General features: G+C 41.2%; 7 protein-coding genes across 12 annotated transcripts; 6 read left to right on the top strand and 1 right to left on the bottom strand.

Moving 5' to 3' along the window:
• Positions 1–22412: 22412 nt before the first annotated feature.
• Positions 22413–27329, top strand: LOC306924590 (uncharacterized protein). Its single transcript, XM_079503165.1, has 5 exons — positions 22413–22936; positions 23248–23511; positions 24372–24521; positions 24942–25038; positions 25344–27329. Exons 1-5 carry the CDS (start codon positions 22606–22608, stop codon positions 25600–25602), a joined length of 1101 nt encoding a protein of 366 aa, XP_079359291.1. The 5' UTR covers positions 22413–22605; the 3' UTR covers positions 25603–27329.
• Positions 27330–61864: 34535 nt separating this feature from the next.
• On the top strand, positions 61865–66074 carry LOC306924469 (uncharacterized protein). Its single transcript, XM_079502983.1, has 4 exons — positions 61865–62507; positions 62640–62957; positions 63446–63542; positions 63788–66074. Exons 1-4 carry the CDS (start codon positions 62132–62134, stop codon positions 64503–64505), a joined length of 1509 nt encoding a protein of 502 aa, XP_079359109.1. The 5' UTR covers positions 61865–62131; the 3' UTR covers positions 64506–66074.
• A 2919-nt stretch (positions 66075–68993) lies between these two features.
• LOC306925506 (tubulin beta-5 chain) lies at positions 68994–96996 on the bottom strand. Of its 6 annotated transcripts, none has more exons than XM_079504366.1 (8): positions 96975–96996; positions 86397–86464; positions 84478–84612; positions 81932–82180; positions 71944–72052; positions 71536–71646; positions 70101–70345; positions 68994–69958 (listed from the first exon to the last, which is right to left on the bottom strand). In XM_079504366.1, exons 6-8 carry the CDS (start codon positions 71594–71596, stop codon positions 69149–69151), a joined length of 1116 nt encoding a protein of 371 aa, XP_079360492.1. In that variant the 5' UTR covers positions 71597–71646; positions 71944–72052; positions 81932–82180; positions 84478–84612; positions 86397–86464; positions 96975–96996; the 3' UTR covers positions 68994–69148. The 6 variants fall into 6 exon arrangements, with proteins under 6 accessions (XP_079360492.1, XP_079360491.1, XP_079360490.1 ...); XM_079504365.1 differs by lacking the exon at positions 96975–96996 and adding an exon at positions 94189–94336; XM_079504364.1 differs by lacking the exon at positions 96975–96996 and adding an exon at positions 94003–94129.
• Positions 83292–92323, top strand: rpz (rapunzel). The gene is made up of 4 exons (XM_079504373.1): positions 83292–83683; positions 85056–85133; positions 88221–88297; positions 89119–92323. The coding sequence occupies exon 4, from the start codon at positions 89159–89161 to the stop codon at positions 89837–89839; it is 681 nt and encodes a 226-aa protein (XP_079360499.1). The 5' UTR covers positions 83292–83683; positions 85056–85133; positions 88221–88297; positions 89119–89158; the 3' UTR covers positions 89840–92323.
• On the top strand, positions 94303–96589 carry LOC306925510 (protein rapunzel-like). The gene is made up of 3 exons (XM_079504372.1): positions 94303–94421; positions 95146–95642; positions 95802–96589. The coding sequence occupies exons 2-3, from the start codon at positions 95149–95151 to the stop codon at positions 96487–96489; spliced, it is 1182 nt and encodes a 393-aa protein (XP_079360498.1). The 5' UTR covers positions 94303–94421; positions 95146–95148; the 3' UTR covers positions 96490–96589.
• Positions 96997–116402: 19406 nt separating the features above from the next.
• On the top strand, positions 116403–119906 carry rpz5 (rapunzel 5). The gene is made up of 2 exons (XM_079504371.1): positions 116403–116483; positions 118154–119906. Exon 2 carries the CDS (start codon positions 118222–118224, stop codon positions 119404–119406), a length of 1185 nt encoding a protein of 394 aa, XP_079360497.1. The 5' UTR covers positions 116403–116483; positions 118154–118221; the 3' UTR covers positions 119407–119906.
• A 1333-nt stretch (positions 119907–121239) lies between these two features.
• rpz4 (rapunzel 4) lies at positions 121240–130278 on the top strand. Its single transcript, XM_079504370.1, has 3 exons — positions 121240–121339; positions 127159–127222; positions 127984–130278. Exon 3 carries the CDS (start codon positions 128020–128022, stop codon positions 129205–129207), a length of 1188 nt encoding a protein of 395 aa, XP_079360496.1. The 5' UTR covers positions 121240–121339; positions 127159–127222; positions 127984–128019; the 3' UTR covers positions 129208–130278.
• The last annotated feature ends 13901 nt before the right edge of the window (positions 130279–144179 follow it).

Genomic DNA, 144179 nt, shown 5'->3' with positions numbered 1-144179 from the left:
TAAATCCTTCCTTTCTTTTTCGAGGGAACTTTTGCAAAATTGACTTTGACGGACTCATGTAACCACATCACATAAATGAACTTGAAAGCTTTTCTGTTATGGTTTTTATGGCTGGAATTTTGATGAGGCTGTACCATACCTTTCTGCTTGACTAGCATGATGTGATCCTGATAAATCCGTTACATCTGCAAAATTTAATCAGAAACCCCTTTGTCTCTCATTTTAGGAAAATGGTGACCTATTTCAACAGTTGACCTCAAACTAAGTGATTCAGTGGTGCGGAGAATGTCCGGGCTTGGTTTGAGTGGATTCTGTGCTACACACACAACAAGACATGACACCAATACCTCCCACCCCACTGCAGTTACATATAAATAATTATCTATGCATACCTACAGTACATGGTACCTACAGTACCCAAACAACAATAATATATCAAATATGTCAAATCCCAAATGTATCCGCAAGTGTATACTTTTACTGTATTTAATAGCCATTGATATAGCAACATATCAACTATCAGAACTAAGTAAATATATGCCCTGTAGTGTATACACAGCTGTTGTGTTATTAGAATTACTGCTTTTGTGTTATTGTAAGGTTTTCTTCAATTAAGCTGCCTCTAATATTCTTTATAAAGTATAATATCAAGAACAATATGCATAGTTGCAAGAAAAGTAACTCAACTAGGCAAAGAAGAAGAAAAATAAATAGTTTCAGCTTCATCAAAATCTCATAAGCAATGTGCCATTAGGCTCTGCCAAGACATACTGCTCATGTTGGCTTGTTGTGTTCACCCCTCACCCTCCAGTCTGCTCGGATGTAGCCCAGCTTGTTAAGCTGCCTGCTGGCCTTGGCCCAAGAGGAATAATGCCAGATTGTAGGGGGAGAGGCAGGGTAAAAGTTAACCACATGGTACGTGGCAACAGGAAAAACCAACGGATAGACTTTAGTAGATTTAAGTTGAGTCCCAATATACTGTCTGACTATATGTCTGACTAAAGTTGAATTAGCTCGGCCAGCTATACCATCATACAAATACGTGTAAATTAGGTTATATCACTTTGAACCTGGTGTCACCACCATTTTAGGTGACAATGTCTAATTTTTTGTAATGTTTTTTTTTCCCGGCTTTCCCCTTTATTTTATATTTTTTATAGAGGGACAGACAGTAGGCTGACAGGAAATGGGGGAGAGAGATGGGGGGGTGAATCCCCATTGACGATGTCAGGTGTCTGAACTGCCCATAGCTCACCAATAAGATGCAGTAGCAACGGAAACTGTACTATAATGCAGCAGTGAGGACCAATTACAGTATATAACATATAACATATAATATGTTAACAACCTTAACATATAAGGTTGAATATGGGTGAAGTACTAACAACAAAATGCAACTCTTTTACAGCTGTTTTTTTTATCATAAATAGATTTTTTAAATGTTTTATATGTAAGTTATAAACGAATGCCATACTACATTAAATAAACGGACAGTCTTCTTATGGTTAACTCACTCATTCCTGCCTCTGTAAAAGTCGATTGATGCAGCTCTGCTATACTGTAAGTTTCATAGCTGGATCGAAGAGGCTCAAAATAAGTCACATGATCTAGACTTGCTTTTTGAAAACTAGCACTCGTGCTATATACACTTTAAGCAATGCAACTGGTTCGTCCAAATGTGATTGTGATGTCCATGTCAAATAAACATAACATTGTGCACGATGATGCTTACGCATAGCTTACGCACACCAAAGTCCTTGCAGTGGTGCTGGTCCAGGGGAGAGTAAACTTGAGTAGAATCTTGAAGGAACAAGAAAGTGGCCACTTAACGGCCAAAATGTTGGTTTTCTGTCTGGCCTACGTGTCTTAAATAAAATATTGGCACTTTATCAGTGTTTCTTGTTCCTACAAGATTTCTACTCAAATAACATAACAAAATGAAAGGTAGAGTTTGGTGGTTTCTTCCAGACAACAGAGATATGAAATAAAGTAAATACCTAATAAAGTTTGTCTACAAACACGAACAAGAAAACAAATACATGACTATGTGGTTCATGCATTTATTGTTGTGGCAATATTATTCTCAGTGTTATCATTCAGTAAAATCTACTATGTTTATCCAACCTATAAGAAACAGTTGCCCAGTTGTCCATTATGTCATGGACACTGGGCTCACTTATTTCCTGGACTACATGTTGTCTCAGTACGACAGCCCCCCCCCCTATCCCATAGAGTATAAAGAAGGATAGAGACCGAACTGGAGCGTTAATTTTGACGTTGGATAGCCTTACTGGGGGCTTGCCCTATCCACAAGGAAGAGCAGTGGACCAAAGCATTATGGGAATTGTAGTCCAGGAAGGAAGTGAGCCATGGCATCATGGAGCCCATGGACACTTTGAAATACTAAAATATCTAAAAACACATATTACCCACGTAAAAACCCCAGGAAAGTGTTTCTTGTCTCCCAAACATCATTAAAATAAGATCTGGTTGCAAAAGGGGTGAAGTGGTCCATTAAAACAACTGATAAGTGAACATAAGTGTTCTATATGATGGAATGATAGAGAATACTGAGAGGCTATTTATTTCAATGATAACTAGAATAAAAATCACACCCGTGTGAACTGAGTGGTGTAAGGTTTTATATAGCATGATCAGCTCTGATCTGACGTAATGAAATCACACCCGGATGTGATTTCACAACTGGCTTTGTTTGTGCAGAAAAAATGAGCATGGTTGCTACGGTCATCCAGTTCACCCGGGTGTGATTTAATTACGTCAGAAATTATTTTGAACATAGCAACCATGCTCATTTTTTTCTGCACACAAAAGCCAGTTGTAGGAGTGGTTTACACCACTCAAAAAGTGCTCCCCAGAGCACAGGTCTCCACCAGGTCAGGAGCGTTTGTGATGTTTGGAAATGTGTAGGAGTAATATAAACATGTGTTTTTCTGATTTTGGCATCTCTCACCTCTGCCTAGTGGGAATGTGCGTGCATAATTAAATAAAAGATCCAGCGGCGATAAAAGCGCTCACCAATATGACTTCATCCTACATCATACAGTATGAACGGGGTTGCGACGGCACTCCGAGAAGGTCCATATTACAGCCAATGAGAGCACAGGACAACCTTTATTCCGTGGGTAGATTCAGTTGTCATACTTATTCCTTGGGTAAATCCAGGTGTCATACATATTGGTAGCCTAATATTGCCCCCCCTTTATTTTAATTTTATTCCAGTTATAGTTGATTTCATTAGCATACAGTTTTTGGTTTTTATCTCATAATTTTATACACTATACATGGGTGTTGAGTACTGGTGTTCTGTATCTGTTCTGTATTTGTTGTGTCATGTATCTGTTGTCTGTCCTAAAATGTGCAAACTTCAATAAAACAATATTTGACTAATGAATAATTAGCCTAATATTGCTGTTAAATAGTCTATAAAACCAACACATCTGCAATGTGCAAACATTTGCCGCAAACCATGTGCGCTGTGTGTGTGTGTGTGTGTGTGTGTGTGTGTGTGTGTGTGTGTGTGTGTGTGTGTGTGTGTGTGTGTGTGTGTGTGTGTGTGTGCGTGTGCACGCACGCACACATACTGAGAGAGAGAAAATTATTTAATGAAAATCAAGATTTAGCGTCCTGACTCCTGTCTCGCTCTTATTTCGCCCTGTGTGTATTCCTGTGTGTGTGCGTGCGCAGAGAGAGAGAGAGAGAGAGAGAGAGAGAGAGAGAGAGAGAGAGAGAGATAGACATGTCAAGTGTCTGTCTCGTGCATGTATCACAGGATCCTGCACCTAATGAATGGAAATAAAAAAAGGTAAATGGTGCATTTATATAGCGCCTTTATCCAAGGCGCTTTACATAGATTCACCCATTCACACACACATTCATACACTGATGGCGGCGGAAACCATGCAAGGCACCAACCAGCACATCAGGAGCAATTAGGGGTTCAGTGTCTTGCTCAAGGACACTTCGACACCAACTCTGGGGGAGCCCGGGTTCGAACTGGCAACCTTGCAGTTACCATCTGGCCACTCTACCCCTGATCCATCGCCACTCTTGCAGTGTGTGATCCCTAGTCAGCGATCAATCGGTTAGTGTGAAAGCCACAAAGATATAATGACAGCCGATTGGGGGAAAAAAAGACTCCTGTAGTGTGAAATACGATCTGATGATTCCCCGACAACTTTAAAACTCCTACAGTCTGTAGGGGCCATAAGGGCCAGCTACCCTGGAGACGGAATTTGTGCGGAAATTGGCACGGAATTGCTTCGCTCTGTTCTCGGAGAGTCGGGAGTACGCAACGGTATGCTGCCACTAGGCTATAATCAATGGAACCTGGCTACACCGAGCACGGGTGCGGTGCTCAGGTTGTGCGTAAGCTCCATGCGTGAAACGTTTTTTACGCAAGTGCTCTATTTTTCCGTGTGTCCGTGGGAGTTAGCACCCATTCGCCTCTCCTTCAGAGGAAAAAACAGTAAATACGGAACTCCACTTGGGACGTTAGTGCAGCCAACTCTGCTTCCGCTCCGCCCGCGGTACGGTTCCATTCCATCTCCAGTGTAGCCCGGCCGTAAGAGCTTCCATATGACAAACTTCAAGGTGTTTTTCCAAAATAGATGTGTTATGAAAATTAACTCTTCAAACTGTATACTGAACGGGAACAATACTGAAGGCATGCACAGGAAAATCTGGAGGGTTGATTTAACAATGAGACTCAGTATTATGTGTGTCTTAAGTACCAGGTCTTATGAACGTAAGACCTGGAGGCGTGGTCAATGCTGTTTGGCCACTCAGAATAGCCAAATTGCATTGATTACGCCTCCAGGTCTTAAGTTAAGTAATAAGACCTGGTACTTAAGACACGCATAATACTGCCATCAGTGTCAAATCAGATCAAAACTATGTCAGATACGCATCCTATAATGGTAATGGACGGGCAAAGTTTTGTGCATAGTTAGATCAAACTGTAGACTCAGAGCGATGGCACCTGGTGATGGTGATGAAACCATCCTATCTGAATACAAGCTTTGCTGTCTCTGCGATTTGCCCTCCCCACCACCACCATATCGTATTGCTGAGTCTCACTTTGCATGAGAAATCGAAGTTACGTTCCGTTCTTTATGGGCCCCGCCGCGACCTTTGTCAACCCGGTGAATTAGCCTAGAAGCGTATCAGCTGTGCTGGCCTTTTTCTCCTCGAGCCTGTCCTATTAACTGAGTGAGGCGCGCAACCCGGGTCACACTTAAATAACCTTATCTTGTAATTGGGTTCAAGGTTAAGTGACCCCAGAGCTGAGAGGTCCAAGGGTTAAGGTCACCATGTCAGGCTAAAGGGGGTGCTTTTAATCACTGATGGGGGATAGAAATCAAGGCCTGAGATTCTGCTATCTGGCCGGACCCATGCACCCCCCTTCCCATTACCCTCATCGTCACCTTACTATCCCATCCCACTTGAATCTTCCCGTGTGGGCTAGTGGGGTCACGTTGAGGGTTTGTATTGAACTGTTGCCAGGCAACCCATAGCCAAGCCAAGGTCTTGAAAGCTTTTAACCTCAGTGTGAATCGATATGAACAGCAATTGGGCTAATATTCATTGAGCAGCAGATGGGAAAATTAGGCGTAGGTCTGGAGGGGTGGACGAGGCATACGAGTTGCATTCATACAGTAGCATCATACAAATCCCATCTAATTGAAATGTACACAGAGGAATGGCAAAGAGATGAAGACTGAAGGAGAAAAGTGACAAAATAGCCGTGACTTAGTGTTTAGAAGGGAGAGACACTTTGTTGCTTCTCTCAATTATTCTTCCTCTATTAAGCCATTCATCTGATCATCGTGCAATGTGCCCCGTCCTTCCCCCCCACCCCTCCCTCTCTCCCTCTCTCTCTGTAGTGTCTAGCAAAGCAAAAAAAAGGTTGCAGTTGTTTTTATTTATTTGATTAAAATGTGATTTTATCAAAAACTGTATACACACAGTAGGGGTTTATGGCTCCCATTTATTTGGCTAAATTGTTCTGATGCGTATCCATTATTAACAGGTTGTTTCAAGGAAGCTATCTGATTAGTTGAAACAGCTTTCTAGCCATGCTTAAACCACGATAATGGCATGGCTAATCAAAACAAAGAATTCAGCCATGCTTTTCTCTCAGAGCGCAGCAGACTCGGTGGCTAGGCTAGCTAGTTTCTTAGGACATTTGTGGTCATATAGTGGCTACATCTGTTATTGAAAAATTATAATTATCTTAGTTTTAAGTGTAACTGTTGTATAATTGCAATATTACACTCGAGGGTGTTCTTTATAGTCATTAATGCACTTCTATGATACCTTTCGGAACCACAGGCGTGCATTAATGACGATAAAGAACCCCCTCTTGTGTAATATTGCTTATAAAAGCCCCTATATGACAAGAAATCCTGATGTGAAATTGCACATTTGTGGGGATAGAAAATACACAGGGGAGCACAAGACCCACAAAATTGAAAAAGTTGAATCTCCTTTAATGACGATAATAATAATAATAATAATTAATTGCATTTTATAGCACTTTTCCAAGTGCTCAAAGCGCTTTAATGGTTCATTCATTCATACATTGGAAGGTGAAGCGGCAAACAGTCGACGCCAGCGTCCTCACTTCCCACATTCACACACCAATGGTGGCAAGCTCACACCGACCAACTCATTGGAGGCAACATAGGGTTCAGTGTCTTGCCCATGGACACTTCGACAGGAGGACAGGAGGAGCCGGGATTCGAACCGCCCACCCAGGGATCATTGGACGACCTGCTCTACCTCCTGAGCCACAGTCGCCCTAACGATAAAGAACACCCCTCGTGTAATATTGCTTAATTCATCCTCATCTCTGCCTTCTCTCTTCCCTTTTCCTCTCCGATCTCTCTTCTTCCATGGCTTTCTTTCTAGACTTTCTTCCACCCTCCTTTTCACCTCCCCTGCCCGCTTCTTTCCCCATTTTTCTTGTTGCTTTCTATCGCTGCCCCTCTTACAGTAGGCCTATGAGATGTATGACCAGTAGTGCAGGAGTTCAGGCAGCATGACCCATAGACCTATCCATTGCCAAGGGCGAGGAAATAGCCCAGATTAAAGAGCTTGTAAATAATGGCCCATAAACATCTGCCTGTTAGCCCGGCCAATCCATCTCCGTCTCCCATCTGGTCCTCTCTCTCTCTCTCTTGCTCTCTCTCACTATGTCCGTCTCTCTGTCTGTCTCACTCCCCCCCCCCCCCTCCCTCTCACTCACTCTCTCCCTTTTGATTTCCTCATTGTGCAAGGTCCACAGGGCAAATGCATCACCAGACCAATGTTAGTCATATTCCAAAACAAACAAACACTGGGATTGACCCCAAGGTCATATACAGTTCAGATCCCAGCCGGTCACAGCCACTGTGACTCAACCCAAAGACAACAATGGAGCACATTAGCTTTGTTTTCTTTCCTTCGCGCTCCCCTCAATCACCAGACCTTTATATATTGCTTTGCTAGATTAGCATAAGGCTACAGCAGGAACTTAGGAAATATTTGAGCACATATGGATTTATGTACTGTACAACAACTCCCATGAATCCTGTTGATTGTTTTTGTATGACTCCAGTTATTATGCTATCATTCCTCCCCTTTGCCAGACTGTTCCCTTCACAGGGCCCTCAGCAGAGGCTTCGTTCTCTACTCCTCCCTAATTAGTGATTAGGCATCGTTAATAGTGAGCTAACAACATCTGCTCTGTGTACTGGCCGCTACAGCTCCTCCCACAACGTTGCAATCCAAATTGAGCTGTGCGACTCTGACCAAGCGACCCTTGGCACTGGTATTAGTCACCTCATTTGTGGCCCAACTGCAGGTGGCGAATTAATCCACACAAAAGGCCAATCACCAACAGGCTGAGATGGAGCACTCACCAACAAACTCCATGTACAGTGGGACTCAGTGTCCTGTATTCTCTGGGCTTTTGCCAAATCCAAGAGTGAAATGAGTTGTGTTGCTAGGTTGCAGTCACATGTGGTTGGGTTACATTGTTCTCTCATGTGTTATTTGGTACAAGCTCCACAGTCTTATTACAAGTGCTTTATAAATGTTCTTGACTAAACAATTACTATAAGCTAGTCTCAAATGTATTTAATTTAAATCGTCATCACAACACTGGAATTCAAACATGTTTACATAAAGCATCCACTATCTTGATTCTTCATTATTAAATCCTATGAGGCTTTTATGCTTACCTTGCCAACGCGTTGCCTATACTGCCTAGTGGAAGGAGTGCCACGCCAGGAAAGGAGTGGCATAGCATAGATGTTATTGTCACCTGCAATGCATGCAAAAATGAAAATGAATAAGATGCAAGCAAGCCATTATAGACAATGGCATTCAAAGATTGTATTGATTTCATTGAATTTCCTAATTCCTCTTCGAAAACTAAAACTTGAACTCTATATACTTGACCGAGGTGGGTCTCTCAGGGCTCTATACTAGGTATGCTCCTTTTTCCCCTCAACTTCTCTTCTGCGAAAATAGTCGGATCATAACGCGTTGTGTTACGAGTACGACCCTATTCTAAGATGTCAAGAAGTTCCATGTTTTTGGTATTGTATAGCAAAAGAAATGTTATTCCAATCTCGCTCAATACACAAGTTAAATATGTTTGGAAATTATTGGAAATTATAGCAGCCATTCTAATCACTGCTATTCATTAAGACTTTGCCAAGTTCACACTTATGAAGTACACGTGAGAAACGTTTTCTGGACAGGTGAGCTGTGACTAAAGCCTTGTTATTTCAAAGTGTGTTGGGGGCTGCACTGCCCTTCACTTCTTAGATGGACCCTCTAACCTCAAACTGTCAAAATGACTGATAAGCTGTCTTAATGCAAAATCTCACTCAAGGTAAGGTCTCCCATGATGGCTGCTTCTGTGTTTGAAGTAAATCCTCTCTCATTTGTCTTCAAACAATTCCCCCTCCATTTTTCTGACCCAAACCTGAACTCACCTTTTTACCCTCTCTTCCCTCAACCACAATTGACACCTTTTGTCTCAGTCTTTTTAGTCACTTACCATAAATTTATGAGCCGCTATTTTTGACCCAGTGTGTGACACCCGCCCTGCCCCGCCCCGCCCCTCACCCACCCCGTGCCCCATCTTAAACACATTTCAATGGAGGCAACAAATTTATCTGGCAGATAAATCACTGCATATCAAATGCAGGAGGAGGGAAGGTCAAAGTCATGGAATGGAATGGAAATGAAATTGCAGTGATAGCAGCATCAGATGAAATGTCCTCATGTCATAAAACGTCAGTGTTTTTACACTTTTTCACTTTTGTTTCTTGCCAAAACTCCACATACTGTACACGAAGAGAGAAGGGGAGAATTATATATTTTTCCCCCACATAATTGCATATACTAAAATTTCTAAATCATTACAAGAGTGAAAGCTCTAGACACGTTCAATCAAAATTGTAGCCTTTTCAATAACACTGAAAGATATTCGTCCTATATGTGCTGCTCAAGTACGAATCAAATTAAACGTATGACCACCTCTTCTAATTCTTCATGGGCGGTGATTTAAGAGGGGATCACCAGGGGATGCTAATTTGATTTGTCTGACCAATCAGCCAATAGGGCGGCTTATCCATGACCTGTGAACCTGTGAGTTTTCCAGTTGGCTGGTCAGGGCAAGAACCTTCACTTGACCCCCTCGGCCTTTATGGTAATGTTATATGGGAGGAGGGGTCCTTATCTGAAAGAAAGACATGTACAAGGACAGTAGCCCCACTCTCTCATTCTCTATCTATACTATACAATAAAATCCTTAGTGTTAATTTAACTAACTGAAAGTGTAAAAAAACAATGTACCTGCTATTACACTTCTGAGTTAAAATAACAGTGAGGATTTTGCTGTAAATATCACTGCTTTATAGAAAAAATACATCAATATTGGAATATAAACTTTCTAGATTTAATTAACATTTTTACGACAAAGCTTTGTAGGACGCTAGCCGTCTGGAAATAATATCACAAACCTCTGTAGGCATTTTAAAGCACAGCTCAAGACATTCCACACTCTATGTATCTATTTTTTATCCCACGATTTTGTAACCCATATTTTATATTCATGTATTATTGTAGTATATTGCTGTATTGCCTTATTCAAATGTTTTACCGGTATATGCTTTTGCTTTTGTTTTCATTTTTTCTCTATTGCTCTGTAAAGCACTGAGCTGCATTTCATGTCATGAAAGCTGCTTTAAAAATAAAGTTCTATTATTATTAGACAAATTTGCACATATAAATGTGTCCTCTGCATTTAAAAGTATTAGGAGCAGTGGGAAAGATACAGCGCCCAGGGAGGGAACAGTTTAGAGGTTAAGGGCCTTTCTCAGGAGCACCTCGTGGGTTTTCCGGGACGGCCTCTCTACCAATTCAGCTATGGCCACCCCCTAGTAAGCCAATACGTACCTCCATGCATTTTCGTTTCCACATACAGTAATTATGAATCATTATATGGAAGTCTATTGGGCTGAAACCTTGCCCAAATGTTGTGTCATACGTCATAGATAAGTCTGGACACACACATGTCCATGTCCGAGATCTTGAAGAGTCTTGTTATTACATACTACCTTTAAAATATAACCAATTTCAGGTTACAGATTTCCTCTTACAATCAGCATTGTCATGAAAAGCTCTCACACTCACACAAAATGGATAGGTACTTGACGATCATTGGCTGAACCGTTGTAAAATGCTTTATTAAACTGCAAAACTCACACATGTGACCACATGCCATCAAATTACAGTGCTAAACAAATTTTAAATCAATTCACATCAGAATCTTGAAACATTGTTTCTGATAACATAACAGGTGAGAAAAGGGTTATGCAGTTGAGTATTAGCATGCAAAATCATCGCAGTGATTTAGTCTGTTAGCTAGGCTAGCTCACTCAATATTGATTCAGAGCTAGCTGTAGTGTCTCTTAAATGTAAACATTGCATAGAAACTTATTGTAGAAATTATTCTTTAAGTCACGCTGCTGTCTGTTGTCGTGGCAACACAACAGTAACCATTTTATAAAAGCAATTAGCCACACAATTTAAAGGAGCATTCAGTGATTTGGGTGATTTGGAAAAAACCCTGGTCCACCCCGGTAACAAGATGTGCTCATGCACACGCTCTACAGTGAGGGAAGTACAACAGACCAACAGCACGTGCACCAAGGCCCGCCCCACTCAATCATGATTGGAGGAAGGCCCCTCTCATCCTGATTGGATGAAGGCTTTGCCACCCAAAGCCCAAACCGAAACTAGGGTTTTTTTACCCCAGGGGCTCACTGGGGACAGGGAGGAACTCCTTATATGGTCAGCACACTTTATAGTAGGGAGGATTATCCAAAAAATAAGAAAAAATAAGTGATATTTGAATTAAGTGAAATCACATGAATATACCTTTAAGACTAAAGCAATAAACCACGCGAGGTCTCAGGTTACCATGGATTTTATAATGGCTGAGAGGCGTAGGTATTCTACCCTCTCAGCCATTATAAAATCCACGGTAAGATGGGACCTCGTGTGGCTTATTGCTTTTCTAAAACGGTTAAAAACATAGCAATATTAAGTAACCTAATAAAACTATTAAATTCACAAAAGTAGCTACGCTTTGCGCCCACCAGAGCGAGCCAGACACACTTCCTTGTTTTGCACAAGTATGCTATGTGACGGGAGAATAGCACTTGATGTCTTTACGGGGCCGCCTGGAGCCACACATTCACAGTCATATGAGTGCGGGTGGTGCTTATACGCCCGCACGGCCAGCGTGTGTAAGGCAATCAAGTGCTCCCCTTCCCCAGTTCAGCTACAGAGCTGCGGGATCAGCTGGGAATGATATAAAGTGATTGAAGGTGTGGATTATCGTGGATTTTACAATGGTAACCAGCCAATCAGAATCAAGTATTGGGACTAACCGTTTTAGAACCTTGCTTTAGTACCAGTAAGACGCCTAAGGGCGAGATCGCGTGCACACATCGTTGACGGCAGACTGCAGGGCAGGCGCTGGCGCTTTGGCATGGGGGGTCAGATCAACATGGAATGAATTCTGTACTGCCATATCATCATCATCATTTTTCGACCGCGGTCGAGATCATGGATTCCACAATGCTACGCCAGACTTCCCGGTCCTTCATTGCCACCCCCAGTTCCTGCCTATACTGAAGCACCGGCCCTTCATTGCCACCCCCAGTTCCTGCCTATAGTGCCTACTGAAGCATGTGTCCCTAGCGATGACATCAGGGAACGACAGCTTTCTACCTCTGGTCCACCCTGAGGCAGGGCTCCAGAGAAGAAGGGAAGATATAACCTCATTGTCAGCTCTGTAGCAGTGGCCGGCAAACTGCGCTCTTCTGGATCGGACCAGTGAAGAAACACGGGGAAGGTTGCCATATATTAGATTAGCTCTTCCAAGACAGATTTTGCGCTCTCATTAGAAGGCGGGTGTAAGTGCCATCCAACCGATTCTCTTGTTTCTTTGAAAGTGTCCATGTCTCGGAGCCATAGAGTAGAATCTGCTCAACGGTCGTCATATAAGGAGCCATATAAGGAGCATGTCTTGTGTACAGGGTGTGATGAGGTCAGATCAACATATGGAATGTCAGAACAGGTCAGCTCCATATATGGTGATCTAAGGGTGGTAGCGGGGACATTGATTGATTGATTGATTGAAGAATTTATTAACAGTTTGCAGAATTACAGTACATTTCAAGCACAAACTCAATACAAAGGCTGTTAACTGTGAGTGGACGACCCAATTAAGCATTACACTTGTTTCCAACAGGGTCCACCATGTTCAAATCATCAAAACATTTAGAGACGTACAAATAGACACTTCTATAGACAGAACAGGAATTCATCAAAAAGGAGGTAAAAAGGGAAAAGAAATATATACAGTGAGGGGAAAAAAGGGGGGGGCGGGGGGGGGGGATTCAGATTTTACGGGGGCCAGTTTCGAATTGCAGCCATCCGTAGGTGCCCTTTGAGAGCGGTTTTGAAGGAGTCAAGGGATTCGCATGTCTTAATGACAGTTGGTAGGGCGTTCCACATTTTGGTGGCATAGGAGCGAAAAGAATTTAGTCCCTTGTTTGTGCCGAATCTGGGTTGTACATGGTTCGTTGCACTCCCTCTGGTGTTGTGGGTGTGGACTTCGTTAACATTAAGGAAGTATCTAGACAGGTACATGGGTATCTTGGTGGTGTATCGAATCTTGTGGACCAGACCCATTGCAAGTTGCTGTACTCTGTCGTCGACCCTAAGCCATTCCAGCCTGTCGAAGTGGGCAGGGGTGAGGTGGGTTCGGGGGGCTAGATCAAGTAGGAGCCTGACCAGTTGGTTTTGGGAAGTCTGGAGCCTGGTTTTAAGGGCCTTTGAGGTGCTGTGGTACCAGGAGGTGCATGCATAGTCAAAGAAACCCTGTACAAGGGCTCCTGTTAAGGTCTTCAAGGTGTTTTTGTTGACCAGTGAGGAGATCCTGTAGAGGAATCTTGTTCTATGGTTGACTTTTTTGATTACGTTGGTGGCCATTTTATCACCGGAAAGATTAGCCTCCAGGATGGAACCTAGGTAGGTAATTTCATCTTTACGTGTGATAACATTGTCACCCACTCTAACCAAGAAGCCATTTGCCTTGCTGAGATTACTAATAGAGCCAAAGAGAATGGATTCAGTTTTTCCCAGGTGTAAAGATAGTTTGTTATCAGCGAGCCAGGTGCAGATTCTACCGAGTTCAGAGCTGAGGGCATTTTCAACCTGCAGTTTATCCCTGTCCGAGACCAGCAGTGCTGAGTCATCTGCGAACAGGAACAAGTTGCAGTCACAGGCTGAAGTCATGTCGTTTACATATATTAGGAACAGTAGAGGCCCTAGTATGCTTCCTTGTGGAACGCCACAGCTCACTGGGAGGGGGGGGGACAGTGTTCCGTTCACTTCCACCATCTGTTCTCTCCCCTCCAGGTAGGATTGCATCCAGCTCACTGATGTGCTATCGAAACCAATTGCTTTTAGCTTGTTAACCAGTATGGAGTGGTTCACGGTGTCAAAAGCCTTTTGGAGGTCCAGCATGACCATGCCGCAGTATTTGCCAGCGTCCACCTCTTGTTTGATGTGATCGCTTAAATAGAGAAGGCATGTGTCAGTGGAGTGGGATGTTCTGAAGCCAGATTGGAACTCGTACAATAATTTGTTAGTAGCAAGATACTTTTCAACCTGTTCATAGACTATTTTTTCCATCACTTTCGAGATGGAACTAAGAATAGAAATAGGGCGGTAGTTGCCGGGGTCTAATTTACTCCCTTTCTTGTGCAAGGGGGTTACTTTGGCCAGTTTGAAATCTTGGGGGACCTGTCCCTGTTTGATGGAGAGGTTTACTATGTGGGTGATGATTGGAGCTATAGAGATGGCTGAGTCTCTGAGAAATTTGGAGGGAATGTTGTCATGGCCTGTGGCCTTGTGGGGTTGGAGGGCACTCAGTTTCTTAATTATCTCATCAGTTGTTACCATAACTAGTTTAAAATCGTCTTTACAAACACCTAGGTTTTTGTAGAAGGTTGTAATGTGCTCTACACCAAAGAGCCCAGAGTGGGAGGGCAGTTTGTTAACCAGAGTTGTTGCTATGTTTGTAAAGAAGATATTCAAGTAGTTGGCCACATCAAGGTTGTCAGTGATGAGAGTGTTGTCAGATTTGATGTTTATGTTCGAAAATCTGGTTTTTAGTTTCTGACCATAGCTTAGTTGATTGTTTAGTAGCTTCCAGAGCTCATGAGGATTGTTTTTGTTTTCCTGAGCTTTATCATTAATGAAGTTACTTTTAGCTGATTTGGTCATGGCAGTTACACTGTTTCGTAGTTTGATTCGTTGTGTATTAAGGTTGTTCAAACGAGCTTGGCGAACACTGTCGAAGCGCTTGGCTAGCTTTGACTTGCATTTTAGAACTTCAGAGCATTTTTTGTCTCTGGCTTTCATTGCAGCCAGTATGTCCGAATTCATCCATGGTTCCGAGCGGGTTTTGCCCCTGGTGGTTCTCAAAGGAGCCATGTTGTTCAGTACTGATGTAAATTTGGTTTTGAAGCCAAGCCATGCTTCTTCGACAAGTGTGCTTGAGTGTACAGGGTTTGATGAGGGCCGGGCCTTAATTTTCGGGCCTGTTGAGAACTCTAGTTTTCGCCGGGTGCCGGGCGCGGCTGCACTAATAAACTTTAGGGCAGGCCAGTCTTGAGTTTGAAGGGAGACATCAAAGAAGGATGGATGGGTAAGGATCAACATATGGAATGTCAGAACAGGTTAATTGCAACAGCAGGCCGCATTTACTTTGACATCAGGGATCTCCATCCCTGATTATGTCACGTGATGTCAAGAGACCTGGGCACCATATATGGGGATTTTGAGTATGTATTATGTGCTTATACTGTATTACTTGAGAGTAATTTGCCTGAAAACTCAAGTGAATATATTAGTCATTTAGTAAACTGTCTGTCTAGTCTAGCCAATGCATCCTTGTATTTATCATCACAATTGCAATACCACATGGTCTACATACTGTAGGTGTACAATGTTCATATTGTACAACACAGTGAGATAATATTATACTGGTAGCATCAGTGACATCAGGTATAATAAAAGGATTTCCCAGTCAAGCTCCAAATCCCTGTGAAAGCATGTGGGGCTTTGAGTGGAAGTGCTGCAATCGAAGTACTGGGCGTCAATTAGCTACTGTTGTGGGTGGGAGAGCAAGCGGAGGTCCAAATCCTCTACTACAGGGCAGGCCCATCTGGGGGGATTAAGAAGGTTTCCTGTCCCGTGGCTGACCCCTTCAAAGACTGCCCAGATGTCCTGAACCCCCCCCCACACACACACACACACACACACACACACACACACGCACCCCCTTTACTCAAGCTCTCACTTGACCCCCTGCCACCAAGACAAAGCACTCAGGTGACACGTCTTATCACAAGCGCTCTCTCTCTGACCCCTCCCCATCAGCATCACTGGTATCTATGTGTCTGTGTATCTCTCCCTCTCTCTCACTCCCTCTCTCTGTTGACTATCCATTGGCATGATGCCTTGTCAGGTTTGTGACCTAAGAATGGAAAACTCAAGGCTCAAAATTTCATTGATGCAATTGGCAAAGACATCAACAAACTGACTGACTGCCACATCCGTATAAAACGTGTTAAGTGTTTCAAGTCACAACATTTGAAAAGCCCCACATGCTGACATAACTGTCTAAAGCTTCGTACAACTCTAAACCCTTGCTGTAGGCTACTAAGATTACGACCAGACCATGATGATGGTAGTCCTTTGAGGTCTTGAGGTAGTGACCCCATTGTAAGGGCACAAGTCTCACATCTTATAGCAGCATAATGACCACCCAAACGGAACCCATCGAATGCTAAGAGTGCATGGACTGATGAACGGATTAAATCACTCAGGGTCACGATCTAAGCTTTCCTGCAATCGACAAAGACCCTCATAGATCTTGCGAGAATAGGCCGAACTGATGGTGAGATGTTCAGACAGTTATTCATTAGTGCCATCTTTGGTGGGCGCAGGCTTCATGTTTTCCCCAAGTAAAAAACATGATAAAAAAGGATGTGCTATCTACAATATCTTTGGGTGTAATAGCAGTTTGGGGCACAACACATCTTAGAAACCATTAAACAAAATACATGTTAACACATATTGATGGACAGGTTGTTTGTTGAAAATTCTGTTTAGAAGACTTGTGTCCTTTTATTTAATTATTTAATAATTAATACATAACAACTCAAGACCAGATGGAGCAGAAGATGCTGTAAGGGAGCCATCACTGAATGCTGTGAGACACTGTTCCTTTCCATCAAATGACACATCTCCATTGCTGATCACTCCACCTGTCATTTTCACCATCAATTTGATATTCACCACATCTGATATCCTATCTGTTCTTCTCTGGCCTCTTCCTCATTCCTTCCATCTTCTTCTCTCTCGTCTCTCCCCCTTCCTCTGCCTCTCGCGGTGCAAGGCTGTCAGAGCTTTAGGGACCCAGTGAGCTGTGAAATCGCACAAATTGCTGTTGCTTTACGTCTGGCCCAACGACAGAGGGGGAGATGGAGAAAAGAGGTAGTCGAAAGAGAGAGAGAGAGAGAGATAGAGAAAGAGGGAGAGAAAGACAGATTTTCTGCTCCAACACTTCTGAACCTTCTCTGCCCCCTCTCTCCTCTTATTCACACACGCAGACAACATGCAGCTGCAAAACTGCATACGCCCTCTAAAACACACACACACACACACACACACACACACACACACACACACACACACACACACACACACACACACACACACACACACACACACACACACACACACACACACACACACACACACACACACACACACACACACACACACACACACACACACACACACACACACACGACTAGAGGGTGGCTTCACTTCACCCCCGACCACCAGCTCTGAACATGAACACACCACTCGTCACTGTCAGGTGGAAAACTTGTATGTCCTTCTCCATTACTTTTCAGGAAAATAATCCAATGCCAGACAGACTTAGCCACTCTCTTTCAAAAATAACGGATCTGGGCGCCCACTAACCTAGTGGTCCAGACACATGCCACATAGGCTCTGGCCTGACAGCGTGTCGCGTGTTCGAGTCCCGTCCATGACGACCTTTGCTGCATGTCTCTCCCCTTCTCTCTCTCCCTCTTTCCTGTCCGTCTTCACTGTAACTATCAATAAAGGCACAAAAGCCAAAAACAAATCTTTAAAAAAATAATAACGGATCTACAAGCTCACAACATGTTGTGATGTGAAGCATTGTGACTTGTGAGCTTGTTGTACATCAGCTATTTTGTGTTACACTGAAGCTAGTATGACGTGTGGCATTAATTTATGGAAGAAATAAAAAGAAAAAAAAGTTCAAATGTGGAGATACAAGATTTCCGCCCGACAGCAATGCCATGCCTCCCCCTCCCAGTATAGAGACACCTCACCAGTTACCCCTCCCCCACCCCCTCAGTAGAGACACCTCACCACTTTGCTTCAGTGTGCGGGTCACTTCACGGAACAATTCACCAAGAGCAGCCCTCAAGAGCCATACAAAACCTTCTTAACCTACAGCGAGCTATTTCAGTCATTCTCAATTAGCAGAGCATACCTCCAGAAACAGCCCCAAATACTTAAAAAGACATCCTCAAAATGTGACATGTTTCGTATTGTATGTTTTGATGATAAATTGAATAGGACCACAATCGAAATGGCTATTATTTTTGTATAGTTGTGCATAACTGTACTGTCGAATAAACATATTTTGAATACGTGCTAATAATTCAATCAACCAATCCATCAACAGACCCAAAGGTGGTAAAAAGGACAAGTATGCATGCCATTGTGATAGCAACCTGGGAACCCATCAGCAAAAAAAAGAAAAAACAGTGCCCTCTGCTGTTTGTTTCCTTGAATTTGCCTCTGGGGGCACAGCTCATAGATATAAAAATCACACCAACATGTGAACTGAGCGGTGCAGTGTGTGTGTGTGTGTGTGTGTGTGTGTGTGTGTGTGTGTGTGTGTGTGTGTGTGTGTGTGTGTGTGTGTGTGTGTGTGTGCTGCAGTGGTCAATGGGTGAGTTTGTGATGGCTGCTCAACAGTGCCACTCAGTGGTCATGCAGCGGTACGTTTTTGCCCCAAACAGATGTACATAGACACATAGGAACACACTCGGCCAATCATAGGAGCATTGGCACCGCTCAAAAACCTAGATGCCTCAAGGCGGAAGGAAGTCAAGCGGAAGTGCAGAAGGCATGCTGTCTCTGCCTCTGGAGTGACTACTGGCCAATCAAAGCGCGTCTTTTCCGGGACCGAACGTCACCTTCTGTGACGCATGCGGAAGCTTGGCAACTAAGCTTGCCTCGTCACAAGCAAGGGGCCAGTGAGGCTATTCAACGTTGAAGCTCTCCTCCCTAGTGGTAGGAGGAGGGACTACAGGCGGACCCGTGGATTCATGACCGGGAAACCCCGTGCAGCTGGGCTTTAACATTGAGCGCTCGGTTGCACTTCCGCATTTGACCACCAAAATTTGGTGGTCAAATGCGGAAGTAGACGTTCTGAGACGGTACTTCCGGCAGTCTTCCGGGTGCTTCAAAACGCCACTGAGCAACTTCTACTGACATGAATAGCTGGGGGGGCGGAGCTTCGTGCCAGTTCAGTCTCTATCCTTTTATATACTCTATGGTCCCAAGATGCAGACGCCCCAGAGCCAAAGGAGGCGTCTACCTTTCTATGTCTATGGCGCCACCCAATAGAATGTGGATAACAGGATGTTGGCCCGTTTGAGCCGCCCTCAGCCCTCCTCCTCCAGTGGGGCGCTTACCAGTTACCGCTTATGTTTTAATTCCAGTAAATCCCAATGATTCTGATTGCCCCTGCCGACAGATTCAGTAGTGCAGCTTGGAATAGGTTCTTGAGAGATTATTGTGATAGTAGCCTTCACAAATGCCTTTCCCCCCTGGATTCTCACAAAGAAATGAATGCTTACTACAAACTGTTTTGTTTCTCTCCACTTGTGACAAAAACTCAACAGTTTCCCAAAAACTGCTTGTTTGAATTCTTAGCATATCATTAAATCTATTAGCCCACTAGCCACAAACTGTACCCTGGTTGCTCATGTGATTGATTGACAAAACTGCCAAAAGCATAGACAAAAAAGCTTTGAGTGCAAATGTGTGTGTAAACAAACTTCATCTAATATTTAAAGATACATACCAAACAATATTTTTTTTTTAAAGTACAGAACATGGTAAACAGGGTTCCCCAATAGGCGGCCCGCGGGCCATTTGCGGCCCGCGGAGCGCCCCCTTGTGGCCCCTGGAAGAATTAAAGGGCATTAAATGGGGGTCAGTAGTATACTATGTCAAGTGCTTACAATTAACATTTGTTTTAACCAATTTTCTCCGGTTGCTCCCAGTTCTTGTAATAGTTTAAAAACATATTGCTGCACATTGGCATAGTATTATAAATACTGCACAGAACCCACACCTCACATCCAGAGGTCTATTTATGAATTAAAGATGTCTTATCATCTAACATATGCTACCCTCTAGTGGAGGGATTATTCCACTTCTAAGTGTTCATGTCTCTCTGGTGCAGTGGTTTTCAACCAGTGTTATTTTGACAGCCAATTTCAAATGCTGATTTAGTTTTACTTTTAGTCATAGTCTGTTGAATAGATGAAGATGAAGACACAGAGTCTGATGAAGACAGTAGACTCTGTGTCTAAATATTAATTATTTAGCTTTACAAAGTTACAGTGTGCAGACTTCTATGTTTTATATTGCCTTGTCCACAAAATAAATTAAATTTGATTAATTTAAAAAGCGGCATAGTGCCGCTTTAACCTAAATGTATATTGGCAAGCCATGGTAGCATATAATATGTAATTATACTTAGCTGCCAGAAATAGCAGATCTGCAAGTGTTGTGAGCTAGTAGATGGGCTATTTCCGGAGAGCGACACCTGAGTGCAACCAAGCAAAAAATAACTTGTCTATTGGAATTCTTCTACACTGGTCAGCCCTCCCTAACATTTTAGTCTGGAATCATACTGGACTGGATAGTGGATACAGTCTTCCTGTGCCTCACCTGCACATAATATACTGTAGAGCAGTGGTTCCCAACCTTTTTCATGTCAAGGACCCCCAAATTGACACTAATTAGCCCGCATACCCCCATTTGAAAAGATATGCCAGGGACCCCCATAAGAGAAGATTTTTACAGCTCTAGCAGAGATTCTCAACCCGTTTAGTTTCAAGGACCCTACCAGTTTGACATGCATTAGTCTACGGCCCCACATTTAACTGCATTTCTATCTCTCGGACCCCCAATTTCTATTGTAAAATCAATGTTAACTCTGAGAGTGTACAAATAGAAGCGAATGGACCCGTTAGGGTACATTTGGGTTCCACTTGTACACTTTCAGAGTTACAGACCCATAAGGGTCCATTTGGTTCCAAACTATATAATTTAGCTGGGGACTCCCTGGAACTCCCTCAAGGACTCCATACTGATTAACAAGCTAAAAGCAATTGGTTTTGATAGCACATCAGTGAGCTGGATGCTATCCTACCTTCGAGGGGAGAGAACAGATGTTGGAGGTGAATGGAACACTGTCCCCTCCCAGTGAGCTGTGGCGTTCCACAAGGAAGCATACTAGGGCCTTTACTGTTCCTAATTTATGTAAACGACATGACATCAGCTTGTGATGCAACTTGTTCCTGTTCGCAGATGACTCAGCACTGCTGGTCTCGGACAGGCCCTCAGCTCTGAACTCGGTAGAATCTGCACATGGCTCACGGATAACAAACTATCCTTACACCTGGGAAAAACTGAATCCATTTTTTTGGATCAAGCGGTAATCTCAGCAAGGCAGATGGCTTCTTGATTAGAGTGGGTGACAGTATTATCACACGAAAAGAGGAAATTACCCACCTAGGTTTCATCCTGGAGGCAAATCTTTCCGGCGATAAAATGGCCACCAACGTAATCAATAAAGTCAACCAAAGAACACGATTCCTATACAGGATCTCTTCACTGGTCGACAAAAACACCTTGAAGACCCTAACAGGAGCCCTCGTACAAGGTTTCAAACCATGTGCAACCCAGATTCGGCACTAACAAGGGACTAAATTAATTTCGCTCTTATGCCACCAAAATGTGGAACGCCCTACCAACAGTCATTAAGACATGCAAATCCCTTGCCTCCTTCAAAACCGCTCTCAAAGGCCAATTCGAAACTGCCCCCCGTAAAATCTGCCCTCACCCTATGTTTTTCCCCTCTTTGCCTCTTTGATTACCTGTTTTTGGCTATATAGAAGTGTATATTTTGTCTCTAAATGTTTTGATGAATTGAAAACGGTGCAGGGCCCTATTGTAAACAAGTGTAATGCTTTTATGGTGTCGTCCACTCACAGTTAACAGTTTTTGTATTTAGTTGTGTCAAACCACTGTCACTGTTCTATAAAATTCTAAAATAAGTGGAAATGGGGGGAGACACAAGCAGAGCATAGATTCATGAAAGACAATAGATGGATTATTATGGTTCAGAAATAATAACTAGGCTATATTAAGCCATTTATTATGTATGTTTGTGTACGTGTTAAGCCCCAGCGGGGTCCAGGGGGGAAATCCACAGAATCAAAATTGCTATTGCAGATTGATTAGGTCTGATTAGATTTATTGAGTGCTGTTCAGAGGTAAACAGCCATCGCCCCTGCCGGCTGGGGCAATTTTATGGCCCAGGCTGCACTGACATTAAATCACCACACGATGGCGCTGTGTAGCACCAACAAGCTGGTGCACACGGAAGTTGGTCATAGCTGTCTCTTTGTAAACACGGCCAAGCGTGTTGTACAGTAGGTTTCATTTGTTTATTGAACGTTTAATTATAAATTCATCCATCTAATTACTCTGATTATTTTTGCTGCAAACTTCTTCCTTCGGTTAGCCCTTTGTTATTTTCGAGGGTTGCCGCATTGTGCTAAAACTATTAGTAAAATGAATTATTCTAACACAACTATACATTCAGATCTAAATATGCATGATGACACACGTGTCGATATCGTTGAAAATGCAGTTAGAAATGCCATACGCGTCGTAGTGGATATCATTTACAACGTCAACAACAGTAAAACGAGGGAATATAAAATGATGCTGGACGAGAGAGACAAAGAAATCAGTCGACTGGAGGTTAGGTTGAAACAGACTGAAGACGAACTGTTAGTCCTGCAGAGTGAAAGTGAACGTAACGTCAACACAATAAACCCCTTCACTGCAAACTGTGTTTATAGTATGACAAATGAGCACGAATTGGAACTGGAGTTTCCCTGTAAGTATAGGCTATTACACATGTCATATACTATAGTATATTGCATGATTTCTATATTAATGCTAGCCATACAATGGCTGTGTCTGTGAATGATATTGATGTAAAGTTGTAGCCTGCGTGTACTCCAATAATTGATGCTGCGACTTGGAGTCAGCTATCTACTGACCGCTGGGTATCGGAATGCTCTGTGTGTGAACTGTGAATCTCGTGGGAAAAGTGTTTACATTTTACTAAATACTAAACTTTTACTTCAGACAGTACAGACTCGACTAACTACTTAGTACTTACCCCAGTCACTTTCATTCCATTAGGTGTTGCAGCTAAAATGTCTCCATTAGTTTTCTCACTGAGTCAAGATGGTATGGCTGCTGAGCCATCCAACCAAGAGGACCCTGAACAGCAGATGTCACACTCTTCACAGACAGGATTAGGAATCACATATTGTCATTCATTAGCCAGACTGGGTACCAGTCCTGTGATCAAAGAGGAGCCTCCTGCTGTTGAAACGGTGCACATCAAGACAGAGATGTGTGAGCTGGGATGTGATCAGCACAGAGACCGTCCCAACAACAAAAGTATGATTTCATTCTGGAGTAGTTGTCTTTTTTTCTTTTTTTTGCTTAATCAAAATCAATTGCTTACAATCGTTACCATGTTGATAATGTTCAGATATTTTAAAAATAGCATATCTACAGTCAAGCTCACAACCTGTTACAATGTTACACATTATGAGCTTGTAGAGTGGCTATTGCCACAATAGAAATAATCATAATTAAAGTATAAAATTATGAATGGCCGATTTTGGCCGTACTACATTATTTATTTTGATTATTGGAAGGCTATCGGTCATTGTCAGTAGTTATTCCTTGTCGAAGTTATTTGTCATACCTGTTTTGTGCAATTTTTGTTTGCAAAATCTAAAAGCCAAACAGAAAAGTAATTGTTATATGTTCAAATATTCAATGCCAAAAACACAAATCGTTAATTAATAATTATTTGTAAGATGACACCACCACCACCTCTCTGACAACACAGCCATACCTGAAGGTACACCTAGACCCCTAAACGTTTTACTTCAGTACAGTAAGCTACCTGAGTACTTAGGCCACTTTTACACTGCAACGGTCTCCAGAGAAAACAGCAAAGTCCCGTTGTGTTCTCAATTTTTATTCCGATTTTACACACAGTGACTGAAAACGCTGTAGTGTGCATGCCAGGTGGAGGTGGACCGCGTCCAAGCGATTCCCAAGCAGTTACGCGAGGCGTAACTGCTCCACTCTGGAAGTTTTCACTTTGTTTCTACCCCCGAAAACGCTGTCGTCGTCTAAACGGACCCCTGCAAACAATATTTTATTTTTCTGTTTTCTATGGAAACCGTTCTCGTGTAAAGGGGGCCTTAGTTACTTTAGTTTACACCACTGTTTTCACTCCATAGGTGTTGCAGCTAAAATGTCTCCATGGGCTTTCTCACTGAGACAAGAGGGTATACCATCCAACCAAGAGGACCAGCAGATGTCACACTCTTCACAGACAGGAAGCACATATTGTCCTTCATTAGACCGTCCCACGACTCCCAACAGCAAAAGTATGATTTCATTCTGTGAAGGCCTGTCACAATTCTTAGACCTACATAATCGCCGGATTGCAGATTTTAGATAATCGCAATCATTCTTTTTGCATACTAGACAGATTAGTTTCTATGTTGAAAAAGGTTCAGATATTTTAAACATATTTAAAACAAAATTAATTGTTATTTATATGTTCAAATATTCAATGCCAAAAACACAAATTGTCCATTGTAATTATTTGTAAAAAAAAAAGAAAAATAAAGATAATAATAATGTAATTAAATTAAAATGAAAAGATAGTGACAGCCCTATTTCTATAATGTTTTGTTATCAAGACCATTAAAAACTGCTGAGTTGAAATATTGTAGATGTTTATTTCTAGGCTGCACATCAGTGCTGACTGCTGAATGCTGATAATATTGCTTCCATGACCTCAGGAAAGCTGAGGAATGCAGAGACACAAAGGCAGTACAGAGAAAGATGCCGTTCTACACCTGAAGGTGTACAGATGTTGAAGGAGAAGGATCGTATAAGGTAGCCTTTTTCTGTTCATACGATTATGATTACTTAAGGATATCAATTAATTTCTTAGTGATTATCAATTTAACGATTATTGCTTATTTAAAATGTTTATAGTCTATTAAATCGATTAACTGTTACACCCCTAGATATCATTTTCTTACAATACTTCATTAAAACAAAATACAGTGCATGTTCAATACATGTTCAGTGCATGATGGATGGCTGGTTATGAGTTTTATGAATCTACTGCAGATTGAGATGCTTCAAGTTTACCACAATGAATGCAGAGGAAGCACTTATCTTTTGTTCTCTTTCAGCTACTTCAAGAAGAGGGTGCTGGTATCACAGATGTCTGAAGAGGCCAAAAGAAAGAAACGAGATAAATGGAGAGCTGCACAAAGGCGTCGTCGTGACCGCAAAAGGTTCCAGGAAGGACATTCACAAGCCACTAGTACCTTTGCCCAGGCATATGACTCCCACCCCCACCACCTCTCTGACAACACAGCCAAACCTGAAGGTACCCCTCGACGTCGAGGGAGGCCTCGGAACGGTGGACAGGTAGAGGCGACATGGTAGTTTTGTGGTGAACGTCTTAAGCCAGTGATTCTCCACCACAAGTTGAATATCCATTATTACACAGCTTGGTTGAATGCTTGATTCTGATTGCTCAATCGCTGAATTTAGCACTGTTTTATTTCTGAATAATGACCAATGAACTCAGTAACTCAGTCTAATCAAAGCCTGCTCAGAGCACCTGCTCCTGCTGTAAACAAATGCACAAAGTCATTTTCAGCTAAATATTACTCTCAAGAATGTTTTTGAAAACATTAAAGCGAGAAAAGACAATACAATAACCGAAAATTGATTATATTTGTTCAACACTTCCTTGTTTTCCGAGGCGACTCTGTTGCGCTGTTCGTTGAAGGGGGCAGCTGCACCTGGCATAAACTTACGGAATACTATCATCACCGTGAGCAAGGAAATACTTTATTTTGTTGTTACTTTTGCGTCAATGCATTAATTGATTTATTAAGTAATAAGCGGGATAATAGCCGGCGAGCCAATCGTTGTTTAGAAATAACCCCCTTCAGGATCATTAAAATGGAGCGCTGTGATTTTTGTACTTTTTCTGTTTTGCATGTGTCTATGGAGTTAACATTACTTTAATAGACCCCCAGGTGTGGTTATAATATTCAAATATGTCTTCAATGTGTATTTTTAGTTTCTTCCTGAAAGCTGAAAGCCTTTGAGTCAAAAGGCCCAATCGAAATAACTCAATGTTAGTGACATCATAACCCTAACCCCTCCCACATTATCATACAACAACAGCTGTGGGTGAGGTTCAGGTGGGTGGTGCTTAATGAGGGTGGGTGTGGCCACATAAAACATAATTTGAACACTTTCTGTACACTTTTTTGAAAAAAATCACGGCACTCTATCTTTAAATACAAGTAAGCCGTGTAAAGTTCCGTAAACGCGGGAAGCGAACGAAGCTGTTGTGGCAGTCTGACACACACACACACACACACACACACACACACACAGAGACCTCTGTATCATTTCAGTTCGTATTGGTTTGCTCCCAATCTTTTGCCCTCTGGTTTGCAGGCGTGACACACACACACAGACAGACAGACAGACAGTTTTGGCCAGCTTCTATAGTTAGTGCTCACTTCGTTCGCAATCACTTCGTTCGCAATCACTTCGTTCGCAATTATCCTCCAGTAGAGGCCGAGTCGAAGAGTAAGTAAGGAGCATTAAACCTCTCATCTTTGCCTCTGAGTTCCTGAGTCGGTGGTTATTTCTCAACGACTGCCGCACCTGCAATTATGCCTTGCTTAGGCCACAGACCCCCATTTGATACTTTTTTTTTATTATGATCTCTGGGACCTCAATCTACACTGTAAAATCCTTGTAAAAGGAAGTGTACAAATGGACCTATAAGGGTTAAGTTAAAAAATAGCTAAAATAGCAGATCCACTTTTTGAAAATGTTTAGAATTTTGCCTACAGTGAGTGACATGCCAAAATTGGCAACGCCAGGTTGAAAGTGCTCTTCGATAGTTTCTGGTTCACAGGTTACATCCTCACACGTATTTCATTTGCCATATAGTGATGTAGAATAATTTTGTTGCACTGGATAAGAGCTAAAGGCAGGCTTTGCAAAGACTTTCTGTGAAGGCTATTGTGTTGTTACTGTTATTTTACACCATGTTATCATTTTTGCAGTTATAGTTTTATATTTCTGCTTATTTTATTTCCTGAATTCACTGCTTCTTTTAATAAAGAACTTGGTCAGCAGTATTCATGAGATCGTTTTACATTTTAATAGGTGGAATAAGGTTTGAAAACACCAGTAAACAGAGATTTGGTGTGAAAAGAAATCACAGAATGCATAGTATGCATTTAACTGAACAGTAGTCATTCTCAGTCTTAAAGGGATATTTCACTTTCAAAAGAACCTTTGGTCATTTTATCGTCTACTCAGGCTTATGTGAACACCACAGACAGTTTTTAAGTTGCTTGATTCAGTATTTAGATATTTGATATTCATTTTCGCTGCCCCGCCCCTTCCTATACAAACCCATTGTAATTTCAAACTCCATTTAACCATGATAGATTCATCGAAAACACCTCCTTTTTTATGGTGACTGATACTGCCCTCCTAATTTAAAATGTAATAATTTTGTAGTGTCCTCTGGCCTCCTTCTGCTCCTTATTCTTTTCCAAAACAATTATTAAAAATAAATAAATACATTAGGTAAATTAAAAAACACAGCCCCACACGTATTAGGAGGACACTATGAGTCACCAAAAAAAGGTGGTGTTTTTGATCTATCATGGTTAAAATGGAGTTACGATGGGTTTATATAGGAAGGGGGGCGGAGCAGTTAAAATGAATATCAAATATCTAAATACTGAATCAAGCAACTTAAAAACTGTCCGGGGTGTTCACATAAGCCTGAGTACAGTAGATGAGAAGTGAAATATCCCTTTAAACATGAAATATGGGATGTATTTGAATGAATGAATAATTATTGTAACCAATGGTAAAGTCTGTTATAACTAGCACATCTGCAGTAGTTAGGAGGTGATCTCTCTATTACTCCATGGTTCACACAGTTTCATGTCAAAGACCCTCAAATTTATACATTAGGCTGCGTACAACTATTTGAAAACTATTTGTTCCAGGGACCTCCGTTAGAGAAGATGTTTGTTAAATTATTATTATTAAAAATGTCAGAGAATTTTACAGCTGTATACAGGTATAGTGTACTGTAGGAGGAGATAATGGTGTAGAAAGTGAAACCTATGATCAGAATACCGGTAGTCATTCTTCATTCTAGTTATATCACCAACAAAGCCACCGTGAACATTATGATGCTGTTTGTAGGAAATACCCACCACAAGCCCCACTGTCACCTGAGGTTATGAAAGAGCTTGTGGGTTATGCTACATTAGTTAGTTTTGTTGTTTGTACGTACAGATGGATATTTAAGTTAAGTGATGGAAAAAATTCAATCATAAAGAAAGGTAAAAGAAACATTTAAGTGAAAGCACTAGAAAATGCAATGTCTTGTTCAATGGAGCGCAAATCTTCGCCAGGACACATGGCCAATGAACGAAAAACCTTGCATGGATGCACCTGGGACGTATCATCAGTGATGTATCCCAAGGTCATCAGGGTTTCGGGTCTCGCAACATCATAAGCCTCACTCAGGTGACCCAGCCAGGGTGATCAAGTCCCGACTTATGTCCCAGTAGCTCCCTCGATCAGTCCCATTAGGGAAAGACCAGGGCCACACAATCCGTTGCTCCGGAACTACTCTTCCGGGACTGGAAGGTAGATCAATCTGGCGCGTGGAAGGAGTAGGCTCTGTGGGTTGACTCCTGTCCAGGCCTCTTCTACGTCTCACCAGGTCCACTCCTGCTCAAACCAGGACCTGTGCGTTGCATCAGACTCCCAGCACCAGACACTTCATTCAGGAGTGGTGGATTCTTGAGCCGCAATGGTTCTGCAGGCTCCACCTGGGCAACGGTGGAAGACACAGGCTGGTCACCAGACTATTCCTGGTTGTCACATACATATAGTCTATTCGTAATTTCCTATGAGTCACTATAAATAGAATAACTAGAACGAAAAAATATCGCATGGATGCACCTGGGACGTGTCCTCAGTGTTCTATCCCAAGGTCATCAGGGTTTCGGGTTGCGCAAACATCATACCCCTCACTCAAGGGGACCCAGCCGGGGTGATCAAGTCCAGACTGACGTCTCAGTAGCACTAGCTACCTTCGATCAGTCCCATTAGGGAAAGACCAGGGCCACACAATCCGTTAAATGATAACAATGTTGTATGCAGTAAGTTGACATTTCTACATACAACCATGAAATTAGCAGGTTGCATTTGTTACCACTGTCTCTCATACACATTCATCGTCTACCGACTACCTTAATGTCTGATCGTAAAGTGGATGGACAGGGGTATTGCAGTTCGCAGGCTGCCTATTAATTAGTGAGCCTAGCCTCACAGTACCCCTGGAAGGACTTTTAGGGCCATTATTAATTCACAAAATATGACTGTTGTCGTAGACTGATAAAAAAATATATATTTGGGAATTAAGGTCCTAATGTAAAATAAATGACACTAATTTGGCCAGTTGGACAACCCCAATTAGACACACACATACGGAGCCGAATGCAAGAATCTCCTGGTCGAGATTAGTAATAATGAAGACATTGGATTCGAAAAATAAATAAAAGGGATATAAAACAACTAAAATCTATGATGATAGTTCTCAATCTGTATTTCATCTGTATTTCTTATTTTTCATTTGTATTTTGTCATATGTCTGCATTTCTATCTCAGCAGAATCATATGGCATGATATTTGGTAGCCTTGTTATTTTTGTTATAGCCTATATCTGTTATGGTTCAGCTTGTCCTTGTAGCAGATAGTATAACTATGGTCTGAGCCCTGTGCTTGTTGGCAGAACTACCTTACAGTTACCACCGATCTGTGTCAAACATACTTTTACCAATCAAGATAGCAGGGTGCATGTCACATGGCCTCGCATTGTTGTGCATATTGGAATAAGTCACAGTGATAAAGGTTGTGACGTCTGTGCACCAGCTGGATGTGACGCCTAGGCTGAAGGCTTTGATTGATTGATTGATTGAAGAATTTATTAACAGTTTGCAGAATTACAGTACATTTCAAGCACAAACTCAATACAAAGGCTGTTAACTGTGAGTGGACGACCCAATTAAGCATTACACTTGTTTCCAATAGGGTCCACCATGTTCAAATCATCAAAACATTTAGAGACGTACAAATAGACACTTTTTTTTTTTTTTTTTTTAACTTTGTTTTTATTTAGAATTTTCGGGTCACATCGGGCATCACAGTACATTTTGTAATTGTCACAAGTCATTTGTTACATTAATTATTATTTCATTGTGTTACGGGTCATACAGTTCCAGGTGGGTAGGGGAACCCTCTCTGAGTAGTTTCAGTCCGTTTTAGTCAGTTCGCTCCCAGTTACAGGGTTCATGATAATTATACATCGGCATTCCATTCTTTTTGTTGTTTAAATTAAATCAATGTACAAGATTATGAAAAACAATGACGGAAGGTGAAAAAGAAAACAGAGGGAAAACAGAGAATCCTAAAAATAAAATAAAATACGAAACGAAGGGTAAACAGTGGACAAAACAAACAAAACAAAAACTTGAGCACAACAGATACAATAATGACATCATTAATGACAGAATAATGACAGTGTTCACCTCTTATTCATTCATACAGATCCTTTACAAAATGTCTATTCCCATGTATAATATCCATTTCAACCAGACAGTATCTGTGAAACTTTTCTGTACATATCCTAACTGCGAAAGTAAGTTCCTCCATTTCGTATATAGTTTCGTACAATGGCTGTCCACTCTCCTTTCTTAGGCGGGCTTCTATCCAGCCACTTCTTGGTTATTGCCTTTTTTGCTGCCACTAGCAATATTTTAAGAAGGTATTTATCTGGGGTATTAAGGTCCTCTGGTATGTTACACAGGTAAACCTTTGTAAATTCAAATTCAATCTCAAAACCCATTATTGTGTTAATGTCCGATACTATTTCTAGCCAGAATACGTGGAAGTGGTCAGCCATTGCACTATTACATTTTCTCCAACAGTTGCCTGCTTCCGGTGTCCCACTCTGTAGGCTTTTTATTTTCGGTGTAATGAAGAACCTAATCATGTTTACAAATAGACACTTCTATAGACAGAACAGGAATTCATCATAAAGGAGGTAAAAAGGGAAAAGAAACATATACAGTGAGGGGGAAAAAAGGGGGGGGCGGTGGGGGGGATTCACGTTCAGCTCCGTTAATTTGTTTGTTTTCCTTGGAGGAGCTGTGTTGGGTCCCCAAGTCGGCTCCGTGGCCGTACCTTGAGTTGGCTGTGTGGCCGTGACCGTCTCTTGTGTTGTCCTTGCGTTGGGTCCCCAAGTCGGCTCAGTGGCCATACCTTGAGTTGGCTGTGTGGCCGCGACCGTCTCTTGTGTTGTCCTTGCGTTCGTGTTTGAGGGATTCCGATTTTACAGGGGCCAGTTTCGAATTGCAGCCGTCCGTAGGTGCCATTTGAGAGCGGTTTTGAAAGAGTCAAGGGATTCGCATGTCTTAATGACAGTTGGTAGGGCGTTCCACATTTTGGTGGCATAGGAGCGAAAATAATTTAGTCCCTTGTTTGTGCCGAATCTGGGTTGTACATGGTTCGTTGCACTCCCTCTGGTGTTGTGGGTGTGGACTTCGTTAACATTAAGGAAGTATCTAGACAGGTACATGGGTATCTTGGTGGTGTATCGAATCTTGTGGACCAGACCCATTGCAAGATGCTGTACTCTGTCGTCGACCCTAAGCCATTCCAGCCTGTCGAAGTGGGCAGGGGTGAGGTGGGTTCGGGGGGCTAGGTCAAGTAGGAGCCTGACCAGTTTGTTTTGGGAAGTCTGGAGCCTGGTTTTAAGGGCCTTTGAGGTGCTGTGGTACCAGGAGGTGCATGCATAGTCAAAGAAACCCTGTACAAGGGCTCCTGTTAAGGTCTTCAAGGTGTTTTTGTTGACCAGTGAGGAGATCCTGTAAAGGAATCTTGTTCTATGGTTGACCTTTTTGATTACGTTGGTGGCCATTTTATCACCGGAAAGATTAGCCTCCAGGATGGAACCTAGGTAGGTAATTTCATCTTTACGTGTGATAACATTGTCACCCACTTTAACCAAGAAGCCATTTGCCTTGCTGAGATTACTATTAGAGCCAAAGAGAATGGATTCAGTTTTTCCCAGGTGTAAAGATAGTTTGTTATCAGCGAGCCAGGTGCAGATTCTACCGAGTTCAGAGCTGAGGGCATTTTCAACCTGCAGTTTGTCCCTGTCCGAGACCAGCAGTGCTGAGTCATCTGCGAACAGGAACAAGTTGCAGTCACAAGCTGAAGTCATGTCGTTTACATATATTAGGAACAGTAGAGGCCCTAGTATGCTTCCTTGTGGAACGCCACAGCTCACTGGGAGGGGGGGGGGGCAGTGTTCCGTTCACTTCCACCATCTGTTCTCTCCCCTCCAGGTAGGATTGCATCCAGCTCACTGATGTGCTATCGAAACCAATGAAGAGGATCAGTTTCACCACTAATTAGACGTTTTTTGCTAAATTAATTTATATTATACAGACATTTGAGCTATTATTTGACTTGGAAGCCAAATACATTGCTGTTACCACCTGAAGGTCACTGTGGGCTCTGAGAGGCCCACAGCTATATGTGAGTAATATTATGAGTCATTTAACTACAGACAGGCTTAGCTAAAAAGTCCCTAATTAACCAATACTGTGTGTAGGAGTCAGTCACATAAGGGTCTCATGAAACATATATCAAACATGATATATGAATTCAGAATGACATAAAATAACTGTTAACAGGCATGTAGTAGGGCTTTTTTATAGCTTTATTTTTCACTCGTCACATTTTAGTAGGAGGCGAGCAGTCTAGAATAGCAGTTTATTATTACAAAATATTTTCAAAAGTAAAATAAAAATGTCACAGTTTTGTTTACTATTTTGCCAAACAGAGATGACTATATGTAGAACTGATATCATAGACTGGCCATATGATGTGAGATCCACACTGGACCCATTACGTTGTAGACCCAATCTTGTTCATTGACATTTGTGTGGGTAATATTTACAGTATCGCAGTGTACAGTACACAAATAGTATATTTTAATCATTAATATCCAAAACTTAAATATACTACGGTACTACCTGACATGCATTACATCAGTTAATATGAAAAATGTATCAAACAAAAGTGTTAACATTTCCTTAACCTAAGATTCGCAGTACACACTACTATACATTGCTTTCGTTTTATATCTGTCATTCTGTAAGTGTAGGTGCCACTTGTCAAACGGAAGTCTTTGTATGTCTCTTCTCTTGGTTATAGCTATAGTTTATATTCATAGAAGCAATGTAGATGTGGTGTGAAGGGAGCCACCCAGAAGGGTTAAAACCACATCCTTGGTGACAAAACCATGACGCTTTCAGCATGTCAGAGACGTGGTGTACGTGTTCCACTGAACATGCTCAATGCACCAGTGATCAGTGAACCCCTGGTTGCCTTCAAAGTGGTCCATGGAACTTCATTAATGTATTAGTAAAATAATAGAGAAGGTAAGATTGATATCCTTAAATTAATTTCAAATTCAGTGTTTTGCCAATTTACTGATAGAAGATTAACAAATTGACTATATTGAATGTTATTTTTTCCCCATGATGTACTGTACTAAATAATTTGACCAAGAAACTGAACTTGTTCTGGGAATTTTCACACTGTAGAGTGTACTGTAGACAGTATTATAGAGTTCAGTAAAGCATGTGGTTGAAATTGGCAATGGACACTTGTGTACTGCTGTGTGTGAAATATTTGTTAACATATAGTGTCACATTAAAAAGAAATGTTGATTCTTGTGAACAAGAAGCTCTGATGAATATGTCCTGGCACTAACATACACAATCAAAGCTAATGGGAATTATAACACAATGCTTGGATTTGATGGAGTGGATTAGGTGTGTGTGTGTGTGTGTGTGTGTGTGTGTGTGTGTGTGTGTGTGTGTGTGTGTGTGTGTGTGTGTGTGTGTGTGTGTGTGTGTGTGTGTGTGTGTGTGTGTGTGTGTGTGTGTGTGTGTGTGTGTGTGTGTGTGTGTGTGTGTGTGTGTATACATTTTTCTTTTCTTCGTTAAATATTTGAAATAATCAATAATCAATGTAGGCCTACTGTAACTTGCGACCCATAAAATGGGTCTGCAACCTTTGTGTTTGTTTGTTGCAGTGATGTTGCCTTTGTTCTAACCAGTGGATGAGAAGAGTAACCTGCAGGTATCCCCATGGCTCTGTTCTAACCAGTGGATGAGAAGAGTAACCTGCAGGTATCCCCATGGCTCTGTTCTAACCAGTGGATGAGAAGAGTAACCTGCAGGTATCCCCATGGCTCTGTTCTAACCAGTGGATGAGAAGAGTAACCTGCAGGTATCCCCATGGCTCTGTTCTAACCAGTGGATGAGAAGAGTAACCTGCAGGTATCCCCATGGCTCTGTTCTAACCAGTGGATGAGAAGAGTAACCTGCAGGTATCCCCATGGCTCTGTTCTATACCAGTGGATGAGAAGAGTAACCTGCAGGTATCCCCATGGCTCTTAAAGTTGTGTCCTTGCTGCTGTTGCTGGATCTCGCTTGGTTTATTCAAGATGGTACGTTGGCATAATCAGAGATTTGTATTTTGTCATCTTGTGTATTGTGGGGTTTTTTTGTTTTAGGTTTGAGTTGTATTTATTAACACAAAATAAGTTGAAATTAGAGGGGAAAAGCTATGAGAACCTCTCTTATAATTTCACAATCACAATAATATAAATAGCCTACATGTGTATACAATATGTTTATAAATGCGGGGCGGGGAGGGTGATAATAGTCACCGGTATGGGCTAGGACGGCGCCTGTCAGCAGGGAGTGCTGTGTGGGAGGAGTAGGACGAAGGCTCAGCCTCTACGAGTCCACGTCCTCCTGGTGGGGGCTCCTCACTTCACTGGTACCTGAGCCACTAGGATACAAGAGCTGTGACAACACAGAAATGTGTGTGGGAAGCAATTAATTGGCCTAACAAAAAATTGGGGTGACAAAAGGGTAAAAAAAAGAAAAAGCATTCAAAAGAGTTTGATCTCAGTGATATTGATATTCAAGATTGTACGTTGCATATCATAGATTAATAAGTTACTGTATGTTGGAAAGGCAGTGGATAACAAATGAATCATACTTTTTGTTTCTGCAGTTGGAGCCCTCTGCAATGTCACCTGCACAACGGACTATCAATCTAGACTGAATTGTTCCTGCTCAGACACGGTCCCTAATTATGCAATTCAGATAGAGGCCACCTGCAGGTATTGTGTTAGAGGGAAATGAATATGAACTGTACATTGTATATTGCAAACACAATTGGCTTGTGACACTCACTATGAAGCCTAACTTAAGCTGGTTGCACAAGGGTGTCCCTTGCCGAAAATAGCCGATCTACAATCTCACAATGCAAGCTTTGATTGATTGACTGAAATTGGCATTGACAAAAATGCATATTGTACATGAACATACAGCATATTATTTTGTTCAGATCAGTCAAAAGGATTTAAAAAGATGTGGTCCATTGAGTGTAAATGTGTGGGTAAACATAATCAACTTAAGTTTTAGCTTGGAGATCTGATATTTTCACCATGGGACACCATCGTACGACTGCTACGACAGAACAAATTAAGCATAATACTTTGGTGGCTTCAGGAACAAGCTGGTTCTCATTTTAGAGAATAAGCCTAGCTTATTACTTGGTATTTTGTATTTGTCATTCATTTTGTACATTAAGGCAGAAATACACTTGACAATAGTGATATTTTGGAGACTATGAGTGGGCAAATGTTATATGCCAAGTGAGGTTGGCTGCTAAGACAATTTTAAAGTCAACCTGTGGGCAGATATATTATTTATGTTTCTATATAATAGTGGCACGACGATTCATTGAATGGAAATTTTACAATTAAGCACCAACAATTGTCAATTGTCATCTTTCCATCAATCCGGGTACCCATTGACAAAACAAAGGAAAAACGGTGCCCTCTTTTCCTTTGAATTTGTTCCATTGATTTGAAAATGTTTGACGTTAGTCAACAGTCTGTCTTGAGAAGATATGTTTCCATAAGATCTAGGAAAGGATTCGTGATTTTTATTGCAATATCACATGTACATCCATCTCCTGTAGTGATTCTGAAGATGAAATTAGTGGGAGCTGTGAAATGATGCCCCCTCGCTCATGGTGTCTGATGGAAGTGGATGAAGAGGATTTTGAAATGATTGCACGTGTTGAGACTAACTGTATCGCAAAAGTTGATCAGCAAGGCAGTGAGACTGAGTCAACTAGCTGGAAACTCTCTGATATGGGTAAGACAACAAACAAGCTTTGACCTTTCTTTATATATCACTCTGCATTGAATACAATTAATACAAAATAAAATTCCAATCAAGAGCTTTAAAAAGTGATAGCCAACCTCAGTCTTGACATTTAGAATAAATGTTCCTCTAATTATGTGATACCTAGGATTTGCTGCAGTGCTATTGGTGCAGAGACCAATCAAAAACTACAAAGTAACAGTATAACAACATATTACAATCTGACACTCTGACAGTACAGGAACAACAGGACCTCACATTTAGTGCAAATGTGTTAGATATTAGATAGATAGGTAGGAAGCAAACTATACATACTGCCTGAATGCCTGATCTATACATTATTGTACAACAGTTTTGCAGGCCAAAGTTGAGCACAAGTTGAGCATGTAGAATTGTAGATCTGCTATTTTCAGTGTATGACACTGTCGGAACGGAAACGGTCAGAGTATAAATTAAGTATAACTGTTTATCTGCCACATTGTACCTTTCAGTGAAGCCTTCACAGCCTTTCAACCTGCAAGTGACGAATAATGACAATTCCTTTAACATTACGTGGGGCGTAAACAACTCCATTAACCATACACCTCGATGTCTCAGATATATGGTACGGCTAAGGATGGACCAAACCTTAGCAAAGGTAATAAGTTCTTTAAAAGTTATATATTATACAGCTGTCATAAAACATTCATTATTTACTAAAGACTAGTAGAGCCATTGACCCTATTAAGTTTGACCATTTATTCTTTTGATACTGACAGCGTTCATATCCCATAGTCGACCAAAAATACATATTGATAAACAGCGATGAACTGCAACCACATACTAAGTATATAGTGGATGTCAAGGCCTCACTATGCCCAGAGGATTTCTTAAAGGGGCCATGGAGTGAATGGAGTCGTCCAACAGAATGGAGGATTTTGAGAAGTGCAGAGATTGACGGTACATTTTCAGTCCTGAGTTTATACTGAAATAATTGTTGCAGAGTGGCCTTTGTCAATGACAATAGTGAACATTCTATTTAAATTAGCTAAATCATTTCATTTTTTATCCTTGTTTTTGCAGGAAATTATTCATCACAGGAGTACATTTCCATAGTCATTGCCATCTCCATTTCCATTTCCATAGCCATCTCTTTCCTGGTTCTGTTTTACTTCCAGAAGCCGTGAGTATAGATATTTGATTAAAGTGTCTCTCACAGAGAAAACATCTGCACATTTTACATGCAGGCAAAACTTGTCAGCAACATTTTCAGCTTAAAGCTGCAACCCGTAATGTTCTACCTCGTATGTGAACCCGGGTCCCCTGCATGAGCGCTTATATTTCTACTGCTGAGCTAATACTGAAATCCTCATTAAATTGCCTTTCGAGCTTCATGCGATACCAGTTGTTGGTCCTAGCCGACCACAGCATATACATTTCTCAGTCGAAGAGCAGTGAGAGTTGGGTTATAATGAATTAACATACTATACCATATAGGTTGATACAAATTATGTTTTATTCACACAAGCTCTGATTTGTAATGTCACTAAGAGATACAAATGGTAGATGTGCCATTGGAAAGGAATAGGGGACTAACTGTTGAAGTATTTCAATTTGATCCTTTTTAATTATACATCCATCCATTCTCAACCGCTTTTTTTTTTTTTTTTTTACAGTAATAAGACTTAAAAGACCACTTCACCACTTTTCAACCTATCTTCATATAATAGGTCCTCACTAATAATCACAAAAAAATGGCGCAATTTTTTTCCTACTCGGTCTGTGTCTCATAGGAGGGCTGTGGGCAGTTCAGAAACCGTCCTCCAGTGACATAATCGATGGGGAATACAAGCTAATAGAAACTGCAGGCTTTCTAGTCCTGAAAAGTTGCAATGCGAAAATGGAAGCCATCATTCTCACGATAATGAAAAAATCTTGTTTAAAAAAATAATCTGCCTAATGATGTCACTGGAGGACGGTTTCTAAACTGCCCACAGCCCTCCTATGAAACACAGACTGAGTAGAAAAAAATAGTGCCATTTGATCATGATTATTAGTGAGGACCTTAGGAGATTATATGAAGATAGGTTGAAAAGTGGTGAAGTGGTCCTTTAAATTAATAAGAAAATGTTGATACTGTTGGAAAACCATCAAATATAATGCCATTATGTCCACCAGTTTGGTCTCCTATTCATTTGAGCAGTTGAGCAATGTCATCATCATCATCATCATCATCAATAGTATTTCCACTTTTGTTTTTGTTTTGTTTTTCTGGAGAGGAGACTTGCTTGCGTTGACATGACAACTTGCCCTGTTTTGGTCAGTTACACAGACTATGTACTTTTGGATAAGGATAAGAGCATTAATGCCTAAATTGCGGTTGTTGTTCAGAAATGAAAACTCAGCTCATTATATTACAGTAAATTACAGACATAGTTTCATATAAACGTGCCTTTTTGTAAGAAAGCAAAAACCCCATTGATCTTACAGTAAATTAACTGTGAAGTTTCTCACTCTTCTCGGCATCCCCTCCTCCCCCATAAAAGTAACAACCAACCGCTGCTGCTTTGCACTACGTGCACTGCAGAGATGTAATGCACCCGAACAGAGGCCAAGCATAGGAAGTCATGCAAAATATCTGTATTACACCAGCACTGAGAGCACATTATTTATATTGTGGTCACTAAATGTGTTAATGTTAAACTAATTTACTGATGAATGTTATTTTTTAAATATATATATAGGCCTATATATGCTCTTTTGATATCTTATAATGATGACACAAAGGCTACTTTAAACACTAGGAATGACCAGAATTCCATAAACCAGAATGATCATAGCAGTCACTCTGTGCTGTTCACTAATTATTGTCTCCACCAGGCCAAAGGCATAGGGAGAGAGTATGTTTTGTACTCCGTCTGTGTGTCCGTGTGTGTGTCCGTCCGTCTGTGTACAGCTAATCTCCGGCACCGTTAAGATACCTAATTTTTCACACACACTCCCTGGATGCCAACGATGCACCTCTGCCCCAAATTTTCCAGAACGGCCTGTTATAGCGCCACCAGGAGGCCGACTTTTGAAAAACACATTTTTTTATACTACTCCTCCAGATTCTGTCCAAAAATCCCGCAAATCGTTACACTATCTCTATAGTCATGTGCTCAAGACGGATCTGTCCGATATTTCATATTCCATCCTAATTGGCTAACATTGGCTTTCAAAGTTTGCAGGATTGGCCCGTTTTTAACAAAAAGCCTCAAATCATGAACGCAGCGTGCAATTTACGTGAAATCTTTCACAGACTTTCCTACTAGGCTGAGGAATATATCCCACCCTTTTCACATTCCCTGTTATAGCGCCACCATCAGTGGATTTTTGCAAAACACATTTTTGGAACAAAATGCCTGAAATCATCCAATTGCCATCCAAGGCATAAGAAGAAATTGCACCCTTTTCACATTGGCCTATTATAGCGCCACCAGGAGCCCACAACCTGACCTACCCTGTTAAAGTGCCCCGAGGGGCACTTTATCTAGTTTGCATATACTTTCCATAATAAATATAAAATAGATTACACAGATAATACAGATAATAGGAAACATCAGGACATTACATTCTACATTCCTTCCATTTACATATTATGTAATGAATGTGAAAATGTATTAATTAATACAGAAGCACAGAATGGATCAGTGTCACTATCCCATCCTCTGGCACCATCAGACCCAGTCTGAAGCTTGACTATAATATCCTCTGTGACATGACTCTGTGGTCGGACCCCTCTTTTCAGAGGTCCGGTATGGTCCAGTAAATTAAAGAAATGTTGCATTGACATATGACATTCTGTTGCCTACTTACAAAGACAAAAATATATAATAGAATTATAGAATAGAATAGAATAGAATCATGCCTCTGTTGCAAATTCTGTTCAGATTTTGGCTGAAAAAGCTCCAGATGCTGACATACATCCCAAAGGCAGACAGATTTTTCTGGCCCCTCTACCACACCTATGATGGGAACTTCAAGGTAAGAGACATACAGTATACAGAAACTGCTATGTAATTTCAACATCGCCCAGCAGGTATTGCCCATGTGAGAACTTATGCACATCTGGGCGGCTTCTGGGATCTTGGGAATTTCCCTGAGTGTTTTTGAGCAGAGAATGAGTCAGTACGAAGGGGCTTCAATGGCCAGATACAGCTGCCTAATGTATTGTAGATAGATGATTGTGTATGAGACATGTGAGTCACCAGAGCTGATATCCCCCAAATAGAAAATAGGAACTGAGGGCTATTTACTATGCTTCTTGAATGTTCCATGGGTTTGATCACTTTTGCGGAAACGTATAGAGATGCAGGTTAAAGGTTCTGTGTGTGTGTGTGTGTGTGTGTGTGTGTGTGTGTGTGTGTGTGTGTGTGTGTGTGTGTGTGTGTGTGTGTGTGTCTGTGTGTGTCTGTGTGTGTCTGTGTGCGTCTGTGCGTGTGTGTGCGTGCGTGCGTGATTAAGTAATTGGTACTGTATTCTTCTTTGTATTCATTTGGATAAAAAAAATAACACCATTAGAGCTGTGTAACTCATGCAGTTACAAAGATACCCAGCGGGTGGTGCTAAATACCAATATGATGGGTGAAATGGGACCGTTGTATTGTAGGTGTTTCTGTTGATTGATTGATTGATTGAAGAATTTATTAACAGTTTGCAGAATTACAGTACATTTCAAGCACAAACTCAATACAAAGGCTGTTAACTGTGAGTGGACGACCCAATTAAGCATTACACTTTCCAATAGGGTCCACCATGTTCAAATCATAAAAACATTTAGAGACGTACAAATAGACACTTCTATAGACAGAACAGGAATTCATCATAAAGGAGGTAAAAAGGGAAAAGAAACATATACAGTGAGGGGGAAAAAAAGGGGTGGGCGGTGGGGGGGATTCACGTTCAGCTCCGTTAATTTGTTTGTTTTCCTTGGAGGAGCTGCGTTGGGTCCCCAAGTCGGCTCCGTGGCCGTACCTTGAGTTGGCTGTGTGGCCGTGACCGTCTCTTGTGTTGTCCTTGCGTTGGGTCCCCAAGTTGGCTCAGTGGCCATACCTTGAGTTGGCTGTGTGGCCGCGACCGTCTCTTGTGTTGTCCTTGCGTTCGTGTTTGAGGGATTCCGATTTTACAGGGGCCAGTTTCGAATTGCAGCCGTCCGTAGGTGCCCTTTGAGAGCGGTTTTGAAAGAGTCAAGGGATTCGTCTTAATGACAGTTGGTAGGGCGTTCCACATTTTGGTGGCATAGGAGCGAAAAGAATTTAGTCCCTTGTTTGTGCCGAATCTGGGTTGTACATGGTTCGTTGCACTCCCTCTGGTGTTGTGGGTGTGGACTTCGTTAACATTAAGGAAGTATCTAGACAGGTACATGGGTATCTTGGTGGTGTATCGAATCTTGTGGACCAGACCCATTGCAAGATGCTGTACTCTGTCGTCGACCCTAAGCCATTCCAGCCTGTCGAAGTGGGCAGGGGTGAGGTGGGTTCGGGGGGCTAGGTCAAGTAGGAGCCTGACCAGTTTGTTTTGGGAAGTCTGGAGCCTGGTTTTAAGGGCCTTTGAGGTGCTGTGGTACCAGGAGGTGCATGCATAGTCAAAGAAACCCTGTACAAGGGCTCCTGTTAAGGTCTTCAAGGTGTTTTTGTTGACCAGTGAGGAGATCCTGTAAAGGAATCTTGTTCTATGGTTGACCTTTTTGATTACGTTGGTGGCCATTTTATCACCGGAAAGATTAGCCTCCAGGATGGAACCTGTTGTGTGTACAATCACAAATTAAGGCCATGTAATTGTTGTCTCCAACAGTCCAATGCGGGGAGAGAGCATGTTTTGCACCCTGTCCGTCCGTCCGTCCATCCGTCCTTATTCTGTCTGTTACCAGCTAATCTCCGGCACGGTTGGCCCGGACACTGCCAAACTGTGCACACCCACTCCCTGGATGCCAAGGCCGAATATTATAATAATCTGGATTTTAGGCAGACATATGCATCATTCCTTTCAAAGTGCAGAAGAAAACAACATTGTTTTCCATTTTTATCATATGATTATTATTATATTATTCAATGGTAGTCAGAATAGTTACTGTATTAGTGTGTAGTGTATTCAGGATTGTTTATCCTTGAATAAGCGAGAATAATATAGGCACTTCAGGAGAGACTATACCCAAATAAAATACTTGACTGGTCTGCACATATTTATTGGGTGACTGACATTTAAAACAGAACAAAGGATGTAGGAAGATGATTGATGACAATGCCAGGCATTTTGCATAAACAAAAGTGTGCAAAAACTAGAAAAAGTGCCCCTTGGGGCACAGGTCTCCCTCCACCAGGCCAGGTCAGGTTATTGTGGCCTCCTGGTGGCACTATAACAGGCCAATGTGAAAAGGGTGGGATTTATTCCTCAGCCTAGTAGGAAAGTGCGTGAAAAATGTCACATAAATCTTACGTAAATGTCATGCTGCGTTCATGATTTGAGGCCTTTTGTTCAAAATGGGCCAATCCTGCAAACTTTGGAAGCCAATGTTAGCCAATTAGGATGGAATATGAAATATCGGACAGATCCGTCTTGAGCACGTCTCATGAATCTGGAGGAGTAATATAAAAAAATGTGTTTTACAAAAGTCTGCCTCTTGGTGGCGTTATAAAAGGCAGATGTGAAAAATGCAGGGCAAAGGTTTTTCCTTGGCCTCTAGGCAGTGTGCATTCAACGTTTCATGCAGATCGGTGCAGTTATAGGTAAAACATGTGAAAATCTGCCTCATGGTGGCGCTATAACAGGCCGTTCTGGAAAAATTGGGTCAGAGGTTCATGTTGACAGGCATCCAGGGAGTGTGTGTGCAAAGTTTGGCATCGACCTGGTTAACGGTGCCAGAGATTAGCTGGTAAGGGACGGATGGACGAACACACAGATGGAGGGCAAAACATATACTCTCTCCCCTTGCCTTCGGCCTGATAGAAACAAAACTAGATTTTACATATAGCATTCAACAGTGTTTCCCCTTTTGGAGGGCAGGTGACTTAAGCTTTAGACTTTACCATACATGTACATTAGATATAGAGAGAGATATATAGAGCGTGTGCGTGTGCGCGCGCACACACACACACACACACACACACACACACACACACACACACACACACACACACACACACACACACACACACACACACACTCTCTCTCTCTCTCTCTCTCTCTGATAGTTTGGGGTATTTAATAGTTCCAAAGTCTTATATTTATAGCTCTTTTATCATTGCACTTTATTGCCTTTTAATCTGTTGCACTACCGTTATTTGTTGTTTTTATTGCACCGTGGATGAGAGGGAAACGAAATTTCTTCCCTCTATATGTCTGACATATATTGGTGTGACAAATAAAGAAACCTTGAAACCTTAATTGTTTAAAGGACAAATATAATACGTACATATATAAGACCAGAAACATATGTCCATGTGACTCAGAACTGGTGTTCAGACACCGTCACACAATCTCACTTCTGTGGTGATTGTTGGCAGTCTGAGTTTTGTATGATGAGGAGAGCTGATTAAATTATTATTCTGAGAAGTTCCACCTGAGGATGTGGTTGGTGTTCTTTTCATGAAGAATGAACTTTGTGCTTATCTGGGAAGCATCTTGTGTGAAACAGCACTCTTGGCTGGGTACATATCATACTGTACTTACAGCTAAGGTTACATTTTTTTTGTACAGTTGAATAGAGGCAAAATCTCTGCATTTATTGGTTTTATTGTTGGACTTGGATTGTTCATCTGCTTTTGTGTGAAATTGCATTTGTGTGATCCTGAAACAAGTGTGTCTAGCTATTCTAAGGATATAATCATATTTAGTAAATACTGTAGTGTGTACAGTATGTTTATCTCACTGCAGTGAACCTGAACATCACAGTCCTTAACCAATTAAGAAAACATCTCATTTTAGATTTTGGCATTGGTATTCAAAAATTGCAGCTATATAAGCTTGCATCACGTCACTTCATGCTACGCTGCAGGCTTGAACTGCTATTTTTTAACATTTCTGAAAAATCGTGAAAGCATGTGAGAACTAACTAATTTAGAATCGGCCTGGCAAGAAAATGGTATATAATTATGTCCATGAGACAAATTAATTATGATTAACCCCCCCCAAATTCCCCCAATTCTAGGGGAAAACATTCAGCATTTAAAAGTGACACTTTGTGACGTGTTGTGGGGGGGGGGGTGGGGGTGGACAGAGTATAAAGCCCTGGAGGACCACAGTCAACTATAAGGATATAGGGTTTTAATAGTTTTTTTTTAATGGTGATTACAGCCTCTCTGTAAGATTCCAGGCATTGTAGTGAACTGTATATTACTCTCATCCATACCTTGTGTTTGATCTTTCTCACAGGACTGGGTGAAGCCGTACTTCAGTGAGATTGACATCCAGATGATCAACACACCTGAGGCGACTGAGAAACAGCAGGGAGTATATAACTGGAATACAGAAAAAGAAGGCTTCATTGAGGATAAAGAAAAATATCCATGTGACTTTTACAATTTGCTCTACTTCCATGAAGGCTGTAGTTGGCAGGGGACAGGCCACTCCACTGGTCCCATTTCAGTCCACACAGTCACTCTGTCTGGGGAAGAAGTGTTTGAGGAGTCTGTGTCAGTGGGCTCTACAACCACCTTCAGAACATATCAAGTTGGAGTAGACTGCAGTCCATACTCCGAAGACAAGGAATGTGCTGAGAGCAAAGAACATATTGAACCAGAGATGATTTCACTTGACTCTTTCATTTCAAACGAGCAGTCAGAGGACGGATACCCCTGTGTGGACTTGGACACCATTGATAGTGGGTTTGGAGAGGCTCCGTTGGGCTCCATTGTATTTAATAAGCAAGACAACTCAAACTACGTCAGGCAGTGTATGATCTGTGGCACTCTACAAAAGGACACCAGTGACTCAGGGAATGATCTTCCAAAACCCATCTGACAAGTGAATTGTCCAGTAAATGACTGATCCTGGTACAGTGGTCCTGGTTAATCTACACAGTATCTTATGCTTCCTATTGCTATCATCATAGGGAAAATAATTATCCTACCATTCTTATGCTGATAATAAACATTTGTACAGCTCACTTTCCCCTGATTACCTCAGTAATGTGGATGACTTCCCTGATTCAATTTAAGTGATTTACAGTAGCTCCTGAATGCAGTACATTTCAGACTGCTTACGGTCTATAAACCAAGCAGACCTCTTATCATAACTGTACGTAGAAGGAATTATAATTCTGGTAAAGTAAAGGATCATGTATGGTTGTAGTCTCTGGAACAACTGTAACATTGCATTGCAGGATCCTGTGTGGGTAAATTTCAGAATGGTAGACCTGAGGCCTATCATACCAGGCCTGAGGCCTGAGGCCTATACCAGGCCTGAGGCCTACCATTGCGTGGCACATCTATGCACGAAATGTCTATGTTCACAGGCTTCTGTGTGCGGCCTAGAGGAGCAACTGAGCATGTGCAGAACCACTTCTTAAGAAGAGGTGTAAGAAATGTCCTTTGAGAAACCCAGCCAATGGCACTTACGATCGGAGGTTACATTTCCTTTATTGCGCGAAAACAGCAGGACATGACAGTGCCAGAGGGATGGGTTATAGTAGACCTTATACGCTCGCAAGCCTCGCAGAATTAATTACTTCAGTAATACCATGTAAAGGAATGGGAATTGCGGTTCCGTAATGTAAATACAGACAGTGCAGTGGAACGCCCTACCAACAGTTGTAAAGGAATGTGAATCCCTACTCTCCTTCAAAACTGCTCTCAAAGAGCACTACGGATGGCTGGAAATCGAAACTGGCCAGAGTAAAAAAATAATCAAAGTCCCCCTAAGTAGCCTTTCCGAGCCACGAGGCCCATAGGGCAGGAGCCTAACTCCTGTTTCTGTAGCGTGAGGCAGCTTGATGTACAAGTACACCCCCTGGACATGGCGCTAGTATGTCGCAGGGACTTACCCCCAATCCAAGCCTTGATGCTGAGTGTCAAGCAGGGAGGCACTGGGTCCCATTTTTAGAGTCTTTGGTATGACCCGGCCGGGGATCGAACCCCGACCTCCCAGTCTCAGGGCGGACACTCTAACCACAAGGCATCTGAGCTGGTCTTTACTGTAGGCCTACTTATTATTAAGTATGGTAGTAGTATTTTTTTCCTAACCGTTTATATGACGTTTTTGCATAGTACTATATATTTATATGTCATTAAATGTTGCAATGAATTGAATATTAAGGGGAAAAGCCATAGACTTTCTTCGATTTTAATTAAATTCTCTTAGCAGACCTTGTATTGAACTGTACTTTACTGTGCTTTTTTCTGCAAACTGTTAATAAAGTATTCAATAAATCAATCAACTGATAAAATGTCCTTGCTAAAACTCAAGACTTCCTTAGGAAGTTGTTTACATGAAAAACAAGTATGTTGCAAGTCATTAGTATGCAACAAGTACATTGTACTCTTATTCATGCTTATGTATTTGTATTTAACTGCAATTACTGTTCTCACGGTCTTGCATGTTTCAATAACTGATGGCACCAATGCCAGCTGATACAGAATCAAGATTCTGTAGTCTGATAATATGCCATGTCCTTGCACATGCACGGTCAACTAGCTTCGCGTGGCCAGACACAAATCTGCCTGTGCAAAAAGAATTGCCCTCTGCAGATGTACATAGTAAGGGCATTTTATCAGGTATTTGACCAATCTGGGAACTAAATCGTTACCAAGAAATTTCTTCACCAATGTGTTTCTAAAGGTGTCTAATAACATATACTAAAAGTTTGAAATTCAACTCCCGTGGGAAATTGAGTTATTAGCATAATATGTGATATATACCCTTAACATCCTATAAAAGGCAAAAAAGTCCAAGTTTCATCATTCTTTAAGTAGCATGTGACATATGAAACTAGGGGGTTTTCATGATTCTGAATCCATTCCAAGCATTAGTTTTGCACAAAAAACACTCCTTGGGCTAAATTAGGCCATATCCACTTGACCAAATGTGCTGACCTCATCATGTTTGTGAGGCCGTTTTCCCCCCAAGGAGTGTTTTTTGTGCAAAACTAATGCTTGGAATGGATTCAGAATCATGAAAACCCCCTAGTTTCATATGTCACCTTTAGAAACACATTGGTGAAGAAATTTCTTGGTAACGATTTAGTTCCCAGATTTTCATAGATTTCTCTTACTAACAATAGTGGGTAACACTTGCAGATAAGGGTCATGAAATAATGATTAACTCATGATTAACTAATACATTAGTTAAGCATTAGTTAATCATTATTTCATCATGAATTAATGATGACTTCATCATGAATTAACTGTAGTTAGTTAATCATGATTCATGGCATTCATGATTTCATTTATAGATCAGATTTTTTCGCCCAAATCTATGCCCACGATGAGTGCTCAAAGGCGGGTAGGTTTAGTCAGCAGACGGTCTCTCTGGAGGTCCTTCCTGGTTGTCCCCAAGGGTATTTTTTCTCAATTCTATGCCCACGATGAGTGCTCAGAGGTGGGTAGGGGTCCCTGGTGTTTTATGGATCATTTTTGGACTCACCCATTTTGCCCAAATCTATACCCAGGATGAGTGCTCATAGACGGGTAGGGTTAGTGAGCAGACTCGGCCTCTCTGGAGGTAATTTTTCTCAATTCTATGCCCACGATGAGTGCTCAAAAGTGGGTAGGGGTCTGTCCGAAGCTCTCCCTGCATGGTGCTTTATGGATCATTTTTGGACTCCCCCATTTTGCCCAAATCTATACCCAGGATGAGTGCTCAAAGGTGGGTACCCCTACCCACCTAAACCACCTGGTGTTTTATGGATCATTTTTGGACTCCCCCATTTTGCCCAAATCTATACCCAGGATGAGTGCTCATAGACGGGTAGGGTTAGTGAGCAGACTCGGTCTCTCTGGAGGTAATTTTTCTCAATTCTATGCTCACGATGAGTGCTCAAAGGTGGGTAGGGGTCTGTCCGGAGCTCTCCCTGGTGCTTTATGGATCATTTTTGGACTCCCCCATTTTGCCCAAATCTATACCCAGGATGAGTGCTCATAGGTGGGTAGCGGTTAGTGAGCAGACTCTGTCTCTCTGGAGGTATTTTTCTCAATTCTATGCCCACGATGAGTGCTCAAATGTGGGTAGGGGTCTCTCCGGAGCTCTCCCTGGTAGTTTATGGGTCATTTCTGGACATTATCATCATCATGAACTAGCTGTAGTTAATAGTTAGTTAATGGATATTTGCACCCCAAAGTAAAGTGACAACATTTTCATCATGAACTAGCTGTAGTTAATAGTTAGTTAATGGATATTTGTACCCCAAAGTAAAGTGACAACATTTTCATCATTAACTAATCATGAACTAGCTGTAGTTAATGGATATTTGCACCCCAAAGTAAAGTGACAACATTTTCATCATGAACTAGCTGTAGTTAATAGTTAGTTAATGGATATTTGCACCCCAAAGTAAAGTGACAACATTTTCATCATGAACTAGCTGTAGTTAATAGTTAGTTAATGGATATTTGTACCCCAAAGTAAAGTGACAACATTTTCATCATTAACTAATCATGAACTAGCTGTAGTTAAGGTTATTTGTACCTCAAAGTAAAGTGACAACATTTTCATCATGAACTAATCATGAACTAGCTGTAGTTAATGGATATTTGCACCCCAAAGTAAAGTGACAACATTTTCATCATGAACTAGCTGTAGTTAACAGTTAGTTAATGGATATTTGCACCCCAAAGTAAAGTGACAACATTTTCATCATGAACTAGCTGTAGTTAATGGATATTTGCACCCCAAAGTAAAGTGACAACATTTTCATCATTAACTAATCATGAACTAGCTGTAGTTAAGGTTATTTGTACCCCAAAGTAAAGTGACAACATTTTCATCATGAACTAATCATGAACTAGCTGTAGTTAATGGATATTTGCACCCCAAAGTAAAGTGACAACATTTTCATCATGAACTAGCGTAGTTAATAGTTAGTTAATGGATATTTGTACCCCAAAGTAAAGTGACAACATTTTCATCATGAACTAGCTGTAGTTAATAGTTAGTTAATGGATATTTGTACCCCAAAGTAAAGTGACAACATTTTCATCATGAACTAATCATGAACTCTTGATTAACTAATCATGAAGTAATTTTGGACACAAAGTCACATCAATATAAATAATAGTGAAATGCAATACTAACAATACAATACAATCTGAATCCAAAATTACAATTACAAGCCACCTTCAATATTGCCATTTTTTATTTACAGCCACACCCTCCCCCCACACAGAAAACTAAAAACAAAATGTGATGTATATCAATAACAAAGTGTTAAATGGCCACTTATTACCAAATAGACAGCAGTAATATGAAAAATAACAAACAAAAAGAAAAGCCGGCAAAAATATGAAAACCCTTAGTTCCGTTGTCATTGGGGCTCTTTCATCTGAATTGTGACATTGTTCGATTGGTCTTTTTCCTACCACACAAACCGTGAGGGAGGGGAATCAATGTTGCACCATCAGTGTCCAGACTTGGATCCGTTAGCTTGCCATCCAATATGCACTGGGAATTTATCTGGGGAATTGTTGGGTATGGAGAATGTGGAGCCTCACATGGACCTGGGCTCCTCAGTGGATGGGAAGGGAAGCGCTGTCCTCTTCTCCATGTGCTCCAGGGGATGAAGATGGGGATCACCCAATCTAAAAAAGAAACTGACCTATGGTAGATCGGACAAGATCCAATAGCATGTTATTCACACAGTGTAAAATGTTTTTAAATCCCCATGAATTAGTAAAAATTAACACCTTTTTAACTTGCATTAATTAGCTTAATCATTTTCTTTTTATAGTAATCATTAAGTAATGAATGGTAATCAAATACATTGAAAACCATTCAAAATAATTCAAAGTACTTATTTTCTTTTACAATGTTTCAAATATTCACTATATTCAATGAACTGTTCCTTTTCCACAAAAATACTATGAAATGCTCCTTTAAGTATCACAATGCAATGAGTTAAATTGCATAAAGTGCACATTCAATCGCTTTACAGGGTGTTTTGTGCAGTAACTGAGGTATTCATGACTCAAATGTGCTTAGTATCTCTCCCTGGCTAGCATCAGGTGAGAGATGCACTACAAATGTACATTCAATCACCATAACCCAAAATACTCATGTACAGGCATAAGTGTTTCAAAATGTAAAACACCATTTAAGATAACCATCTTTGTTCTACATTGTCTCACTCACCACTGATCAATGAATGAATGGGCTCAGACTGCAATGTCACCTGTACTACTGGCTGCTCAGTGATTTGCAATACTCGCTCTCACACTGCTCTGCAAAGTTCAAAATGACACAATATACAAATCAGGAGTTGTCTAACAACATTAAGAATGTGGATGATTTGAATTGGAAGATTATTTTTTAGTCTTACCAAGTGGATTGCAAAGATTGTTCCTCTGTGTGTGTTTACAACAACACATGAAGAACCAGCCATGTGTTCAATTGAACAGGAAAGGGGAGTTTTCCTGCTTAAATACTGACAGGAAGTGGAATCACTGGTAGGCTGGACATAAACGCTTACAGGCTCACTGATTGGCCACTTAGGTTAGCAATCACAGAGCCAGGTAATTTTAACCCTTTGCAAAAACGTGTTAGACATCTTGTTTGTTTGTTTGTTTGTTTTCCCTTTCATGTATATAGCTTCTTGGCATTTTAATCAGACTTGTAGAGCAACATTTTAGATATATTGTATATAACTTAAATGCATTCATTCACTGTAAAAAAAAATCACTGAAATGAACGTATGTATCCTATTAACTATTTTTTAATTCAGCCTACCCAGGCTTGAAAGCAGGCAGCCAATTTACAAGTGTTAAAAACGATCTAAAATGCTTTTGAAATAACACACATTTAAGTTCTAAAATGTTGCTCCACAAGTCTGTTTAAAATACAAAACAAGCTATTTACATGAAAGAGAAAAAATGCAAAACAAACAGGGTGTCTAACAGGTATTAAAGGATTAAAATTACCTGGCTCTGTGATTGCCAGTGGCCAATCAGTGAGCCTGTAAGCATTTGTGTCCAGCCTACCAGTGATTCTACTTCCTGTTAGTATTTAAGCAGGAAAACGTCCTTTTCCTGTTCAATTGAACACATGGCTGGTTCTTCATGTGCTGTTGTAAACAAACACAGAGAGACAATCTTTTGCAATCTGCCTGGTAAGACTAAAACATAATCTTCCAATTCAAATCATTCACATTCTTAATGTTGTTAGGCAACTCCTGATTTGTGTATTGTGTCATTTTGAACTTTGCAGAGCAGTGTGAGAGTGTTGCAAATCACTGAGCAGCCAGGTGACATTGCAGTCTCAGCATTCATGAAGTGGTGAGTGAGACAATGTAGAACAAAGATGGTTATCTTAAATGGTGTTTAGCCACAATACATCCTGCCAATGATTTATTGTTACATTTAAGTATTTAAGTTTAACTTTGAAAGACAGTTTGTTACTGAAGGAATACAATATGCATGTACATGAGAATTGTGGGTTATAGTGACTGAAGGTACATTTTAAGGGTACATACTAAGCACATTTGCGTCATAAATACCCCCTAGTTACTGCACAAAACACCCTGTAAACCTTTTGAATGTGCACTTTATGCAATTTAACTCATTACATTGTGATACTTAAAGGAGCATTTCATACTATTTTTATTTTTGTGGAAAAGGAACAGTTCATTGAATATTAAACATTGTAAAAGAAAATAAGTGTTTTGAATTATTTTGAATGGTTTTCAATGTATTTTAAATACATGATTACTATAAAAAGAACATGATTAAGCTAATTAATGCAAGTTAAAAAGGTGTTCATTTATGCTAATTCATGGGGTTTTGGATCTTGTGTGATCTATCATAGGTCAGGTTTTTTAGATCCCATCCCCATCCCTTGGAGCATCTCACATGGAGAAGAGGACAGCGCTTCCCTTCCCATCCATCGAGGAGCCAAGGTGCATGTGAGGCTCCACTGTCTCCATACCCAACGATTCCCCAGATAGATTCCCAGTGCATACTGGGTGGCGAGATCCATGGTTTGTGTGGTAGGACAAAGACCAATCGAACACTGTCACAGTTCAGATAAAAGAGCCCCAACGAGAACAAAAACAAACTTTGGGAACTAAGGGTTTTCATATTTTTTCCGGCTTTTATTTTTGTTTGTTATTTTTCATATTACTGTTGTAGTCATTTTTCTATGTCTATTTGGTAATAAGTGGCCATGTAACAATTACTATTCATTGTTGACTGTGTTATATTTATAAGAGCCAGGTCATTTTGTTTCATAGTTGTGTCAAACCATATTGGATAAGCAATGATCTTAACAAGTACTTTAGTTTTATAGTTGAGAGGAAAAATTGTGCTGCTGATTTGGATAAGCACTGTTGTTGGCTTTGTTAAAGGCCTTGCCTTGGCGGGCAGCAGGTGGGCCAGATGTGTGGATGCCAGTCCATTGGCGTTTGCGCCAGGGCTGTATCTAGCTCACCCGCTGTTGGCCCAGTTGGCTGGTGTCGGCCTGCCCCTCGGCCTGTGTCCTCTGCCTACTTCCTTGCTTTTGTTTTGTTGTTCTTTTGTATTTTACATTTGTATTTTGTATAATACTTTATTTATTTTGTGGTATATTTTTGTTTGTGTTAAGTGTTTTTATTTTAGTTTTTAGTTTCTGTGTGGGGGGAGAGAGTGTGTGTGTGTGGGTGTGGGGGGGTTACTGTAAATAAAAAAATGGCAAAAATTGGCAATATTGAAGGTGGCTTGTAATTGTACATTTGGATTCAGATTGTAATGTATTGTTAGTATTGTATTGTTTTGCATTCACTATTATTTATATTGATGTGACTTTGTGTCCATATATCCAGTTCATGATGAATTCATGATTAGTTAATCATGAGTTCATGATTAGTTCATGATGAAAATGTTGTCACTTTACTTTGGGGTGCAAATATCAATTAACTAATGATAGTTAATCATTAATAGATTCCAAATCTCTAGTTAGTAAGTACAATGTAATGGTAGTTCATGATGAAAATGTTGCCACTTTACTTTGGGGTGCAAATATCAATTAACTAACTATTAACTAATGATAGTTAATCATTAATAGAGTCCAACTCTCTAGTAAGTAAGTGCAATGTAATGGTAGTTCATGATGATGATGTTGCCACTTTACTTTGGGGTGCAAATATCAATTAACTAACTATTAACTAATGATAGTTAATCATTAATAGAGTGCAACTCTCTAGTAAGTAAGTAAAATGTATTGGTAGTTCATGATTATAATGTCCAGAAGTTACCCATAAACTACAAGGGAGACCTCTACAAGGGAGACCTACCCACCTTTGAGCACTCATCGTGGGCATAGAATTGAGGAAAAACGACCTCCAAAGAGACCGAGTCTGCTCACTAACCCTACCCGTCTATGAGCACTCATCCTGGGTATAGATTTGGGCAAAATGGGTGAGTCCAAAAATGATCCATAAAACACCAGGGACCCCTACCCACCTTTGAGCACTCATCGTGGGCATAGAATTGAGAAAGATTACCTCCAGAGAGACCGAGTCTGCTCACTAACCCTACCCGTCTATGAGCACTCATCCTGGGTATAGATTTGGGCAAAATGGGTGAGTCCAAAAATGATCCATAAAACACCAGGGACCCCTACCCACCTTTGAGCACTCATCGTGGGCATATAATTGAGAAAAATTACCTCCAGAGAGACCGAGTCTGCTCACTAACCCTACCCGTCTATGAGCACTCATCCTGGGTATAGATTTGGGCAAAATGGGTGAGTCCAAAAATGATCCATAAAACACCAGGGACCCCTACCCACCTTTGAGCACTCATCGTGGGCATAGAATTGAGAAAAATTACCTCCAGAGAGACCGAGTCTGCTCACTAACCCTACCCGTCTATGAGCACTCATCCTGGGTATAGATTTGGGCAAAATGGGGGGGGTCCAAAAATGATCCATAAAGCACCAGGGAGAGCTCCGGACAGACCCCTACCAACCTTTGAGCAACCATCGTGGGCAAAGAATTGAGTAAAATGACCCATGGGTACAACCAGGAATGACCTCCAGAGAGACTGAGAGACCTACCCGCCTATGAGCACTCATCCTGGGCATAGATTTGGGCGGAATTAGATCTATAAATCATCTACAAATCGTGGTTAACTAATGACGATTCATGATGAATCATCAGAATCATCATCATCATGAATCATGATGAATTCATCATGATTCATGATGAATTGTGATGAACTAATGATTAACTAATGCTTAACTAATGTATTAGTTAATCATTAGTTAATCATTAGTTCATGAACCGTATCTGCAAGTGTTACCCAATAGTGATACAGTCTGGCCATGCAAGGCTATCAGTAACAAATGTGTGGCCACTTTGGCTTCCATGCTAGTCTACACTTGCCTCATTATGATCCCCACAAAAATGAAGTACCCTAATGGCAATAGGCTACTAAAGCAGCTGCAAATGGACCCAAAAGTAGAATGTACTGCAGACTCAGAGTCCATGAAGGTTCTACCCCAGGATCCTGTTTGTTTGTATTACTTGCGGCAAGTATAGAACGGTTCTGGAGGATGTATTAGTTAGTAGTAGCACTCAAAGTAGAGAGGATTTAGAGGATTTATCCAGACAGCAGAGAGCTCAGGGCAGCAGTACTTCAGAGCAGCAGTCGTACCCAGACAGCAGAGAGTTCAGAGCAGCAGTCGTACCAAGACAGCAGAGAGCTTTAGAACTCAGAGCAGCTAGCAGTCGTACCCATACAGAGAGCTCTATAGGGACTCAGAGCATTATATCATAATATATCAGGGTTTTTTTGGAAGCGGTGATGCCAGTGGTGAGTGCACCTCATGGCGCGCTCTGCCTGCGCACAAGTAAGCCATACATGGCCTACTTGTGTGCAAGGCGCAAGTTGGCATCTTGAGAGAGTGCATTTATATTTGTATTAAGGCTGTTTTATCTGTAAATTGATATTACAGTGTACACTGTACACATATACTGTGCAGTGCACACATACATATGGATATAATATTTAGAAGTAGGACCCTTGCAGACAACACCTTCACGCGTGTCGATGTACAAACAATTACTTGCTATTGTTGTTGCTGCTACAATAAGGGTTTGTTCACACCAGAACTGATTGGTTATTTGTTCATAATGGGACCATGGTCCGCTTACTCCTTTGGTCCAGTTCGTTTGGAGTGGTGTGAACACGTGTCTAAATTCTGGTGCGGAGCAAACAAACGGATCATGTTTGAAGCAGAAATGTAAGAGGGCAAAAAAGATGTGTAACCAACCATATAGAAGCAAGCATACAGATAAAGCAGTGCCACTGCTTTATCTGTATGCTTGCTTATGCGACGTGACTCAGTATATGTATCCGTATATGTATCAGATAAGGGGTCAAGCATATCACAAAAGAATCTCATGACCTTTACCGGTACTTCACCCATACTGAATGCAAATGCATTACATGAAAGGGGGAGAAAAAAATCTGAGAGGAAAGACATCCTGTCATGCCATAGTGATAAATACTACCAGTTGTCACATACATACATTCATTCATACTCTGAGACGTCAACATGCCCAGGATGGTCTCTCAGGTACAGTAACCTTCTTTTCTCTATAATTAGTTTATTGCACAACATTTTAAGTAATTTGTCAATGTCATCTTTTTAAAACTACTGTACCTACTTTGGGGTTGCTTAGCATTGTTTGTGTCTATGATATGGGTGATTGATGTGGATTCGTATAGTAATGCATTTGATCTGTCTTGCTGTTAAATGTAGAAAAACAACCAATGACATCCTAAACCCCGTCCACAATATGAAACCTCCGCAGCTACTGTCTCTTCTCTGCAGCTCCATCCTATTTGCACAAATATACCATGTTGGAGGTAGTATTCAATTGTTTTACAAAAATCCTTTCCAGTCCAGAACTGTTGAAAGTAAAAAAAAAAAATAACATATGTACAGTGTTACAATGGTTACATTAAGGCCTAGGTCTAAAGCTATTGTGCCCATTTATCTATAAGCAACAACGGTTGCTTCATGTAACAACTTCACTAAATATAATTTAGCATTTTCATTCCAGTTCAGAAATATAATTAATCCATTCACTGGGAAATGGGTACAATATACTATACTTATGTGTATAGGCCTACTTATGGTACAGTATGTACCATATCCATGTGTCGGCTGTATTTCTATCTTATAGGAGCTATGTTGACACTTTTGAGTGAGCCCCCAGCTGCTATGACAACCCAAGTTCCTCCTACCACTGCTGGTAAGGCACAAGTAATAGTTAATAGTTTACCTGTGTTATATGTCATGTCTGACTATGCTGTTATACAGTATAGGCCAAAATATTTCAAATTCTGATTATTATTTATTGTCTCTTACTGTATATGTCTGCTCACAATCACAGTCGGTCCTTCTATTCAAGCTGAGCCTCATGTGTCAGCTACAGTGACAACCCAACCAGAACCAGCATTGCATTCTCAAGTGGGTCCTACTACTGCTGGTGAGGGGACATTTTAATTTCATAGTTGAAATACAAATTGTGTTATTTTATGTCATGTTATGGCAATGCTGATGCATTGCTCATATACAGTTAGTATGTCAGTATCACGCTAATATGCTAACTCATAATTAGACATGCATATGTGAAAATGTCACACCATTCTAAAGATGGCATATTTTTCTCCACCTCCAGGTCAAATTGCTGGACATACCTGTGTAACAGATTATTGGTTTATGATTACATGTGTTTTAAATATCACTGACAAACCAGTAGGACATAATACAAAGACCAATTACTCGTTGGAATTCAATTGGAAACAAAGGTAATTGGACAAGTATCAACATAATTGTTGCAAAGTGTCATCTGTAACATATGGAAAATAAATGAATGTTTCATATGCAATTTGTTTTAGCCCCAGAAGAAGAGAGTTTATTCAGTTCAGATGTCCACTTGTCAAGCTGGAGTACAGTTACAACTGTACAGTTGCTGCCAAGAATGTGTCAGCACAGTCCCAGGAATCATTCAAAACGTATCAATGGTTGACTATAAAGCTTTGTGACGATGCTGACTGCCATGATGTAACAAACAGCTTTAATCCATCAAAGAACAGTAGGTGACACTGATGTTTGGAAACTCTGTTTTGTACAGAGAAACGCGCACGCGCGCGCATGCACGCACACACACGCGCACACACACACACACACACACACACACACACACACACACACACACACACACACACACACACACACACACACACACAATAACCTAGGTGTGTGCTGGTGGCTGAGGAGGGGTGTTATTGGTATAAAAATAAGGTCTGGTCTGGTGCATTGGCGTATTGCTATCTTAGGGAGGATGGAGAAAGTAAAAAAAGATTGCACATAAATTACAATACACGATCTGACGTCCGAACTTGACACTCCTGTCGAAAAGTGCATGTATTGACCTTAGACAAGCCCTATTATAACATTTTGTTAGGGTGGCTGTCCATTATTTTTCAAGCACTTGCATTTTCATTATTCCTATTAATGTTAATTAATGTCAGGATATCACACAACACTTGGATACGGCTCAAGAGATTGTAGGCTACAGGAGGAAGGCATATTTCTGATCGCAGCTTTTGTATCATGTGCTTTGCTATGCACCAAGAAGACACACTGCTTAACTACGGTAACTGATTGTAGCTGGACACAGCCAACTCATTTGTGCCATGTGCCATAAATTGACATAAAAATGGCTGCAACTCTCAAAAACGTAATGATGACACAAAAGTGTAATATTGAGTTACCAATTTGACAAGAACTCACATATATCATAAGTGTTCAACAATTAATTTTGTTATTAGTTGAGCCAACACCACCAGTCGATGTTGTGGTCCATCCCACTCCAGAGGTCTACAACATTACATGGAAGAATGGGTATGAAAACCACCCCTATCTTCACAATAAACTGAAATATCAACTCTGGATTCAGACATTTCAGAATCCGGTAAGCAGCTGTTCTGTCATGAAATGGTAAACTGTATCCGTCTTTAATCTAGTAAAAATCAACCAATAAAATAACTTAATCTTGCTTAATAACAAAAAATAATTGTTCTCTGATTATCTAGGTCATCGCTGACTACAAACATACCTCAATTGCTACATCTCAATTTGCTCTAGACACAGAATATTGCATAAAAGTAAAGTCACATCCTGTTGGTGACTATGCTGGACACTGGAGTAAATGGAGTCCATTGAAATGTTGGAAGACCGAAGCCAGTGAAGGTACAGTAAAAAGCTGCAAATTTCATTTAATCGAACTATGTCATTGTACACTGGATACTTTACCTCACATGGCCACCCCAGCGCCCATTAGTAACTGATTGTGCTTGTAAAGTGTCTTGAGACAACCTCTTGTGATTTGGAACTATAATAAAAATGTATTAAATGTGTCTGTTATAAGTCTTGCTATCCATTTCATACTGATATTTGACTTGTACTATACCTGTATACCATCTACTTGATGAAACTGTTATTTCTACAGTAGGGTTCACTATTTCTTGTTACTATTTTCCACATACATCAAGCTAATTCACTCCTCACCAAGTCTGTGGTATCAGTGTGCGTGGCTGTTGGCATTCTTCTGTTTTTATTCTACATCCCTGAAACAAGGTAAGACTTACATTTACAATAGCCCTCTCCTATGCGGTATCCCTCCAATTTGTTAACCACTTGAAACATACTTGAATTAATAAATAAAAAAAGCTGTTTTGTGAGTGAGCTTGTTTTGTTTTTTTGTTTTTTTTATGAGATGCCCAACCCAAAAAGCCTGGGACGCCACGGTTAAAGAAAGAATCATCTTTGAAAAGTAATTGCTGTAGTGTAAGCTTGAAATTATCTTTTATTCTGCAGAAGGAAGATTAAAGCTCTGTTGTATATCCCATCACCAGCCCCTTTCTTCCAACGTGTATTTCAGGAGAATCCACAGGTAAGCTTTTAATTTCATGGTTTCATGAGAATGCCCTGCTATACCTTATTTTAAAATATCAGCTGAATGTTACAATTACTCTTTCCAGGAATGGCTTTCATCACGAAGCAACGTTTTGTCATCCTTTAAGACAGAAGAGTTTGAGACAACTGATATTGTGTTTGTTGTGCCAACATTCATAAACAAAGATCTCGACAAGCAAGACTTTCACACCATGACACCAGCACTCACTCCAGGTCAAACACCTTATGTTGGCTTACCAGGGATGGATTTGACCTCCATTCATTTGCATGGGAACTGTCAGCTCCCATGCTCCACCACTGAGCTTGAGTTACCCATTGTCGCTGAAGACGTCTTGGACAGCAGTCATGCTGAATCTGGGTGTGGGGACCTCAGCCAAAGCACAGACTGCAGTGCCCTAAACAGTCCTCTCCCTGATAGCCCAAAATTCTTCTGTACTGATTACTGCATTCTTAGTAAAACTGCAGAAGGAATTTTAGTGCCAAAAGGAATGGGTGTAAATGTTCCCTAAAAGCACCACACACGCCACAAAGCAAGCACGCACGCACGCACGCACGCACGCACGCACGCACGCACGCACGCACGCACGCACACACGCAACAAAACATTGTACACTCAAGACACTGCCCCCGCTGCCACCCTGCGATCTCCATATATGGAGCTGACCTGTTCTGACATTCCATATGTTGAGTTGATCTGACCTCATCATCAAACCCTGTACACTCAAGACACGCTCCATATATGGCCAGTACAGAATTCATTCCATATGTTGATCTGCCCCCTTCTTTGTTTCTTGGGAAAAAAATAACACGATGAGAACTATGTACAAAACCGAATTTCACTCACTTTTTTACTTGTTAAAAACTGTGATGTGACAATAAAGATGATTCCTATTCTGATTTATTCAACCACCAGAGAGCGCTGTGGCTTAAATAAATGTTGTGATGATGACGAGAAAGAAAGTCAGGAGAAAGAGCATTATTAAAAGAAAGATGAAGGAGAGATGGCAAAAGAGGTGGGAGGAGGAGAGGAAGGGAAGATGGTTTTATGGAATTCAGAGGAAAGTAGGAGAGGAGAGGGGAGCAGGAAAGAGCAGAAGGGAAGAGACAGTAATAACACGTTTAAGATTTGGACATACAGGCCTAAATGCGGCATTATTTATGATAGGAAAACACAACACAGGGAGGTGCGATTATTGTGGGGAGGAGGAAACAGTTGAGCATGTGATGATGAACTGTAGAGCTTATGAAGGAGAAAGAAGACAGTTAAGGGAGAATTTAGCAGAAATGAAAGAAAGGTACGACTTAGTAAATATACTAAGAAAAGTGTCAGGAGACAGGTGCTATAGGCACCTTTTTGAATATTTGAGAGTAACCAATCTGATTGATAGAATATAGGTTTGTTGTGGTAAGGTAACTCAGGAATTTGGACATACAGGCCTAAATGCGGCATTATTTATGATAGGAAAACAGGGAGGTGCGATTATTGTGGGGAGGAGGAAACAGTTGAGCATGTGATGATGAACTGTAGAGCTTTTAGTGAGTTTCTTTAGGAATGTTTGTCATAGTAAACAACCTGTTTGTCTGTATTCACAAATTCAGTATGTGAGAGATCGTCATAGTCATGCTACCAGGCAGGCTACTAGTGGCCACATGGTCAAAGAAAAACCCAGAACAAATGCGGTTTGCAGATCTGTAATGTTCAGGGCTATTTCAGTATGGAACACGTTACCAACTATAATCACGTAACTATAATCACGGAAGCACCCAGTAAGGCTAGTTTTAAGAGGCTCCTTAAGAGACACCTGATCAATTACCCCAATTTTATAATTAACTGACATCATTTAAGGGGATGTCTTGTTTAGTGTTTTTATTTTCTCTGTACTTTTAATGTCTTAAATGCATTTGTATTTTGTATTATGAATGTATTTTTTTCAAGATTGCACCTGTTTTTATTGTGCAGTGTTATTTTTTTATTGTGTTGTGTTATATGTATTGTTTGTCATGGACCCCAGGAAGAGTAGCTGCTACTTCGGTGGCAGCTAATGGGGATCCATCTGAATAAAAGAATAAAAGAGTAAAAAGGAATCCAATAAGTAGGATGAATAAAGACACCAGTAGGTGGCGGTAATGCACAGATTTGTTTGCCAACCGCCAATAAACCCCACAAGAAGAAGAAGAAGAAGAAGAAAGTCAGGAAGCGGCGTCCCACTTAGGCCTACCATCTTTGGGCTTTGTTGTTGTGAAATGCTCCAGAGTTTTTTGTTGTATTGTTGAAAATCCTGTGTGTGATACAGTACAAAAGCGAAGAATTGGACGTTTTTATGTTTTTTGAACTATAGTCCTTCGTGGGTTACTCAGATTAGCTCCGTGTGGTGCACTATTTATTATCTAGTGGTGCATCCCTGCTGCCTAGCTACTAGCTTGGCAACGACACGTTCCTTGTTTTCATCATGAATATTATTCGGAATAGAACTATGCATCCAGATCTACGTGAGGATGAAGTTCTTGTGGTCGAAAATTCCATTAGAATAGCCATAGATTCAATCATAAACGTGTTGTACAGTGTCAACTCTGCCAGGACACATGAATACCAAAGGATGGTGGCCGACAGGGACAAAGAAATCCAACGGCTGGAATGCAGGTCGAAGGAAATTGAACATGAATTGCAATTAATCCGACAAGACGGATGCAGCCGTGGACTATTTGGAGATGAAGTTCGTCATGTCGGCGCAGCAGCAGTACACTCTGATACTCACGAGGAGATGGGAGATATCACCTTTGACACCGAGATGACAAGAGGACAAGATTCCGAAATGAATATCTCATGTAAGATTTGACTGTAATTATTACAGATCATATGAGAACACATGCAAGAATACAATAACAATATGATTCACTGGTCAAACCTTATCTGTTTTAATACAATTACCCTCCTCCATTCCTTTCCATTCACATTAGGCCTTTTTGCAAGAACCCCTTCGCAGATCTCTTCTTCTCAAATCCATGACCTGGCTTTCTCTTCATCTCCCAACAACCTGAGCATCGACCAGACCGCTCTCTCCAACTCTGTGGTGGCTCCAGTTGTACCAGAGGGACCAAGTAACCTGTCCATATCAACAAGCAGCCTAATAGTAAAGGAAGAACCTCTATGGGAAGAACCTTGCAATATTGACACTGTCTTAATCAAATGGGAGATGAGTGAGCACAATACTGCCAATCACCAGGAAACTGTAGGTGGTGATTTGCATCAGAATGACAAGAGTCCCCGCATAGAAAGTAAGCTATCTTGTTCGTTTTTTTGTTTGTTTTTTCACAAGGCAATTTGGGTTTTAGAGATGAGATTGAATATAGTGTTTGAGTAATTCCTGATTTTAACCACTGGAATCCCAGCATCCCTATTCTGGAGGGAACATTAGCCAAAGATAGCAGTAAAAAAAAAAGTTTGATGGATGGTATACAAAACTGTAATTTTGCTTCAACGTTGCAGGAAAAGTTAAAATAGGGAAGAGAGAAAGGAACAAACAATACAGAACGGGTCAAATAATAGGAAGGCACAGTCAAATCAAAAAGTCCAGTATATCAAAAGAAAGTAGATGGAACTACTGAAGGCAGGTGGAAAAGAAAACATACCCAGCATATAAATATAGCATGTACCGACATATAAAGTCACAGTTTCATGTGTGCTTTTATGTAAAGCGACTTTGGGTACTTTGGGTAGAAAAGCGCTATATGAATCTGAGCTATTATTACTTTGCCCCCTCTAGGAAGACTGGAAAACAGAGAGAGGATAAAGAAGTTCAGGGACAAACTATATGCAAACCCTGAAAAACATCGTGTCTACAAGGAGATGGAACGACTTCGGTAAGCTGGCCTTTCAACCTTACATGTTTGACTTGAATTGTGACCTCACTGCACAATGTCTTGTTATTGATTGATGGCTTGCAGCAGTGGGAGACTGTCACTAATGTAAAGAAAATTCAGCTCTTTGGGGGTGGGTGTCTAGACGGCCACCATGGTTGGCTATCAAAGCCAAACATTTCTACCATTTAGAATCTGTACATACATTACTGCATACATACATTACTGTACATACTGTCTTTTATCAGGAACGGTAAGAGGAGTGTGCCAATGTCTGAATTGCCAGAGGAGACTCAGAGGCAGAAGAGAGCAGCCTGGAGAGCAGCTTCCAGACGCTATTATGCCCGAAAAGTCGCCCGTCAACAGCCACGGCCATCTCCATCTGGCTTTATTCCTCATTACACTCCATGCTCGCTGCCACTGCCAGTCCCTTTCATGGACAAACGGAGGAGGACATTGATATCCGAATTGCCCGAAGACACTCAGACCATGCAGAGGGAGGCCTGGAGAGCCGCATCCAAAAGGTGCTATGCAAAGAAAATGGGTCGTCTTCAGGCAGATCCCACCCAGCTCAACCACCTCGACTTTCACGATACAAATACAACTGCCCATCTTCAGGCACATCACACCCAGCTCAACCACCTCGACTTACACAATACAGATACAACTGCCCATCTTCAGGCACATCCCACCCGGCTCAACCACCTCGACTTACACAATACAGATACAATTGCTCATCTTCAGGCACATCCCACCCAGCTCAACCACCTCTTACACAATACAGACACAACTGCTCGTCTTCAAGCAGATCCCACCCAGCTCACCTACCGCTTACCCAATACAGACACAACTGCTCGTCTTCAGGCACATCCCACCCAGCTCAACCATCTCTTACACAATACAGACACAACTGAAGGGACTTCAGGGCAGAACAACAGTGGTCTTGGAGGAATAGTGTGTAGCTAAGAGACATTAATTATGCCCCATGCATGAAAATAAACAAAATGTTGCACATAGGATAGGTCCTGTCCTGTGAAAAATGTCCGTAACAGGCATTGTGGGCTAGTAGTCCTGATGATGACATGTTCACATGCTGCAACCTGGCAGGTATTACGTCATCACTGTTTTTCTGTGTATACCTATCTCTCCCTCACAATTTACCTCACTTACCACACATAATCCAGCCAGATTTTGGAATTCTCAAAACTTGAATTCATAGTGTATTCAAATTGCTTGTAAACAACTACAGCAAATTCTCGCTAAATGAATCTCCTGTACATTTTTATGTCATGGTTAATGTAGTGTGGTAAATGTCAGTATTGTATCTCTACTTTGTGTAAACTATTGCAATCAATGGAAATTGATGATTACTTTTTAATGATATTAATCCATGCAGGGGAATTTCAGCTGGCACAGGGGAATTTCCAGCTTCACCAAGCTCATAGCTGCTCTGCTCAGATGGTTATGATGAGCTTTTGGGGTGGTAGCAATTAGGGGTTAAATGTCTTTCTCAGGGACACTTTGACACAGCCCAGGGCTGAGAAGCAAACCAGTGACACTTTGATTACCAGGTGGCTTCTACCCACTAAGCTACGGCTGCCCCTATCTGTCAGACCACGTAGCAACGACCGTCTGTACATCCTCCCTCCCAATGCTGAAGGGAGATGCTCCAGGCAGCTTTAGTGCTTTCGCCCACAACATTTGAACCTATGGTACACATGGACTTCTCGTGGTTGGAGTAACGATTCAAAGTCAAATCATAAATGACAAACTGGGTCCAGGGTGCTCCACCAAAAAAATGCTGTCTGAGAGCACTAAAACAGCACAGCACTGAGAGAAGAGTAGTGCTCCAGTGCATGTTTACCATATAATTGCATGGTAGAAAGGTGCTGGAGGCACAAAGAAAAGTTTTCTGTGGACAGACATGGCTCCTTAAATTAAATTCATGTGTTTGTCATTTATGGATCAATCACTTTTTGTTTAAAAAATATAATAATCTGTTGTTTATATCAGGTTCTCAAAGTGGGGTCCCGGGACCCTCTGGGTTCCTTGACGGGGTTCCAAATGGAACCTTACAGGTCTGTAACTCTGAGAGCATACAAATATGCTCTCAGCTGAATTTATCTGAATTTGTGACACTAGTGTTAAATCTTAGCCTGGGATATTCACTACATCATTCTGTGGATTGCTACTCACATTCTGTGAGTAGCAAAATGACAAAAATAAAATATTCTGTCTACTTCCTCAGTGGATACTTTCAGTGGCAGGCAGCCAAAGGATTTTTGGGGGCCAGTCTTCTAGATGGAATCCTGTAAAAAGCAAATATGAGAACCCATCTGCAAATAAAGGAAAAACAGCGCCCTCTTTTAGTTGACGTGAGTCAACAATCTGTCTCGAGAGACTAGTAAAAAGCATATATTTAAACCTGTGAAAATTCTCTATATGGTCTCGCTACTGAAGCCGAAGTATCGTGTCTTGAGTCAGCAAACTGACAAAGTGAATCAGGCTGGATCTCAGGCTAGTGCAATCTGCCTTTACATGCAGCCCTGGCGATTGCCACTATGACTCAAGGTCTCAAGTATGGTTTCTTAATTGTCAATGAACCATGCTCATGTCTCCTGGTCTACTCCTCAAAATGGCCGGCCCAACTCATAGCATCTGTAATTGTCTCCACCAGGCCGAAGGCATGGGGAGAGAGTATGTTTTGCACTCCGTCCGTCCATCTGTGAACGGCTAATCTATGGCACCGTTGGCTTGATCGCAGCCATACTCTGCACACACACTCCCTGAATGCCAGAGCTGAACCTCTGCCCCAAAGTTTTCACATTAGCCTGTTATAGCGCCACCAGGAGGCCGCTTTGTGCAAAACAAATGTTTTGACAGTACACCTACAGATAACGCAAATTGGTAACATGTCTTTCAGATTTTTCAGACTCCATCCCGATTGGCTAAGATTGGCTTCCAAAGTTCGCAGGAGTGCTCTGTTTCAAACAAAATGCTGAAAATCATGTGTGATTTCACACATCGTGTGATTTCCGTGAAATTTTGCACGCACAATACCATTAGGCCGAGGAAGAAATGCCACTTGAATATTTTCAACTCAGCCTCATGGTGGCGCTATAACTGTCCGATTTGTGTTTTTACCTATAACTGCACCGTGTAAAACCTTGTATGCACACTCCCTAGAGGCCAAGGAAAAATCTTTGCCTGGAATTTTTTTACATCTGCTCTTTATAGCGCCACCAGGAGGCCGACATATGTAAAACATATTTTCTAATATTACTCCTTCAGATTTTATCCAAATTTCACGCAAATCGGTACACATGCTCTCCATAGTCATGTGATCATGTGATTTGTTTGATTTCTCATAATTATCCATCCTGATTGGCTATGATTGGCTTCTAAAGTTTTCAGGAGTAGCCCGTTTTGTACAAATCGCCACAACTCCTCAACGCAGCGTCCGATTGCGGTGAAACTGCATGCCTATTCCCACTAGGCTGAGGAAGAAATGCCACTTGACAGTTTTCAAATCAGCCTCATGGTGGCGCTACAACAGGCCAAGTCGCGACACACACACACACACACACACACAAAAACCAAACAAACATGTTTATATTACTCCTAAACATTTTGCCAAACATCACACTCTCCTATCCTCCTGGTGGAGACCTGTGCCCAGAAGGGTACTTTTTCTAGTTTAATGTTGCATTCAAGTGGTTGTGGTCTCCTATTTTTCATATCTCCTCGTATGAAGGTCTAACCCACCAGTGATAGAAGAATCACAGCTCCCAGTTTGAATTCTATCAATGCACTGAAAGGGACAAAATCACGTTTATTCAGTTCATTGAATGGTCTCAGTAGCTGTCTACTGATCTACCAAGATCTCAGTAGCTGCATTCTATGCGTTCACGGCTACTGTTTTGACAGCGATGAAACTGACTTATGTTGCCGGTTAAGACTGATATGAGGTTAGGGTACTTAGTGGCCGGTTAAGACTGATATGAGGTTAGGGTACTTTATAGTGGCCGGTTAAGACTGATATGGGGTTAGGGGACTTACATGGCCGGTTAAGACTGATATGAGGTTAGGGTACTTAGTGGCCGGTTAAGACTGATATGGGGTTAGGGGACTTACATGGCCGGTTAAGACTGATATGAGGTTAGGGTACTTAGTGGCCGGTTAAGACTGATATGGGGTTAGGGGACTTACATGGCCGGTTAAGGGTGCACTCACACGGTTCATGCAATTCTCTGTGCTCGTTGGGTGTTGTGTCATGGCCGCCCAGCGGCCCAATGCATTTCCAATGGAGGTCACATGGTTTGACCCAACATTGTGTTGTGTGAGGGGGAGGGGCGCAGTCGTCCGCCCCTCCCCCTCACACAACACAATGTTGTGTCAAACCATGTGACCTCCATTGGGAATACATTGGGCGGCCATGACACTACCCAACGAGCATCCAACGAGCACGAGAATTGCATGAAAGGTGTGAGCTCAGCCTAAGACTGATATGAGGTTAGGGGACTTACATGACCGGTTAAGACTGAGGTTAGATTTTATGTTCGGGTTTGTAATGTCTGACAACACGCCTCGTCGCTGTCAAAACAGAGCACAGAATGCAACTACTGAGATCTTGCAGCCAGTTTGCACTACAATATTATCCACTGACTTACTGAAGTATTGAGTGATTTATTGTATTATGTACCACAATGCATGTGTACAAAATATGAATACATTTGATGTGCACTCACAGATGGGCCCCATCAAATTAAACAGAAGTCTGACCGGTTACTTTAAGTCAGAATTTCAGTAATTTAATTAGGCATTTAGCAGATACTCTTATCCAAACAGGTTCTTAATTGCACAGAACATTTGAATATTTAGCGGCCAGTTGCTGGTACTTAATTTAATTGTACTGATAAGTGATAACAGACTATGAATATCTTCTTGAAAATACTTTGAAGCCAGGTGATTTTGGGATGAATGGTAAGTCTAGTAAGTTAACAGACATCAACATTGTCTCAGTGAATGCAGTTCCAGAATCTCTGAAATGTTGTAGGCAAGATATTAACATGAAGTTATGTAAAGTCTATGAGGAAAAAAAGGGGGGGGGGGGAGAAATACTTACAAAACCTGGTGACCATACAGAAATTAGCTTTAAACTCACATTTTATGTGGCTGCAACAATCCTGCTTTTGTTTTCCTGCTTGTTGAATACTGTATGCAGTGAGTTCATAGTAAGTATACAACAGACCTCTTGTCTGTAGTAAAATATGTAGTATCAAAATCACCCTTTATCTAGTAACTGAACTGATTATTATTAAGAAAGTGGAAACTATGTAGGCCTATAGCCTATAGCTTCATGGATAGGTATTGTCTTTGTACCACAACAGAGAACTGCATACAGGTCTAAGAGAGCAAAATTGTTCATAAAATACAATGAGGACAAAGACAAGAAATTGTCAATCGCCAATTTATTTTCAGTCAATTACAAATATAATACCTAATGTGCTCTGGAGTTTTCTTAATTCTAACACTGCTCTGGTCACTTTTTTCCATTTTTAATTCCGCTTCATTTGGACTTGGATCTCTTGATCTTCACAGCAAATTCTTCAAGCGTCATCCTCAGCCTCCTCAAATTCTCCCTCCTCCTCAGCAGTGGCATCCTGGTACTGCTGGTACTCTGACACCAGGTCATTCATGTTGCTCTCTGCCTCTGTGAATTCCATCTCATCCATGCCCTCGCCAGTATACCAGTGCAAGAAGGCCTTACGACGGAACATGGCTGTGAATTGCTCAGATATGCGCTTGAACAGCTCCTGGATGGCCGTGCTGTTGCCAATGAAGGTGACGGCCATCTTGAGGCCGCGGGGTGGAATGTCACAGACGGCGGTCTTGACATTGTTGGGGATCCATTCTACAAAGTAGCTACTGTTCTTGTTCTGGACATTAAGCATCTGCTCGTCCACCTCCTTCATGGACATACGTCCACGGAACACGGCGGCTACGGTCAAATAGCGGCCATGACGTGGGTCACAGGCAGCCATCATGTTCTTAGCATCAAACACCTGCTGGGTGAGCTCAGGCACTGTGAAGGCACGGTACTGCTGGCTCCCCCTGCTGGTCAAAGGAGCAAAGCCTGGCATGAAGAAGTGCAGACGAGGGAAAGGGACCATGTTGACGGCAAGTTTGCGGAGGTCGGCGTTGAGCTGGCCGGGGAAACGTAGGCATGTGGTCACCCCACTCATGGTGGCCGACACCAGGTGATTGAGGTCTCCATAGGTAGGTGTGGTAAGTTTGAGTGTGCGGAAACATATGTCATAGAGGGCTTCATTGTCAATGCAGAAGGTCTCATCTGTGTTCTCTACCAACTGGTGGACTGACAACGTAGCATTGTAAGGCTCCACCACTGTGTCTGATACCTGGAGACAGAAATTAACAGAGAAAGGAATTCACTCTCAGTTCCTTAGATTCACAAATTCAAACCAAGGAAGACAAAAAAAGCATCCAAAAATAAAAACTAGTATCATGCAACCATCACATTTAATCACATGCGTAACTGACCTTGGGGGAGGGCACCACACTGAAGGTGTTCATGATACGGTCTGGGTACTCCTCGCGGATCTTGCTGATGAGCAGGGTTCCCATGCCAGAGCCAGTACCACCACCCAGAGAGTGGGTTAGCTGGAAGCCTTGGAGGCAATCGCAGCTCTCAGCCTCTTTGCGGACCACATCCAGGACAGAGTCCACCAGCTCTGCTCCTTCTGTGTAGTGGCCCTTGGCCCAGTTGTTTCCAGCACCACTCTGGCCTGAAGGAGCAGGAGAGAAACAAGTTGTCCTTTTTTTTTTAAACTTCCAAAACCGTTGATTAATTGTATATTAATCAATTGTATATTTTTGTAATGTGTTTAATGTTTTTGTGGGTTGAGTATGGGTTGAGATGTATGCACATAATAGCTTCCTAAGTAGTAATTCAAAAGCTGCTGCGTACAGTGTGTGCCAGTACGTCAGACATGTTGCAAAAGTCCCATTAATATTGTTCTAGAGAATTGTATTATGAGCTCTAATGAGATGTCATAATATTAATTCAATGTAGTCTTACCATGAGCAACATGATTGTAAAACAATTCTATATGCTCCTGTAGAAGCCATAAATCTGTATGCAATCAATCTATCTTTAATAACATGCATAATTTGCGATGTCATGGAGAAATACCCACAGTGGAGCTCATGTTACCATGGAAAGTTTAGCTAAGCAAGCTATTATAAACTATCCTTTGGTCGGAAGCATAGGAAAGGTATGCGCAGTGGTTTATCATTTATGGGAAGAGTAGTTCCTCCATGATTCTTAAAATATGTACTCAGTCTTGTACCTTTTCCTTTTTTGCATTTTTTCCAATTTGTCCCTGATCAAAATTTGTATGGACATGTTTCATCACATTCACAGGCTGGCTTGATTGCAGACGTAGAAGATTTTCTGAAATGTCGAAATGAATGAGTTCTCTTCTGGCATTAGCACATGGTCAAAAAGCGGCTGGTCGCTGTGTAGCTCTATATATATTATTAGTATTTTATTTGTAGTGTAGTGTAGACACTAATAAATGTTTTACTTTATTTTTTAATTTATTCAGAGTACTCCCCTATAAAGCCTCTGTTCACTGTTTCAGAGGACTGTCAGCTTAACAGCAGCAGAGATTCAATTCCTCTGTCCTCTCACCCAAACCAAGCCTTGAGACTTTAGAGACAAACTCTTTTGATTCGTCTTTTTTGATTGAGCGTCTTTAGTTAGTTGTTTTCTGTTAAAGATTAGGCATCTTCAATTTACATATTTTTGTAAGCTTTTTTGTGTAAATAAATGGATATTCAGTTTTAAATCCTTTGTCCTGTTCGTTTATGTTGCGACCTTTACACCCCTAGAAATAACGGTCGTAACAATGCGGTATTGTTTTATTAGGAGTATATTATTTGTCCTGTGTGCTTTAGTTTTCATTCCACTCACCAAATACAAAGTTGTCAGGTCTGAAGATCTGCCCAAACGGTCCAGACCTCACAGAGTCCATGGTACCTGGCTCCAGATCCACCAGGATTGCCCTGGGTACATATTTACCACCTCCATGAGAAAGAGAATGGGAGAAAGTCATCAGCAGACAAGACTAAGCAAACACCTATGATGGGAGTAGATAGTAATGAGGGATTTATAGTACATAGGCTACTTGCCTGTGTCGACCGAAAATAGCCGATCTACAAGTTCACAAAGCGTCACAGTGCTTCTGTGCTTGAGTTTCAAATCGGCTATATTCAGTGCATGACACAGGCAAGTAAGTACAACCAAGGATAACTCAGGCTTAATATGTCCTTGATTGTGTTTTATATAAAATACCAAGTGTCAGAGGTTGTGGTTATCTACCTGAAGCTTCATTGTAGTAAACACTGATCCTATCCAGCTGCAGGTCACTGTCGCCATGGTAAGATCCAGTAGGGTCAATTCCATGCTCATCGCTGATTACCTCCCAGAACTATACAGACACAAAATGGAAGGTAGCACATGACAGTTACTAACACTGAAAGTGTCTTTCCATTAGCCATGCATGCGGTTTACTGGAAGGAGGACTAGACGAGGAAAACAGCAGTTCTGGGAAAAATAACTGCATATTTCTGGCTCCCAGAAAGTTATATCTAACCATTGAACCCGATACAGCTGTATATTTCCATATTCATAGGCTGTGCTGACAGCGGAGAATGGTTCTTTCAGACTCAAAAAGTGAGAAAGCACAAAGGATCTATAGATCACATGCAGAGGCTAAACTTAAATTGAACTCTATTTGCAGGCAGTCACACTGACACTACGCTGAAGGAGCCAATTGTCTAAAGGAGATCTGTATTCACATCGTGTTGGCTCTTTAAAAGACCACACTTGGATCTCCTTGTGTTTTTATCAAACACTGGCGTGACCGATAATTTGCAGGCATGCATTTATATATGTATGCACTGTGGTTTTCTGTGGACAGCAGCATTAAGGAAGGGATTTAGAGTAATCTGGATAAGCAGGCCGTATTTCAGCTCAGTATTTAAGAGATTGGAGTCAGCTGTAGACTTAATACCACACTGCACTTTATTAAAACCATCCTATATAGAGAAAATAGAGATGTGACCTTAATCTGATGGCGATCACTACACGAAGAGCTGGGAGGAGGTGAGAGAGACGCATTGGCAATTGACAAACTAACAGAGTCAGAGGCAAACTACAGTATTGACGGAAAAGGTATAGCTAACCATAAATAATGGGGACAATAAGCAGGAGGCAATGCCACACCCTGACCCTAATTCACCACCATGTAATACTCCAGCAAGCCTGTCAATCATATGGGGGGGGGGGGAGACTGCAGTCAGTGGGCTATCAGTAGTATTGTTGTAACACTGTATTACACACTGACAAAGGCCCAATACATCTTCAATACAAGACAGGGACTTTTGATTGATTTGGGCCTTGATATAGATTTACTCCAGTTCTCATTTTCAATGCAGATATCTTGAAATGACAACAAAAAACAGTTTTAAAAAAGTAGTAGGGGTCTACATGACATCTTTATCATATGGTCTATGCCTGGTCTTTGTTCTGCTATGGGGCGTTTCTTTCTATTCGGTAATGGCAAATTAAGTCAACCCAGCAGAGACCAATGATTTCATCCACACTGTGCATCAGCTGTTCCTCCCCCAGACCCATCCCTAATTTGGTTTAGTGAGGAGAGGAAAGAAGACATGCTTATAAAGTCAGACCCCACTTTTTCTGGACATTAAAATCTGTCAGCAGAGCATCAGGATAATGATGCATCCTGTAATACATGCAGGCCCTTGTAAATGTGGTTACTGACTAAGATGCTTGGCTACCCGGCTCACCATTATCATACAGTATGTTGTCCATTAATAGTGCTCAGCTAGGCCTAAATATACATAAAAGAAGGGAGAAATAATGATCCATGATGACAGACTGTTTGTGTATAATTATATATTGTTCACTGAGGCTTCTGCCTGGGTATAGACTGAAAGACAAACTAGCCACTAGTAGAAGATGACAAAGACAACTTGTTATAAATGTTATAAACTTGTTATAATTAGCTCATGTGATAAACGTATAAATGTGTTTCCCTACTTTATGGAAAACATTGATTGGGAAGATCCATTGATATGATATATGATATATTACTTTATTGTCAGTTCGCACTGAAATTCGTTTTGCGACCCAGCGGCCTTGTATGCAATACATATACACATTTGACATAACACAGGACAAAAAAAAAAAGAAATAAAATACAGTTACATACATAGAGAACATAAGGGCAGAAAGCAATGTCCACAGCTCAGTCTAGTTCTGGCCAAAATCCTGATTAAGCCTCAGAGTTGATTGATGGACAAAAGACCTCTTCAGTCTGACCTTATTGTATGCTGGAACACCATATCTCCTTCCTGAAGGCAGCAACCTATACTCTCCATACAAGACATGGCTAGTATTAGAGGTAATATTCCTTGCTAACCTTAGGATGCTGTTATCATATGTGGCTGTATAGAGCCTCTGAAGTGGTTGTCCAACAATCTTTGAACAAATGTTTAGTTGTTGCAGCATCTGTGACTTTAAGGCTACAGACAAGCATCCATACCAGGTGGTACTACAGTACTGAAGAACACTCATAATAACAGAAGTGAAAAACAAAAGAAGAATCCGTCTACTAGCACCAAAGGATCTTAAACGGCGAAGGAAATAGATTCTTTGCTTTGTTTTCTTACACACTGATTCAGTCTGATCTTTCCACGACAGTAGGTGATCTATTTCTACTCCTAGATATTGATCCATTGCAAAATGTCATCTTTTAAAAAGGAAAAATATAGTCTCTTTGTTAATTAGGCTGCCCCACCCTTCCCCTGCTCCCCCTCACTAGAGCGCTTTGCTGTACATCCGCAGTCTGAGTCTACATGAATAATTATCGTGATCGATAGGATATTGTTGATCCACCATATTGTGATGTGAGGTGAAATGACTTGGCATGCATATTCTATTCTAACTCACAGGCACGGCTATTGTCCTGACTCCTAACAGAAGTTAGCAACTCGTGGCAGACAAAGGGGAAAGGGACCAAGGCAAGGCAGCGCTGCATACACTGACGGACCTTGACAATGACAAGTGAAGAATAGACTGGTAACACTGGTTGGTTTCTCCAGACATTGTCTTGAGGTCAGCTGAATGAATCCCTATACCCTCGAAATCCAGAGACACACCCGGCGCAGTGTGAACAAAACCCGTGGAGACGAGAGAACGTTAGGCCTACTGTTATTACCAGACAACTGGCCCGCTATTCCACACCCATCCACCAGTTACCGCAGAAAAAAAGCTTACACAATACACATGCAGTGACAGCTGACAGAACTATTATGTAGGCTACTTAATCTATACTGTGTTAAATTAATATGTTGCAGTGTGTCTGAGGAAAATCTACCAGCCTATTCTGAAAATCAAAGCATTAAACATAATGAATCATGTGCTCTTTTAAATGCATTGGTCGTGGGCGTATCAACAGAAAAGTTAATATTTATTTATATATTATTAGACTATAGGAGGTAACCGCTTCCTTACCTTGGCACCAATTTGGTTACCGCACTGGCCTGCCTGGATATGCACGATTTCCCTCATTCTGAATGTAAAAGTGTTTTAACAACGAAGACGAAATACACCTACGCTGCTGCTACCACGCTTAAGCCACGACGAGCCGCCGACCACTTTTTAAGTTTATACTATAGCATCCAGGGGGACAAAGCATTTATATCTCTGGCTGCGGTTGAGACCGGGCGTGGCCAACTGCAGCCTCCGCTGTTGTAGACTGGGATTGGCTCAGAGGAGATGACCCCCAGAGGCTAGCTATGAGGCGGGGTTAGTTAGGATGTACACTATCGACTGATAGACCAGGGAATGTATTGAAAACATATAAAAGAGTAAGGGAAAAAAAACATAAATAATACTTCAATAAATAAATACACATGCAAACATTCATGAATATACATTTTAAAATGCATACATAAATAAATAAACAGAAAATAGAAAAAAATATATATAATGTATTTATTTTTATTTTCAGATATCCTATATCTTTAGATTTGTTTGTTTATGTGCTAAGACAATGGGGGCATTATGCTCTGCAAAAGTCTGCGTGGTGCAACAAATAATAGATAGAATCAAACTCAAGCTCTCTACCGCAAAGCATTTTAGGACACTGGGCGTAATGTCCCTATGTGCCTGGTGATGCTTTATTGCTTGGATGTCCATGAGAGTCTGGCCATTGGTTGATTGATTGAAATATTTATTAACAGTTTGCAGAATTACAGTACAATTCAAGCACAACTCAATACAAAGACTGTTAACTGTGAGTGGACGACCCAATAAAGCATTACACTTGTTTACAAGAGGGTCCACCTTGTTCAATTCATCCAAACATTTAGAGACGTACAAATAGACACTTCTAAGTTTTATATAGCCAAAGAACAGAACAGAGAATTCATCATAAAGGAAAAAGGGAAAAGAAACATATACAGTGAGGGGGAAAAGGGTGGGTGGGGTGATTCAGATTTTACGGGGGGCAGTTTTGAATTGCAGTCGTCCGTAGGTGCCCTTTGAGAGCGTTTTTGAAGGAGTCAAGGGATTCGCATGTCTTAATGACTGTTGGTTGGGGGTTCCACAATTTGGTGGCATAGGAGCGAAAAAACAATTAGTCCCTTGTTTGTGCCGAATCTGGGTTGCACAGGTTTGTTGCAACCCAGTTGGTTTTGTGGGTGTGGACTTTGTTAACATTAAGGAAGTATTTAGACAGGTACATGGGAATATTGGTGGTGTATCGAATCTTGTGGACCAGACCCATTGCAAGATGCTGTACTCTGTCGTCGACCCTAAGCCATTCCAGCCTGTCAAAGTGGGCAGGGGTGAGGTGGGTTCGGGGGGTGAGGCCAAGTAGGAGCCTGACAAGTTTGTTTTGGGAAGTCTGGAGCCTTGTTTTAAAGGCCTTTGAGGTGCTGTGGTACCAAGAGGTGCATGCATAGTCGAAGAAACCTTGTACGAGGGCTCCTGTTAGGGTCTTCAAGGTGTTTTTGTTGACCAGTGAGGACGGAGATCCTGTAAAGGAATCTTGTTCTTTGGTTGACTTTTTTGATTACGTTGGTGGCCATTTTGTCAACGGAAAGATTAGCTTCCAGGATGGAACCTAGGTAGGTAATTTCATCTTTTCGTGTGATAATATTGTCACCCACTCTAACCAAGAAGCCATCTGCCTTGCTGAGATTACTATTTGATCCAAAGAGAATGGATTCAGTTTTTCCCAGGTGTAAAGATAGTTTGTTATCAGTGAGCCAGGTGCAGATTCTACCGAGTTCAGAGCTGAGGGCCTTTTCAACCTGCAGTTTGTTCCTGTTCGAGACCAGCAGTGCTGAGTCATCTGCGAACAGGAACAAGTTGCAGTCACAAGCTGATGTCATGTCGTTTACATATTTTAGGAACAGTAAAGGCCCTAGTATGCTTCCTTGTGGAACGCCACAGCTCACTGGGAGGGGGGGGGGGGACAGTGTTCTGTTCACCTTCACCATCTGTTCTCTCCCCTCCAGGTAGGATTGCATCCAGCTCACTGATGTGCTATCAAAACCAATTGGTTTTAGCTTGTTAACCAGTATGGAGTGGTTCACGGTGTCAAAAGCCTTTTGGAGGTCCAGCATGACCATGCCGCAGTATTTGCCAGCATCCACCTCGTGTTTGATGTGGTCGCTTAAATAGAGGAGGCATGTGTCAGTGGAGTGGGATGTTCTGAAGCCAGATTGGAACTCGTACATTAATTTATTTGTGGCAAGATACTTTTCAACCTGTTCATAGACTATTTTTTCCATCACTTTCGAGATGGAGCTTAGAATAGAAATAGGGCAGTAGTTGCCTGGGTCTAATTGGGTCATGAATGTCCCGTTGAATGTCCCGTTGATATCATTTTCACCAGGTCACAGCTTACAGTGGTGTCGTAGCTTCAATAAACAACTGGAGGCCATGATGGCCAAACTGATGGGACCACCACCATGCCTCATCAGTTTGGGACAGTATGTTCCTCAAAAAATGATGCCTTTATGCCAAGGCCTATTGGTAATTTGTAAATATAATATACCAATGCATTATTTATGCCAAATATTGGTAATTTGTCAGATTGAAAAAGATGCACTCGGTTTCACAGTCGGAGGCGCGCCGTCTGAAGGTGCAACGTCCCGTTAGTCTGACCTCCCGTTGGTCCGACTTGGCCCATTACTAACCCTATCCCTAACCCCAACCGCATGTGAAGCCATGTAGTCAGGGTAATGGGATGTCGGAATTATGAATTAATGCGTAAAATCAGCTAGTTAACTTGACATTGTCCTATTGCATAATGTAATTTATCTATGTGCAGACTACAAGTATGTGTTAGTCTCTGTTCTGAATGGATAAAATAATTGGTATCCCAACCCGAAGATTGTGCTATTTTCTATTTAATAGAGACCCCGGTTACTGAACTGAACAAACACTATTGCAATGGTTACTATCAGAATAGAGCTCCAGGCTGGAGCAGAATGTGACCTTGCAAATCGTCTATTTTCAGCTGGGGATACTGTCATATGATGAAATAAGGCTTAAGGCAAAGAGACTTGTTTCTTTCTTTTCAAAATCTTTTTATTTCCGTTTTATAACAGTATGGGTGTCAAGTCACAGGTTCATAGAAAAAATAAAAATAAAATATCAGATTTTAGTATCAGTGACTGAGGTAAACAAACGTAGCCAACTGTATGAATCAGAGATCGTGGGCAGACATAATGAAAAGACTGTTATTGTGCAAAACATGCCCCTTCAAGAAAAAATTAAAACATTTTCTCCTCTTCAAGTCCCAATTTAGTATAGCCAATTCCCAATTCCCCAGCCTCTCTACAAGTACTCCATCTCTGCTAACCCCCACAATCAGTCATTGGGAGGGTGAAGAAAGCCTCGGGTCTCCTCCGATACCCGGGCCATCAAGCCAACATCTTCTTTACACCCGACAGTGAAAGGTCTCACTAGGGGGGCGTAACGCATGTGGAGGTACACGCTATCCCCCAAAGAGACTTGTTTAGGCCAAGTAGCATGCATGAGCAATGGACAGTAGACTGCAAATCTCTCCTTTATTCTACTGAGGCCACATTTTTGGTTCCAACCACTGTGTCTTCGTGATGCAGAGAAGGTGAACAGATGATATCTGCATGTCTGGTCCTCACTTTGAGGCATGGAGGAGGTGTGGGGGTGCTTCATGGTGACTTAATGTAGGAAAAGCATCCAACAGCAAATGTGGGAACTCCTTCAAAAATGATATGATAGAAAGGAAAAATCTAACAACAAGGAAGTTTTTCTTTTGTATTATTTTTGGAGGATCATGTATGAGAGTCTACTTTGTCATTTCAGGTGACCTTCCTTCTGAGGAAGGTCTACACAACCAAAACATTGTTGCTTCAATAAAAACTTGTGCAAGTGACAGTGTGCGGTTATATCTCTCAAGATTGATTTGTCGCTTTCTTAATACATTTCTTATGGAGCATAAAGATGGTGTGCAGAACTTTTTCCTCTCTCCAGCTTCTTGTACGAAAAACCATTTCAGCCAATCAACAGTCAACTTTCCTTCTCAGTCTTCCTATGCCCACTAGCTGTGTGTACTGCTAAAATTATTTTAAAATGATGTGACAAAAGTTCTGACCAGTAGATGGCGGTAAGATTTCGCTAAAACAAACTACTACCAAAGTGAACCAGTGAAACATCAAATGTATCACTTTAGTTAGTATGACACAGAGGTCAAAACATTAACAGAACGACTTAATGGCTACCCTCCACTCTAGTCTGCCAGTTGAAAGCATAAGCATCATATAGGTTCCAAAGATGCAGAGCAGTAATGCAACATCCTACACTAGTTGTTGCTCTTGAACACTCCTCTCCCTGCTGATCAACCTCATATGCATGGTGACAAGGAAAATAATAAATTCAAAGAATAACTTAAAGAAAGTTAAAATTAGAATACAAAAACAAAATGACAAAGAGCCTAAGAGACTATACAGACAACAAAAAGAATAGAAACAGGAATACCCAGCTGTCACTTCTCCAGGTTGCTAACTGGATAGGGAGATTGTCCTTTTTCCCAGTCCTGTTCACATATGATACACTGCAAACAATAACCATAAAACATCTCTGATACACTGTCATTATTCAGAGCAGTTGATTGCATATAGCTTCACACCCATGGTGAAACTGAACCTGAATTTCAGCCACTGTTTTTGGGAATAGCAGCATAATAGTTTTGTATATCTTGCAAAAAAATAGCTAGGAGCTAGGAGAAAAAAATATCTTTGTAATCTTGGCACGACATACTGTGCATGACCAACTTATGTACAGTATATCTCGACTCCGGTTGAGGAAGCCCAACAACCCACGGTGAGGCCTTTAGGACAGTCATTCAAGCCGCAAGTGGAGCCTGCAGTGTCACCGTTGCCCAGGTGGAGCTTGCAGAACCATTGCGGCTCAGGAATCCCCACTCCTGAATGAAGTGTCAGGACCACTGGCTCCCAGTAGTAGTTCGGGAGCGGCGGATTGTGTGGGGTCTTTCCCTAATGGGACTAATCGTGGGTAGCTACTGGGACGTATAAGTCGGGCCTTGATCACCCCGGCTGAGTCACCGGAGTGAGGGGTATGATGTTGCGAGACCCGAAACCCTGATGACCTTGGGATACATCACTGAGGATACGTCCCAGGTGCATCCATGCGATAGTAGCATCTTCTGCCCCTGCCCCAAACACTACTGGAGCTCTTACCGATATGTATTGTATGTATATGTCTTACGGTCTCTTACCCTGGGGCTTTTTGTGTCTTTGTGGCTTTTTATCCTTTTAGCATAATGTTTGACTGTAGGATACTACATGCCATTAATATAGTGGTTGCAACTGTATTAATTGATTGCCCGAGTTCCATGGTGGGAGTTATTATTATATATTTTTTAATGTTACAGAGTAATACAAATAAAAAAAACACACACAAGAACAAAACACAAATCAAATCAAGACAACCAAAGAACATTCAAAACAAAACAAAAGAAAAATATATATATATATATAAATAAATAAAACTCCCTCCAATATAGTCAATACAAATCAGTTCATGGTCACAAACCAGGTTGGCTAGTCAGGTGACAGCTATTCAGGTTCAATCGTGGGCACGAGTGTAAGGCGGTCAACATGAGATAGCCATGCTTTACTGAATTTGGAGATTGAGCCACGCAATGTGTATTTCATTTTTTACAATTTTAAAAAGTATAGTATGTCAGATATCCAACGGGAATGTGAAGGGGGGTATGTTTTTTCCAATGCATAAGAATAAGACGTTTTGCCAGAAGCGTCACAAAAGCGACAAGGTCAGATTGATATTTAGGCAGGGGGATAGTTTCAGGAAGGACGCCAAATAGGGAAATAATAGGGGATGGATCTATGGGCAATGTAACACATCTGAAATAGTATCAAATATAGCTGACAAAAAAGACTGTAAGGCTGAACAGGTCCAAAACATATGAAGAAGATTAGCTGGAGCCTGGTGGCATCTATCGCACGTTGGATCGACATTATCATAAATCCTAGCTAACCGAACCTTGGTCCAGTACACCCGGTGGAGCTGTGGTGGGAGTTCTGCTCTGGTTTTGGTGAATATTAAGTAGTTCCGGTCATTTTGTGGGGAGCACTGGGGCCATGCATTAAAAGTAATTTAATCCACAAAACTAGCGTCATTTGTATTGTTGACCTATTTCTAAAATATTAGCGCAACGTTCGTGCAACTTTGACCCCACACATTTTTGTGACGTAGTGATATGGACATAAAAAACATAGTTCCGTGTGATAGAGGGGTAAAAAATGAACGAACGTTGCACTAATATGTTAGAAATAGGTCAACAATACAAATTATGCTAGTTTTGTGAATTAATTTACTTTTAATGCGTGGCCCCCTGTGCCCCCCACAATTTGACCGGAACTACTTAATATTTCACCAAAACCAGAGCAGAACTCTCACCACGGGACTCATTCCTATATAATCCCAAGATTCCATTCCTATAGTGGAGTCCAAAGTACATTATTTCTATTAGAAATGTAGCAGAGTGAAAGTCATGAACTTGCAAAAATAAAACATTCTCCAAAAATGTACGAGTGCAGTACTCAATAGGGCCTAAAGGTAGTTACTGTCCACCACTGCCCGGGTAGCTCCATATTTTAAGATCTTGGAGTCTGTGCCAAAGCTCTTCAGCCTCCGGATAAAGCTGTTACCTCAGTGCCTCAACAACAATGCACGCACGTACGTGTCCTCACCCCTGCAGCATCCTGTGCTCCACAATCGTCTTCTTTGTTTTGTTGACATTGAGGCAGAGGTCGGTCGTCTTGTCTCTGAGATCAGGCCAATGCCGGTGGTGCCACACAGTCATGTGTGGACAGGGAGTACAAGAGGGGCCGAGCACAGATTCGTGTGGAGTAGGCCTATGTGTAATGTCCACATGCACCGCTCTGCAGCCATCTTCTCTTGTGGGCAGGATGACCTGATGACCTGAACCCTGCGGAAATAAGAGATAGGAAGTATGGGTTACTGACCTGTTATTGTAATACACAAAATAAAATGTGTGTGGCGGGGGGGGGGACTAACTTCATATTATATGAGCATTGCTGTATTTTAAGTGTAAGTAAGTACACAGATGTAATACTGATTGGCTAAGAATTGCTCAAACTGTTCACATTGATTTGCTATATTCTCTCAAGTTACACTGGTTTGTGGCGTCAACCCCCCCAACAAACTCCCTTCATCCACAGCTAACACTTCTCTCTCTCTTTCCTCTAGGAGCCCCGAGGGGGGCAGTGTCAGAGCAGAGGCGACTGACCGCTCCCGAGCAGAGCAACGGCGGTCGTCAGGCTCCCGAGACTACACCCCCACCCCGAGTCTCGCCCCACCTCGTGCTCCTCATCTATAGGCCTACACATTCATCTCACTTTGTGAAATAAATACTGTTTAACTTGAGCAGAAGGTGTGGTCTCTTACAGTGAACTGATATTTTATAGAATTATAGGACTTCCAGCAACAAATCAATGAGTGGCCAACATACCAACTATTAGAATCATACCATGATTCATTCCTTAGTGACAACTGCTGTAAAATTATTATAATAAATAGCCTAGGCCTAATAAGACCCTGCAGGGTTTAGAAAATAGTGTAAATTGTACTGTTTTTGTACAATTTGCATTCAATTGGACGTCTGTAAACTCTTCTTTGGGCACCTTAACCAAAAACTGATCAAAATAGCCTGATGTCACATAAACATAACAAATAAAAATAAGATCTTCCTTTTTTTTAAACAATTACAAATTTGATCTCTGAATAAATTATTTTTAGATAATTAACACAAAATATGTCTTGGCAGTGGCTGCCTATCCAATTTAACGGTGTGGGCTTTAATAAATATATATATATTCTGAAATGCATTGCGTTGATGTGTATTCTGCCAACTGGTTGGCTATCTTGTTGGATATAGATATCCAATGTCTCCCAAGTCCCAAGCTTGTTTTAGGTTCACACACTCTGGACTGGAACCATAAACAAGCTCTAGGCCTACTGCCGCCCCCCCAGGCTACGTTAATGACGTTTTGCAATGCATTCGCCTAAACATAAATTATTGCGCATGTTGACCGCACAACTCAACTTGCATAAGGCAAGCTTGTGGTTATCAAACGGATTATCTACGTAGCCTCGTGTAGACTACTAATGCTTTGACTTAGTTGTCTACTTCTCGTTGTGAAAGGTCTGACTGTGGAATGGAATGGATTCTGGAATAACAGCTGCTGCGGCTGATGAACAAAGCGACAGCCGTGCGCCAGGCTGTAGCAGCAACTGACAGCACCAGTGAGTGAGTCGCGTGCAGCCATGCACCTTCTCCACTCTGTGGTTGTCATTTGGAAACTGGCGCAACGCAAAGGGCGCACACAGTCACAGACGAGGGCATTTTATTTAAGAAAGATTGCTTACTAGTACGTCGCTGACGACGCTGAGTGACTTCGTGTCCGAGCAGGTACCGTATGCGGAGAGATAGGCTATGTGTAGTATAAAATGCAGACTCGTGTTTTATTTCAAATAGCAATTCTCCAAAACACAACAAAGGCTGCTGTCTGCTGATACGCAGGCAGAAATAGCTGTTGTTAGTTGACGGGTGGATCTATCCTACATAATAGCCTACTGGAGGAGACATATCTGGACATTCAGGACAACAAACGCCTATCCATTTAGCTGTGGAAATATAGTAACATCATGCCTCTCCGCGTTTCATTCAAATCCCTGGACCCTGCTATTGTGTGTTGTCAACAGAATTTGCATTGGACATTTTTGAACGGCGCCGAGGATCGGATGGCATGCTCTCTTTTTACATTTTGTGGGGTTCTTTTTCTGAATGACTTTGCTCAGTTTTGCCTATTTTATTTACGCCTATTATTATTATTTTTTTCTTTTACTGGTCTGAGTATTTTGTTTTGGAGTGAGTGGGCTGTTTATCCAGGAGTAGGGCCTATTCTCCTTTCAGCACCAGGGCGCAAAGCTGCAGCCTATTAAATTAATCCAGTGGCACCACGTTATTGCCAACTTGAATTTGCAAAGTTCACTATTGTGATGTGTTTGATGTAGGCTATATACTGTACAAATATCAAACCCACTGCAAAATAAATATATATTTTTTTTAATTCAGTGATAAATAACTGTGGCGCATTGCAGTTCGTGCCTTTTGATAACTTGGGTTTGCTTAAAGGCAGTGATCTCAAATGTGATAATAGCCCAAAACCTTTACCATATGGTGAAATAATGTTCAATAATTACCTTTTTAGACAGAAGAATCTTCTCGTTTTTCCTCTAGAGCGTTTGGAGATCTCTCTGCAGCTGTGGGTACACCTGTGCACTTTTGGAGAGGTGTATTTGGAAACGTAGCTATCCATTGGTTTTCTTCGGTCCTCTCTAAAAGAAAACGTTTTCTTTCTTATTTTTTTGGTGAAATCCATTCTAGAGGGGTCTCTTTTAACAATTTCCCCACAAAATGGTGCATTTTGGTCCACCCAAAGATGCTCCAGGGCTTGGCAAATGCACAAGATGCAGTGGAAAGTCTCTGAATACGCAGCACTGTACTGACTGACAATTGCTTCTTAGTATGGACTGTATGACTACTGATGGACCAGAATAAGTTGAAAACTTAGGGGGAGATCAGAGTGTATTTGAGGAGTGGGCTTCACTATCTGAGCCCATTGACAGCCTTTTAAAATCGCATGTTTGAGCATGTGTGAATATGTGCTAAATAGGGCCCTTTCTGGACATTTTGGGCCCTTGGAATTGTATGGGAATGGTTTAGTAAAATATGAACACCCCTACACATTCAACCTACATGGAAGTTTCCTTTTTTGCAGGGATTGCTGGGAAGAAGAAGGGCAATCGAGTTTGGGACTGTGGAGAGGGTGGTGTAAAGAGAGAGAGGTACTTAAAAGGTAAGGAATCCTATCTTTTCCAGTGGCCAATGTTGCCCAATGTTGGACAAAAGGCAAATGGTGAATGTATACTCCAAATTTAGCCAACAAAAAAATAGGTTTTCAGGTGTTTTTAAGTTTCTGTACAGTGTAATACAGAAGGGTGGGACAGAGCATTATGGTGTGCATTAACAAGGAAATATGGAGAGACGGCTAGGGGGAGCCATTGCTAGCATGGGAAAGGCAGCCTTCTGCCTCTTGGCTGTTGGGAGTGGGGCTGTTGGCTTGATTTGAGTATTTAAACACAGCAGACCATACGGTAGAAAGTCTATAGTTGTGTGTTTAGCCTTCCTTAGGTATCTATTGTTTGAACTATATTAGGCTCAAGGTTGTTCTTCAAGTGTCTCAACTGCCAGAAGTCAGTACAGTAAAATAAAGAGAAAACTCATGGTACAAGCCTGGGTGGCAGACAAATAACATTCAAATAAGCCATGAACATGCAAATCATACTTTAGAATGTATTTTAAATGTAAGATTGTATCTGGAAGTCGATTAGCTTAGCATATGATCATAGAGAAAAAATAATTCAAGATGGCCTCTCCACTGAACTGGGGACTGGTGAAAACAACTGCCTACTTCCTGATTAGTGAACTAGAGCTACTCTGTTTACAAACAATTCCTATTTGAGTATGATAATTGCATATATAACAACATTTAGCTTAGGTTTAATCTAATTTTGGTAGATATAATGCAATGGGAATCAAGCTAGTATTTATTGATTTAGATAGAGAAGTGCTGTTGTATCCATTTTCCTATAAGGCCCATATCCATTTTCCCATAAGGCCCAGATTTGAACATAACAGTAATTTGGTGACCCAAAGAGGAAATGTATGAACAGGGTCACAGGCCTCATCTGTTGACTATTCATAATAATTATTGGGATAAATTAATTGTGTGACAGCATGCATTTTGTATTTCAGCTCAATCATTCACTGTAATAAAGTGGAGAATTATGGTTAGATAGTTTTCACTGGTGAAGAATAATTAAGGAATGATGTCACCTTCACCAAGGGTTCATTTTCAGTTGCCTTTTACACCACTGTTCAACCATTCTGCTTATTTAAACAACTTTTGCTCCAATTTGTGCCACGTCAGTACCAAATCCTGCCTAATTTGCAGAAAGACTATGTTGGTGCTAGATATGCCTGACAATTTTGAAGTTGCAGGCAGGCCCTAGTGGCAAAAAAGAGTAGAGGAAAAATGATTAACCCTTTCATTACCTACATTTAAACAGCTGGATTCTGGTACTTGGATGAGGAATCCATGGGATGCATTTTTATGTGGAACACCATCTGTGAAGATATTAACAATAAAGACATGTGTCACAAAAACTAAATCTCTTAACACAATAATTTAATTAAAAAAAAACACATTTAGTAGCTGTTATGTAAACCAAAAGAGCAAACAACTCTGATATAATGAGTAGAAAGCAGAAGAGAGCAATAGAAAAGTAATACTTAACCTTCAACAAAGTTGAAGAAAAATAAAACAAAAAGGGGGGGAAAAATCTCATGAGTATGGGTTCAGACCTTACATCATTTTTCAAGTGCCTTGTTCTTTCACGACCACCACCAATAAATCTGTTCATAAAAGTCTGTTCATACTACCTCTGATAACCTGCACTTAAGCACATCAACTAATATTAACCTGAAGATAAAGGGTTATATCCTTCAGGGCCATCATCATATCGGTCCATTATGCTGGTGCTGAAACTTGGAGGCGGGGCATTGTAAGTGTAATCCCTGCCCCCTCTGGTGGACACGTATATTAAGGAACATCAGCCCACTGAAGTCAAAGCAGGGTATTCCTTGCATTGCTCGGCTTTGCTTCTACTCAGTACTCCCTGCTTGAACTTTTGCGACCTAAAGTGTGTCATACTGTCATTCACTCCCTGAGCCAACTCACTTCAAGGGAAAGACTCAAGGACATTCTGTAAGAGTTCAGGAGTATGCTGGGTGCAGATTCAGAAAATACGTAGAGCAGCAGTCAAACCAAACGGGAGCGTCATTGTGTAGGAATATTTCAAAATGACTACACTGACGAAGGCCTGTGCGCCGAAACGCGTCTGTTTGGTTTGACTGCTGCTGTGGATCCTCATCGAGGGGCGCTATCCCCTCCTATGTCCAGCTTTTAGTGTGCATGTAAACACAAACTTATCCTAATACAAACATTAAATGCCATTGATAATGAATGTCCATTTTTGAGTGTTTGTGTAAACACAAACATTACGTAAACACAAACATTGAAGACAAAAGTGAGGACGCAAAGTGTGATTGGCCAGAATGAGATGATAAGAGAGCCCCTCACTTCACACGGGTGTTTATTTTTTTATTAAACGAGTCCTAAAGATTACTGGATTGTGGATTGTATTCTCTTTATACCCATAGTCTAGGTTCACATTTGTTAAACTATGTTGTAATCTCAGTGTAGTAGGTGTTTGTAATAGCTGAGTTAAAGCATGTCATGGCTCTGTATGCTATAATTGTCAGTGAGGTGTAATGAATGAGCATGCTCTCAGGCCTGACTCCTCTCTGCAGCACTACTAACACTCCTGTGGTCAGCTAAATATAGCCCTGCAGCCACATAGCTGACCCGCTGATAAAACCTGTACTGTAAAGACAACTGAGTGCAGTGACCTGTTTTTTTTTTTAAGCGAAATGGTAAAATCCCAACTGACTATCTTACTTACTACTGACTATTTCACTCTTTAAGAACCCTTTGATTTAACACTCAGTATTTGAGTGTGTAGGGACTTGTTGTGTGCTATTTATGTGCTGCTAGAAGCACTAGTCGTTCAACATGCCTTTGCTAGCCTACTGTTGCTACTATCGCTGTTGCTCAGGAGCTATCTGTTCCCTCCATAGAAACTCATTGAAAACAGCCTGGTGCTGAAGTATTTCAGTGCTCAGTGGAGAGCTGCTATGTTAACCAATATAACTGTTAACTCCTTCATTGCCGAAGTCTGCAGCCAATCATGGGACAACAAAAATGGGCTTGATGTGAAATTATTATTGTCTATCTTATTATGTATAAAACTTTGTGTTTTAGGTGCATCATCTTGTCCAAGACTTAACCGTTCCTCATCCAAAGGACAAGACCTCTTTGAGCTTCAAAAGAATTTAAATGTAAGACATGACATTTCAACTATCTAGAGGGGGAGGGGGGGGGGGGGGGGGATTACTCTCATGATAAGCCTCTCTTCCCTGAGAAACAATTTTCTCTATCTCAAATGGTTTTCTACGCTAACAAAATGTTCCTGCTCATAGTGTGTATCCCTGCTGACCAATGCCTAAAGCCTACCTTAACTTTCTCTACAATGGTCTTGCTTTATCACTCACAAAGTTTGCTAATGCCCAATGTGAGTTTTCTTCTCTTTGCTAATGTCCATCTCGGTATAGGAAATGTTTAAAGTGCAGTAGACTGTCATCCATTTTAATTAATGAAATTAGGGTGTCTTGGTAGTCAACTTATTTGAATGAACACCACGTACTTGAAATTTCCCTGAATCGATTCCCGGCTGCAAGAGACCGACAATATGTTGCATTTCATCTCTTCTCTCTGTCATTGATATCCTGTGTCTGCACTGTACCATCCAAACAAATCAGTAAAACTTCCATAAAATAATTGCATACACAAAGGAGGCAATGAATTATGCCAATTACAAATGTATAGTGCCTTCTTGTTTGATTTTTGGGGATTGAGTATTAATCAACAAAAACAGGGGGAGGTCGTGGCAAGAACTTCCACACAGCTTCCCAATAAATGCATTCTGACTTGCAATTTCTGTTTGGGTAAAAATAAAACTAAGATAAGCCCCATAGCCCATAGTTGCTTAAAACCACACAAACACAAAGCTGGGCATAGGAGGTTAAAATTGCAATCTCTAAAAAGGAATCCACCAATGATGTATTGAACCTAATTCTGTTCATGTTTCTGTGTCTTATAGACCTTCATACTGTCATCGCAGCATAGGTGACCTCGCCAACATGTCAGAAGAGATTGAGGATGATAAGGCCAAGCTGAAGCAGGGCCTGATAAAGGTACTGGAATGTGTGGCCACCATCTCCTCTGCAGCAGCCGTGGTGAACCCTATTTTCGGTGTGGCCGGCTCCCTTATCCGGGTGGTGCTGCACCACGTGGACGATGAAGACATCCGCACCCTGAAACGCGAATTTGGCACCGTCAACCGGGCCCTCGACGACCTGTCCCGGCAGAACCACAACGCCCTGGTGCAGATCAAGAAGGAAACAATAGATGGCCAGTACTCCAAGGTGGAGGATAACCTGCGGAACCAGTTCCGCAAGTTCATGGAGATGGTGGAGTCGCGGCCCGAGCTCCGGGAGCGCAAGAAGGATGACTTTGAGATGAGCTACAGCAACGACCTCGGGGACCAGAACTTGCACACCCTTTACGAGGGCGTGGTAGGAAAACGTAAAATCTTCAGCCGACCCATCCTGGAAGTGTACCTGAAGCACTCGCAGGGCGACCGCGACATCATGGAGCACCTCTGCACCCGCCTCACTTACCTCTTCTGCATCGGCCTCATCGCACTCATGGGCTACGCCGCCATCATTGGAGATGACGAAGAAGGCCTGAGTGAGGAGTGGTCCGAAAAGATGGAGCATGTGCAGGAGAAGATGCAGGAGGCTTTGAGGAGGTGCAAGTGAGGAAGGGGAGGCGTAATTTCACCTCTGTTACCTGTCTTTGATATTTAGGACTTTGTCCACATTCCCATCTATCCTGCCGATTCCTTCTGCTATATTCTTCCATTTCCTGCCCTCACTGAGTACTGGTTATGCAACCACACTTCACTGAAGAAAACTATGTGAATTTGTACTATGTGTATGGGCATATTAATCATAGAGGTTTCATTTGCATATCATCGCTATCCGGCAGAAACCAGCTAACTCAATTTTTCAGGTTTAAAACAATTATCATAAATCAATGCTATTGAACACCCTTTTCATCTGTTTGTTGGTTAAAAGATCACACCCGTGTGAAGTGAGTGGCGCTCTTATCATCTTACAACATCGAGGAGTAATGATGATGTAAAACAAATGGTGTCAAAACAAACATTAAATTCTCTTTATTGTTAATGGGATTTAATGTTTGTTAGGGACAAAACAAACATTAATTTCTCTCGTTTTTTAAAACAAACATTGAGCTAAAAACAAACATTAAACCTGTATATAGGAGCCCCTCAAGAATATTGAAATTGAATCTATGAAAAGTCCTTCTGACAAAACCAGCTAACTCCATTGGACCCTCAAACGGTTTGCTAAAGCAGCTAACTCCACCCCCTCTCCTGCAAGTATCTGATTGTATATACAGTCACAATACCAACTTTGGTGAGGCAGTATTGCTTTGTTTTAAAAATATACGGTTTTCTTCATTTCCTGACAAATTTATATTTTTCATTTCCTGACATTTATATTTTAGAGGCTGGTTTCTGCCCGACAGCTGAGATATGTTTCTTTTGTTTTCGATTATAATCAACAGTAATTCATCAATATAATTCAATGTTAGTATTGAATTTTAAAGGCCTATGCATAGTCCAGTTTTCGGTGAAGAGGTGACCACCGAAAACTACAACATGACGTCACACCGCGGTAGTCACTGCTCACACAACACATCTATGTTTTTAATAACCACCGTTTTGGTGGTCACCTCTTCACCGGAAACTGGACTATGAATAGACCTTTAGATGTCAAAGAATACAGTACATGAGATTTGTGTGCTTACACATTACCAATTTTCCAAGGAGAGAATGTGTATATATATATATATATATATATATACACACACACACACACACACACACACACACACACACACACACTGTACGTATTTGGGTTGGCTAGATATTGGAAATACATTTTACTGGTTCATATCCATCCAGGTATCTACGCTTCAATGACCATGATCATTTGGTGAAGAAATTGTTCACTAAAGAAACGAATGCACTCATAATTGCTTTCAAGTAAATCAATACAATTTGTATTGATATAGTCTTCAAAGGATGTGGCAAGAGGCTGTTTATCAAATGCATGTTCAACCACTAGAGGGAGCAGTTACAGTAGGAACAGGTTTTGGCTTTATGAGCCATAAAAAAATGAGCCATAAAAAAAAACATTGTGACCAAAAGGATCTTAAATGCACCATCCCAAAGTTTTCAATGTTGAATGTAACTTTAGTGAGCTTCTTAATGCTCACTGTGCATATGCAGAGTTTGATATTTTGCATCATTTTGCTTTTATTTACACGTCAGAATATCTGTTGAACACTAAAAACACGTAATTTAATGTATTTTAGCGCTTCTGATTTCCCTTTATATATTGACACTATATGTAGTAGCTGATTACAACACTAATGAAACCGGATGTACTAGATACAGTATATGGCAGGCACAGCAAGCACTTCTATATCATAAAGATATACAGTATGGACAATAGCTAGTTGAACATATCTTGTAAAACAATAGGTCAAAGTATACATTTGCTTTGAATGTGCTTCCATTTTTGTTATTTTTTTTCTACCCACAGTGGTAACTTTTCCCCCACATAAGGCTTTAAATTGTAATGGAACACTAACAGTTTAACATTACATGACGTATGGTATCACGGTAATATAGGACAATATAAATGGGGTTTATTTGATCAGCTTTAATCAAAGAGGAATTTCCCGGTTAGGTGAATGTTATTTTATCATTAGCGTAAATATAACATCAGTTTTCGTATTTCATAATCTTTGCATGCACTTGCTTGTCAGTCAGACCAACAGTGCCTAAATAAATTGATTTTGATGTAATTTAAGGATTTGTATCTTGCTACATAAGAAATGGAGGTATCAGTGAGAGGTCGGAAGTACAATTTTTTTTGTTTTGTTTTTTACAGTTTGACACCGTCACCTTTACTTGTCATCCATTAATGCTGTCATGATAACTACTCTGATAGCTATACTGTATGTGTTACATGGCATTGCTTTATAATGTGACAACTGCTATAAGTATACTTATGTAAATGCTGGGGGACGGTATGGAGCCCTTTGGAATGTTAAGTTTTTTGAATATATTTTTGCCTATTTTATAATGGATAATGGCCTGTATGCAGAATGATGCTATAAATAAATATAGCCTATAAAGGAAAATGTTTGAGGTTGGAGTCATTCATTGTATGAAAAAAAAGCATCAGTTTGCAATGCATCATGAAAATAAAGAGCAAACATTTAGATCTCAGGCTAAACAAATGCATTAAACAAAAGTGTATTAGCAGACTTTATGGCAAATAATAAATCGATTGAAGGGATGAAACTAGCTACAATTGTCTAGCGGTAAATTCAGTTTACATTTGGGAGATTTACTCCTTTTAAGCGAGACGAGGAATCCGAAACAAACGAAAAGGATGCAGGGAAGGAATTTTCATTTTTCATACATCCATACAAAATTGAATAAGCAATGATGATGCAGTTCAACGACATGTCCACAGGGTGGAACTGTTGCCTCACTAGTGTGAACAACTCTCCTTGCGCACTGAACTCATCAGCTGGAACATCCACTACAGCTGCCAAAACCAAACCAGTGATTTGTCCGTGTCTATGCCGCATGGTATGCCGTCTACTGGAGAGAACAATTCGAGGCTACGCTACGTCATTGGCTTTAGCCTATCAAAAGTTCTGTAGGTAGGCTATTCATTCCCATGCATGCATATTCAGAGCAAAATCTCCTTTCCATTATTGAGAAAAGGGGTATGGTCCTGGAAGGTATTTAACAACTTTGGTATGCTATAATATCCAGTATAGCCTACAACTGGTTTTGATCCAAGTACACAATTCTGCCTTGTAAAAAGCATTAATTTCAATTACAAATAGTAGACCTAGCAGGCTCACTGCCAGTGTCTGCCACTGGCGGCTGGCCTATACATGAAGGTTGCTTAACCTGCGGCTGGGTTAGGCCAGAGAGTTAGGCTAACGACCAGTAACGACCGCTGTGGGTTGGGTTGACGGCCGCTCTATGAGGTTGACCTACTAGGCTACAGACCAGTAGGCTGCGCAAAGCGCGTGATGCAATGCAATATATACGCTCCTGTGAGGGGTACTGAGATACTGAGAATGGTCAAATTAAGGGTCCAAATCTGGTAGACCTAAAATACAATGAAATGTTCATGAGCCGAATTCGCATATCATGCAAAGAAAACTAAAGGCTTAATGGCTTTTCCCCCCTTCTTTTTTAGATGAGATGGGTTCTGCATGGACGCTCACAGGGCGCGTCGTGTGCGCACAGAGAGACTGTGCGCACATAGACTACATATATCGATCTATAGATCGATATATGTAGCCTATGAGCCCAACAACGAATCATGTTTGTGTAAACAAACAGCTTGGGCTATTTCAAGCTTAATGGTAATTAGTGTTATAGACCCACATTTCCTATAAAGAATAATGAAAAAAGTGCTTGCCACGTTTCTTTTCTTCTCCCCTTTTCTTTAAGAAAGCGTTAAACATAAATAGATAGACTATAGGCTGCATTTGATTGATACAGGTGAGGTGTTCGTAGAACATGCCATCATATAACAATAGAAGACTAGTTGCAATTCATCTAACTTGCTATTCTAGCGTATTAAGCAATCGACTCCAGTGCTGAAAATGTCATTATAGTAGTTTTCAATGTGTCTTACCTCAAATTCGTTGAATAATCCAAAAGCTAGACATCAAATTCCATTTTTATGACTTGCGTAAAAGTGCGCAATAGGCTACCACAAAAATAGGACTAAGGTATTTATGAGAATGACATTAACAACACATTATCACTACTTATAATAGGAAGGAAAATCACCCATTTGTGTGACGCCGCTGACACGGACAAGCAGAACATGGCCTCACATTTTAGTGCGCTCTTTTTCTTCTTTACATCCTCTCTCGCTCTCAGTCTCTCTCTCTCTCTCTCTCTCTCTCTCGCTCTCTCTTGCGCGTTCTCTCCCCCCCTCTCTCTCGCTCTCTCCTTTGCACATAGCCTACTCACATTGCAGATATAGGGTAGGGTTGTGCATCTTCCTCAGTGAATCTGGTTTTTGGACCCCTCCTCGGCGAAAGGGAGAACCGTGGGAATTGTCCCTAACTTGGGGGTGAAACTTGACTGCAGCTGTTGGAGCTAATCTGGCGTGAAAGACAAGGAGTACCATTTCGTCCAAGGAACAGGAAAAAACGCTGTTATTTAAAGAATCAGAGGAACTGATTTTTCATCCACCAAGAGAGGTAAAAAAAGGTAAAAAAAAAAGAAAAGAAAAAAATAGTGAGGTGTGTCTATTCCCCCCCAGGATACTCGTGCGTAAAATTCCACTGCGGCTTTCGTTTAGGTGCGCATGACTTTCACACGGAATATTTATTTGGATACCTACGTAACGTTTCTTCACAAATGTAGGCCTACAAGTAGGTCTCAAAGCTGTTTTACTCATTGTAGTACTAGTCGTAACTCAAATGGATTAGTTCATTTGGGTGCAATTGGGCCATTGATTGCATGTGTTTATTAAAGTAATGGAAATGTGTAATGTATTACAATATAATTTATAAAGAAATGTGATGTCCATTATCATGTCATCATATCACCATGATGCAGCGTCTGTCCATCTCCTCTTCCTAATTGTGGTGGTGCCATATGTTGATGCAAATGTCTGGTCAGGGAGGACACAGTGATGTATGACAGGTTGCAGGCAAGGATGAAAGGAGATTTTTAAACATGGTTTGTTTGGCCTTGGTGCAGTGAAGTCATAGCGTAGGCCTACTGTAGTGTATAGACAGACATAAGGGCATGTATATAGTGATTAGCTACATATAGCATTTATCAATCATATGATATGCTTGACTGAAACCCTGACTGAAACCCCCCTGTTATTACAGACATTAATACAAAGAACCACCACACCTTTGTGAACTATTAATACATTATTAATATTGTTTGACCTTCATAATCCCCTTTCAGACCATGACAAGTCAGTTGGAAGAGGTCGTGGCCCAGAAGAAGAAAGCCATCGAAGCAGTGATGGAGATGTTCGAGAGGGGATCTGAGGTGCTGGCCAGTGCTGTGGGGGAGTTCTTCCCGATATGCGAGGCTGCAGCACCTGTCTTAAGACTGGCCATGGACAATGTTCAGAGCAAAGAGGTCTTCTACGTCAAGGAGCAGTTCCTGGCCGTGCGGAACAGCCTTGATGTGCTCTCCAACCAGCTGGATGACATTGACTGCGAGATCAAGAAAGGGCGATTGGATTCTCAGTACTTTTCTGTGGAAGAGAACATCAGGAACCAGTTCAGGAAGTACATGGACATCCTGGAGGCCAGACAACAGTTCAGAGATGTTAAGATCAGGCTTTTTAGGGAACACTTTGCCAACACAGGAGGAGAGAAGAATCTTTATGTGTTGTATGATGCTCTGATGGGAAACAACAGCTTTGGGGAGTCTGTATTGGTGGTGGTGGAAAGGTAAAATTAAACTATGCAACTATTGCTACCATGTGTGTTAACTTTTGTTGTCAATACTAATATATCATCATTTTCCCTTTGGATAAATCATTGCAAAGTATCAGTTAAATGCCTAAAATATGAATGCAGCCTAAATCGATTCCAACTATGTTGTTGCAGGTATGTTGCAAGAAACAGACGCCTCCTGGAAGACTTCTGTGTTCAGATGAAGGAACTGTTCTGCCTGGGTTTGATTGCTCTGTTGGGTCACTGTGCCCTGCCAGAGTGTCCCGATGATGAACAGGACAAAATCAGAGACTGGAACAGTAAAATTGAAGAAGTAGAGTCCAAAATGAAAGCAACCATTGAGGCCTGCGTAGCAGCCTTCCCAGTGCAAGCCGAACTGGATGTCCAACGTTTCCTCCAACAGAAAGAAGACCCAAATCTTCAAGATAATGCCCAGGAACTTCTCAAATTTCTGACAGGCAAGTATGACTGGGTCAACTGGTCGGTACGAGTGATTAACGACTCTGGAAGTACCTACCGGAATTGGCGAGCTGGGGAGCATTTCCATCATGTAGCTGGTCAGAACAAGTTTGAGGTACTCCAGGTAAACAATACTAATGTAGTGGTGTCCTACAGCACTAGTCCACAGCCGGTGCCTCGTGAGTGCATCCAGCAGGTAATGGAAAGCCTGTCAAAGAAAGGTCCCCAGGCCATAGTAGAGGTGTTGGAGAAGCAGTTCTGTGGGTTTGTCATTCACGCCATTAGTCGCCACAAAGAAAGTGTGGCAGCCTGGAGCTTTCCAGAAGACTGCCACTACTGGGAAAGACACAAGAATGTAGCAGTGTGTGTGCATTCTGAGTGAAGAATAATGACAAATATAACACGTAGGGAACAATAAATAATATATTGTGCTATAATATACCAAAATGCTTGCTTAACTATGCCTAATTGTTCAAGTAGAACAGCCATGCTATAAGTCCATGAAAAGGATTTGGAAGAAATCATATTATAACTTCAAATGGTTCCTTCTCTTATCATTGAGAATTTATGATCTATGATCAACATCATTTGATGATGTACAAGTTTGTGCTTGTAATTATGAACAAAAACATAAATATTTATAAATGTATGTTGTGTTAGCTGTTGAATTATTGACACAGTAGCACTGTAAAAAAGAAAACTACCATCTATTCATGTTTATAATATTGAAGAATTGCCACCTCACTCAAAAACACCTTTTTCCCCTGCAGTATATTTCACTCTAGCCTATAATGTATACAATAACGCATGCTTTTACAGTAAACGGCATGCCCCAAGCTCTTAAGAGAAATAACCCTGCAGCCATACCGCTCCAACAAGATGGTTTTGCTGATACTGCATCTGCTGCTGAGCCGTAGTCCCATTTTGTCTCTGCAAGACAGGCTGGCCTACATAACACTGAAAGGGAGCATGGGGGTTACTTTTTCAACCGTGAAAACAAGAGGCGAGGAGTTGGCACTCAGGTCTCTGCGATGTGCCTTGTGTTCTAACTACGCTCAACCATTTACTGTTGAATCTAAACCAGGCATGTTGCAACAATTAAACCCTAGCACTGCCAGCACAGTGCCTTTTGTTAGTCTGTTTCAGTATGCACCTGTCTCATAGTTCCTACAAAATGAGTAATATTTAAAAAATAAAAACTTTACAATTGTCCTGTTGTAACTGTTTTCCTTTACAGCAATTAATAACTACATGAACGATTAACAGACATATATACCGGTGTAATCTAATATCTGTCTCTTCTTTCCTCTATAAAGATGATTTATAAACCACCGTTGGTGTGTGGCCATTGAGGCAAGCCAGCACACCCCAAGTAACAGGGGCCTCGACTAATTTAATTGATATTTGTACTAAAGTCAGCAATTCCTGACCACAGTTTTAGTTTGATAGGCTATGAATAACCTTTGGCTGAGGCTAATATACTGAAGACGAGCTGTAAAGTGCTTGGCTCAGCAGGCAGGAACCACTCATTATGCTTGTTTGAGACATAGAGCAGGAGGAGACAGCCATCATTTCATAGCTCTATAGACCAGTAGGGTGTTTAGCCATTGTGCCTCCCTATCGTAAATCAAGCCTGTCAGGGTCCATCAAGTATTATCTATAATATACAGTGCAGGAGGAGGAAATGGTCTTTGTTGAATCATCCAGAGGCCTCCCTGCATGAAGCAGTGAACGCTTCTATAGTGGGATGTTAGATTACACACGTCATACACAAGGATTTTGCTAAAAAGAGATGTACTTTTGTAACATCAGCATTGTAAGCACCATTTATAGTATTATGATCCTTAAAAAAGATTATCTTCAAATATTTAATTCTAATAGAATAATACACAATATTCAACTTGCTATCTTGACATACTGGTTTTTAACAAATAGACAGACAGCCAGACAGGTGACTAACAAGCATGACTACAAATGATATGACAGCCAGTACACTAATCCTATGTTGAAAACAATCAGAATGTTTGTAGACACACAGATGGGTGTGCCATAAAAAACAATCCCTCACCAAACACACTACAGAACCTGTCCCACTGAGGTGTCACAAAGCCACAGGACACGCAATTCTTGAGTGTATCTGGTGTGACTGCTATCCTAAAGCATTCAAAGGAATTCAGTCCAATTTGCTATAATGTCCACTTTAGGGAAAAAAAATCTATTCTTGATGTTGTACATTTCTGTAACATGGAGATAATTGTGCCCTTGATCACTGTAGATTTTATGTGATGGAAAGGGTATGTACTGGGTATAATTGAAAGGAAATCATTCATTATTACAGCTGTCTAATTTGTTTCCCCAGGTTTGTAGACATGGACAGTGGCAGCCTATACTAAAAGCCAGTGGATTCATTTGTGGTTGTGTGGGCTTTGCCTAGGTAACAACTATTGATCCAAGAGGCTCTTCCCCTACAAGAAAGGCTCTGGTTGTGGTAATGCATCAATCCTCCCTGTCATTATGGGAAGACCAAGGCATGCTTAGTGACATCATCAACTGCATCCATCTTATGGAGAGAGAGCCAGTGTAAGCTTGTTTTGTGGTTCAGAGGATTATATCGGTTTGTTTCTGTCTACAATTGCATTTCGATGGTGATGAAGCTACTCTGCAGACAGGGGGCGCTGTCAACATACAGATCAGTATACTTTCAGTATTAGTATTATATCCTTAGCCATGTAAACTACCAAGTCTATGCCACTGGCAGGGGAGCAGATTCACAATTTTGCTCTGCCACAAAATGATCTCTTTCATAATGATTAACCTTTTGCATGCCAAAAATCCAGCTTTGACAATGGTGCAGTCTGGATTGATATTATTTAACATATTTAGACCACATCAGATCAGAACAGGTTGTGTTTAAGACGTGGCTCTTGTCAATGTCAAAGTTGTTCTGACATACAGTAGAGGACAGAGACCCATTTAGATCAATAACACCCTGAGTCATTATGTAACAAATGGCAGTATGACATCGAGGGCAAAAGCAAAAGATTTGTCCCCTCTTACTATAGTGGTTGTAAACCAATTAGGCTACCCCTAAAAAACACACAAAACCCCAAATAGCCAGTGTCTTGGAAACACTCTCCTTATCCATCAAGCTAAATCTCCTAATCTCAGAGAGAAGATAGCAGCCAATATCAATATTTCATAAACAAATGAAAGACTGGATGGATGGAAGCTAGCATCAGAGTGGCCCTGAAGGGAAAAGTCGATCAATGGTAGGATAGCTCTGTCCATTGGTGTCTGCCAATCCTGCCCCAGGATAATGCTATTACCCATCAGTCCGAGTGGACCATCGACCAGCCTGCTGCTCTTTAAGTGGTCTAATCCGATAAAAAGCATTAAAACATTTGTTCTGTGACACACATCTGCAGGTCCATGCCCGCACTCAGGACTGGCCCTTTGAATAGTCCCTCCTGGCAAGGTGATCTGTCAGTAACATTTTAGATCCATTTTTAGTCAGGTTCCTCAACAGCCAGCTTCTGAACCTGTAACCGCCTCGTAGCCTCGTGTGGACATTGCACTGTGAAAAAACCCTCACTGTATATCAATTGACCTTGTAAACCAACACAGTTCAACCATACACTTCATTGACAGGCTCAGTGGTCTACTTACTTGGTCCCCTTCCTTTTCCATCTACACTAAAATCTCTTCACCAAAAATAGCTGATCTACAAATTCTGAAGTTTTGCCCCGAATATTCACCTATGAGTCATGATGACATGCTCAGAAAAGACACTCAATAGAGACACACGGGGACTACAAATTTCACGCCCCCAAATGAGACAGCGGCCCCACTTCTGGTCCGTTTCAACTGTGTACTGCAGCTGCCAATGCAATCCCTATGAGAGGCATCATGAAATACCCTAATTTCACTGGTTCATTACTGAGGCTATAGCGATTTTTTTTGTGTTCTCATAAAGTGTCCCATATGTTTGATTTGTCCTTTTCAATGTCACATACCTGCCATCTCAATATACATCCTACAATGTACTATAATATACTCCATCAGTTTGTGAAAAGTGCTAGCATTGTAAATCTCAAGTCAAAGTGGTCGCACGGTATATACGTCACGGTTGCATCCCTTGAGGTTTTCAATACCCAGATATATTTGTTGTATTTCGTTTTATATGATATGTAGGCCTATTTGTTGAAAATGATCTAAACAGCTTCTTGCAAGACTATTATTAATACTCATCTGGAGAATTCACTAGGTAGTTGAAAATGTCAGGATGTCACTCCTCCATTTAGCTGGGTTATTTTCCCATGCAACTATTCAGCAAAGTTAATTATACAACAAGTTGACAGCGGTAAAACACACAGTCGGAGCTCCGTGGTAGGTAGAACATATATAGTAAGCCTGTGACATGTTCAAAATATAGACATGAATAACAAAGTCAGTCGGGATCGGGATGTATATTGAGAATTCCACTCTTCAAAGTCGGCGCTCGTAGCCTCGTAAAGGCAGTGACGTCCCTTAAAAGCGACAGGTTCTCTGTCTGCCGTCTCCCCTTTGCTCCGTTAACATTATGGGTAACTCATTCAAGTGGTAAATTAAATGTGAAATACATCCTCTATTGAGAAAACAACAATATATGTTGACAAAGACACTTCATACATTTGGAAACATATTTTTATTCAAATCAATATAGTCTTCAGTTCATTTCATATTATTTTAAAAGTAGGCTAACTACAGTTGAATTTCAATGGACTTCTATGGGCTGGCCTGCAGTATCCGTGCCAACGGACCAGAAGTGGGGACGCTGTCTCATTTGGGGGCGTGAAATTTGTAGTCCCCGTGTGTCTCTATCTCTTTCATCTTGAACAATAGCCAATCGGGTGCACACTTCCAAATCCTGTATTGTACATGTGCAGTGTCCAGCGTCCAGTGTCTATTGTAGGTGGTGCACCAATTCCCCCTCCTAGCCTATAGCTAACCTAAGGAACAGGCCTTAGGTTAGCTCCCAGTGCCAATGGGCTCGGCCACCAGTGTCGAGCCAGCCTCATCCTTCTCTCCCTGACCTTGTCCGCGACCCACATTAGGCCTCTACAGAAGTCTGCGTTTCTGATGTGGTCCGCTCATGTAATTGTGACATCAAGTGGCATTCGCAGCATTCTTGTGTAGGTGCCATCTAGGGCCTTTTCCTGCTGTACGAGTGTCCGTAGTTGCCTTTTGAGGTCCATACAAGCATTCCAGGGAAGTGTACAGCGGACGTTCATATTCTGTTCCTTCGAGGCAGTCCAGGCACCGAGATATTTGAAATCCTTGACTGCTGTCCTCTGTGTTAAATGCCATTACTTTAGTTTTCTTGGCATTGAGCTTAAGGCCGATGTTCCTACTGCCACTAGTAGTGCCTTCACCATAGTCTCACCATGGGTCTGAACCTTGGCTCAAGTCTGACTATGGGTGCCTTTGGATATAGCACACTGGTGCAATACAAACCCATACCATACAGTGTGCACCATCTTCTCAGAAAGCATTTTGACACCATTTCTTATACCTGTGTCAGCTGTGTGTGACTCAACACAATAGCATGTGGAAAGTCTAGAGAGGACACATCTGTGTGTGGTCAAGCATTATGGCAAGTGCTGAACACATGTCTATACTCTTGACCACCTGGCATGTCTCAAACTGTTCTTCACGTTTGTCAACACTTCCTGTCTCTCCTGGTTGTCTGGTGACCCCACTGCTTCTCCTCATTTTCATTTGCGTTGTCACAGATGTTTTCAATTGAGATTTAACTAGTTTTAAGAAGAAGTCACACACGCACGCACACACGCACACACAGTCACAGTTGAAATTGTTTTTTGCATGGGCACAAGCTCAAGACAATGTGATTAGTTGTTGTCTGATTATTTGTTATTGATCAACTAATTCTAATTCAGACGTCATGACGCTGGCAATCAGTGGTGATAGATCTGTGATCAAATCAATATATATTGAAGATTATTTAGTTATTATGACATCCTAGGCTATTTTAGCATGTCATCTTGACTGACATTTGTACATTTTCATTGCGGTTCACAGACAGCATTGGTCATGTTTTTCATCCGTTGAGCTCCTTCTGGTATGTAAACAATATGAGATAGCACTGTTAACCTTGGAAGAAGTTTACAGCATGCCTTTAGAGTTGCCTGCTTAAAATGTCAACAAGCCTAGTTCCCAGGGAACTACGCAAATCATGATGCAACCAGAACATCCCATAATATGTACTGTATATAATACTGTATCATTGTTTAACACGTAATGGTAAATGGTAAATGGTGCATTTATATAGCACCTTTATCCAAGGCGCTTTACATAGATTGTGCATTACATTCACCCATTCACACACACATTCATACACCGAATGGTACCGATGGTACCAACCAGCACATCGGGAGCAATTTGGGGTTCAGTGTCTTGCCCAAGGACACTTCGACATGTAGACAGGAGGAGCCGGGACTCGAACCGCTGAACTCCCCTCGAACCGCCAAACTCCCTTCTTCTTCTAACTCCTCCTATACTATACTATCTCAACTCACTGTTGGTTGGAGGATTAACAGTCCACTTTGGACTCTAATTGATAAGGACTCTATCATGAGTATCTGTCCTTTATGTCTGTCTCATGTCTACCTTCACGCACGCACGCACGCACGCACGCACGCACACACACACACACACACACACACACACACACACACACACACACACACACACACACACACACACACACACACACACACAGACAGACATATACACAGATTATTAACAAAGACACCCCCATTTAGATTCTTCACCCCATGAATTGGTGCGGGTCACAGTCCTGTCAGCACTGAGGAATGTGAACGTTTGCCATTAGTTTCTCTGACCTTCCTCCCTCTCTGTCACACATCTAATAAATCTGTATTTCACCATTCTCTGTCTACACCTCATTTCTTCCAATCACTTCTTTCAAATCATTATCTGTGTTGCTATAATGGTAAAACCAGAACCTTATTGTGCTTATTTTAACCGACAGTTAACAAATTAAGTTCAATAGAATTTATAATCAGGCTATAAAATGGTAACTCAAATCAGTTATTAACTTAAGAAACAATAACAATAATCACATTCTTGATAGATTCTTGTTTTTTACTGCAAAAATCTAAAAATCTCACAATCACAAAGGGATTCAATATTTCTCCACCTCTGGCCCCCCGCACCCTGCACACCCTGGTCTAAAGTACATTCCGCGGATGATTCTCTGGGTTAAATTAATGCTAAGGATAGAGGGTATGCGCATGCATAAAGTGAATGGCAAATCGAGTGGCAAATTGAGTGGCAAAGCGACATACAAAGTGAGTTTAACATTGTTTAACGTTGTTAAATAAGATAGGACTTTTCTGTTTCGGCTGTCAAGGCTAGAAAGTCGTTTTTGCCACTCAGTAGGCATTCCTGCATAACTTCCTGGTTTAATGATGATGTCACACGCATACCCTCTATAGTCCAGTTCAGGGAGGAGTCTCAGATAATGTCCCCATGGGAATAGAAACTAAGTAAAAGCATGAGAAAAGGGAAATGATGAAAGATAGGAAACCCAAGAAATATGGCACCAATTAACCTTCTGTAAACAGGAAGTCACAGTTTAGAATCGCCAAGTAATTCCCACGGACAAATTATCAATAAACAATCTGAATCTGTCATGATAATACAGTGTGGCATCAAATAAGAATTATAGCCAACATAAAAACCTGATTTGTACTACTACTGTATGAAAACAGGGGAGGGGATAGGTGAGAGTACTGTAGGCCCATTGGGGTTATGGAAGGGGAACCCCCTATTAAACTAAAGGCAACATTAGGCCACCACCAGTGTTGATTTCGTCGACTAAAATTAAGACGAATAATGTTCGGCGACTACCTTTTTCCACTGGCGAAAACTAAATGGAAACTAAATAAAAACTAAGCTATGATGACTAAAACTAAGACTAAATATATTGACAATTTCGTCAGCAAATAAAAACTAGACTAAAATGTTAGGAAGGGACTAGTGGACAAGAGATGCAGTATAAGTCATTTTACAATCGGTTGCATGCTGAGAATAGCCAATCTACAAGCTCACTGTAGATCGGCTATTTTCAGCAGGTGTAAAAACAGTCATTACGACGGCATCAAGGCCCGCCAAAATGCATTTTAGTCGACTAAATCAACTGTAGATTTTAGTCGACTAAAATCTTATGATATTTTGTCGACTGAAACTAGACTAAACACTAAAACATCCCGGGTGACTAAAATGTGAATAAAACTAAATGAAAACTATTCAAGACTAAAATCAAAATTTGCTGCCAAAAACAACACTGGCCACCACATCTTGTCAAGACTCGACAGTAATCCCCAGAATCATTCATCAATACTTACACTCACCTACAGTATACTGCACTTATTTACACTGATTTACACTGTTGAGGTTCTCCCTCCTATAAACACAACAGAGAGAGTGGATTTGTTTTAGGACAGGGACAGATGATTTGACTGCAAGTCAATAGGCTGAGGGAGGCACCCCCACCCTCACATTCACATTCTAGTCCCTCAGGTTAATTCTACAGTCCAAAAATCCATTCGCGAATTACAGCTGTAATCGATGAATTGATCTGCACCGATATGCTGTTCAAAATGTGCTTTCTGTACTTTTTCTCATAGTGCCACGGTACAACTTTGCTATACAAACAGGCCTGCTGTACACAATACATCCCATACTTTCACAGAATTCACACATATGTTATATATACCATTTTACAAACCATACAGCAAAAACAAAAATAATTTACTTACAATCAGACTGTATCCGGACACACACCAAATCCACACCTACAGTATGGTTAAAAGTATAAAAGTTACATTTCAAATATTGTAAGTCTATTCACCAGAGATTTCATTCTCGCTATGAATGGCAGTAGCTGTGTGGCTGGCGTAGCGTGGGTTTGGGTCCAGTTTGAGGTCCCATCAGATAGCCAATGGAACAATGAGGCGAAATATGCATATTTTGTGCATCATCCATCACAGCAGTAAAGGAAATATAGTGATTAAGCGGGTGTAATAAAATATGATTTCACTTCACCAAAATAATATATAACATGGAAATAAAATACACCATTTTTGTGGAAGCTTTCCAAAAGAGTCGATGGGAGCAAAACAATATGATTGAACAAAGTGCCTGGCAGAGTAACACAGTTTACACTTTTCATTGGAACGTAATGCTTGAAGAGTTCACTTGGTTCTGTAGGTGTAAGAATGGACTCAGGGGGTGAATTTGACTGCAGTCAATGCGCTGCCCTCGCTCAGCCTCTGAGCCCTTATCTGTTTCCTTTGATCAAACTAAGCCACGGTTTGTATTGATTCATCATGAGTGACAGATGGGCTTGTATCTTCCTCTGGTTGGAACTTGGAAAGACAGATGAGGGTGCCTCACTGGAGTGACTGTGGATGGTATCAGAATCAGATACAGTAGGTCAAAGTTCAGGTGCATTTTGGATCATAAAATACTTGAACATATCAGTATAAATAGCATAGTATTCACATTCAGAATATTTGTGTGACAATGTGCGTACTTGCAATAGTCACATAAATTTAATTTTAAAAACACTGCTATTATACATCTCATCATACTGTCTGTTTCTTTGTCATTAGCAGTCTGGTATCATATTCGCAAAAATACACATAATCATTCTCCTAATCATTTCAAAGAATGACAGATGTAAAATAATATAATACCAGTAAGACGCCTGAGGGCGGCGAGGTCGCGTGCACGCATCCGCCTCGTTGACGGCAGACTGCTGGGCGAGCGCTGGCGCTTTGACATGGGGGGTCAGATCAACATATCTGCCTGTGTGACAGCAGACTGCTGGGCGAGCGCTGGTGCTTTGGCATGGGGTAAGATCTTAATTTTCGAGCCTGTTGAGAACTCTAGTTTTCGCCGGCTGCACTAATAACTATGGGGCAGGCCCGTCTAGAGTTTGAATGGACAGGTATCAGTCAAAAGGGAGACATCGAAGAGGAAGGATGGATGGGGAAGGATCAACATATGGAATGTCAGAACAGGTCAGCTCCATACAGTATATGGAGATAGATCTAAGGGTTTGAGGTCAAATGTAGAGTTGCTGGCCAATATTGATGACATCAGGGATCTCCATATATGGGCTTAATATTGATGACATCAGGGATCTCCATCCCTGCTGACGTCACGTGCTCCATCCCTGATGATGTCACGTGATGTCACGTGCCCAACCAACACACAAACTGACGGGAAATGTGCGATTCCATAGTTAACTGCGACCTTTAGTCGCAATAATATAATATAATATAATATAATATAATATAATATAATATAATATAATATAATATAATATAATATAATATAATATAATATAATATAATATAATGTAATATAATATAATATAATATAATATAATATAATATAATATAATATAATATAATAACAGATGGTGTATGGTTTATGTTTCAGGTTAGCTTTATTGTTTTGTTAGTTCATCACAATAAATCAGAATGAATTCCACTCCATTTGAAATGGGAACACCCTTCACCAGCTGTGTTTTAGTCTGATGACGTCATGGTTACATGGACTGTACCATGACTAGGGGGAAAGATTGTTTTGCTGTGCATTATCATCTCAGTAGGGTTATATTATTATTATTAATGTCAAAGTATTTGTTTAAGACTGACTATTAACTAATACACAGAGTCATTTACAGTATGTTGGATAATTAAAGGGTAACTGCGATGTAAAGACATCAATAATGTGAACAATGTATTCTTCAGAGTTGATGGATGTGAATATTTAAGATGAGCCATTTGTGTTAATCAAGAAGAGTTGATACAGTAAGTCATGGGACTGAAGAATGTCCAGAGTCTGCACCCAGCCAACTCACAAGACATTTTGGTATCTCACAGTTTGAAATAAAAAAAGAAAGAAAATAATTAAATAAATGCCGAATGGTAGCCTACGCAATAACCATAACTTCCAAATATGAGTGTTTTGGAGACTCACATTTTGTCCTTGTACGTGCATTCGACACCATCAATGCCAGAACTCCTGCCATACAAGTTCTCCCAGCTGACTGTGCCTGCATGAAGCTCTCTGTCAACTTCCTGAAAGACAGGAAGCAGCATGGGTGGCTGGGAAAGCACAAGGCAAGGGGAACCATGTGTTCTCTCCCCTTTGCTCTACTGTCTCTACACATCCATGGACTGCTCTGTCAAGTTTCTCAAGTTTGCAGATGACATGCATGACCCTGATCATCAGACTGCATTTATGCTTTTCGACATGTGGAAAACCACAGCTCCATCACAGTGATCACTTGACAACAAGGCAGGCACGTCGACAGCGAGACCTTGAGGCTTGTGAGTCATGCCCGAGTGAACCGCCATGCAAGTGAGTGTCCACAGTCCACACCATGTGCCGCTTTCAAGTTGGCAACTTTGGTGGATGGAATAGGTTATTATCACTCATTTTGAAATTGCACATACTGGACAATGGCGTGCACGTTAGACTAGCTAATGTTAGCAGGCTAGCTAGCCAGCTACAAACTACAGATTGGCTGCAATGGGTGTGCCCACATCACTTCTACCCATGCAGCTAAAGGGGGGACAGCGTAGCCATTGAAAACTGTCAGGTGTGGTTTGTCACATTTCAGCACACGCACACACACACAATCAGACTGATCCAGCGAGTGAGCAAGATCATCTCTGATCTCTCCCATCCTGACTACAAGCTGTACCATAGGCTACAGACAGATACTAATTATATTGTATTAACAGTCTACCATACCTGATTGGTTCAAATTACATTTTATTCATTAAATAAAAACCACTGACCAAGTACAGGAAGAGTAGAGACAGGACGCAAATGTATAGGATGCCGATTTGTTGAAAACTTGAAATATTTGATTTCAAGGGTATGTGAATGTGCTTCATTTGCGGACCCCGCTGTGTGTGTGTGTGTGTGTGTGTGTGTGTGTGTGTGTGCGTGCGTGTGTGTGTGCGTGCGTGCGTGCGTGCGTGCGTGCGTGCATGCTTGCGTGTGTGCAGTGCAAGGGCACATACAGATGTAATGTGTCCTTGCACTGGGCACAGATCTCATTACATTTAGAGAGGACAAGAAAGGACTCTCAAGAGGATATTTTGTGGGACACCAATATATCACCAACGTAGAGGTCATGCTAGACATTTAAATTGCCAGCCAGACAGTCTGGAGACCAGAATTATTAGCTATTTTGTCGGACAGCTCATATACAAAACGACGTATTCTGAATGCATGTCATGATGGATGACGTACGTTGGATTATGGTTCTAAATGTAGAGCTTGACATTCACTTAACAACAAACACATGATTGTTATTATATTGTTATTATTTATTTTATTTATTTACTACTTATCTGTGTGTTATACTGTTATACTTTTTTCCCTGCTCATCTCCCATCTTCTGCCTCCTTTTTGGGTGGTGCAACCACTCCTATACGGAACTTTGTGTGTGGCTATGTGTCCCTTTGTCCCTGTGTCCGAACACGAAAATAGCGGTTGTTTTCATCACCAAGTGTCACTGTTGTGCAGCCTAATACACACACACATATTGTACAGTGACAGTACAGTACAGTAGAGGTACCCCCTGGGGACCCCCACACGGTAACTCTGTCATTTCTCAACTGTTTCGGACACAGGGCGGCTCGCCAGAACCGGCCCGGCCTCCTGGGCGCGTTCCTGGAGGTCTGGATGTTCCGGGAACCCCCCGGGGACCCTCACGCGGTAACTCTGTCATTTCTCGACCGTTTCGGATGTGGGGCGGCTCGCCGGAACCGGGCCGGCACCCTGGGTCTGCTTATATGATGACTGTTTATATGATGATTTCGGGTGACAGTACAGTACAGTACAGTACAGTACAGTACAGTACAGTACAGTACAGTACAGTACAGTACAGTACAGTACAGTACAGTACAGTACAGTACAGTACAGTACAGTACCCTCACAAGGTAACTCTGTCATTTCTCAACCGTTTCGGACGCAGGGCGGCTCGCCGGAACCAGCCCAGCCCCCTGGAACTTCTGGGGACCCTCCAGGGACCCCCACACGGAGTTGCACCACTCACTTCACACGGGTGTGATTCTTCTTCTATATAAGAGCAATGCACCAAGTCAAATAAATCGTGATTATAATAATCATACACTGAAGTGTATGGTTATTGATTATTCCTAAGACAGTACTATAGTATGTGTTACTGTTTAGTCAATAGCTTGAGATAACTAATGATTAATAAACACAGATACAGGTATATATTTAATTATTATTATTTTCCCTTTGAAGACACAATCTGATGTTTGACTTTTTATACCTTTTAATCCAGCATTTAATCCAAAGGAAGCAATATTTCTCTTTCTTTCCCCTTAACTTCGTCAGATGAAGCAACACTCAATCTCTCACCAAATGCCAAGATCTCTGTGACCTGGAAACATCTGCAGAGGGGAATGGAATGCTGTGTGACTATGTGTGTGTGTGTGTGTGTGTGTGTGTGTGTGTGTGTGTGTGTGTGTGTGTGTGTGTGTGTGTGTGTGTGTGTGTGTGTGTGTGTGTGTGTGTGTGTGCGTGTGTGTGTGCGTGCGTGCGTGCATGCGTGCGTGCGTGCGTGCGTGCGTGCGTGCGTGCGTGCGTGCGTGCGACGTGCGTGCGTGCGTGCGTGTGTGTGTGTGTACGCATGTGCGTGTGCGCGCGAGTGTGTGTGTGTGCGGGCCCGTGAGTGTGACCGTGTCTGTGTTGGTGTGTGTGTGTGTGTTTTGTGAAGGTGGTAACGCCTGATTGAACATACACCACTCTAGTAGCCTCTACTCTCTCTCTCTCTCTCTCTCTCTCTCTCTCTCTCTCTCTCTCTCTCTCTCTCTCTCTCTATCTCTCTCTCCCTCTCTCAACATCTACCATCAACTTGTAGCAGAGCACTGCAGGACACTTTTTAACACAAACATATACTATAGAGCAGATGTTCTCAGGAAAGTCCTGCCCCCTGAAGCATCTTTCCATTTCCATCGCCAACACCCTGCAGATCCTGAACAATTACAACCAGAACCTGGGAGTGATCCTGGACTGGCAGTTGTCCTAAAGGTCACAAAATGCAGCGATCACTCACTCGCCGTCTGCCCAACTCCTTATCCAAGACTCATCTGCTAGATCCCTGAACGCCGCCCAGGCCAAGGGGCCCAAAGGTCAGGGGGGCCCTCTAGTCTAAAGAAACAATTAGGCCAACTGAGAGAACCACTGGAGCCTGACCCAGACTTTTAGAAGCTGAACCAAAAACACCCCACATACAGAGGTATATTTTATGAACAGGTAGTACGTATAGGCAACTACTACCTGAGATTTCAATTCCTTCTTTCTTCTCTCAGTACACTGTTGGCTGGAAAAAAGTAGTCAAATGATTTGAGGTTTTCTGAAAGTGACTTTTCAAGTTCCATTTCTTCCGCATCACTGCAAAGCTGTAGTTGATTAGACAAATATACACTTAAAATACTGATGACAGCACCATGCAGTTTTATGTACGGTAAAAATGTGTACGGTTGAGTTTTCACTTCCTTCTTTCTTTGTCTTGGCTGGAGAAGTCTTGTCAAATGATTTGTGGTTCTGACAAACTGCAAATCATTTGACAAGACATCTCCAGTCTTATCTCCTTCTAGTTCCCTTTTTTAACCATCGGTGCTGCTGCTGCAAAGTTGTTACTGATGAATCAAATACATTTCCCATTCCACATGATGAAAACATTTGTTCTACATTTTTGTCTCATGGGTCTGTTCACAAACTACTGTTCTGTACTCGTCTCATTAGTTGTGATTGAAACAGTAGTTGTAGTATGTCAACAAATTGATTAACCACTTAAGCATTATTTTATACTTAGTCGTACAATGGTGTCATGCAAAGATTGTGAAAATTGAAGATCTAAAAACTCATAATGCATCGCCTCGTGCCGCATTCATGTGAGCTTGTAGATTGTCTATTTTCACTATTTAAAATATTGTTTGTAAATAGATTAGTTCAATAAAGTAACTGTTGCACAGTCTCGGGCCCAGGGGCCCATGGACTCAGGATCCGGCACCGGTCATTTCTGGGCTCAACTACTGAAAATCCCTCCCTGCACATCTCTGACCTTTTTTATTTATTTTTTATTTATATTTTTGGGGGGTTTTCTGCCTTTATGTATAGATTACATTGTAGATAGACAGGAAAAGGGGAGAGAGACGGGGAGAGACATGCAGCAAAGATCGTCAGGAACAGGACTCGATGCACTGCCAGGCTGCATCAAGTGTTTTTGCATCGTGACTACGAGCTGTGCGACCTCTCCTTCCCTTTTTTCAAGTTTGTATCCCGTGGTCAGCAGTGGCACCTCCCCACTATTGGTGTGCGGTCCTACCTCTTTGTTTGTTCTGATACCCCTTACCTTCAGGACATGATCCACCCACCTACCCCTTACCATTCTCTTAGATCAGCTAACACAGGAAGTTAGCTGATCTAACGGACGTTGCTTCCCTAAAACACTCCGAGCATTAGAATCTCAAACTGTGAGTGAAAGCTTACACATCCCCCCGGTCCATGGCATTCCTCTTTCCTTGTATCCCTTCTTATCTATTTCTCGGACTCTGGCGCAACTGTTTCTACTTTCTAGTCATTTCAGCCCACATGTTCAAATCCAGGAAGATGGTCTCTAGTCTAAGCCATGTCTTTACTGCTAATAACTTCCTCAACTCTCAACTCAACTCAAACTTTATTTATAGAGCACATATTACAACGACCAATGGTCGACCAAAGTGCTGTTATTTGTGTTACTGTCATGACTGAGTAAAAGATTATAATAAAAACAAATATATAATCAAAAATACTGCTGGCGATACATATCTACACTCTCTCTGAATGAGTGAGCGTGTGTACCGTCTATCATTAAATATAAAAAAATGTAGGCTACAGTGAATAGCTTAATGTGTGTTTGCAGCCTATCAAGAATATCCAATAGAGCTGTTGTTGCGTGTGGCCATGACATGGCATGAAATTGGATGCCTGCAGAACATGCCAGTTATTAGAGGTGGATTCTGTTTGTTTTGTCTTACTGTAATCCATGAGTACACATGCCATGTTTGATATTTGCTCTGCATTGCCATACAGGTTTTCTGTGTACCTACGTTGTGTACTTTGATGAAATTTGTAATGTGTGCCAAGGCCACCAACGATATAATCAAGACACTGTCATTAAAATGCGTCTTCCAGGATACCTGCAAGTACTGACATGACTAGTCATTTATATGACTTCAGCTTCAATGTTGTCTAGATAATAACATTGTCTCTTGGCTCAATCAAAAAGAAGAAGGCTCTGGGAGGGTGGTAATTTTTTTGTAGAATGTAGAATCAGATTATAATTAACTTTAAAATGGTATCATGCTACTGATTTCAGGAAACTGCGCTTAGACAAGCTGTATAAATTCAAGACTTACTCATGGTCAACTAGAAACGTGAGGGTATTTATTAAACATGGCTGGTGCTTGATCACCATGAGGCAGGCACAGCTCAAAGGTTTCCATGGCTTTTCCTCCGCGGCAGTAACACACACACACACACACACACACACACACACACACACACACACACACACACACACACACACACACACACACACACACACACACACACACAGTTTGTGTGTCTAGAGCAACTCAGTAGCCATGTATTTAAAAGTTTTTTGATGTGTGAATAAAATATTTGAGCATTAAGCAAAGCATTAAGGAAGAATTGTTCCCTAGATAAATAAAGATAAAGAGGAATTTAAGAACACACACTTTCAATTCTGTGGCTTCCCAGGACCTGTTATTCCAGCCCACACTGTCCCATGGGAGTAGTTCAAATCCAGGAGGACAGTCTCTAAGCCATGTCTTTAGTGGTAACGTTCTATTTTTTGTGTTACAGGCATTCACCATGACTCATTGCTGCAATGCAGCTATGTGGACTGAAAGAGCACTTTTGTGTAAACAAGCAAAGCAGCTACTGCTTAGTGTTACTATTAGTATGATTCACAATAGTCTGTTTACTACAGTGCATGTAGCAAAAAGTGTTTAGTGAAATCTATAATGAAAGCTCCATGCCTACATTAAAGAGATGGTATTTACTTTGTGGACCTAACATTATTTCACCTTATTTGAGTTTCCATTCATTTTAATACCTTTCTTATTGTATCAAAATCCTCTCTCACTCACAGGTCTCTCCTTGGTACTGTCCTATTTCTGTCAATGATAAAATTGCGCCCAGGCGGTGGCGTAACCGTCTGGGCACCCGACTGGTAATCCAGTCGCAGTGTGCCGCGGGTTCGACTCCCGAGCCCGACACGGCCTTTACTGCATGTCTTCCCCCATCTCTCTCCCGTTTCCTGTCAGCCTACTGTCTGTCCCTTCAAAAACCAATAAAAGGCGTAAGCCGCAAAAAAAATATCTTAAAAAAAAAAAAAAAAGATAAAATTGCACCTGTTCTTATGCCTCATATTATCTCTTCCTCTCTTGTATACAATATGTTGATCTACAGGTAAGAGAGTTTAGAATCCAGTATTGGGTTAAATTCCTACCAATTTGTCCACCAACAGGCATTATCCTTTTCAACTAAGACAATTGACCCTCACCATTTTGGTGATATACTCTTAGTATACATTATGCTCTACAAGTCTACAGTACATTTAATGAATGATACAATCAGTCGAGTCGAGGCGGCTGTTATAGTGCCACCATGAGGCTGATTTGAACCATTTGAAGGGGGGGAGGGGGTGTCTTCCTTGAGCTACATGCAGGGAGTGTTCATGCAAAGGTTGACCCTGATCAGCCCAGCAGTGACAGAGATTAGCTATGCTAGCCTGCACATACACACACACACTGACTGACAACTGGATGGATAAACACACATAGTCTGGATGGATAGACACACACTGGATGGATAGACACACATAGTCGTCATCTCTATGCCTGTCAGTGTCGGCTTGGTGAAGACAAAAATAACCCTGTCTCCACCGAATCATTGGTGTGTTCTGCTAGAAGATGGGGGCTTTTCCTGTGAACTGAAGTGACATCTTGTGGTGGGGAGGAAACACTAGCCATCAGCCAAGGTCAAAAAGATTAAACATGGTCAATAGCTTGACTGCATAATAAGGTGATCCATCATTTTATCATTTCATCTGAAAGGCAAAGACAGCACAACCTTCGGGATGGCGTTAAGTCTTGTGAGATAAAACTATTATTAATTGCGCTGGACACAAAGGAAGTTCAAGTTCAAGGTGTTTATTGTTGCACAAACATACAACATTGCAGGCTGAATTATTGTGCTCCAAGCCTTGTGTGGCAACTGTGTGGAAAGGAGATGAGATAAGAATTGAATAAGTCAAGAGGATGTCCTGCTAGGATCAACACAATGTAAAATACCTGAGGCAGCTCCAGTTTTTAATTTGATCATACACCACAATGTAAGAATGATACAGTATATTTAGAGGTTAGTGTTAGTGGATACTTGCATCCAAAGCATTTTGAGTGCTATAAAGCTACACTGACTAGATCATCGTGTGTGGTACCCAATGGAATACATGATAAATAACACTAAATAACTATTCACCATGAACACGATATCACATCATGAAAACTTGAATAAGTTCAACTTCTCCACACATCTATCGTAAATGCTGACAACAGGAAAGTTTACTTAGTGTGTCAGCAAGAAAACAATACCACAGTGAATTCTGGCCCGCACACGACAGCCGCTTGTGATTATCTTAAATGTTTTCCCAGAGTTTCACCTGGAGAGTTTGACCACATGAAATGAAAAGCAATGCATCTTATTAAAAAAGGGTACGATGCTTTTGATTCTGCTCCAAACTGCAAAAAGTGTGTGTGTGTGTGTGTGTGTGTGCGTGCGTGCGTGCGTGCGTGCGTGCGTGCGTGCGTGCATGCGTGCGTGCGGTATGTTCACTAAGTATGTGTTTCACATAAGAACCATGTTGCTTGGAAAGGAAGGAGATGATAAGTGTAGTGAGAGAGCAACACATGACACAGAAGACAGGAAGTGAGTTCTTCCAGCTGGCTACTATCACGCTTCGGCCTCTGCTGTGAGTGTGTTTACCAGTGTCAGTCTGTACCAGCCATCACGCCACATACCGTTGAGTCCCTGCGATGCCTATTCTGCGCTTTCTGATGGCAACGGGTTAGCATGGTGCGAGATCTGACAGCGAGACGACACAGAGAGACCCAGAAACAGGGAGGTACTACGAGCGCACGCCAACCCCTCTTTTGACCAGCTGACCCTTAACGTTCAACAAATGTCCCTTCCTCTTGCTGCATCTTTGACGTTCGTGTTCCTTTAAACTGCTGATCAGATCTGCATCATTAGGCTGTGTGTGTGTGTGTGTGTGTGTGTGTGTGTGTGTGTGTGTGTGTGTGTGTGTGTGTGTGTGGGGGGGGGGGGGGGGGGGGGGGGGGGTCATGGTCTACTTTCTGAAGCACAAAGGCGGTAAGGGAAGACTGGTGTGTTCTCAGGAGACACAGAGGTCCTTTCACTGGGCTGCTCAGCACTGTGACAGAGTGATTTTACTGCTGCTGGACAAAATGTCAACGCTCTTTACTGGAACTGAATCCAGCGACCAAAGGTTACCCCTCAGTTGTGAGGTTAAAGTACCAATCTCAAATGTCTCCTTTTAATTTGAATTTTTCATTTATTTGTGGATCTCGCCAATGCAGGGAGACAACAGCACTGTGAAGTCACATCAGGTGAAAAACGCAGGAGATGACTTTGTTGAGCACACTTGCTCAAAAAGAAGAATCAGCCCGGTAACCATGGATACTTTGGTGGAGACACAACAAGGAGGGTTTTGTGCATGTGGCACAGAGCCGTTTAGCTGGCCCTGTGTGACTGTGCTCTCTTTTTGTACTCCCTCTCCCCCTTCTCTCTCTCTCTCTTCCTCACCCACAGAAAGGGAGAGGGAGAGAGAGAGAGAACCAGTATTTTCCCAGAGTGTTGTGGTGTCCCTGCATGGGGAGGGTTTACAGGATGTTATCTGTCTGTGCCTGGCCCCCACCATCTCTCCGAGTGGGTTCCCGTGGAATGCTTGGAGGGGATGGAGGAGTTCCAAAGGGGAGTGACGAGAGAGAGAGGGAGAGAGAGGGAGAGAGAGAGAGAGAGAGAGAGAGGGGGGGGGGGGGGGGGAGTCTATATATACATCTCATGCAGGCTAGTACTCAAATGATACAGCTAGACCGTTGGATAACTGGACAGTATCCACAGCATTCTTGAACTTGTGAGGTAAGTTTGAGATGTTGTTGTGCTTAATTATTAATATTAATATTACTCATTATTATTAATTTGTCTTTTTTGCATTAAAACAAAAATACATTTCATTTTTACTTAGAAATGAATATTTTGTTTGGTTAGATTTTAGTATCACTATGGAAAACAGACCTTGACTAGGAAACTATGTAATGGGAGCTTGAAGACCTTTGATGACATGACTTCTAGAGACATCTATATCTAATTTTGACTTGTTTGCACAATACAATTCTCATTATAAAGACAAACAGCTTAAATTCAATTTGGGCAGACGTGGAGATCATTATTGTCCACGGATGTGGTCTGGGTGATTTTCATGACATGAGGATGTGGTCTCCATAAGAGCTCAATAGGTTGGTACTGCCACCAGCTAAGTGGAAAGTAACGGATAATCATGGTGTTTTAAGCAGCACTTACGTGTTGTGTGAAAAGCCAAGAAACATAAGGAGAGGCCAGAGGTTATCTTATTGGGTGGCGTGTGAACTGATACTCACCTTATCACCTTAAAACAGCTTGGATATTAATATATTGGATATTAATATTTCCAAGTCGAAACAAAACATTATCTATCAGTAAGTGTATTTTATGCCTTTTGGAGAGGTTTGGGAAATTGGACATTTTTTATTCTTTAATTATAATTCTACATTCCACTAGAGCTATGTCTTTGTCATAATTTTTGATCAGCTAGTTCAAATAAGAATGTGAGAAATCGTGTAAGCAATAATAAATAAAATCTGACTACGCAAGGCAAAACGTAATTAGTGCAGTGAGCTTGTAAATTGACACCATTGATTTCAACACTGCAGCAATTACTGGTAAGCCTGAGCTGTGATATGTTACTTTCAAACCTGTAATTTTCTAAATCATTTGTTATCATGCCATTTTGTTTGTAATAACAATACAATTTTGTGTTTCATATTTTGATTTTGTGATTTGGGCTTCAATCATAACATCCACTATTGCAAAAAAAAGGACTGTGGACTTCTTACCATAGAACAAGTGCAGTTGTGGGGGTTTTCTTTTCTCAGACTAGGGTGTGCCTTTTTCTGAACTGGATACGGGCTCCAGGGAATGATATATGTGTGAGCTCATTTCTCTTGTGTATTTTACATTGAAAACTATGATATAGTCACCCAAGTAAAGCCCCTTTATTTCCCATGTTGTGAACATCTGTGTTTGCTTTGGGTCTTGGCTATTGTTGGAGCAGTAAATTACATCCCAAAAGGCCAGTACTGCAGTATTGTGCAATTTTTATGTAATTTATCTTGTGTACACATACCATGCTTGATATTTGCTCTGAATTGCCATATAGGTTTTCTGTGTACCTACCGTACACTGTATACTCATATAATTTGTAACGTGTGACAATACCAGCAAAGGTCTAATCAGGTACCTGTCATTAAATGAGACTTGCAGGGTGCGGCATGAAACTGGAGGCCTGCAAGTACTGACATGACCAGCCGTGTTTTTATGGTGGGGTTTGTTTGTCAGGAAAGACTTGTGAAAATATTACTTTAGAGTCAATGTTCTCTAGATACTGAACCTATTGTCCCTTGGCTTCGTTAAAAAGAAAAGGCACTGGGTGGCAATGTTGCTGTCACACTACAATGACGCTTACAGTGGTTTTATGTTTCTTCTCCTTTCAGAAAACTGCATAGTCTGGCTGTTGACAGACCAAGTTTGGATTAGTAAGTCTCATACGTATTAACTAAGGATGACCAGTGTGGCAGATTGGCTCGTGCAGAACAGGGGAAAGATTGAGAAAGGTGTGGAGATCATGGGGCAAGCTTCTGAGGTTCTGGCAGCCACTGTGGGCCAGCTTCACCCTATCTTGGAGGCTGTCTTTGTGGCCTCAGCTGAAATCCTTAGCAACCCGGATGGGAATGAGGCGCGCTACCTGACTGAACAGTTTGACCAGGTCAATCAGAAGCTTGAGGGTATCCAAGATGAGATTGATAAAATTGCACTGGAACTTCAGAAGACCTCCATGAACAGGCAGAACTTTGACCAAGAGGCCCAGATGCTCAGTCAGTATGAAAAGTTCCAGGACTTTATCAAAGCTAAGCCTAAATTTAAAGAGAAGAAGATGGAGAAGTTCCTCATTCAATATGATAACACAGGTCGTGACTTGAATTTAGATGCCCTGTACAATTCTGTCACAGGAGAAAACATGTCAGGAGATCCCATGCTGGAGACAGTAGTTGCAACAGAGCAGAGAAGCAGGAGGGCAGTTGAGGATTTTTGTGCGAGTCTCAAGAAGCTTTTCGTGGTGGGCATCATTGCAGTCATGGGCCATGCTGCCCTAAAGCAGGGGGTAGTTGGGGATGAAATTGTGAAGAAGTGGCAGGAGCGCATGGAGGATGTGGAGAAGCGTATGAAAGCTGCAGTGGACGACTGCACTGAGAACTTTGCGGATCAAGCCAAGCTGGACATGGAGCACAAGTTGCAGCAGACACCTGGCAGTGTTGACCTTGACTTCACCAAATCCCTATTGGATTCCCTTGTTAAGAAATATGACTGGGTGAATTGGTCCATCAGAGTCTTCAATGATAAGGAGCGCATTTTCTTCTTCAACTGGTTGGCGGGGAAAAAATACCATGGCAGTGGGGGAGGAGCTAACTACTTTGACGTGTTGACCAAGAACAACATCAAAGTGGTGATCTCTTTCAGTGTTAACCCAAAGCCTATCAACCAGAGCCAGATTCAGGAGCAGATTGAGGGGCAAAAGCTGAAAGGGAACATGATGGACGTGGCCCTATCTTTGAGCACAAGCTTCCCCAACTGTTTGATACACGCTGTTAGCCACTATAAGGAAGTGGTGGAGACCAACAACTTCCATGAGGATTGTTATTACTATGGAAAACATAAAAGAGCCTACCTCTGCATTCATCCTGAATAGTTATGCACAATTCAGAGTAATGCAGATTGTTTTAATGGGGAAATACCAAATACAATTCATGAATGTTTATACCTGAATTGTAATGTTACACATGCAGTATGCTTGTAATCTGTTCTGTGTTGTTGAGGCTGGAATGTAAATTGCTGTCTTTCTTTTTTACATTATGATTATAAATGTACATTTCTTTTCTCTAGTGATAAAAAGGCAGGCTTTTTTCCACATCAAATTCACCTTTTTGCGTCTGTGTTTCAGTTGTTCAGACTCAGAGCCTACAGTATATGTAATAGTGTTCAGGGTTAGGGTTAAAACCCACATAATATTTCTATTGATAAATACCCTGCAATAAACTGAGTTACATTCCAAACATGCAAGCTGCTTTATGCAAAAGAATTAGGGCAGTAGCAGTCTACCCATGTAGGCCTACTTCAGACAATCTTCTCATATAATCTACAGAATTTTTTTTCCTGCCTTAATTTGTAATAAACCAAATGTATTAATGATTTTGATATCACTGGTCTTCATTATACTGAATGAAGCCTTCAGATAGTAGGCAGTCTATGTATAGGGTGACTAGATCCAAAGTGTTGATTTGAGGGGCATTAGTATCACTTGTGTGGGACAGGGGGGATGGAACGGGGTTAGCGACTTATTACTTAAAACCTTTGCTTCTAACATGTAAACCAAATTAAATAAGAAGGTTGCCTCTGGCTATATCCAATTTTTCCGATTTTGATTCTGGAAAGTTATGCAAATTCTGGCATATTTTCCTATGCCTAATTTGCATTTAAATAAAGGGGAAGTTTCATGGTGATAACTATTTCTTAAAATGTGTCATCCTATTCACCTAGGTGAAAATAACAAAATGTGTGATAAATAAATATGAAAAAAGATACTCCTGTGGAAGGGTCATCATATACGGTACTTTACTTGAAACAGCTTAATATACCGGTACTGTAGGTATGGCTTTGCCTACTCATTTGGTAATCATTGTGGCGAAAACTTCTGGGAACTCAGATTAGGGAATCATAGCCCAAATTTGGAGCTCTGGCTCATGGACTTCCGTCTTATGTTGGTATTGCCATTAACACGCTAACACCTGAATGCAGGATAGAATAGGCTTATTTACATTACTGGTCTGTGGTCAGGAGCTTGAAACAGAACCTGTGATCTTGAGTTTGATCCAATTTGGTCCACATTAACATTGATTTTACAATATAAATTGGGGGTCCCAGAAATAGAAAATGCCATTAAATGGCATGTAAAACTGGGGGTCCTTGAAATTAAGTGGGTTGAGAATCACTGCTAGAGCCGTAAAAATCTACTCTTATGGGGTCCCTGGCATATCTCTTCAAATGGGGGTCCGCTGGCTACTTAGTTTCACTTTGGGCCGGGGGTAGGGCCTACTTGACCTACTGGCCTAGGGGATATTTCTCATGTTATTTTAACAGACTGACACATCTTGCAGAAAGGGACAATGAGATCTTTACAACAGAAAGCCAACTATTAGGAGACTATAGGCCTACTAAGGGCATTTGAACATTGATGCCTCATCATGCCTGCATGCTATAGTAGTCACAATGTGGGACCACCCCACGCAAAGGGGGGCATCTGGTCACCCCGATAATGATGAATGTGATAGGCGTTTTACATTTGGTTGCATGTCAAAATGTCTTATTCCCGAGCGACATATTAGTTTATTACACATAATTACACACGTGTTCACCATAAGTTTCGTTATATTAACGGCCATATATTTATCAAATGGGTGGAGGCTTCTCGTTTAGACTCAGCTGGGCATCAACTCTTTTTTTCCACCGCCCAAGTTTTTTTTCCAGTTTTTCTTCTTCTCCGTTACACTCACTGGGTGTGCCTCGATCTGTAACCCGAGACACGTACTGCAGAAACACTTTAGCTGTTCCGCAAACTTTCTAAGGTGAGTCCATTTCAGCTCAGTCAGAGTAGCCTATTTGTTTGCAATTGTAGTAGCCTATACTATTATACTGTAGTACTCAAAGATAAAGATTTAGTGACCCCGTTCTGTCGACCTCGTTCGATACATAAACGAGCCTAAAACCTTTACAGATTAGTTCGTTATTCTCCTTGAATCATTGTACAGACTGCTACGTCGACGTCGTTATTGACATCTTTAAATTGTTGTTTATTAATATTAGGCTATACGACATAACTTATGGGACTGGGTTTTCACATTTGTTTTGTAAAGGGCGTTGTACCCAGAGCCTAAATAACGAGGAAAAGCATTCCGTTTTCAACCCAGGAAGTGTCCCAACTTATTATTAAAGACGTAGGTGGTGCGTGCACGGGTGCATGTGATAGTGAGTGCGTAAGTGAGTGTGTAACAATACGCCATCTTAATGCGCTGTTTGTTTATAGCTCGCTGTTTTAACACGGGTCAAATGATACAATTAGAGCCCCAGTACACGAGTTGATCGATATGTTTTCCATTAGGGAGGCACATTAACAGACTGTTGATCTTGACTTTTCATCTGAGCTCAGGACAATCTTTCACTGGCCAGACGGACGGCCACTTGTCTCCTCCTTCCCGGAGCGACGGCCTGTCATGAGACAAGTCAAGACAAGACATGAATAATAATGTTTTTCCTTCGTTTTACGTGAACGATGGCTGAAGTTAAATGGAAGATTGTTGTAGGGCCAACATGTTTACTTTCATTATTTGTACTTTGAAGAAAAACTTACCCAGGCCTATATTTTATGGATGCTTATTCTCAACGTGAGGTCCATATGGACCTGCAGGGTGGCTTGTCTGGGTTCCACCATCAGTTACAGTACAGTAACTTAATAAGGTCTAGTCTAATGAATTACTATTTCACTGTTATCTCAGTACTGTACATGGACAACAATTCTAGACCAAATGACAGACCATATCAGACCAAATCATGTCCAATAATAAAAATGCTCTTAGATTGCAACAAATTGCTTAATGTAGCTATGTTACATAGGCCTATATAAAATTGGTACTCCAAAGATTTAAAAGGTTTGAGAATCACTGTAACGTTGTGAATTTTGTGTTATGTTGTGGACATTATATAGTCTACTGTCAGTGTACAAATTCATGCTGTTAATAATAACAAAAGACAAATCCACACTAGTGTATACTGTATGGTTCCTGTTTGTGGACTCACTGGCATCATGATTCTGTATACTGCAAAAAAAAGTCCATCGACTCTAAAAATATGAATTCTTCCAGCACTTCCTCCTAGCTCCTAGTGGAATCATATACTGTCTGTAATCAGTGTAATGTCTGTGTGATGGTGCTTCACCAGCACTCAGAATGCAGTTAAACTACCCCTGGGACATTGAGACACAGAGAGAGAGAGCACATCAAACCAGAAATATCTCATTTTTAACATGGCCTAATCAAATCACTATATGCTCCACCAACATGTATAGGTTAATGTAAAGCTGTGTTGTTGATATGCTATTCACACTTAGAGAGAGAAATGTTAGTGGATTTGTAAACACTGCCCACAGCCTTGATCTCTCAACAACTGCAAGTTGTGTCAATGTGATGTATGACGTGGAGAAATGGATGCTCTGTCTACAATCTGTGCACTGTTAACCCCCCCCCCCCCCCCCCCCCTTGGGACAAGCCTCAGCAGATATACTAGAGAGCTGACAAAATAGTTTCCATTGTCTGGTTGCCATGGTTACTTGCTGAGTTGCAATGGAAAACTCACCCTTGCCCAGCAAGTTTAACCTCTTACGGTTAATCACTTCCCACGCCTGCTGCCTGTCTTTGATTGGACTGGACCGCACCGCACTATCGTTTAAACTTTAAAGGGCAGAGGAGATTGGTAAACGTAGGCTAGATCCGTTAAAGGTCAGGGACTCAGGGTATTACCTCTCATTGCAGTTGCATCAGACTGGACAGGAAATCATTTTCTCTTATAAATGATTCGCATGGCATGTACCATTACTACAAATTCATTCAACAGATTACCCATTCCAAAGTAAACGGGAGCATTGCTTTTATTTAAAGACAAATTAACAATGCCCACACATTTTATATGAATTATGTAAAAATTGAAGTAAGTGGTGCAACTCCGTGTGGGGGGGGGGGGTTCCAGACCCACAGGAACGCACCCAGGGTGCCGGCCCGATTCCGGCGAGCCGCCCCGCGTCCGAAACGGTTGAGAAATGACAGAGTTACCGTGTGGGGGTCCCTCTACTGTACCCTCTACTGTACTGTACTGTACTGTCACTGTACTATACTGGCACACCCAAAATCACCATATATACAGTTAATATGTGTGTGTGTGTGTTTGTGTGTGTGTTAGGTTGCGCACCAAGGCCGGTTCTAGGGGGTGGGGGGGGGGGGGGGGCACCCAAACGTGCGTCCTGCCCACCCAATCAAAAGTTAAGGGGATTCTTTTATTACTTTGCCTATAAAAAATATCACAAAATGTCTGTACCATTTCTGATTGGGTGGGCACTGTGCCACATTTTTAGACCCAACAATGGGGGACCCGACATCTCTGCTGTCTCGGCCCCAGTCACAGTGAGCACAGACTTGAATGGAGAGGCACCGTCCCAACCCATATTAACTTCATACCCCAAACGTGCATTTGTGTCATGCCTGGTACCGCACACGACCATGGCTTGAGTACTCCGTTAAAAAAGACGCATGTTTCTGTCGGAAATATAGCAGTGTTGGTAATGAAAGGGATGTTGTTTTATACCATGCACGGTTACACTAACTGGAAAGCGGCACTCGAAAATGGAAGGGGGCTGCAGAAACATGCATCCAGCCACAATCATATACAGGCTGCAGAGAGTCGACCGGGGCGACATTTGACAGTATGCTGGTAGGTAAGACAGCACTTGAAAAGAACCGGTACTATGTTAAAAGCATTGGAGGTGTTATTAAGTTTGGGGCTCTGTGGAACAAAACCTTGCGTGACCACAGCGATGCTGCTGCTGATGATGATCATGATGACATTGCTTCTGGTCTTTTTTTTATTATTATTGGAGTATACCTTAGAGAAGGATGAGAAGCTAGCTGCTATTGCTAAGAGCATGAATAAAAATGCTACGTACACATCTATGGGTATTCAAAATGAAATAATTGCAACATAGCCAGCATGGTTCTGGCTATATTGAAAAATATTCAAAAGCTGACTCTGCAGGATTCTGTATAAAAAGTGATGGGACAAGGGACAGGACCAATGTAGAAAATCTGTCTATAATTATAAGATTTGTAAGTAAATCCATACCAGAGGAGCATCTAATTGGATTACTTAACTTGCACCAACTTGATGCTGAGTACACCAGCACTGAGATATTAAAACACATTTCTGAGGCTGGTTAGCCAGTGTTATGATGGTGCTTTGGTGATGAGTGGAGTACGAGGTGGTGTCCAAGCACTACTTCAAAAGAAGGTGGATAGATATGTGCCATATATTCACTGTTACAGTATACAACGACCAGTTGCATTTAATGGTTGTGCATGCTATGCAGGGTGAGCCATGTGCCAAAACGTTTTTTGACCTCTGCCTCGCCCTGGGATCTCGTCCAGTCCTGCTGCTTTCCTGGTGTTGGTGTGCAGAAATGACAGACGAACATCAGCCTCTTCCAGAGGCTGTAGTGGGTCGTCCATCTGATGGCTATCTCTGCAACATTCCGTCACCGAGGCAGGGGCGGCAGGTTCCTATAACGGCAGTGGGTTACCTTTAGCTAGGTGGGACGACGACGACGACACAGATTTATTTATTTATTTCCCCCAGATGGTCTAACAATGTCATGATTTGTATTACCGATCTCATACACCATTGCTCACGAAAGCAAGATCCGTGACCCAATTACAGCCACTGCATCTTACCTTTTAATTAAAGTAAAAGTAGTCTGAGGAAAAGGAACAGTTCTGTTCCCCGGACATTGTTTTGGGATATTTTGGCTGAGATGGCTGTTTGTCAAGTCTCAAGTCAGTGTGGAGATTGGCCGGCGGTGTTGCTGCCCTCCCCTCCCCTCCCGACTCATGGCTCTTTACAGACGGGCCAACGGTACACTACACAGACAGCAGCCTCGCCGCTGACTGTGTTAGTGTTGTGTTGCTGCAGGAGACGGAGTGTGAATGAACCGTGCGGTCACTGGAACAAAGCCACCGTATTAGCATTTGAATACCTGTTCTGTGAACACCGTAAAGGTGTGTGCCTACGTGACAAAATGACCAGGGGGAGGGGATCTTCAGCCTTAATCTCAGTGGGTGCTATTTGGCTTATTCTTTTTTCAGTGGGCGCCCAAGCCCTCAGGCACTCCCAAAGTTGACGCCGTTGCACCGAGGTGTGAACGGCAGTTCCTTTGTTGAGAACCCAGGGGGTCAGACTGTTAATAAAAACGTCTGGGTTTCCGAGGCTAGACTGTTGTCAACTGTGGGTCATACAGATACTGATAACCCCACCATCACCCCCTGCAGTCTCAAAAGATCCTTGCTCAGCATCCTCGACGCCGTCGACGAGGCCATTTCAGAAATGGAAAACAGATTCTCAAAGAAGAATTTAGAACGAATGACAGCCATATCAAGCCTTGTACCCTATTCTGAGAGATTTCTAGACTCTAGACCTGGCCACTGTGTCTAAACACAGGAAGACATACAAAGCATTTCCTGTGTCGCACAAGTTGTATGTGACAACCCTTGTAATTGGTGTGTCTTCAGCTTCATGTGAGAGTTCCTTCTCCACGCTGGCATGTGTCCTAACCCCCTACCGTCGCACCATGTTGCACGACAGAAAAAAGATCTTGGCACATGATACATTGGACATGGATGAATTTGTTACCATTTTTGCCAGGACAAACAGAAGACTCATGTTATAGAGATATATAGAGAGATAAAAATGAAAAAGATAAATGTGTCTGTCCTATTTGTGCCGGTCCCAAGCCAGAGTAAATGCAAATTAAGGGTAGTGTCAGGAAGGGCAATTGGGTTAGCATACTGTTGGTCAAAGGCGCCGTTCACACCTGGAAGACAGCCTTCTTATCAAGAAGGAGAAGATATATGAACTGATATGATGATAGCAGAGTTTTCTATGCATTTCGGGGGTTTGGGGGGATTTGACACCCCAAAAATGTTTCGCCCTGCATAGTAGCTACCTTTGTTTTGTTATTTTCAACTTAAAATGTATTCATTTTTGAGCGGTGCCTAACTGCTCCATTATACAGTATGTATAATGTTCCGTCTCTGTGTCTGTTATGTCTGAGCATGGACAGCTGCAACACCTCGCCAATACTGCTGGAGGGCACTGTACTATTGTTTGTTCATTTTCATGAACAAACAATAAAACACACAAAGACAACAGACAAACAAGTAGACATCACATATGTTGTCAGACATCATCTTATATGAATAATAAAATAAAATGATAAATGCTGTTGCATATTAAAGGGGGTTACACACAGTCATTATATTACTTGTTGTTTTGTTATTTTCAACATGGTTACAGTCACAAGAAGGCTGTGTATCCTGACATGAACCTCAGCAGAAATTGATGATGTAAAACCAGCAAATGCTTTTAGATCACACATTTTGCAACTCCTGCATGTAATTATTGTACCTTAGGCCTACTGGTCTTCTCTCACTGGTGGATTCCCTTTGTGTTGTTCAAGCATTACTCACTTGTGGGTGTGTCCAGTCCCAGCAAGCTTTACATGAGTATATATAAGGTTCTACAGCACACACTGAAACTCATTTAGCTGTTTGTCTCTATCTTTCCTTATCAGCATTCACTGTGAGGACTGAACAGCAAGACAGCAGGCCAGAGTCCAACTTGACCTCAATAGCTCTGTAAGTAAAACAAGACCGTTTATTTATTTATTTATTCTAAATGATGTCTGGAACTATCGATTATTTCCTTTGTGATTACTGTATCGATAACCTTTTTGATTAATTGAATAATCAAGATAAGAAGCATTGTTTTGTTCCTTTTGTTTAATTCTTTATATCAACAAATTAGTCTGATTGACTACACCAGTGGTTTTCAACCAGTGGTCCGGGGACCACCAGTGGTCCGGGGACCACCTGGAACCCCCCCAAGGACCACCAGTGGTCCGGGGACCACCAATGGTCCGGGGACCACCAGTGGTCCTTGAGGGGGTTCCAGGTGGTCCCTAGCTAAATAGTGGAGAGTTTCATTTTACGCTCAAGAGTTAAATTATTGTTAAAAATCTGCATTACTTAATTTACAAGAAGTTTAAGTAAATGAGCTAAAAAGAGAGAACTGCAAAGGTGGTCTCAACCCCCCTGTACCAAATTGTCAACATGTCTGTGTCCAAATAAGGTAATGGTCACCAGGAAGCACAGAGCTAGGAGGCACAGTAGGTGTCCTAACATGTATAGATGTCACAAGATGAATCTACTCACTCCTACTCATGTAGGTGGGGTGACGTCACCCCAGTAACTTGGCTCTGCATGCATGCTAATATTGATTAGTTTGATTAACTGTTGCATCCTTATTCTAAATGTCAACAATCTTTCAATCTGATTTGTTCTGTTATATCTTAAAAATCACACATAGTTCTAATGTCATCATTTGTTTCTGTTATTAGATTCTCCTGAACTATTTTCTCACCGTGTCAACAAAGATGTCTGACCAGCTACAGAAATTTGTTGCAGAGAAGAAGAGCATGATTGAGTCTGTGATGGATGTTTTTGAAAAAGGATCTGAAGTAGCAGCCGCTATTATTGGTGACCTCTTCCCTGTCTTTTCCGTTGCTGCACCAATTATAATGTTGTTCATGGACAATGTGGAGAGCAAAGAGGCTGTGTACATGAAGGAGCAGTTCCAGAAAGTGCGTGATCGTCTGGATGTTGTTTCCGAGGAGATGCAGAGGGTCTCTGAGGAGATCAAGAAAAGTGCTTTGGATGCCAAGTACTTCTCAGTGGAGGAGAATATCACTAACCAATTCCGGAAGTACATGGACATTCTCAATGCCAAGCCCAAGTTTCGTGAAGCCAAGAAAAAGCAATTCCTGGATCACTTTGAGAGGGCTGGTGGTGACAAAAACCTTCATGTCCTCTACAGTGCAGTGACAGGAGGAGATGCGTTTTCAGGTGAATCTGTCCTGGAGATCATTCTTAACTATGAGGAGAAAAGTCGGCGAGTAGTGGAGGACTTCTGCTTCAGATTAATGAAGCTCTTCTGTATTGGTATCATTGCCCTGATGGGCCACACTGCTCTAAAGGGGTATGATGATGAGGTGGAAGGGCTCCTTAATACCTGGAGTGAGAAGATGAAGGATGTGCAATCCAAGATGAATGCTGTCATTGAGGACTGCATTGTTAGTTTTCCCAAACAGGCCGAGATGGATTCCCGTCGTTTGGTTAGAGACAATTCTGACTTAACCAACCAACAGCTGGCTGATGCTATCATAGAGAAGCTGAAGAAGAAGTATGACTGGGTGTTTTGGTCTGTTCGCGTATACAGGTCACCTTCAGGGTTTTTTTCCAGGGGGGAATTCCACTGTGTAACAGGAAAAAGTCGTTTCCAGGTGTCTTCAAGCGATGAGAAATTAAATGTTATGGTATCCTACAGTGCCTCGCCAGAGCCTGTCGACAGGAACAACATCCAGCGTCTGATCCAGGGTCAGAAGAAAACTACTCTGATCAGTGTAGCAGAGCTCCTGTTTGCAGAGCTACCTGGTCCCTGTGTGGTACATACAGTCAAGACCCAGTGCAAAGACCTGGCCTGCTCTTGGAGCTTCACAGATGAGCTGCACTACTGGGAGGAATTCACTGGGAAGAACTTCTACATCTGTGCTCACTCTGCTTGAAGTGCTGAAGAGCTCGAAAAGGAGCAAGCTATACAACCAAACAGGCTTCCAGGGGACCTTTTGCACTGACTTTGCTCTCATATAGCAGAAAAATTAACCTTTTTTGCTCTTCCTTGGTGCCCACCTATTCTTTTACAGGTTTTTTTTACATTTTGTTTAACACATAGTAAATGCATTTGATATATAGTTGTTTACTTACAATGAATTCAGTCTGCCTTTCTTTTCTTTCATTTGTTTCATTTCACTTCTCTAAAGCGAGAACTTTCTCCACCTACTCCAAGGGCGTGTCGAGGCTTAATGATGGTATCGCAGGAATGTCTGTTTACTTACTTTAGTAATGTCCAGAACAGGTGTCACATCTTTACCTGTGACTTTGTACAATAGATTGTGGAATTTAAGTCTTTTTATGAATATCCGAGTCCACAGTTATGCCTCGATAAAAGATTATAGCAGTTTAATGGCACACGTATCCTATTCTTTCTGTCTTTAATTGTAGATATTTACAATCTTGTTTATTAAGGTAGGTACCCTCACACAAAAAAATAATCCTCCCCCTGGTCAGCCGGATGCCTGATGGAGGGGAAAGGAACTGGTTGGAATAATGTGTTCCTTCCACGCGCTACATTCAACCCGGGAAACTTCCCCATGTCAGGTGAAAAGAAGCAGCCGTTATTCATAGAAGGAAGCATGATGTCAGTCCGTTGCTTTCCCCAGGTTGGCAGAGAGGGTCTAGCGCCCAGGATTACATTAGATAATTGACACTGGGTGAATAAATGCGTTGCAAAATTGTGGGATAAAAAAAATTAAGAAAAAAGAAAAACTTGTTTATTGAGATTTATTGTATCCTAAGATTTTTGATCTTTTGATCTTTGAAGTGCATTTGTACTACCATGCTATAAGGAGGTGCACGGTAATGGATACAAAAACATTGGATAATCCAATTAGCTAATGTTGAGTCTATGTTGGAAATTTGATTTGAAGGAATATAAGGAGTATAAGGATGTTGTGTTTTTACTTTTCATATAATGGGAACTATTTTTTTGCGTGTTATGCCTTGTATAGGTACAAGTGAATGCCAATGAATGTCCCAGTCTTCTTCACAAATAAACATTTTATAACATTTCATTGTTTGGGGTGTTTTTGTGACCAGTTCACCTTTTGAGAAATTATGAGCTGAAATGGTGTGATATTGTTCTAAATACATTATCCATTTTAGGAGTGTACGTAATTAACAACAGAGGCATAGTAATAAAGTACAATTACCCAAGTACTGTGCTTGAGTACAATTTCAAGGTAATTTGACCTGTGTGTTGACATTTCTTGATAGTTTATACTTCATATCAGAGGCAAATGTACTTTTTTCTGTATATTGAAAATAGCCGATCTATACAAGCTATAATAGATCGGCTATTTTAGAAGTGGTTAATGATCTATATAAAATTATATACATGCTTCTGTAATGGGCATTCAGTATAATGAGTATATGTTGTTGCAATTACTTTTGTACTTTAACTTGGATGGATGGATGGATGATTTTATTTTGTCATTGAACACAAGTGTAAACGGAATTTACTTGATGGCATCAATCTAATGCAATGCAAAATGCAAATGTGTTAGTAGCGTACAGTAAGTACCAAACTACCAATAATAAAAACAGGAAAAATCTGTGTAGGCTATAGTACAGTGAGGAGTTCATTTGTTCAGCGGAGGAAGAGATGCAGACCCTTGCAGTTGAAACGCAGCACCACCATGATCACTAGTTAGTTGTAGTGTTCAGACATAACAGTGGTATATAGATACTATACGTATAAGTCCAACCCCAGACACCTGCTCCCACAATAATATGTTTTATAGGTATTAAAGAGTAAAGACACAAATACATGTCGTTATTGTCTCCACCATGCCGAAGTGTGTGTGTGTGTGTGTGTGTGTGTGTGTGTGTGTGTGTGTGTGTGTGTGTGTGTGTGTGTCTGTGTGTGTGTGTGTGTGTGCGCGCGCGCGCGTGTGTGTGTGTGTGTGTGTGTGCGTGTGTGTGTGTGGCCGTCCGTCTGTCTGTGTGTGTGTGTACAGCTGATCTCCGGCACCGTTAGCCCGGTCGATGCCAAATTTTGCACACACACTCCCTAGATGCCAACGATGAACCTCTGCCTAAAGTTTTCCAGAACGGCTTGTTATAGCGCCACCAGGAGGCCGACAGTAATATCTAAAAACACATTTTTGAATATTTGCTCCTCCAGATTCTGTACATAAATCCTGCAAATCGTTACACAGTATCTCTTTATTGTCATGTGTTCAAGACGGATCTGTCCGATATTTCATATTCCATCCTAATTGGCTAACATTGGCTTTCAAAGTTTGCAGGATTGGCCCGTTTTGAACAAAAAGCCTAAAAAACATGAACGCAGCATGCAATTTACGTGAAATCTTTCACAGACTTTCCTACTAGGCTGAGGAATATATCCCACCCTTTTCACATTGGCCTGTTATAGCGCCACCAACAGGTGGATTTTTGCAAAACACATTTTTGGAACAAAATGCCTCAAATCATCCAATTGCCATCTAAGGCCTATTACAACCTGACCTGACCTGCCCTGATGGAGACCTGTGCCCCAAGGGGCACTTAATCATATGTGAATGAACCCATTAAAACCGAGAAATTGTGCCATTTTTGATTTTTGCATTGGCTATTCAAAAATAGCAGATATACAAGCTTGAGCTTGCATCTGCTATTGTTGAACATTTAAAAAAAATAAACTTGAAAGTGATGATTCAGAAGGCATTTGTAGAATCGTCCTCAGGTCTTAATGGGTTAAATGCAAAAGAGAGAAAGAAAGGCTTCCTGAAAGCCAATGAAGCCCATAAAGTCTCTGCTCTCTTTATTATCTTTATCTAGTTGTATCGTATGTTCATCCGGTGGTATCCTCCCGTCGGCCATATCGGTTCCTGGGGGCCCTGTGCCAGGATATCTCTGCTAGTTGCTTCTAGACGGATCTGACCTTGGTCGTTAAATCATCCCTCCTATATGTGCAGTTTGCACAGGCCAATGTGACTGGTCTCATTGTTCTCTGCTAAATTGGGGATGTGAATTCTTGTCCTTGATAAATGGCTTTCCTGCACCTTTGGGTGCACTGGTGGCCTGTTATATCCCTTATCTCCATAACTAGAGGAGGGTTGCTCAGGACCATTCATTGCTGGTGGCAGTGGTGGCCCCCCCATCCATCGGTTCCTTGGAGTAGCTGGGGGAGACATTTTGTGTTGCCAGTTTTGAGGAGTTCTGTGCTGTAGGACCACAACAAGACCACAATGGAATCAAGCCCTTTGGGCTTTTTGTGTTAATCGTACACTGTACGATTAACACAAAACACAAACAGCAAACTGTTAATAAAGTATTCAATCAGATCAAAATGTAAGCCCTGGGGAGCGACCTCTGTAACCTGAACCTCTCCCTCCCTATATATATTACCTTGAATACTCAGTCTTAATTGAGCAGTGAGGCAGCAGCACCACACTGTTTGGCATGAAATCTATAAAAAATCGGAACAATCCTCAGTATTACTTCATTCAAAGTTATACCAGTGAATTGTGAGAGTTTCCTCATAACTCTCAAAGTAAACTACCAGGCCAGCAGACACAGTCTCTTGTGACAGACTGAAAAGAGGGCGCTGTTTTTCCTTGGGCCCAGGCCAACATCAGGCTCCATCGGGCTATAGCAGCTAGCTACCAGGTAATTAATTAGTGGAATAAACAAAATGTCACCAAGGCAAGAACAAAGTCGAGCAATGTGGTTTTGGACGAGGAGATTGAGGAATTTGAGGACATAAAGAAATCACTGAACTTTATGTCTGGTGAAATGTCAACAATCTCTAAACAGCAAAATATCTATGATTTTTATTATTGCAGTAATAGCCAAGACCACAATTATCCGTCAACACTTTTATTTTCTAATGTTAGATGAAACCATTCTACATGCAGACTTTTCCTCATGAGATGAGATAATGTGGGGATCAAGGTTAGCCTACATAGGCCTATTAGTTTATTTGTGTGACAGGCTGTGACAGCATAAATCCAGTTTATCTGCACTGCAGTTAAATCAGGCATCACAATGGAAGAGATGGACCTGGAGTCCAGACATTGCTGATTAGATGAGATGATAGGAGAGTTTGCTGGTTGTTTCTTGCTGCTGTTATTTTCATAGTCAATCTATCAGCCGCCAACACACTTTGGATGAGAGCCCACTTTCCGAGGGGGTTAAATTAGTCTAATTTTAAGGGAAAAACACTTTCAGTAGCATGTCGAAATAGCAGACCTACACGATCACCGTCCTGCAACACTGCAACACAAGTATGAATTGGGCTTTAGGCTTGACATGATGATGCCAAACTATCATTGGCCAAGGTTAGAGTGGCCCCACTGGTTCTTGTAGGTTCCCTGCTTATACCGCTTACCTGATTGATCATCATTTTCGAAGCAACTGAGCAAAATCTATACTAGTGAAATCTTAAAGATGGAGTGCTGGGTTTTTTTCCCCAGTTTTTCATGTGTCGATGAGGTGACAGTACTTAATTAGACCCCTTGGAGTGGTTGTTCTGTGCAATGATGTCTTGCCTTTGTATTTAGGGTTTCTTCATGGAGGCTGAAACCGTGACAGTCAAACGTGCCAATGAAAAGAAAACAGTGATATAGTGACATCACAATATCATCACCTCCCCTAACCCATCCCCCGTTATCATACAACAACAGCTATGGGTGCGGCTTCAGTTCAGGTGGATCACCACCCATCACCACCCACCAGGCAAACCAGGCATACTTAATGAACTGGTGGGCGTGCCCACATTAAAACAACATTTTAACAAAATACTTTTTTGAAAAAATGATTCCTCCTTAAAAAAAAATTATAAAAATACCTGATGATCATGTTTTAGGGTCGAAAAAAATCACAGCACGCCATCTTTAAAGTTTACACAACCAGTGTGGTGAACCGGGGATATACTAGCCTACTCATTTGACTCTCCTGTTTGATTTTCAGGAATCCTTGATGGAGAAAGTAAATGAGTAATGTTCTTTAGCTGTTCCCCTCCACCAGTGTTCATTGGGCAGAATGCTTGAACCTTACATTTGAAAGGGGGGGATTTGAATGCTGTCTTACAGCTGAAACTGAGAAAAGGCTACAAGTTGCTAGTTTGGAAACACCCTCCATGCACTGTAATTTTGTGGTTGTGGTCTGGTCTATTTCTAGTAGATTCCTTTGCCTGTAAACACACATGGTTCAATATCCTAACATTGCACAAGTGCACCAACAGCTGTGTGTCACATCATTTTTTTGTATAGTGATTTTGGGCAGTTAAAGAGAAAGTTAAAACATTAATGCATTCATTTCATCATTAAGCATTTCTTCCCCTTCTCTGCATGTAAGTATATCTCTTGCTGATGGGTTCAACATTACCAAGCGTAACATTTAGAACAGACATACTGCAAACTCATATTAAAAATCTATTTTTGATCTAGTAACCTTCTGTCAACTTGAGAGATTCATAATTCATATTCCTTTGGTGAAACCCTTGAAACTGAATTGATGTTCCAGCTGAAATCTAATCTATTCTTAGAGCACGTTTTAAACGATAGTGGCTTAGTATGCAGAATAGGAGATGACAAAAACAAATAAGTGTCTGTGTGTGTGTGTGTGTGTGTGTGTGTGTGTGTGTGTGTGTGTGTGTGTGTGTGTGTGTGTGTGTGTGTGTGTGTGTGTGTGTGTGTGTGTGTGTGAGTGTGTGTGTGTGCGTGCGTGCGTGCGTGCGTGCGTGCGTGCGTGCGTGCGTGCGTGCGTGCGTGCGTGCGTGCGTGTGTCGCAAGAACAAGCACTATTTTCTTATTAACCATATAGATTAGTGGTCCAAAATCATTATCTTTAAGTCTCATGATACCTTAGATAATGAATTTTGCCAAAGCATTTAAAGTTCCAGTGTCTTACATCATCAGACTGGAGGTTTGGCTGACTATACTGTAGTTTCTGTTGATTATGTATGATAGCTTTTCTCTTCACAGGGATATAACAGAGAAAGAAAAACAGTCAGATTCAGTGGATCTGTATTGCACTTGACTACACCAGGGTATATAGGAACTGGGGAGTTGTAACTAAGTGATCTGAAGAGTGTGTTAGGAAGCATAGCACAACCAAATGGCTGATGGCATGAAGGAACATTTGAATGACTTCTTGGTAAATGTTAGATGGATGTATACAGGCCTACTGGAGACCAGTTGTGGTCCAGAGAGTCATCACAGCATCTGATTGATTAAGTTTATAACCACATGCATTTGCCAGAGAGATTTGGTGCTGAAAAAAAGCAGTCCAACTCAGGTCGTTTTACTAAGAATAGAGGGTTTAAGAGGTTAATCTATGTCCATCTTTCTGCCACGACCTGCAAGGTGTCCTGCATTGAGCCCGGCCCATCAGGTGACCTTAGGAACGCAGAAAAACACCAAGAGGCAACGAAAAGGGGGTTAATAGAGGGTTTAAGAGGTTAATATTTATCCATCTTTCTGCCATGACCTCCAATGTGTCCTTATCCTAAATAAGATCATATAACCCTGAAGTCTTAGTCATTTTCAGCTAATTAAACGTGCAGGCAGGAGGTTTCCCCACTGTGATTTTCAGGTTATCTTTCTGTGTCCTCCATCCTCATGGGTCCTCTGAGGCCACCCTCTGCCTCTTGCAGGTGGAGCCATGTGGGCTGACCATATAAAACTAGTGAATAGGCAAAGAGATGCTTTTAATCAGACCAGAATTACTCTTCCATGAATATGATTTGGCCACACAGTCCTGCATTGAGCCCGGCCCATCAGGTGACCTTAGGAACGCAGAAAAACATCACGAGGCAACGAAAAGTTTCAGCCGCCATGCAGGGATACATTGTACTCCAACTCGCCACCTCTCCGTAACCCTTAATTAAGTCTCAATGGAAATAACATTCATTTTGTCCCAGAAAAAAGTGGGCACAAGTCTTTATCAGATGGTGGGCTCCAACAATTTGCTGGCTGCATCACAAGGGCCTGGCGCTCACCGCAGGGAGGAGCTGAGCATAGGAAGGTTTTCTGAGATGTATCATGTGCTCTGGACACTGGAATTATTACAAATTAGATGGTAGAAATAGAATATATTCGGTTCTGAACAGGAGGAACCTGACGGCGTCCATTGATGTTTGAAGGAATTGAGGTAAAGCATTACTGGAGATGCTTCAAAGAAAACTCAATAAAGTTCATTTGTTACCAAGCTCCTCCTCTGCCCTCCAAACATCAAAACATGTTCAGGGACAACCATTAAGTCATTTAGCTCACAGTAGATTATTCCCATGCCATTTGATGTTTGGAAGTTCTGCCAGTGCTGCTGGACGCTGGTATAGTGATGATGATGAGACAGATTGGGGCGAAAGATGAGAAATTCAATAACCTTTTTGCATTTTATGTCTTTGCTTGTACTTAAGTACAAGACAAATCATTATCTATATATATTTTTTATATTTTTTGTTTTTGTTCTTTACTTTTTGGCTTACTGAAATTATGTCTTGTGGCAGTCTATGGACTTTAAATGTTTGTTTAGAGCGCGTTAAAATAACCATTTGCCAGCCAAGTCTATGGACTTTTAGCACTTTTAACAAAAACACTTTGGCTTTAATGTTTGTTTAGTGCACTAAATGACAATGTGAGACACCACAAATGAGTGTCGCTAGAAATACAATTTGTAATGTAGAATTAACACAATGCATTCATGTCTTGTGGAGGAAGATGATGTCAGCAAAACCACTAAAACACGAGAAGGAAATTGACTTTTTAGACCGTATGATAGTGGAAGTGATTTGGGACGATCAGCCACAGTGGGCGCCCCTAACTTCACACCATTGTGATGTTTTGGGCTAGCCGGGGGACACAGGCAAAAGTTAACCCCAATCAATCTGTTTCAAGAACATAACACTGTTTTGTCCGCATGGATTATACAACAGATAATTTCTTCCTTTTCCAAAAACCTTTCAAAACCACAGGCACTTAATTCTGAGAAGAAGAAAACCTTCAGAGAATGAAAATGTTATGACTTTGGCCTTTTTGTGTTTTTGTAAACAGAGAAATTGAATTTGTGAGACCTTGAAAATGGTAAGATCTTTGGACTTTTAATCTGCCCTCAGATAACATCTCATCTCATCTGCACCACTCATATTGCTGCAGTCTTCCATTGGTCGCTCTTAGCATACCAGTGTTTGTGCAAGATCCGACAAGAATATTTGGCACTACAATCAGACTACACGCAATGGAATTATATACAATGGAATGTTCTAGTTTTTGTCACAATGAGCTGGTGTCACTCATACATTTCAGACTTTCTACCTTTCAAATTCTGAGTAAGTGGTGTCTCATTCTTTCTCTACTGTAGTAACAAAAACTGTTACCAGGACATGCAAACCTACTGTATATTCAGGTCACTTTCTGTCTCCATTCAGTTATGATTAACAAGCTATTGATTTGTAAATGACCTATGGGTAACAAGCAGTGGTATTAGTGCACTGTACTTGCATTTTCAAGTCACTATAGGCCTATCTCCACCCTTAAGACAAATAGTTCTCTCTGAAGAGATCACTAATATAACACAGAGACACAACTGAATTTTAAACATTCTGCACATACCCCCTCTGGTATTATATGTGAGCAACTACTGTAGGTAACATGCAGTGGGACAATTGTAACTTAAAGGTCAGAGAAGCAGGTCCCGGAAGTTTGCTGCTGTGGATCTGCAGGAAAATTATGAGAAATGTGTAACAACTGTGGCTATACTGGAAACAGTCTTGAATTTTTGTAGGAATTCAAAGCTCAGTGTTTTAAAAAAAAAAAAGAAAGAAAAGAAAGAGCATGCAAGCTTGGGCAACCCTCTCTACACAAATAAATGTTGAAAGAGATACAGGTTTCCCATTCAGGACTGATACTACATGGAAAACACAGACATACCTGTGGTTAAGCCTTGCCTTTGAGCCACTCTACCTGCATTGTGCTACAGAAATTCAGACTGCATGAACAAGCACCTGTTGCAGACACTGGATTAATATTACAATAGTAGAACTAAGTTTTTAATATGCACGTTTGGCAGGTGCATGCCTCTTTGTTGCATATTTACTGAACAATCACACTGTAGTTTCCAAGGCAAATATCTCAGGTAAACAAAAGCACCCACATACAGTACAATACAGGCTATGTTTGTATTTTATAAATTGATATTAATAATAGGCACCAAGGCATTGGTACGAGTCACTTGTTGCCAAATAGGAAGCTGTTGGGTCTGTTGGGACAGATAACTTGACATAAAAGACCCATGTGTCATGTTTTTGCTCTGTCCTTTCTTTCCAGCATGTTATGTGGTATTTCATAATACTGTATTCCCATATGTAGGCTACAGTACTGTTACCATTATTTTAAAATAGTGAAAATAGCTGATCTACAAGCTCTCGACACGTTGAGGTAGATCGCCTATTTTCACCATCGTAAAAGGTTTTCCAAAATAATAATGAGGGGCATTCTTATTATCATACATCAGCCAATCAAGTCATTACATTCCGTGCTACAAACACACAAACAGACAAGCTGTGCATAGGAGGGGCTAGTGCCCCTCAAAAATGGCTAATATAATTAGGCACTAAGGATAGGGCGCCGTGCAAGATTGGGGCCGCACCGCGCTAAGCATGTTTTGTTTGTTTTCACTGCATGGCTCCTAGTAGTGGAAGAGGATCTGTGTCTGTGAGTCAATGAGTCTGTCTGGGCTTAATTCCACAAATGGACTGCTCTGTGCCAAATGTATTGTGCAGGAAGTATGGCTAATTTCTTTCCATATACTGTGGATATCATTGACTTTTTAGAACTTAAAATGTATACACAAAGTCAATAAATGTGGGATTGGAAATGTGGAGATGACTGACATCATAGTACTGAAATCAGACATAGATGACTGATGATGTCATAGAATATCCATATAGTTGTATAGTCATCGAGATCCATGGAAGCCATGCTGTCGTGTTCGTTTGTCACTATATATTTAGACTTTAGAGTAGATCTGACCAACTGTGTTTTGTATGTAACTCTGCTCTTATTTGTATGCTGAGAAAATAAATAATGTGAAGAATAATTTTCTAAAACTATCTAAAGAACGTCTTCATTGGTTACTGTAGGCTAGTGCTAACTTTCAAGATCAAGGCATGCCTGGAAAGCTCAGCAAGTACTGGGAGGATTCCTGCATTTCATTTAATTGCTGTTACTTTATGTCTCTCTCCACTTTCCTGTCCAAATAAAAAAATTACATTAACATAATCTTAAAAACACAGTTAAATTCAAGGTCACATTCAGAGAATGTGTATGCTTGCAGTCAGTTTAATAATCCTAGCAAAAGTAATAGTGATCTATTCACCAAAAAATATTACGGGCATTTGGTGTATTCTTACAAAAGCTGGTACAAGTAAATCAATAATTCAGACTTATTAGGTCCTACAGTGTATGTAAAACACAAGGACGTGATTAGTATTTATTGTACATGTTTGAATGCGTGAATGACACCTAGTGGCAAGCTTTAGAAAGAAGGTGTGTATGAGAATAGTTTTTGTTTTTAATACTTTTAAATCATTGTGTAGGATACATGCAGATAATATTAGTTTATGTGGCCACGCGAGAGGAAACTTTCCAGACAGTGCAATGCCACATGTCCATGATGATCATGATTCATGATCATCTAATGAATGTGGGATTCTGACTGAATACATGTAAGCCATATACATCGCTGTACAACAAATATAGCTGATCTACACGCTCACAACATGTTGTGATGTGATGCGTGAACTTGTAGATGTGCTATTTTAGCTATTACAAATAATTTAAAAAGATTGATTATTTTTTAAATATTTTGCCTATAATGACATGTCCATAATAGGGATGCCACAGGGTTAATGTGGTATATGCTCTTTTTTAGCATTTTAATTAATTTCAGACTTGAAAGGGAGAGGAAAGAATTCTAGCCAAACTCTATCCAAATATCCTCTTCATTAACTTCACTGTATGATTGTATAGGCTATATTCTATGAACCACTTACATACAGTAAATCAAATTTTATACAAAAATGAGCGTTTTAATAACAAATATCAGATCTTTCATGTGCTCGTGTTTGTACTACAGTGGGACGCTGCAAAATGCTGAGTGTTAATTTAACTGTGTGTGTAAAAGTGCTATATATATATATATATATATATATAGCCTATATAAATATATATACAGTATATATATATATTCTTTTTACATAAATAATAAAATACATAGATTAAAACAAACTAGGCAGTTGAGATGAATGAATTAATATAACATGGTGGTTATTTGAATACTAAATAATAGAAATAGCTCAGCATGGAGGAACAATTACCAGAAAAAAGGATAACCACAAGATAAGACAATTAAGGTATAAACTAAAAAGCCCTGATGCATTATTTAGCTGGAAGCTGCTTTAGTGGAAACACAATTCCATTACTTATGTTTTACTGTATGTGTGCGAGGAACCCAAGATATCACTGTAGGCTTGTTGGAAGTGGAATTTGACACAGTTCTTTCTCAACAGAGCCTCCAAGGAATTCCTTCAAAAATGGCTTTTCCTCCTGGATGGATAGAAAAGAGTAGCACAGCACTAATTATTAATGAAATTAACTCCTAATAGCATCAAGACATTATTATATGATATTATAGTACATTAATATTATAACTGTCTATATTCACACCTCTTTTTCCTCATTGTTCTTGTGGCTCATAGTCTTAATTGCCTCCATGGCAAAGGCAGCAGCAGAAATGCTGACTAAAATCTGGAGTACAGCGAGGATAATCATGACAATAGCCAGGATGCCTCCCAGGTTGGTGATGTACAGCCCAATGCCAGTGAGGGCTACAGCGGCAGCCACTAGGTTCACGACTGCACTAAAGGTAGTCTGAAGACAAACACAGTCCACTCAGAAATCATTTATGTATAGATGTTTTTTTACTTAAGTGAAAGTATCAAATTAATACCACATTGTAGGAATACTTTGTGAAATAGTAAAAGTAATGAGTAAAAGTACAAAAATATTGGCATCACAATATACTTAAAGTACTGTATAACCATTGTGTAAACATGTGGTTACAGTAAACCACATGTTATCTACACGTATCCACTATTATCCACTACTATATGTGTAAACGGACCATAATGCCAATACTAATTACAACAGAGGATTTGATCACCTGTGTACTGTACACTGTGACCTGTTCTCTTGAGAGGTCAGAATAACGGAACTTTGTATCTTTTGTTACTGTTTAATTTAACATGAGCCTACTGTATAGCCACTAGCAAAACTTCGGCTTTTCTGAGCCTGGTGTCAGCCAGGAAACTGTGATTTGGGGGAGAAGTTACAACCGTTTCAAAGCCTCATTATTGAAAAAGAACAAACACCCGCACACTGTCTTCAAATGCAGTGAAAAAACATAGGGAAACATAGCAACGTTTCGGCCTATGCCTTCATCAGGCTATCTTTAGCTTTGTTCTTTTTCATTGTTGGGCAATTTACCCTCTCCTACGCACCTGTCGCCTGTATGTGTGCAAAAGCCTTGCTTTTTAAAGCCTCATTATTAAAAGCATAATAACAATACAGCTTGAAAATCCAGCATAAGTGAAACTCGGAGAGCTGCATTTATACTCACCAAACATCGATGAGGGCATTCCTCTGCAAGAATACTCAACATGCCAGATGTAATGAACTGAATTTGAACAAAAATAACAGGTGTTGGATATTGCTAAATCTGTGTAGCATGCAGGCATGCATGCTCTCTGTAAAAGATTAACTTACATTGTCTGTCATATTGAAAGTTGTTTGTACATTTATTTGTTTAGTTTTCCCTTTTGAATATTCAGTTGTATTTGTTCCTGAAGTGTTTCAGGTACATTTCTGAAATACTGGGGAAGTCTGATAACATGGTCTTGCTGCAAGTATTCTGTTTTGTTTTAGTTTTCACACAATATCCATTGAGATGCCAAATTTGCACACACAATCTCACTAATGCTTGTGTCAACAGTTCAGAAACCAGCCTAAGAGTGACATTAAAATGCCACAACTTAATAATATTGAATGCAGAAGTGATAGCACCCTTGTACTGTTACAAATACAAATATCACTTCTTGCCTCTTAGCTAATATTTTTTATCAACCCCTACTACCAGAATTATACTGTATAGCTCTAAGCAGGTCTATCTTCCTGTTATAGTATATCTCACCACAAAGCCAAGTCCTCTTATGTTGGACGTTGAACTGTTCTGTTGCAGTAACATTAAAAACATGCCCAGTACGCCATGCAACATCTGCATACCCTACAGAGAGAAACAAAACTAGTAATTAATATCTAAAAGATTATTATTTTTTAAATAAGGGTAAAATGATGAGAATAACATGATTGACACAACCTATATGACAAATGCAGCCAAAGTCAAATTTCTGCAACAGTGTTTGAATGAAATGTTTCACTTACTCCTAAAAGTATCTGATGGTTCAGATCCTGTGCAGAGCATTTCAATGTGTTTTTCAACACGTTCCATAGTATTTTAAAAAGTCGATGCCAATAATTGCTTGTTGTGTCAGGGGTCACATTCACTATGACAACCCCTTGATCCTTGGTTATGGTCATTGACATACTGGTACTGCATAATAGTAAATTATACAAGAGAGAGAGAGAGGGGGGGGGGGGGGGTGACATAAAATGTTCCATTACATCAAATACATTGATTATTGATGATTATTATCACATTCAAGGCTCACGCACTCCTGCAGCTAATTATCTGCACATCAGTCCCATCAGCACATCATATTTCCCTATATTTTACAGTAGTGACTGTGCCATGATCGCCTTGTTCTTTACCTCTCTGTTAGGCTATTTTACCTGTTTAATTTGTCTCTGAGTAGTCTCGCCTTAACTGACAATCGGTAAGGTAAACATTTAAATTCTACATAGTAGATTGTAGAAGGAGAAAACCTCCACTGAGTACCATACATGCACTGCTTTGGAAACCAATGCTGGCTGATACCACTCAGGACTTTACTGTGTAGACTAGTATAAACTGCCACAGATGTGACCAAATTTGACCTGTATAAGGTAAGATACATGAAATGTCCCTTCCCGACCGAGCCCCTAGGATATTAAATCTTTGAACAGGACATTACACTATACACTATATGAAATAAAAGGATGACCCTGTCTTGAAGAACAACCAGATTGTACTGCACCTACACTAATTAACTTATTTATACCAATTATGAAACCTTTATTGATCCTTAATAATAGTCTTTACTTAGTAATATATTATTGTTGACCTTAATAATTATCTTGACATTAATAATTCACTCAAAAAACTATATGGTAAATCTTCTTCACAGCTTCGCCCTTTGCCCTCGGATACAAATATATTGGAATAAGATATTTGAGACACTCTCTGATATTTTGAGTATTCATATTGACCCCGATCCTGTACTAATTATTCTGGGTTTGACTCCATGCCTAGGTTGACGAGAGCACAGAAACAACGACGCACTGGAAAAAGAAGGAGGCTCCTGCATTTAAGCATTGGCTAAATGAAATGACTAGTACGCTTCATCTTGAGAGAATAAGGTATTTCCTGAGAAACAGGGAGAAACAATTTGATAAGGTTTGGCTGCCCCTTGTCCATTACTTGAGTAGAAACAATTCATAGACAGGATACCACTGATCTGTTCTCAATAAAAACCTATTTGACAAAAAAAAAAAAAGCATGATTTTAAATGTCCTATTTTAGAACCTAGATGGTTCCCTTGTGTTTAGTAACACAGTTGGCTCAGCATCATTCTAGTTGTGAAACACAGCAATGTCAGCTGGGTTATGACCAGAAATATTGCTATCTGGAAATCCTCATA

Source organism: Electrona antarctica (genome assembly GCF_951216825.1).
Source record: "Electrona antarctica genome assembly, chromosome: 6".
NCBI classification, from domain to species: Eukaryota; Metazoa; Chordata; class Actinopteri; order Myctophiformes; family Myctophidae; genus Electrona; species Electrona antarctica.
Note: the sequence above shows the minus strand (reverse complement) of the source record. Positions and strands in the feature narration are given on the sequence as shown.

Coding starts and splice junctions, on each gene's coding strand:
- LOC306924590 (XM_079503165.1), top strand. CDS start 22,606: ATGAATTATTCTAACACAACTATACATTCAGATCTAAATATGCATGAT. Junction 23,512..24,371: donor AGACCGTCCCAACAACAAAA/GTATGATTTCAT, acceptor TTCACTCCATAG/GTGTTGCAGCTAAAATGTCT. Junction 25,039..25,343: donor AAGGAGAAGGATCGTATAAG/GTAGCCTTTTTC, acceptor GTTCTCTTTCAG/CTACTTCAAGAAGAGGGTGC.
- LOC306924469 (XM_079502983.1), top strand. CDS start 62,132: ATGAATATTATTCGGAATAGAACTATGCATCCAGATCTACGTGAGGAT. Junction 62,958..63,445: donor CAAGAGTCCCCGCATAGAAA/GTAAGCTATCTT, acceptor TGCCCCCTCTAG/GAAGACTGGAAAACAGAGAG. Junction 63,543..63,787: donor AAGGAGATGGAACGACTTCG/GTAAGCTGGCCT, acceptor GTCTTTTATCAG/GAACGGTAAGAGGAGTGTGC.
- LOC306925506 (XM_079504363.1), bottom strand. CDS start 75,219: ATGAGGGAAATCGTGCATATCCAGGCAGGCCAGTGCGGTAACCAAATT. Junction 71,647..71,943: donor TTACTACAATGAAGCTTCAG/GTAGATAACCAC, acceptor TTTCTCATGGAG/GTGGTAAATATGTACCCAGG. Junction 69,959..70,100: donor GTGTGGTGCCCTCCCCCAAG/GTCAGTTACGCA, acceptor TTCTGTCTCCAG/GTATCAGACACAGTGGTGGA.
- rpz (XM_079504373.1), top strand. CDS start 89,159: ATGTCAGAAGAGATTGAGGATGATAAGGCCAAGCTGAAGCAGGGCCTG.
- LOC306925510 (XM_079504372.1), top strand. CDS start 95,149: ATGACAAGTCAGTTGGAAGAGGTCGTGGCCCAGAAGAAGAAAGCCATC. Junction 95,643..95,801: donor GTATTGGTGGTGGTGGAAAG/GTAAAATTAAAC, acceptor ATGTTGTTGCAG/GTATGTTGCAAGAAACAGAC.
- rpz5 (XM_079504371.1), top strand. CDS start 118,222: ATGACCAGTGTGGCAGATTGGCTCGTGCAGAACAGGGGAAAGATTGAG.
- rpz4 (XM_079504370.1), top strand. CDS start 128,020: ATGTCTGACCAGCTACAGAAATTTGTTGCAGAGAAGAAGAGCATGATT.